Raw genomic sequence first — 144,179 nt, forward strand, 5'->3', positions numbered from 1 at the left:
CAGTGCTTTGCAGAAGCTGACTATCATCTACTGCAAATCAGCTTCACATACTGACTCAAGTTAGCTTGGTTGGTGAGCGTTCTTAGTCTTATTGTTTGCTGTTGAGTAGCCATTTCATCCAGATAGAAATGTTTCCTCCTCGAGGAAGGTGAGATGCTCACAAGACTCACAAAATTTGAGTCCATCCCTGAAGTTAGACAATTAACAAACAACTGGAGGAGACTCTTGGGTGGAACTGCCTGCAAGTTGTGTAATCAACTCCAGTTATGCAGCCCCCAGGAGCAGCCAGTCACCCATGCTAAGCAGGCTTTTCACTAATGCTGCCTAAGTCATCCACACTCCTGTGAGTTCCCCAGATAAGCTTATTGTTCAGCAAGCTGGATGTGGGGTAGAATAATTCCGGCTACCATCCGTTCACTATCTGACGTGTATCCGTTCACATCTTCACAGGCCAAGGAAGAAATGCCTGTTTGCTTCAACTATCTGATATTATAGAGAGTTAGAAAACAAAGAGATGGTGTGACGTAAGTAAATAGAGCGTGTGTGTGTGTGTGTGTGGGGGGGTGGCAAGTAGAAACTTCAAAACAAACAAGTTTGCAAGAGAGAGAGCTTTATTGTACCCACTGCACAATAAAGTAGCTTGCTAAGCTGCCATTAATATCTGCCCAGCCAGAACCACAGCACACTGCTTCTTGACTATTACTTTTTAAATTTTAGTTTATATATTAATTAATTAATTAATTAATTATTCAGTGCTCTGCCTGCATGTATACTTGCATACCAGAAGAGGACACCAGATCTCATTAGAGAGAGTTATGAGCCACCATGTGGTTCCTAGAAATTGAACTCAGGACCTCTGGAAGAGCAGCCAGTGCTCTTTACCTCTGAGCCATCTCTCCAGTCTGACTCTTAGATTTTATACCCAGCCCTATAAACAAGAAGTGGAAATTTATGTTGTGATTCAGTCATTTTTTTTGAAAACGTAAAGTAAGACTTACTAGCATTTGGAAGAAGGGAGAAATATAGTACGTTTTGACTAAGGGAGTCAAGAGACACTATGGAAGGATGGTAAGCCTGGGAGTAGAAAAAGGTCACATCTTTATTTCTGAAGATACTCACATAATACTGATTAAAATTGTCATAATATATATGATTGTCTGAATTCAGGCTTAGGAGAAAACTGACAGGAAAAAAAACATTAAGTCTAAGATATGTTAAACACCTATTTTTTGGAGCAATGGCCAGAAGAACAGAAGGAAAGGATCCAGGGTGGTCCTACTGTGCGAAGGGGGTGGCCAGACCTCTCTCCAATCAGCAGTTCTTTACCCCCCTCCTCCTCTTTCCTGTCCCAACTTTCTAGTCAGCCTCAGGCATGTGCTAAATCCCCCAGAGCAAGCAGGGCCTATTGGTGATTACGTTGAAGGAGATGAAGAGAAGACAGCATTCCACCTGCAGGCCACTCCTGGAGTCTGGTTTAAGACTCAGACACAGCTTTCTAGACACTCAGAGCCCAAAGGGCAGAGATGGAGATGGATACATACAGGGATGAACCACACAGTGTGCCCCTGCAGGACAGGACCAGAAGACCAGGGCAGAGAGGGATGGATTAGCCTGCTGGGGAGAGATGCTTTTCTAGGAAGGTGCTGCCTAACCTGAGTTCTGAAGAGGTCAAGCTGGTCAGGAAGGCTGTCCACAATGAAGCAAACAGCATGCACCAGAGGCAGGAACAGAAGGAAGGGTGTTTGCACACTACTATAATGAAAAACAGGCTGCAGGAGTAAGGGGAGACTGTTTTCTGCAACACAGGGAAGGGAAGGGCAGAACATTGACTGGAGGGAGAATGGGCAGTTTTCCTGTTCCCACTGGGCAGCTTCCTCTTGGCTGTGCCCCGGGATCTCTTGTCTATTGGGGCTTTTGGGTGTTCTGACTTCTGCTCTCCATCCCTTCCTACTGCTGGGTTCAGAGACCCAGTTTGGATGCTGATGCATCAGACCTCCACGGCTCTACTTCCTAGCTTCCTTTCCATATCTGACTCTCAGCTTGGGAACAGGGATGACCTTGAGCCCATGATCTGGTTCCATGCTTTCTCAGGGCAGACAGCAACTGCTGGGATTCAGGTAAGTGTTGGCTGGTCTCCTTGGTTGTGGCCTTTGGGCAGCACTCAATCTATACCATCAGTCATGGTGTCCCTGACAATTTGCTCAGAATGAAGGGTGCTTCAGAGCAAGGAGGTCACCATACTCATTCATAACAGGACCAGGCTCTCAGTGAGCGAGATGGACCCCTCACACTCATGACAGTCATTCCAGCTGACAGGGAGGAGCCGGGAGCTACAGACTTGGCTTGTCCTACAGTGCCAGGAACTCGGGATGTTTTAAACCTGAGTATTCCCCAAACACTGGTTCAGGCCATACTGATCACACTTTCTCTACCCTCTGGTGAGTCACAGCACGGCCAGGTCTCTGTGAATGTAGAGGGAGTAGGGCCGTCAGATCCTTCTAGTGAAAGGAAGATTGAGGTGTGTGTGTGTGTGTGTGTGTGTGTGTGTGTGTGTGTGTGCACCATGATTATGCCCACCAAGCTTCTACTGAGGCCCCTGGGAGTCTCCAGGAGCCCCAGATGCCTGCTACAAGCTTAAGGGCTCTTTGAAATTACCTACTTCAACTTAAAAATTCATGAGGGCTCTGCACTGTACTTCTGGACTCATTTCAATGTAGCATTGATGTGTTAAATTACTTTTTGCTGAGACGCCCAGGTTTGCCTGGCTTCTGCATCCTGCTGGAGGGGGTGAGAGGAGGAGAATGCTACTCTATTCTTTTTCCCCACCCTACCTCCATACCTTTTATGGTTCCTGGCCTCAGTTTCCCCATGGGGAATCAGCTTTCTCTACCCCATCCTCTCTGACACCTTAGGTTCCTTTCCTCCAAGCACAGGGACACCTCTAGGCATGAGCACATGACCCAGGCAGAGACCAGGAGCGTCAGTTGGGATGTCTGTTGTTCCTGAAACAAAAGGACCTGCTCATCTCAGATGCAGGGAACTCCAAGGCCTTTTGGAGGGGAAAAGCTGCCTGATAAGGAACCCACTAGAGAAAGCTGATCTGGGAGACAGAAAGAGGCAGAAACCCCGGGAAACATGGGCCCCAGCTTAGAGCACACACTTAGTGGGGGGAGTTGCCAGACTAGGGGGTGTTAGGTTGCTCTACTAGAGGCTCCGAATCTCTGTGTGATTTTAGGGGTTGGATTAGGTGATCTTCAGGGCCTCTCGCAGCTTTAAGACTCTTGGCCTGGAACTTTAATAGAGATGCAAGAAAGGTTAGGTTTCCTGCTATTGTGAAGTGAGATTCTGAGCTGCCAGTCTGAGGGGTCCCCGTAGGGCAGGGGTGGGAATCTGTATTTTGAACACAGCAGCATGATGGCTTTGATCTACAGCCAGGTTTGGGTGTGTATCTCCTCCAGTTGTCCTTCAGCCACTCAAGGAGCCGTGACAGGAATTTACTGAACACCTACTATGAGTCAGTGGCACCTTTGACAAAGCCCTCCTTGTAGGAGAGAGAGAGTGACCTCCAGCCCATGCCAGACTTCCTGTCAAGTCCCAACTGCCAGCTCTGAGGAAAAACACACATTCCTGCCACTTCCTCCCACCACTCGATGGCCCCATAAGCGGCATTTCAAACTTTTATTGATGAATAAGCTATTCAGCGTCCAGTCGCTCCCTTATAAACAGCACGTAGATGAACACCAGGCTTTATGTAGCGGCCGCTGTTGATGTCTCATTTAAAACCTTAACAAGGCCGTGCCATGGCAACCGTAGCTCACACATTGCTTGAATTCAAATGGCTTATTATCAAGATAAACATTTATGATATTAAGGTATGCGATATTAGTGTCATATTTTATACGTGTTTACTTGTAGCATAGTTCAGCTCAAGGCCAACACCATATTGAATTATTTAAAGCCATCTCTCCCAGGCTTATTAAAAAGTTCAGTAAAATATATATTAGTATATAAAAGTTTAATACAGAGTTTACATTGAGTGTTCACAAGCTCTTGGCCTTTGGAAGGGAAAGCCAGGGCCGCATAGTTCCAAACAGACAATGTCTTGAAAGAACGAGGTGGCTCGGGGAAGATACCAAACATCCTTTCTCTGGGCCCCAGCGGTGACTTGACCCATTCTATTTGTTAAAGTATAAGGAGAAACTGTGTGGATCCCTCGGCCCAGTAATGGGACTCCCATGTCCAGGGATGGTGTGGGACAATTGCCTCCGCTCTCTAGAACCCCATGTGGTTACTTACTGTTCTCACCGCATTGACAGAAACACTAACAGGAACAATGTGATGGAGAAAAGGCTTCTTTTAGTTTAGGATTTCAGAAACTATGGTCCACCATGGAGGGAGCCTTCTTCCACCATTAAAGACTAAGAGTGTCCAAAGCCATGTGAAAGATGGAGACTCAGATTGAAGGCAGCAAGAACGTGTTGAGGAGGCTCCTCCTCAAGGTGGGTCGGGGGTCAGAGAGCTTCAGCTAGAATCAAGAGGGGTGGAAACTTCCAAGTCCCGAGCCTAACACCTACTTTCACAAGCCAGGCTCCACCTCCTAAGAACTCCATAGCCACAGCCTACCTCGCACCAATAACTTGGGTGAAATCCTTAATATCAGTCCATCCGGATGTGGGCCTGCTGTAGCCAAGTAGCCTCCCTGATCCCCAGAGCTTTCACAGCAGGGCGGTAGAGCTTGCTGGCTGGTGATTGCTCACACAGAAGTGTGGGACCTTAGGGAACAAGTTGCTGCATTCCTATCAAGTACCCCATCAAGTGCCCAAGGCTGGGCACATTGTCCTGTATTCTGGGTCTCTTTATTTTACCTATACACTATGGATGGCACATGTGTGTGTGTTACGGTTTCCATGAAATGTCCCTCACAAGCTCCTGTATTTGAACGTTTGGTCGCCAGCTGGCTGTGTTGTTGGGAAGACTATGGGACCTTGGGATGCAGAGCCTAACTATAGGAAGTGGGTCACTGGGGGAGGACCTTGAAGGTTATCCTTATCTCTGGGTCTGTGCTTTATCCTGGTCAGCCATAATGTAAGAACAGAAGTCTCCAGTTCCCACCATCATGGATGCAGCCACTCCACTTTGCCTTCTCAGCCCCAATGGACTGTGATCCTCTGAACTGTGAGCCCTAAGTTTTTCTGCCATGCATTTCTGTTACAGTGTGAGAAAAAGCAACCAACACCGGGCAATCCATTTCTTGTAGAGGAAGCAATGACGGCCAAGTGCCCCTGAACAGAGTTAACCCTATGTGTTCACCTCCTACTTCTAGATGGCTCTGAGCTTCACCAAGCTTCCAAGACTCCATTTCACTACATGATAAGACTCAAAGCATCTGACTTTAGAGAACATGAAGAATAGACAAGGCAACTATATTTAGTGCCCGACTCCTGTTAGATACCCAGCACATGGAAGCAGCCATCTCTGGAGCAGTGGGAGAATATTAAATTCAGAGAATGGTCAAGGGAGGGGGAGGCAATAGGCCTGAGCCTGCTTCCTGAGGGTCTCCCTTGATATCAATGGACCACACCATCTGGAGGTTCCCTCCTGCCCATTCCTCCCTGGTCTCACAGCTGAGAAGGGTGCCTGCGACGTCATTTCAGAAGCCCGAGTTGCAGTGGCTCTTGGTTCATTGTTAAAACATGATGTGAGGGCTGGCTTCTACCATTTCTTCAAAGGCTACAATAATTCACGGGGCTCCAGATGAGCATGGATTATTACAAACAAATGGGATTGCTAAGTTTTCAGGAGAACTACTAACCGTTTGCTCCTATCCACACGTGTTCAAAGAAACTGGCCTCTCACCTATGGTAAAAACGGAGAGTTAAGCAGCCTGAGAGTGTTGTATCAAGAAACAACTGGAGCAGCTGTCTACACAAAGGCTGAAAGCTCACTTCCTTCCATGGTGAGGAGGCTGGCCCCATCTTCGTGAGAGTAGATTCTCCCTAAAATGCAAACTTGAGAAGCACTTGGATATCCTACAGAAACCTCAGCTCAGGCCTAGTTCCTGCGTGCTCCAGCCTTTGATTCATATTGCAGCTGCTCTCAAGGGGCAAAGGGACATGCAGAGTAGGATAAATCTCAGCTCCCTACTCACTCATGGGCAAGCTCTCTAACCTCCCAAGACTTCTATGTCCCCATCGTCCACGTGAGGGTGGAAACGGTATCTGTGTCACGGATGTTTTTGTAAGTCAAATAGAAACGAGGGGCATTTAGAATCACACCGGGGGTAGAGAAAGTGCTCATCGAAATCAGCCATTGCCACCGTCACCACCATGATCAATGCTGCTTCTGCCACTGCCACTACCACTATCACCAGCACCACTGGCACCATTGACATCACCACCGTCACCAGCACCTTCCACTGAATCTCTCATCCTGACAACACAGTTGAGTTAGTGACTAACCAAAGGTTGTTCTAGAGTAGCTCCAAAGAAGGTTGAGAGGCCCCATGGCTTCTGATGCCTGGAGAAAACTATGCCACCAATGTCTGTTGGCCCTGATTGACAGAGGAATGACAGTTCTATTGTTCATCCGTTCCTTCTTCAGCGTCCTTGTAGATATGGGCCTCCTGAATCTCTGTTTGAGCTGATGTATGCCAAGAACTTCCTAAGGGGAGAGAAAGAAAATGAAGACTTTTTAGGGAGAGGTGAACTAGAGAACCTTCTACATTTGCAGTTAGCTTGAGGCATTGAATAGGCATTTGAAGTTCTAGCTGCCCATCATCGGAACCTTCTTCCTGTCTATAGAGAATTCTCCACCAGCGATGCTTTGTGGGAAGAGCTTCCTTCAGCTCCAGAACCTTGCAGGGACTACATCCTCTTGTCTGCCCCCTGGTCCCCTGGGGCAGGAACCCCGAACAAAGCTTAGTCACTTGGATATTCCTACAAAGGATTTTGACTCTTTAGAAGTAAGGACAAGATACAGGAATTAGGCATTCAGGTGACATTGATATTAGTGGTGGCCATGTGAGTGTCAGCTGAGCTCAGCCTCAGTGAAGGTCTTCCCTGTAGTAACTGGGGAATCAGTCAGAGATAGCGCTCTTTGCCCTAAGGAGAGAGCTGGGCAGGCAGGGAGTAGTGCCGTACAGACGAAGGCAGGGGAGCCCCACAGGGTGGCGAGCAGAGGAACAGTGCAGAGCTGGACAGGAAGTACGGACTCAGCACTTCCGGTCAGCGTAGGCACCATCACACAGACAAGGTAGAGTCTCAGTGGGCCTTACAAACAGGCTGATGCATAATTCATCACTCATGTGTTTTCGGTTAAGCTGTTCGTTTTGAGATAACTGCAGATTGGTGTGCAGTTGTAAGAAATGATAGCGAGAAATAATAATAATGGAATCTGCCTGTGAGGCTGTAGCCTTCTTCCACCCATAACAGCACAACACAGTCAAGAGACAGACTGTCCATCACATGGGATCCTGGATGGGCCCCTCTGCATCCACATCCACAGCCCACCACCTACCTTCACCTCTTCCTTTACTTCTTCTCACAGTGCTGGAGATTGACCCAGGGCCTCCAACACCTAAGAAACCTCTGGGCTGTTGCTTTTTTGAGACAGGGCCTCCCTGTGGGGCTCAGGCATATCTAGAACTTAGGAGCCTCTTGCTTCTGCCTCCTTCCTGCTGGGGTCACAGATGTTCCCCCCCAACCCCTACCAAGCCACTCTCCATGTTTATGATTTTTGTCATTTAACAATGTTATATAAATGGGATTATGTGTTACAGGGCATTTAGGATTGCCATTCCCACAGAGCAAAATCTCCGGAGAGTCATTCAGGTGGCTGCATGTGGCGTCGCTCATTCCTTTTTTTATTGCTAGGCAGTATTCTAGGGAATTGACACAGTTTGTTAAAACTTTCACCGCCGTAGGACCCCGGCTTACCCTCCCGATGAAAACTAGTCTAAATGTTAAATGTTAGAGGGCAGGATTTTCCTGCGTGCAATCGCAATGCATTGTGGGAGCTCAATACTTTTTTTTTTTTTTTTTTTTTTGGAGAAACTGCCAAACTGCAAAGAACTCTTATCGCTTTATATTCCAGTTACTCTGCATTCTTGTTTTTTTGTTTTTTGTTTTTTTAAGATTTATTTTTATGTGTCTGAGTTCTTGCTTGCGTGTATGTGTGTGCATTATGCGTGTGCTTGGCGCCACAAAGGCCAAAAGAAGGCGTTAGATCCCCTGGAGCTGCAGGGATGGGTGGTTGTGAGCCACCGCGTGGGTGCTGTGAACTGGGGCATTCGGTAGTGGGCACTCTTCGGGGCATTTGGCGAGCATTCTTGGCAGAGGGCGCTCCTCCAAGTATTCGGCGAGCATTCTCCGCAGGGGCTGCTCTTCCGAGCATAGGGCAACCGCCCTTTCTCTGCAGCCTTATCAGCTCCCGCCCCCCTTTTTTTTTTTTTTTTTTTTTTTTTTTTTTTTTTTTTTTTTTTTTAAGTTTTAGCTATCTTGACATCCGTGTGGAAACATCTCATTGTGATTTTAATGTACATGATGCTCCTGCCTGGTGGTGTGAGCCTCTCTTCATATGTATGTATTCTACTCACTTCAGTAAAATTCCCCTGCTGTGTGTTCATTTCTTGATCCGTTTTCTGTGACTATTGAATTTTTTAGAGCCTTTTATACGTCTCCAAACATGAATCCTCCGTGTAATCTTCGAATATTCTCACCCTGTAGCTTGTCCTTTGATCCTTGAAACAGGGTCTTTAATGGAGAAGTTTTAGATTCTGCTGCTATGTACTTTGTCAGTGTTGCCTTCTACAGATCCAGTTTCTGCATCGGGATTGTTTGCTTTCCCCTGGAGCCAATCTAGACACAGGAAAAATGGGAACAAATTGCGCTTGAGGGTAAATCAAGACGTGATTACAGATCCAGGAGCCACCCTTGCTGGCTTGTGTTAGGGTGTACGGTAATGGGGAGAAACAGGGAGATTCCCCCGTGGAGAACAAAAGGAGGAAGGGCTACAGCACGGAGCTACAGCACCCCAGTTACTTATAAAACACTGAGATCTATGCCCTCTGGTGGCCCAGCATGCAGTCAACTTTCATCTTTGTACACTGAAAGATGGGAAGTTGGTAGTTATTCAGATACCAGCAGAAACCAGAAGAGGGCGTCAGATCTTCCAGAGCTAAAGTTACAGGCAGCTGTGCGTCCTGCAGTGAATGCTGGGAACTTGGAGTCCCGGTAAGAGCAGCAATGGTTCTTAACTGCTGAGCTTTCTCTCCAGGCCCCAAGCCTTGCTAGCAGAGAAGGGGAAAACAACAACAACAACCTCCCCCAAAACAAACACAAAACAACAATAACTAACCAAACAAATAAACCAACCAACCAAACCAGAAAAACCAAATCAAAACCAAAAACCACTCCCCAAAATACCATTGAGTTTATTTTGTCTTGGTCATCTACTGCTGGGCATGGGGCCTGCTCTTAAGAGTGGTTGTATACCTGATCAGCCTCCATGGGAGAAAAGCTAAATGTGTATCTGTGAGAGGTTATCAGTTGGAGAGAGCTTCCAGGTTAGGGATGCAGGCTTATGTCCACTTCGACTGTCAGCATCAGGACCACATCAGGCCCAGGCTGTGCAGGTCCTGTGTGTGCTGCCTCGGTCTCTGTGAGTTCATATGTGCACTGCTGTGTTTGGAAGGCCTGTTTTTTTGGTGTTCTCCATCCCTTCTGGCTCTTACACTATTTTGGCCTCCTCTTCTGCAGGACTCCCTGAAACACTCCTGAATAATAAAGGAATGGTTGAAGGTATTGCCAACCTCAAATTGTACGACAGAGCCACAGTCATAAAACAACATGGCACTGGCATCAAAACAGACACCGTCCACATTCCTAACAGCCGGCTTCTCTTCCTGTAACGCAGGGGAGATGCTTGACATCTCTCAAGAGTGATCGTGGGTCTTCCCGTCCCTCTTTCCAGATCACTGGTGAGCCCTCCTCCCCTCCTGTCATTAGGAATATACACATGTCTTCCTTATAATTGATTATTTTATTCTGTGAGATGTTCATGATCTCTGGTCATGCACTTTGATTGGAGATTTATTTTGCATAACATTAATGTGCTTTTTTTTAATTTACACGTATTTATTTATGAAGAGGTGTGCATGTGTAACACAAGTGAGCCAGGCGACGACTTGCAGGAGACAGCTCTCTTCTCCCACCATGTGAACTCCAGGGATCAAATTCAGATTTTCAGGCTTATGGCAAGTACCTTTACCAGCCAAGCTGTCTCACACTCCCAAATCTTAGGTTTTCTATATACGTCGTGTGTGTCCTATTCTTACTTTCAATCTGTTTCTTTACAGTGTGGATTTGGTTCTCAAAAACCATTAAATTGCTAAGACCTCCTCTTACGTCTCTCTTTCCTTTGAAGGCCCATCTCCATTACTCTATCCCCTTCCCCTTTGTTCCATATGTTTCCTGCCGGCAGACCCTTTTAATCTTGGCGAGGTTTTTATTATTTATATATAAAACTTTATATGCTGTTTGGTTCCATTCCTTATCTGATTTGTTCTGGAGAGTGTATTTCAAGTTTTCCCAGCGTCCTAGATCTTACTTTTTAATTAGAGGATTTGGGTTTTGCGCTTTTTCTATGTCACAGATGAAAATAGAGATCCCGGGAAGATGAGAGTTTTCTTAATTGGCTCTATTTGGGTCTAGTGTATACACAATTAGGAAGATCAGTTTGAAGGACACACATGGATTAAGCCAGCACCTGAATCAAGTCTCAGAGCATGCACGGCCCCCCACCCCTAGCCCACGCATACTCTCTGGAAATGTGCCCACCACATGACTTCTCTGCTCTTTTCATTGTGGGTTAATATTTTCTGTTAACCTCATGTTGCTGGAACAATACAAAATGACCTTCCTTTATGGGTGTTTATGTGCATGATCTATGCTTATGTGTGTAGATTTGTGTGGTGTGTGTACGTGTACATTCATGCATGTGCATGTGATTATGCACATGCCGCAACACATGTGCCGAGTTCAGAGGGCTTCCTGAGTGTTGGTCCCTGGCTTCCTTCTTGAGACACGCTTTCTTTGTTATCCATAGCTGGGTATGCTAGGCTAACTGGCTCAAAAGCTTCCAGACATAGTTTTTTCTTCACATCCCACCTCAAGCAAAGTGTTGGCATTACAGACACAGTCACTGCCACACCCAGCTCCGTGTGGGTCCTGGGGATTCGAACTCAGACCCTCTCACTTGGGCAGCAAGTGCTGTAATCACTGAGCCATTTCCCAGTGTCTGGAATGGCTTTCTAAAGTACAAGTCTCTTTACTCCATATAATAATTTTGAGGGTCATCAATGTTGCTGTATGTTATGAGCAGTTCATTCATGTTTATTGCTGAGTAGAAATCCACCGTATGGATCTATGTTATGTATTCATTAACTGATTAGCTTTTGGGTTATTTCCATTTGAGACAATTTTAAATTAAAGTGTTAAAATGAGCATTTGGTTTTCATTTCCCTTGGGAAACACCTGGGTGTTTGTATTAGTCAATATTCTCTAGGAACAGAATTGACCAAATGAATATGAAATATGAAAGAGACCTCAGACTGGTTGACACAGTGGGAGCCTGAGAGGTCCAACAATGGCTATCTTTACCCAGGAGAGGCTGCAAATCCTCGCATCAGGCTACATACCTCATGCCCCAAGTGCTCCAGTGGTCTTCGGTCCATGTTGGAAGCTGAAGAAGATGGGTTCTGATGTCAACGAAAGATGTCAGCAGCAGACACAGCAACGAGAGGACAGTTGTGCATACCAGCAAGGAGTGAAGGCAGGCTGGCCAAGCAGAGCTGCTTCCTCCTTAGAGCTCTCCTTAGGTCTCCGCCATGGCTAGATACTGACACCCACCCGCAGGAGGAGGCCCGTCTCTCTTAGCTAATCCCTCCTGGAAATGCCTCCACAGATCTACTCCAAGACTTATCTTTCTCCCAACTCCATATCCAGTCAAGTTAGTAACAATCCCAGAGTTAGAAAACTGGGTCGCATATTTCTACAGTTCAAGAATTTCAAATGTTCCACATCCTCCCAACACTGACCGGCCCTTGTAAGCATTCAGAATTTATCCTTCCACAGGGCGGTTTAACATAAAATTCCCCTGGGACTGAAAATAAAGTCTCTGTCAATGTGTTGATGAGGGTTCCCCTACTGATGTAAAGACAGCAATGAACTGACCCCACCAAATTGTCCTTTGACTTCCACATACGCAGCATAGTGTGTGTGTGTGTGTGTGTGTGTGTGTGTGTGTGTGTGTGTGTGTGTGCTCGCGCACGAGCACATACCCTGGCTCCAAATCACATGCACAATGAAATAATAAGCAAAGAAAAGGTTATATGTCTTACAGTTTCAGAGGTTAGGCACATCATAATGAGGACTGTAGAGACATTAGAGATACTCTCATCATAATCATAGAAGAAGAGGGGAGGGCAAAGGGAAGGAGAGGGAGGAGGAAGGGGGAGAACTAGGAACCCTGAGAGATGACTACTAAGGTAGCACTCTGGTTTAGAAGGTCTTTCTCGTCTCAAAATGAAGGTTCTTTTGTTCTCTGAGTCCTCGTCACCACCCCCCCCCAACATTTTTGGGCCCTTGTTGTTTCTGCTTATCTTTTGTCTTTAGGTTTATAGACAATTTCAATTTAACTTTTGTCTGTGATATAAGAGTGGGTTCATTTCTTCTCTGTACGGATATTCAACAAATCTAAGCAACCTTTACTGAGAACATCTTTCCTCCACTGAATGGTAGTGGCACAACTTAATGAGCCGCTCAGCCTAGGTCTGCTTTTGGCCTTTGTTCTTTTCTCTGGTCTGTTAATTTTTGCTTAAGCCAATATTGAACTATCTTAATTAACACGTCTTTATTAGCTCATAGTGTCTGGTAATATGGGGCTTTATTTTGTTCTTATTTTCTAAGATGGCCAGAGCTGTTTTAGGTCTTTTGCATTTCCAAACTAATTGATAATCAATTTTCACAGCAAAACATTTTCCTGCAGTAACATTATTTTTCCATTTGTATGAATGAATAATATACATTTTCATACACACATACATGCATGTGCACACACGCACACTCTCTCACCCAGGGATGAATACAGAGGCTGGTTTCATTAGGTGACCCTTGTGAACAGTGCTACAATAAACAAGGATGTGGCTGATGACTTCCTGTTTGCCAACGCTTGCTATTGTTTCTTGAGCTATGGGGCTTGTGTTTAGGAAGTCGTTGTTTCTGCCCAGGTCCTGAAGGGTTTCCTCTATGTTTTCCTGTCCAGTTTCAAGTCTTTCCTTGAGGTCTTTGATCCTCTCAGAGTTGATTTTGTTTGTTTGTTTTTACAGGTCCAGAGGAGTCTAGCCTTGACCTTTATAACCTTTTAGGCATCTCTCATGCTGGACTGCTCTATTTCAAACATCAGCTTCTACAAAGGGTAATCGTGATGATGGACATCTTTGGTCCATTTCTGATTTTCGAAGAAATAGTTTCAGTTTTTCCCCAATTTAGTCTGATGTTAGCTGTGGGTTCGCTGCATACAGCCTTCCCTGGGTTGAAGACAGCCTTTCCTGTCTTTGATTCTATTTGAGAGCCTCGCTAGGTTTACTGATTGGTGAATCTTGATCATCTTTGCATCTCTGGAATGAAACCAAGTTAAGCACATGGTGTATGACCTTTGTAATGAGTTGTATTCAGCTTGCAGGAAGTTTATTAAAAATTGTCACCTCTACGCTTATCAAGGAAATTGTTCTTGTGTGTGTGTGTGTGTGTGTGTGTGTGTGTGTGTGTGTGTGTGTGTGTGTGTCCTCTTTCTAACTCCTTATCCAGTGCTGACAGCAGGGCAGTAATGGCTTCATAGAATGTTGTCCTTTCTGTTTTGTGGAATTGTTTGAGAAGTATTAGTGCTCACTCTTCCTTAAAGACCTAGTAAAACTCAGATGTGACTCCATCCAGTCCTGCGCCTCTCTTTGTTGAGAGATGGTTTGTTAACACATCATTATTATTTATTATTTATTGATCTCTTCAGGCTATTCATACCCCTTTGGTTCAACTTTGGTTCAACTTTTGTTACTGTGTGTTTTAGAGACTAACTGAATTATTTTAGATTTACATTCCATTTGGTATATAGTGCAGTTTAACACTATAGTTTCTGTTTTTAAAAGATTTTTTCCTCTATGTATGTGAGTATGAATGTGTGTGTTTGTGTATGAGTGTGTGTCTGCATGTCCATGTGTCCCTGTGTGTGTTTATGTGTCTGTGTATTCGTGTGTCTGTGTTTGTGTGTGTGTCTTTGTGTGTGTCCATGTGTCTGTGTGTGTATGAGTGTGTATACATGTGTGTGTGTCTGTGTGTGCCTATGTGTCTGTATATCCATGTGTATGTATATCTGTGTGTGTTCATGTGTCCATGTGTGTGTATATGTGTGTATGTATATGTGTGTGTGAGTGAGAGACAGAGACAAGAGAGACAGAGCAACAAAGAGGCTAGAAGGGGCACAAAGGAATCCTATCACTTTCTATCTTTTTACTTTGGAGTGGAAAAAAATAATCTACACTGATAATCTGGACTTTAGATTATCTATATAACCTAATAATAAATAATAGAAATATTATTTATTTCTCAGAATGCCCATTTCATCTCTGATTCTTTTACATTGGGCTCTCTCTCTCTCTCTCTCTCTCTCTCTCTCTCTCTCTCTCTCTCTCTCTCTCTCTCAGATTAGCTAAGGGTTTCCAATCTTGGTAATCTTTTTAAGCCACCATTTTTCTACTTCATTGTGCCCTTTAATCTTTAGGCCTCTGTTCTATTGCTTTCTATTCCTGATCCTTGTAACTTCTTTCCTTCTGGCTTTAGGGTTCGTCTTGATCTTGTTTGTAAGACTTTGAGAAGCACCTTTATGTTCTTTATCTTGATCTCTTTGATGTTCACAATGCCGGCTCCCATGACTGCTGGTGATCCTCATAGGCTTTGCTGGAGCTCCTAGATTCTGATTACACTTTCATTTAATTAAAGAATTTCTTTAACAATATCCCAATTATGGTAAATTCTTCAATCCCACATACGTAAATATTTTTTTATGTTTTCCCCTGTTGTTCATTTCTCATTCCATCTCATCATGAGCAGAGGGATATAAGAAATTATTTCAGTTTTCTATATTTGCTAAAACTTCTTCATGGCCTAAACTATGATGTACTGTGAAGAGTATCCCAAGGTCTGCTGAAAAGAACATGTATTCTGTACCTGTTGGATGCGCTAGCCTGTACGTTTGTTAAGTCTGTTTGGTTTATAGTGCAGTATAACACTTTTTAAAATTTATTTTACTTATTTGTGTGTGTCTGTGTGAACATATATGCATGTGAGCATGTACATTGTGTGTGTCTGCATGAGGGTATATGCATGTGAGTGTGTACATGCACACATGTGGAAGCCAGAAGAGAGCATCAGTTCCTCCCCTGTCATGTGTTCTACCTTTGAGGCAGGGTCTCTCCAGAAACTTGGGGCTCAGAAGCCCAGATGAGTTTCTTGTTTCTTCCTAACCCCTCTCTTGCCCCCCGCCAGAGCTAGGGTTAGAGACATTTGTGAGGACAGGCAACTTGTCAGATAAGTGCTGGGTTTGTAACCCCAGTCCTCATGATTTGGAGAACGTATTCTTTACCACCGAGTGAGCCATCATCTCTCCAGCCCAACAACGATATTTGTTAATCGATATTTTGCTTGGATGGTGTTGAGATATTGAGGTCTTTCAGAGTTTATTTTCAACTGTTATAATAAATGCAATGACCAAAGCCAACTTGGGATGGAAAGGGTTTATTTCATCTGACACTTGGAGGTAGCAGCTCATCCCTGAGTGAATTCAGGGCAGGAATACAAGGCAGGAACCAAAGCCAAAGACATGGAGGAATGATACTTACTGACTTGCTTTCCATGACTTCACAGCCTGACTTAATACAACCCAGGACCACCTGCTCTGGAGTGAGACTCTCCACGGAAAGCTGGGCATTATTTAAAAAAAATGCCCCTAAGACTTGCCTAGAAGCCAGTCTAATGGAGGTTTCTTCTTGACTAATGTTTCTTTTTTTCCAAATGCCTCTAGTTTACATGAAACTGACAAGAACTAACCAGCACAGAAGCCACTCATTCCTGTTGCATTTGAGCTTGTTTAATCTATCTTCTCTGAATTGAAATGTTTCTTCCTGGAGAGAAGAGGGAGGCTCGGCAAGATTCAGGAAGTTAATAAAACTTAAAAGCCTCAAGAAGCTAATGGAACAAACAAAGATGGTCCCAAGAGTCCCAAGGCCCCGCTGCAAAGTCATAAAAGCAGTAAACAATTGCTGGGGGCAGAGTGTTCACTCCAGTTGGTAAAGCTAAGCACAGCTCTTTCTGGGAGTTCTGTGGATGCAGCTTTCCTGGGTTGTTGCTCTCATGGGGGGAGGGATTGTCGGTGATAAAATTGCCTTTACATCCCCCAATGTTCTTGTTAGTAACTCCTCACCTTGACCTTCTAAATAATTCCAAAAACGCCACTGGGTCATTAAGTTAGACTGGGGTGGAATAATATTTTTGGTCTTATTTTCAGTACCCCCTCTAGGATGAGCAGATACTTGTTCATGTCTCCCCAGGAAAAGTCACGTAACATAATTGGTATCTGAACAGAGACCAGCAGAACCAAAGAGAAGTTGAGGATGAGCAGCTATGGGATCCTGTAATGGGGAATGAGACTGGTCTCATTAGACTAGTCTGTGGTAATGTCTCTAGGGCATTGTCTTGATTACTAATTGATTTAGGAGGGACTATCCCACCACGGGCGGTGCTATTCCCAAGGACGTGAGCATGGTCAGCATAAGAAAATGAGCTGAGTGGAAGCCAGTGAGTGAGTCAGGTAGCACCATACCACCATGGGTTTTGTTTCCGTTCCTGTTTGAGTTCCTGCCTTGACAGGATCTCAAAAAGGGATTGTGACCTGAAAGTGTAAAGCATGTAAGCTACTTCTTTGCTTTTGGCCAGAGTGTTCCTTCACAGTAGCAGTGAAGCAAACTAGAATGGGGGTATCTCCATGGGTATGGGATGGTGAGGTTCTTGCTGTTGTGGTGGATAATAAAGCAGGTTACAAAGGCTAAGCCATCTGAGAGTGGAGTATGCTGGGGGATAGGGTCTGGAGTGGGCACCTTCCTTCCTATATGTAGAATGGGTAGCAATACCTCACTGATGACTAAGGTCTGCCTCATAAATAAGGGGACACTCTCAAAGGCTAATGGTCTAGATACTATTTTACAACCCCTTTAAAAAGTACACACAGGACAGGATCACTAAGCAGGCATGACAGCTAACTGCTGGGAAGCTTTCACTATGTGCAAAAAGACATGCAGCAGGATCAGCTGTCTGCTCATAAAGAGTTCGCTTATACCACAGTGCAAACAATGTGCGGATGCTATCCTGTGTGCTAGTCTCCGGTTTGGCAGGGAAGGTGGGAACGGCAAGGATGAGTTGGAGGTTCCAGGTTGCCATTGTATACATTCTGCAGGATGCAAAGGGAAGAGAGGACATGTTAGATGTGTATTAAAGAGCTCTTCCTGAGATCTTGGAATAAGTGAGAGGATTCAGATAATGGGGCAGAGAGAGTGAGAGAGCACAAAGTAGAAACAATATAAAATATCTCTCAGGTCCAACCTTTAAAACAGAGGAAGAGTAGAACCTTGACTTGGCATACAGAACAGACCCGAATAAATGGCCAAGCACCGGAAACTGTGGTAATCAAGTGATACTCCACGTCTGAATTACTCGAATCAGGGAAAGCTTTTAAACAAGGAATAAAAGAGCTTCTCACAGCCTGGCTTGTGCAGCTGTGGGAGGAGAGGGCAGATGATATCAGTCTGAGTGCTGTGGAAGCGGAGAAAGTAATAAAGCTACCCCTCCCATCCCCCACTCCCCAAGGCAACACAGTCTGCAGCAACACAAGTGAAACCAGTCCCTGATGGACCGGTGCATATAAGCCATTAAGAACACTTGGTTACTGCCAGTCACTGTGCATGTCATGGACTGGAACCAAATAAAAGAATAACAGGGATTTGTGAGGTGGCTGAGCGTGAAAGGCAATATATTTGATGCCCAGTTTACTAGGGCAGACAGGTATGTGCTCACAGGAGTTAAGAGACAGGTGGATTTAGCAGGGGCCTTAGGACTGGTATGGGGCTTGTCTTAGTTATTTTTCTATTGCCATGGCAATATGATGAAGCCAATTTATAGAAGAGAGCACTTAATGGGAGCTTACAGTTCTAGAGGGTGAATCCATTACCATCTTGGTAAGGAGCATAGCAGCAGACAGACAGACATGGTGCTGGAACAGCAGCTGAGAGCTCACATTTGATCCACAAGCACTGGGCAGAGAGAACTAACGGAGAATGGCTTTTGAAAGCTCCAAGGCCACCCCCCCCCACTGACATTCCTTCTCTAATAATGCCACACCTACTATTCCTTCCCAAACAGTTCCACCAACCAGGAACCATACACTCAAATATATGAGCCTCTTGGGGTCATTCTCAGGTAGACCACTAGAGTTGTAATGACTTTGCTGAGCTCTATGATAAGGCATAATCTTTATGAGGGATAAAAGGATATGACAGATCTGAGTATTTTAGACTGGCATATGGATTGTGCTTTGTGAAGAACTGAAGATAAAAAAGCAAGGAGGAAAAGGGTCTGTCCAGGGTTACTTGAAGGCAAATGTGGCGAGATTCACACGCAGCCAGAGTCCTTAAGAGTAAAAGCTAACAGAAAGCAGATGTATTCCCAATGGAGTTTTAGACACTGCAGGTGGGATGTGGCCAAAGGCAGCTATGAATGTGGCTCAACACAAAAGTGAAAGCTTACTTAAACATTGTACTTTTAAGTAATATGTATGTGTGTGTGTTTAGGACATTCCTTATAAGCTCAGAGCCTGAGCAACACTTCACAGAAGACAGGAAGGATAAAATTGTGCAGTTGAAGGAGGATGCGAGTGTCTTAGGGTAGACAGTTATCCCCTCAGAATATGTGTACCTTTCTTCCCTGAAAGAAAATTCATTGGAGGTAGAGATTGTTGATCTACCTCGGGCTTTGTTTAGCAGCCATGATGAAAAGGCAAGGGCCACAGTGCTGGCCTGGAGCCTGGTAGAGCCAGGAAGCTGCCTCCAGCTACAGCACAGCAGGCTAAAGAGTAGTCCTGCTCTCCTCTGGGCCTGAAGTGGGCGGAGCAACACTAGCTTCCCCCATTAAGACCATCATGGGAAGAGAGTTGTGCAGGAGCCCCATGGCAGAGGCAGCACCTCAGGACACTTTACAGGCAGGACAGTTCACAAACAATGATTATAGATTATGGGAAGAGAGCTTGGCACTGTTATGTCTACTATCCATTGTTGCTGTACTCAACATTTCTTTCAAGCCTTTTCATTTGTTTAAGGCATGTGTGTGAATGTTCTGTCTCCTCTCACTTACCTAGCTCAGTACCTCCCCGATGACTTTCTATAGCCTGACTCCTAGCCCCTGCCTCACCCCATCATCCCCCTTGAATACCATGGTGCTTCTTTGCTTGGTGGCCATCTTTATCCCTCCATAGACTGTGAAGTGTGGCAGGGCTGGGCCAGATCTCAGTCATTTCAGGATAGTGATGTAGGCCTGGGCATGAGAGGTCAAGGGCGCCCAGGAGGCCTTAGGGGTAGGTTCTCAGCTCTGGGAGGACCTCATTCCCACTTGAGCAATTCTGCAGTTCCCTGTGGTTGTCCCAGTTTGCAGAGGACATCTTGCCCATCCTGCCCCTCTACAGGCCTTTGCAGAGCTGAAGTGCCTGATGTACAATGATGATGTAGGTACAGACACAGCCCTCCAGAGACCCACAGCCTGATGGATACATGAGGCTACAGGGCAGATGGGATCCAACCCAAGGGCTCAGAATAGAGTCCTTGGTGCCAGGAGATACATGCTCAGGTAGGGACATGAAGAACAAATAGTCCTGAGCAGGAAGACACTGGTCGATGGTTATGGGGTGCCCAGAGAAAAGCTGATCTCATTAGATCACGAGATCTAATGGGATGAGAGAAGCCACACAAATAAGGCTTAGGAGCTGAGACAAGAGAGCTTCTTCCAAACTGGAACGTAAAGCAGACACTAGGACTCCAGAGGCTGGGAGAGGGGTGGTCCTTAGTCAGTCACTGGATACCTGGTCTAGCTCCCAGTGTCCAGAGGGGAGAGTGACTTACCCAAGGTGACTGTGTATAAATGACTCTAGCCCAGGCTTCTTCCCAAGCTTGAGTCTCTTCAGGAAGCTGCTTTTGATAACCATGACAACAGAAAGCTTTGGCAGCTGAGTCTGCCAATGGCCAGGTAGGTGCCTAAAGCCTGCAGTCAGGAGATGCCTTTCTTCTCCCATCTCCATTCTCGGGGTGGGCAGACAATGTATGTCTCATATCTATTCCTTCAATCACAGGAAACTGTCTCTTCCCCACCTCTTCTACTCTCCACTGAGCTCAAGGTCTTACAACGAACTGTAAATGTCCCCACTCAGGACAGAGACATCAGTCTGACACTGTCTGGTGCGGTGTGTTATATGGGTGGCTGATGCTGCTGAGTGAATCCTGTACTGGTCCTGACCCAGTCTCCTTCCTGTCGCTAACTGCTAACCTGCTACCAGCCCCAGCAGAGCCCAGCCCAACTCTGCCGTATTTGCTCTGCAGCCATCTGCACTGCCCCCTGGTGGCCGACTGAATTCAGTCCCAGCACCAGGTCTTGGGGTTTAACCTGACTGGCCCTGGTCACCTTGAACATCTAAGGCTTCACAGCATCAGGGCTTATGGTAGTCTTTGAACCTAGGGACAGAGTGTCTTCCAGATCTGGTCTTTACAACATCTCTGGGGTTGGGGTTCAAATGTGGACAGTATGTGTGTGTGTGTGTGTGTGTGTGTGTGTGTGTGTGTGTGTGTGTGTGTGTGTGTGTATAGAGGGAGGGGGGCACGTCCAGGTTTGATGTCTGTGGCTCTGGAGATAGACCAACAAAGTTGATGGAAAGAGCACTTGACACACAACTCAAGGACAGAATGACAAACTTTATTAGAAATGTTCCTTGCTTATAGGTCACATTCACATTGAAGTGTAGGCTGCGCTGTCTGACTCTGTATCCCACTCTGTGACGATTTCCAGTAAAAACCGTGTCTGGGTGGAGGGTGTCTGGAACACACAAAAGATGCCAAATGGTGGTGCTGGCAGCAGCAGCAGCAGCAACAGCAGCAGCAGCAACATTCTGTGAGAGAGAATAGGTCTCGGGTCCTGCAGAGACTGTTATGCCCACCTTTGCAATCCCAAGGCCACACCGCAGGGGGGGGGGCGCTGATAAATAAACAGCACGTCACACACATATTAGAAACGGAAACGAACTGGAAGTCTCCTACAGTGAAAAAATAATTTGCTCAAAGGAAGCTTTGTGACAGCCAGGCTTCACCCTGAGTGATGGCTGCCGGTGCCCTGGGTACTCAGGGTGTCTCAGACTTGGTGTCACGAGGCCCCCCATCCTCCTTAGCACCTTTGGGAGAAAACCACCTTCACCATAGTCCTCTCTCAAAATGCAAACGCTACTTTACAATGATCATACCCAAGAATCAGCTCTGTCCCCAGGGCAAGTCATCAGATTCACGTCCCTGAATAGAGGGGTGGGGGATAAGCCAAAGAACTCTATCCATGGGGGCGGGGAGGTGGGGAGGGCAGGAAGGGATGAGGAAGCCGGCTCAGAGAGGTGTAGGCCAGGTGTAGGCCCGGTGTAGGCCCTGGACTTGCTCTCAAAGTGGTACCAAGTCTTAAAATGGAAGGGTCCTCTCTCTGCCCTGGCCAGGGGCAGGCAGGGAGGAGACCGTCGTGGATTGGCTTCATCATTCATTATTCAGAACCTATTTCTCTCCACTGGCCGATTTCCCTGGGCCTGTCTGCAGTGGGGAACCGGACGCCGCCGTCTCCTGCTGAATGTTTTATTCATTCTCTTGAGGAAGAAATGGTCTGTACACTCTGGTTCACCGGGTGGCTTCCTGGTCCTGCGGCAACAGGCTTTCATTCCTTTTCCAAGTCAGTGATGTATCCTGGTGCCCCGGAGCTGTGTGACCAGACGATGGCAGGTCCTCAGGGCTGCTCACTGGTACTGCAGATAGTTTTTAAGAGACTGAGGCAGGGGCAGGGAGCCGATGTCCTGCAGGCGCTGTCTGCCCAGGGCTGAGCGGATGGACCGGCGGCACAGGTCCATCAGCGGCAGAGGCTCAGCTGCAAAGACAGTGAAAAGTCAGTGCTCACACCCCCTCAGTCCGCCTGGCTTGCCAGGCACCTACCCTTGCCCCTGAGCTGGCTCAGTGCTCCCTGCTATTGAAGAGCCACCCCGGCTTGCAGTAAGAGGCCCTCAGCAATTATGAAAGGCAGCAGCTGCTGCTCAGGCTAGAAGGCTTGGAACAACCGGTAAATAATGGTATTTAAAGATGAACAGTAGAAACAAACTTATCCACTGCCAGGGTAAGTCCTCACGTGGACTGTGCGGCTCAAAAACGTTTGAAAGGGGAATCCTTTTAGAAACAGGATGGTCTGTCCTAGTTACTCAGGAGGCCCAGGCAGGAGGATCACTTGAGCTCAAGTTCAAGGCCAGCCTAGGCAACACAGCCAGACCGCGTCTCAACACAAGCAAGCAGACAGGGTAGATTCCACTGGGCTACTGAGATTCTTTCAAACCCACATGCTTTCCCTCTAATGTTTATAATGGGCAGTGGAGGGCTACGTTTTCTTAACAGCCCTCTTCAAGTTCGGGGGTCGGGGGAGTAAGTTAAAAGCCACCAGGGGCCAGGAAGGTGGTTCAGGGGGTAAAAGTGTTCCCCACACAATCCTGATAACCTGATATTGATCCCCAGAAGCCATTTAAAAAGTCAAAGGAGACGCAGCAGCAGGCATCTGTAAGCCCAGCACTCCAATGTAAAGATGAAAATCAGATGAGACCCTGAGTCAACACGGTGGGAGGAGGGAGCCCACTCCCCAATGTGGTCCTCTGACCTCCATAGGCACACCACAGTACACTGGGCCCTCTGGATACAGGACAGTTCACTGAGTTACACAGGCTCACTACGGATAGGCAAATTAATTCTTTGAGGTCCTGTGGTACTCCTAGGGTAACACAGACAACTCAGCCAGGGCCAGAGTCAGCCCTGGACACCTCCAGCTTGTGGTCTGGGATTTCCTCATGACCTAAGATGTTTAAGTAAATGGATGGTTTTTGTTTTTAAGTTTCTGCATACATGGTGTTCCACTTGCATGTGTATCTGTGAATCATTTGTTAGCCTTGTGTCTTTTGAGAAATTACATACAGACGGTTGGGAGCCATCATGCTGGTGCTGGGAACTGAACCCTAGTCCTTTGGAAGAGCAGTCTCTTAACCTCTGAGTCACCTCTCCAGCCCCAGAAAATGACTTATTTTAAAAGTGTTAAAATATGAAAGAATTCCTGAGTGCACAGGGACAGAAACTAGGTAGCTGCCAGAAAGCCTCAGGGGTAGAAATCTGAATAGGGTTTTGAGGGATGGGTAGGAGTGTTATAAGCACACGAGGCTGGGCAATATGACAAGCAGAGAAAATAGACACGGATCAGGGAGACGGGGAAGATGAGGATGGGAACAGGGCTGGCAGCTCAAACAGGCCAGTGGGACCAACATAGGGCCTAGATGTTTGCACTGCAGCTAAGCGTTCTTTGGTAACGTAGCAGGTAGGATTATGGTCAAATCTTAAGGAACAAGCACAAATGCTTCAGTTGTGTGGGGATGGTGTCAGGAGGGCAATGCAGATGGGTGTTCAAGGGAACCTCTGCTGGAGTTGCAGTTCTGACGGCCCACCATGGGAATACTGGTGGAACTTGGCATGAGGCTCAGATGGTATGTCCAAGGCCACTTCTTGCTGCCTTTTGCTGAGGCCAGACTCCAGCCTGAGTAGCTTCACTTTCTCCTTTTATCGTTTGATTCTCACACAGAAGGAGGCTGACCAGCCATGTATCCCAACCCGCCCTGCCCTCCATACAGTTCCCAGCACCCCCATTCTTCCCCTCCCTGTGTCCCTCACAGTGCCTGCCCACGTGATGCCCTGTCAATCAAGCCCCTACTCTAATCCCTCTGCCTCCAACACCTGCTTGCTCACTAAGCAGGGACTGTGAGGTATGAAATATACTTATGGCTGCTTTCTCCTGAAGGTTTATTATGTGGCCATACACATACACACACACTAAGTGGCTTCTGAGGGGCTCAATTCATGTACATGCATGTATTAAAAACTCCTAACAACTCCTGGGGCCAATAAGTATTATTATTATTATCTCTATTTTAAGGAGGAAGAGGCTGAAACAGAGTGCCCAAGTCATCCATCGACCTAAGGATGCACAGCTGGTAAGTGGTAGAACCAGGAATCAAACCCGAGAAACCGGTAGTAGGAACTTATCTTCTACCACACCCATGTTTACCGAGCCTCTGCTCCTTCTGATGCTAGGGTGCCTGTATCTCATGGAGGTCTTAAAGTGACCATCTGAAGGCCACGTGGCTACTCATTGCTGGCTGAGAGAAAAGGAAGCAGGCATGGAGAAGAGAGACTCGTGTAGAGTTGTAGAGTTTGCACTTAGAGTGTTACACTGCTCCTGTCCAAAACAATAATAAAAGGGTGGGCCCAAGAATGAAGGTGGAGTCATCTGCCTTCTAGACTCTTGGCAGACGGTGCCACAGCCTCAGGCTTTTATTGTCCCCTCCTTTCCTTCTGCGGCCACTTTCCAGATCACCGCTGCCCACCTCCCCCATGAATTTGTAACAGTGGCACCTGGAAGCGGCCATGTTGCTGCGCCTCACTAGTTGGGTGCCAAAATCAACTCCTCTGTTCACAGAGAAGAAAACAAACCAGCTCTGGGCACGAAGGGGCCCCAGGTTCTCGTGTACTCAGGGACGAGCCTCTGAAAGCATAAGTGAAAGAAAAGTGTGTCATGTGTGACTCCCCCCAAAACCCCGTAAGTTCAAAAGTAGCTGATACATTCGAGGCATGACTGATGATGCTCAGGACGAGGCTGCTGATGTTCAGGCTGCGGTGACTGGGTGGCGGTAATGGGGGAGGGTTACTTTTAGATTTGTGTTCAGCTGGCAGGCAGCAGCTTGGACACTTTCTTCACCTAGTATTCTTCCAAAAAAAAAGTTACATCTGAAAAAAAAAAAAAGAGGAATTGGCTCCGAGTCAGGGCCTTATTCTCCTGTGACAGGGAGCAGGTATGAGCACACAAGCCAGAGAAGAGGAAGTGAAAAGGATAAAGAGGCTGGCGTGGAAGCCCAGCTTACACTCAGCACTCCCTGGCCAGAGGCAGCTGGCTGGCTCCGGTTCTTCCAGCTACACGTTTGTCATCTGTAAAATGGGAAGGGATAACGGCATCACATCACAGACTATAGGGTGTCAATGGCCGGGCTTAGCCCTTCCTCTGCCTTAACAAGGTTCTTGCTGAACTAAGCTTTAAAGCCATCAGCTCAAGAAGTACCTTTAAAAACAGTTACATGTTTCAGTTTGTTACCTGTACTGACAGCCCCTGTCTGCTCTTGATAAAGATTCCCCCAGGCCACTGCCTAGTGCCTGGCTCTGTGCTACAAACATCCCAGGCCTGTTGAAAGTCCAGGGTGAATTTTCCTCAGTCATCCTCACTAACCCCTGTGTGACCTCTAGCAAACCAAAGGATCTGCTGCCATCTGCGAAAATGGTAGGTTAGCTCATGGGGTCAGCTCAAAGAGTGCATTGTCAGGGATGGGGACTGGCAGGGAATCAATCTAGCACAGAGACTGATGGCTTCAGCTGTCTCTCCAGGCTTCTTAGGTCCCCCCACCTGCCAGGGGACCAGCTAACACGTGAGCCTCTGTCCCATCATGCCTGAGTGCATGGTGTAAAGGAAGGTGAGTGTTAGACAATCGAAGGCAGATGGACAAGCACTGATGTCCTTAAAAGCTGGTCTTAGACCTGGGTGCTTCCTGTTTGGCTTTTCATAAAGGTGTCGTGCCTGTGTGTATATCTGTGCACCACGGGCACTCCTAGCACCCAGGGAGGCCAAAAGAAGCCTCCGGAACTACAGTTACAGACAGTTGTGAGCCATCACATGGGCACCAAGCCCTCTGGAAGAGCAGCAGCTAGTGCTCAACGCCGAGCCTTCTCTTCCTCCCCATCCACTAGAATTACTCAAGGGTGAGGAGCTTGGGTACATAGTAGTAATTTCTAGGGGGCAGACTGGGCTCTACGCTGGTGTCCTTCCCAGCTGCCATGACAGAAAAGATGTGCACAATTCTGCATGTGTATGAAGTACGCCACATCAGAAGTGGAAACCAAGACAGGCCGTGGCAGGTTAGACAGCTGGGCAGACCTAGGAAGACATAAAGCAAATGTGACAGGGTGCTAGAGACGCGAAGCGGGGAACCTGACAGCACTGTCCACTAGGGGTGAACGAAGGTTCAGAGAAGCCATCAGCTCTGCTGACCACACGTCATCGTGAGAATCTTCAAAGAAGAGCCAGACACTTGGAGCAACGCCATTCCCATCACTGCCCCCAGCAAAAGCCCGAGCCTGCTGACTGCCTCAAGGGAAGTAGCCTTTGGGGGAAAGCCCTGCTCAGTGTGTGGGTGGTCAGCAGAATGGGGCATGAGCAAACACAGGGACCACTGGTGGAACGGAAGGCCATTTCTACACAGGTAAGAACCGAAGGACCGAACTCTGCCCTCCAGGTGGCAGAGCTGCCTCGATTTTCTCCTCCAGCTCCAGTGTCAGGCCGGGGCAGCAAACGATCTGCCGTGACAACCCGTGTGCCTTTACATGGGTACAGTTTGGCAGCACAGAGTTCACACTTGATGCCTGACAGTGGAAAACTGGAGGGTACTGTATCAACTTAGGTTTCATAGGGACAAATGCACATGGAGAAGTGAGGTGGGAGATATCCAGAGGATAAATATGGGGTGGGCCTTGGGGACCAGGGTTGTGGTTGCCAAGCCTCTAACCGAGAAGAGGCAGATATCCAGGATACATGGCGTAACTAAGCCCTAGGGACAGGCTGGTTCTATGCAGTATTCCTCAAAGGCAGGGCTGCTCAGAGGGAACACTTTGCTTTATCACCAAGATAATTTTAGCCACTGGTCCACAGTAGCATCCTCAGAGGAGCAAGGGATCTATCTGTAGACCTGACCCTGTACCTCAGGTCTCTCTTCCCAGGCCTTGTCTAACTCCTGGCCAGGTTCACTTCTGGCTTTGCTGAATCCCAGCCCTATTGGAGTCAGATGCTGGCTAGCTACTGAGTGTCTGCTAGCTGTGAGGAGGAATAGGCTCTGGGGACTGTAGCCATATCTACTGCCTGTGATCTCAGCTATGATGGGCGCTCTGCAGTCTCTAAGCGGACATGGTTTGGATTCGGGTTGGAGTGGAGAGAGATGGGGATGAATAGCTGTTACTTGTCTAGCTTCAGAGAGCTGGGCTGGGGTATAGAGAGACCTGTGTACTAGAGGTGAATGAAAAACACCAGCCTGTCCTTGGTTCACAGCCAGAGCCAGACGCTTCCAACAATAATCCTGAAATTTCTCCACTAACAAAACATGTCATATGTATTTTTGTGAAGAGACAGAAAACAAGTTTTTGAAATGAAAGAAATTCTAAACATGTTTATGTTTCTTTCTACTTTCCTATTCCTAAATTCTGATTAGAACGATCAATGGCGGAATTTTGGCTGCTGTTGTGATGTTTCTGTCCTGGGAGGAATGACATGATGTGAGGGTTGTCAGAATCTAAGTGAAGTCACCTTTGCCAAGTCCTAACAAAAACAAATAAATAAGGTGTGTGTGGGGGGGGGTGCCTTGTGCATGTGGCTGATAACAAGAACTGTGCACAAAAGGACTTGCTGAAAGTGTCACCTCCTACAAAGGCCATCACAACTTTAGCCAGCCCCAGATTCTGCAGAGACATCTCAGGCAAGGATGATTGTCTGAAAATAGCTATTCTGCCCACACTTTATATGGCTTTTGCCTTCCGGTGGAATGCCCTGCTACTCTCAATTTAACATCTTTATTCTTCGGTGAATCTCTCCAACTGCTATTCATGTTGACACTCCTCAAGTTGGTATTTGCTTTGCTCCTGCTCTGATAACATTAGGGCCATTGTTACCTGGGACCTCTACCCTGACTCAAGGCTGGGACCCTCCTTAGCTTTGCCAGGTCATTTGTATGGGTTTCACATGGGGCCTTTCAGATGCAGGATCATCCAGATGGCCTGCATTCAGACAGCTCTTAAAACTTTGCTGTGCAGGCCAGGGTGCCCTGCAGAGACCACCACATTCTTTGAAGGAGTCAAATTCCTGCGCTCTGTCCCGGTCTTTAGAATTGGATGGATCCCTATTCTTTGAGCCCAAACATCAGAATCTCTGGCCCACACCTTCAGAGATGCTCTGTGGGTTGTCTGCAGGTTGAGTGCAGCCCACTCCTGAGCCCCCATACCATCCACTTTCTATGAACCTGTTTTCTCTCTTAGTTTCTGTACTTACTCTGAGCCCTTTGGTCTCTTCCTGACTGCACTATGAAGCAGTCTCCGGTATCCATGCTACCCTCTCACACAGCTCCAACCTGCCTCCCTCCCCACGTCACTCCACAGCAAGGCCAGCACCATCATGGTGACCGAACCCAAGATTCTGAGACAGACCGCATTTGAAGTACTCTGCCCCACTTGCAGACCTTGTCCTAAGTAGGAGTTTGGGGGAATCTGTTTTTGCCATCCTGGGCTCCCATCAAACCCTGAGCTCGAGTCCATACTAAATCATTTTTTTGTTATCTCCTCCCCGGTGAACTGGAACCTAGTCTTACTGAAAACTAACAGGTTAATAAGATGGAGAAGTCCAGGTTCTGGGAGGCGGAAGCAGCTTAAGGGAGACTTCCTATCTATAAAAGGCACCGAAGCACTTCAAGGCTTCGATGAGTACTAATGGTAGAAGGTCGTCCTTTCCTGGGAGATGCTCAGTGATCACTGCACACTGTTAGGGCCCGAGAGTCTGGAACAATTATAACTTACAGAAAGCTGGATGTGGTAGCTTTACATCTGTAATCCCAACACTCCTGGGAAGTGGAGACAAAGATTGCTGGGAACTCACAGGCCAGTTAGAGATTCTGTTATAAACAAGACGGAAGATGAATGTGCGTGTGCGAGCACACACACACACACTCTCACACAGACAAGGATGGGGAGAGGGAGAGAGAGGGAGGGAGGCCTGGCAGAGTCTTTCCTCTAGCAAACAGCTGTAGTGTGCTGTGCCAATTTTACAAACCCCATACAGGGATGATTTTTGACTCAGATGAAACAGTTAAGCTTGGGTCCTGTCCCAGGGCACTGCAGGGTGTCTGGATGTGCTGGCCTTGGGCAAGGACATCCCTAGTCACACAGGGAGAGGGAAACTGCCCTCCAGGTTTTCTCTTCTGATACATCCCTGGGGCTACTTGCTGCCCAGCAGATACTAAGATGAATGCACCCACCATGGGAAGGGGACCACCAGGGCTGTGCTCTCAGAGACAGCTGGTGTTATGGGTGGGGGTGGGGCTCAGGAAAGAGGCTCCCATTCCCAGTGTGCATCTGTTTCCATGCGGGAAGAATGAGGCATGTTGGAGCATCCAGACCTGTCCACTAAATGAGAGGTTAGTCAATGCCGTAGCCATGAACCCAGAGTGGTCCTGATGCAGGAAGGGACAGGTAGACAAACTAAACAAAGAATCTTGTAGATGTACACATGGATGCTGAAAATCAGTAAGGAAAGAGCAAAGAAAGTGTAAACAGAAGACTCAGTCACCACCATGCAGTAGGGGAGTGTGGGAAGGAAGGAACAGAAATAGGCACAGAGGCACTTGGCTGCCAAAGTTCTGGCCTTCTGATGGGTGGCGGGTTCGGGTGTGCACATTAAATCTCAAACGAGATTTTAAGTAAACAAATGAGAAAGTTAGGACAGAAGAGAGCAGGGCAGGGGACTGGCAGTGACAGCAAGGTCACAGCTAAGTGAGAGAAACAACCCTGGGACTCATGAGATGTGCCCTGTCGCTATCAGAAGTTCAGTTAAAAATAGCAATGAGGAGGGAGCAAAACCGTACAAGAGAATTAGAGTCCGTCTCTAACTCAAACAAGAGCTTGGCCAGAAGATGAATTGCAGCTAATTCTAGCTAATGAGTAATAATGAAGTCACTCCTGCCGGAACAGAACTCAGTGTTGCCTGCAAGGGGCAGTGGAGAAACAGCCCTGACCTGGAGTTCAAACCTAAGTTGAGTTCAGGCTTAATAAAACTGTTTTTTTTTTTTTTAAAAAAAAAAAAAAAACAGGGTCATTCTCTGCTTCACCAGAAGCAGTGGGAAGCTCAGGTAAGGGGCAGAGTCCGGATACTTACTGAAGGTCCTAGCCTTTATGGCATCCAATCAATGACAGCTACTAGTATTTCAGGGGAGTCAGTGTCTTTGGGACCAAAGCAAAAAATGAGGTAGTTGGTATAGAAGATAGGGTATTCCTGATAAGATGAAGCCTATATTGAAAACCACAGATTGGTTCTCTAAACCGGTGGTCCTTACCCTCCCAAATGCTGTGACTCTCTGATACAGTTGCGATGACCCCCACCATAAAATTATTTTTGTTGCTATTCCCTAACAGTAATTCTGCTTCTGTTATAAATTATAATATAAATTTCTAATATGTCACCCCTGTGAAAAGGTCGGTCTACCCTCAAAGAGGTTGAGAGCCACAGGTTGAGAAACCCTCATCCAAACACACCGGAACAGGTCAGAACGGCTGATGTGTGGAAGAACCAGGGCTCAGCTGCTCTGTGACTGGAGCCTCCAGCCCTACCCACCAGCCTGCTGTGGCTTTAGGAGCCGTGTTCCAGTTCTTCCATCAGATGACACCTGGAGAAGCCCATGACACCCTCAAGTCTGGTTGCTGGGCTCTTGAACTCATTTCTGGCCATAGTTATTGTTGGGATTCTATAAACCCCACCCCTCAATTACCTGGCAGTAGTCAGGTATGCTCCGCCCAGTGACCTGACACTATAAAAGGGGCTGCTTGCCCTCTCCTCTCTCTCTTGCCTCTCTTGCCTCCTGGCTCTCTTGCTCTTCCACCCCTATCCATCCTCTTCCCCTTCCCTCCCCCACCCCTCCCCCCTCCCCCTCCATGTGCTCATGGCTGGCCTCTACGTCTTTCTCTCTCTGCCTCTAACTCTCCCATGACCTGAATAAACTCTGTTCTGTACTACACCATTGTGTGGCTGGTCCCTCAGGGGGAAGGGATTCCCAACATGGACCCCCCAGAGGCATCTCCCTTGACCCCAGGCCTTGCCGCACCTCCATGAGCCATATGCCCCCCACTCTCTTCATCCTTCCCCTAACATTGGTGCCGAAACCCAGGACGTCATCTTTTCCTTTTATTGGTGCCAAAGAGAGAGATTATATATATAGTATAAAGAGTTACAGTAAGACCCGCACAGCACCTCCCATGTCATGGAACAGTCTTGTGTTTTATATTCCCTCATTGTATTTCAGCCTCACTACAACCCGATGAGGCAATGGTCTATGTAGGCCCATTTACAAATGTGAAGAAACTGAGGCAAAGAGGGGTCGTGTAACTAGCTCAAGGCCACAGTTGAGTAGCGCTCAGGATCTGATTTGGGAGTGTGTGTGTGTGTGTGTGTGTGTGTGTGTGTGTGTAAAAGCAATCTGCCTTCCAGCCCTGAGGAGTGGCCAGCTGGTCTCAAGAGGCCCCTTTGCCTTGTCTATTCAACACTGCTTTATGTGGTGATGTCATCTGGTTTGCTGTACATTAGAGAACCTTGGAAGCACTGATGGTGGATCTGACCCAGGCAAGCCCAGCCCCAGGCTGGCAAGAGAGCTGAAGTTCTGGACCCAGAGTAAAGGATTTTGCCCACTATCAGATAGTTAACAAATGGGTCCAATTTGCTAGGTTCCATGTGGGATCTGGACTCCATCTGAGGTGTTTTTTTCCCTGAAGGCCCAGCGACAGGGATCTTTATCTTCTTGAAGCAGCCTGGGTTGTACTGCTCACAGCTGCTAGGCTAGCTGGCACTGTCGCCTTCTATTTTCAAATAGCCAAGGTCAGACAAACTTCCTTCCACTTAGGAAACATTACCATGTTGGCCTCTGGCTAATCAGCATAAGCCCCGGGGGCTTAATATGAAGGCCTTCTAATGGATTTATTGTGTTTACCTGACCTTTCCAAGTGTGAACTCAGAGGAAACCAGGAAGCTTGCTAAGTTCTGCAACAGTGACAAGTAAATTGGATTCTTCAAGTACGGTCTCCTGGTTCTCTTTCCCCTCCCCACCTTCAGCCAAAAGATTCAATTAGGCTCAGGAGGAACCAGTCTTGTTGGGATAGACAGCTCCAGAAGAGGAAAGCGGCCTGTGTCTGCTCAGGAGTGAGCAACAAGCTCTGTTCATTAGGATGTGCAGTGCACCAGAATAAGGATCAGCAAATTCAGAAGCGCTGACTCTGTTTCTACTTCTGGCTTCATGAGCAAGTGATGCCTTGTGTTAGCTAAACTTCAAAAATGTTAATGCCCAATGCATAAAAACAAACTCAAGTGGTACATACATCACAGGGCAGAAGCTTCAAATTCCAACCCAACAGGATCAGGACTCTCCTAAGTATATCCGGAAGAGCAGATGTGTTTATTAGTCAGGCAGTGTATTTATTAGTCAGGGTTCTCTAGAGTCACAGAACTTATGAGTAGCCTCTATGTAGTAAGGGAATTTGTTGGTGACTTACAGTCTGTAGTCCAATTCCCCAACAATGGTCAGCAGCAGCTGTGAATGGAGGCCCAAGGATCTAGCAGTTACTCAGTTCCATAAGGCAAGTAGGGGAAGAAGAGAGTCTTCCTTTTTCCAATGTCCTTATGTAGGTCTCCAGCAGAAGACATAGCCCAGATTAAAGCTGTGTACCACCATGTCTGGATCTGGGACTTGCTTTGTCCCAGATGACCTTGAACTCAGAGATCTCCTTGCCTTAGTCTCTTGGGATTCATAGTCACTATGCCTCAAGATCTCCATGCCAAGATCCAGGTCAGAAACTTGTATCTCCCAGCCTCAAGATCAGGATCACAGGTAAGGCTTCCAATTCTGGATTGTAGTTCATTCCAGATATAGTCAAGACAACCAGGAATAGCCACTCCAGGCAGTAAGACCCAGCAAAACAAAGAGCACATTCTAGGGGACCAGCATTTGGTTTCAAGCAGAGCTATGGGCCCCCTGTCAACAGGTTCTTGAAGAAATGGCAAAAGAGAGATCATGTGACTTCCCCGCTTACCTAGACTTTGTAAGGGCAGACAGAGCTTTTGAACTCTACAAGACACCACTCAATGTCAAGAAAACTAGTCTACTGGATATAAAATGCCTGTAACATCTGTTTTCCCACAGACCAAAACATCTTATTTCTTATTTTACTACAGAGAAGGTGTGGCAGACATTAATGGTTTATGAGCCAAAATGTATTGGCAAGGAAAAGATTGACAGAGAAAATTAACTTTATAAAAAATGTTCTAATTAGGTGGTGGCAAAGCCAGTTTCCCAAAGTGGCCCAGACTGAGAATCTTGTTGATCTTGTCATTGCCCAAGACCTGCAGCAGCTGCTCTGGATGAACCCTGCCAGCATATCCCCTGGCCTGACTTGGTTCAAACTCAACTTCTTGCTGGTTCCTACTGCCATGCCGGATCCAGTACCACAGCCCTGCTTGACCACTCCAGAGGACTGAGGGGAACAGAATCTGGCACCCCCAAACTCGTGCAGGGTCACTAACATGATGCTTAGGAGAGTGGGCAGAGATCTGTGAATTTAGTTGCCGTCCCGGAGACAGACAGGTATACCAGTTGTATCGCAGACTCACTACAACAGCGAGGGCTCCAACAGCAGCCCACTCCTGTGGCATGTCCTCTGTGGCAGGTGCTATGAAACCAACTCATGGCTACCTGCTAGAAACCAACTCATCTACTCTTCACACTCTTCAGCAGCATCAGTTATAGGTAAGGAAGGTTCTGTCCTGACTCCACACCAAAGGAGCCTCTGGGCTGGGGAGGAGTCCCTGGGGATGACCACCCAGGAGAAAGTCTTAGCCCGGTGGCCATGCCCTGTGATGTCCTGAACCATAGTTCTCCACCAGTGGAAAGGTTGGCCAGCCTCTTCTACTGCAGTTGGGGGTGGGGGAAGAGCCTTTTGCCAATGGCATTTTAAGAGAATCTAGAGCAGTGTAGCGTCTAAGGGGGAAGCGGCTTTGGACAGTAGAGTTATAGGGTCCCACTGTAAGGAAAGACCCCAAAGTCTTCCAAGGAATGGGATGTTGGATCTGTCTTGTCAGCTCTATAACATGGAATGTGAATGACGGTAGAGCTGAAGACTTGCAGATGGGAAAAACATACTCTACATTTAATCAGGGCAAGGCCATAGCAATTCCTATCCTTAAAAAGCTCTGTCTGGACCTTTACAATGCCCCACTTACTGTAGGAGTGTGAATCACCTCAAGGACTAATGAGACCCCAAAGACCCCTCTACCTGAGGACGGGACATGCAGGAAACAGGGAGAACAGCTGACTTGGTTTTGTACAGGCAAACTGAAGCATTTCTGTGCCTTCGTGCTTTGGAAACAGTTGCTACAATCCGTGCTCCTTCCTGACACATCACCCGGCCCAGGGGATGAGGAGAAACGTGACTTGAACATTCACCGTGCAATGGACACTACTGGCAGAAATTCTGACATAGCCTTTTTCTGTAACTGTCCCTTCAAAGAGGAGTTGAGTAAGGAGTGAATTGAATAGCACACAAAGTTTCAAAACCGCACATGGCAAAGGGATGTCTATTGACTTCTTGGTCCCAGCCTCAGTTTCTCTAGGCATAGGAAACCATTTTAACTTGCCTTGATTTGGTGAGTGATCTGACTTGACTTATGAAGGACTAGTGGGAAGGACTTTAAACACTCATAAAAAGGCTAATGTTTCTTCACTGTAGTCAATCTTATATCCCACATTGCGCTCTGGCTTTGATGGAGCATCTGGAGAGGTTGGTGGAGACTGGAAATAGAATTGTGACCTTTGGGCTAGGCAGCCCGAGAACTCAGATTCCTGATAGATGTGTGATAGAGCGGAACAAATCTTCCCAAAGGCTGGGCTGCAGAGGGCCGGTGAACCAATGTCAGGCTAGAAAGGCTGGGGGCCTACTGACAGCTGCTAGCAAAAAGGAAAAAGAGGTGTTTCCCATTAAGGAGGGAGATGAGAGAGTGAGGTTGGACAGGGAGCCTCTGTGATGAAAACCCGTGATACCACGGGAGCTAGCATTAAGACCCCATTTAGCAACACCGATTAAGGAGCTAGAAATAGCGCCTGGCTTGTCTCGAAGGCCGTAAGTAAAGCATGCTTCCCCGCATTGCCCCTAACCTTCATTCAGCTTGCTTAATTGAAGCCCAAAATAAAATACCTGGACGGCCTCTTTCTGACGGAAGGCCCTTGTTGTCATAGTGACCAGACATGGGGATCAAGATGAGCTGAAGCTTGACACAGGGCTGCTGGGGAGGTGAGGAGAAGAGGAAGAAGAAAAAGGGGGAAGGAGGGGAGAGGGAGAAAAGGTTGTTAACAAAACAAAACAACCACCAAGGCCGTGCCTGAAATCATAATTCTACACTGAAGGTTGTTGTGACATCAGCCTATTACCTGCAAAAAAAAAAAAAAAAAAAAGGAAGTCTCGCCCATCACCTTTTCCCACTCATAGTTTGACAAACTGTGATCAAGGAGGTGGAAGGGACTTGCCAGGCCTACAGCGGTTGTAAGAGGCTGATGTCTCAGCTTGAGTCCTAGCTCAGTCTTCAAATAGCCAGGTGACCTTGGCTCTGCACCTACTACTGTGTAAGAGCTGCCCCTTATTTCCAGTACAAAAACAGAGGCCGAGGGACGGTCCTGATGCAGAGCCTGGGGTGGGGGCTCTAAATGGGAACCGCCGCAGATGGTGGCGGGAGAAGGCAGAGATCCTCCATCTGCTGAGTCACCTTTGAGGTGTGCACCTCAGGGTGTGCGGTGTGCTCTGCCGCCCTGCCTGTGGAAGATACCGGAGAGGAGTATACAAAAACCCAAGGGCTCCAGTGGCCTCTGGGGAGGTGGCTGAACACAGGAGTAGGCAGACATATGATTATCATGTTTAAATTAAACCTTATGGATGCACTGAAATAAGGGGGAAGAAAAAGATAATTAAAAAAACACATCTAAGTCCAGGTTCCCAGGTTTTGATGAGTAAGGATCCAGTTCCATTAGGAGTTCAGTTTCCCTGAACTCTAGCGTTCTTGCTGGGCTCTCCCTCCCACTAAGAGCCCTTGTTCAGATCTCTGGCACTCTGCAGTGACTCTTTAAAGCCTCTCGCCTTTGTAGACTTTTGTGCCTCCATACACTGTGACCCCTCCTCTGACTTGCCTTTCATGGCTTTCTTCACCGAGCAATCTCTTCAATGCTCCCCCCAGCGCTCCTGCCGTGTGTCCCTGCACAATTCTCTCAAGGTGGCTCCAAACGGTCCTTCTCTCTCCACTGTACTGCCTCCCCTCTATTAATGCTCATCTGACCCATCATAGCTTGGTGGCTGGCTGCCCCAGGAGGCTGGGGACTCTTTGAGGCAGGGCCTCTGTCGGAGTGTACTGGTGGCCTCTGAACAGAAAACTGATTGTAGAGACAATCCTCACAAATAGCACATTCACTGCTTTTCTTGTTGGTCACCCACCGAAACCCCAGGGTTCCCGCTCTCATCCTACCTCTGGCCTCACTGCATGCCAGGTTAGTTGATTATTAACAGCTGGAGCAAAGCATGGGGAGGAAGCAATCCCCCCACCCCCACCCCTGTTTAGCAAAAATTAAACCCGGCAGATGTGAGGTTGTGGGTCTCTCACTAGTCTGCTGCCTGGTGCTGATTCATTTGTAGGTTGCCCACGGAAAGGTGGTGGGTCTTCACCTCAGCTGCCTCCTTGCTTGCTGCCTGTGGTAAGCAGCCATCCATGGGAAAGAACTACCAAGCCTAGGTTCCTGGTTTCTATGATTTAATCAGTTACGTGACTCAACTAAGACCCAGATCATTTGTAGTCCCCATCTTTAGGACAAGGCTCTCGACCCAAAGTCTCTAAGAACTTAAATCACCTAGACCCTGTGTAGGGATATTTCTTTTTTTTTCTGGTTGTGGAACTTGGACTCAGGGTTCCTCCCATGCTAGGCAAGTGCTCTGTCACTGAGCCACATCCCCAGACTTTTTCTGTGGTCTCACTAAGTTATACAGGCCAGACTGGCTCTCTCTGTATCTCTGGTGGCCCTGATCCCCGTGATCCTCTCACCTTAGCCTCCTGAGTAGCTAGGGTTGAATCAGCAGACCCCACTCTATCTGGATCTCTTCAACACTAAGTGGGGTAGAACAGTGAAAGAGGCCACAAAGGACAAACACAAATCTTCACCTCCCATCAGGAGACCAAAAGAGGGAACGGAAGGATGACCATAAACTCTAGGATGGGGTTCAGATGTTAGGCATGTCTGGGGACAATTCACAAGTCTCAGTGCGGATACCAGTGGGATGCGTCTTCAACTAGACTGTTCAAACTGACAGTCAGGAGAGCAGCAAGAAGGTTACAGAACACAGACAACCTTCCCTACCACAGAAGCCACCTTCTTGATGAATAAATGGCACTGCTAAGGCCAGCCTAGATTGTCACTGTGGTTGATATAAAATGTAAACCATTTATAAACGCCTATCCTGCTAACCCTTGTGTCGGTTACTGATGGTTTTCTGTGAGTTTTGCCCATGGCTTCCTTACATTCTCTTTGGGTAAAACACCTGCAGAGAGGTCTTCAAGGATGGCTTGGGTTCGACTTCCTCTCAGCCCTGCATAGTGCTGAGCAAGCCTCATTCCAATGCAGCTGCCACAGCCACAGGGACTGGTTCAGGGTGACCATATGACTGAAGGGACCCAGTCACACTGGACAATGCTGATGTAAACTTCAGCTTGGACTCAGAGTTGTTTGGGGATTTGATTCCAACCATGTTGAACAGGTTCCTGGAGCAGGAGACCTAAAGTCAATAGGGAAACACTGTATTTGCTTGGGGTATGTTATTTCATGTAGTTTGAGAGCATGGTAGCTTAAAGCTCAGTAAGTCACCTCAATGAACCAGAAGGGAGAGGAGACCAGAACTGTTTAGAGATCTAGCAGAGAGAAAAACATACATCAGCAAAGATACTGAAGCCTGACACAGAGGCCGGAACAGGTTTAGCCTAGCACGAATCTTCAAGAAAATACATCCATTTCCTTTCTTAACAGCAGTTCTCTGGGCTACGTATTATGTTTGTTATAAGAGAAAGAGACACCCCGCACTGTGCCAGGCTGCTCTAGACCCTGACCTTGAACTACATAGTCACAGGTGAGTCTGAGTATGGTAGCATCTCGGCTCTGCCCTTTAGAGGCGGGCATCCTCACTGCTTTTGTGTCTGTGTTGTGAGACTAGAATCTGGGGTCCAGGGGCAACAGACACAATGAATGGCTCAAGAAGGGTGGGGCTGTCACCTGGCTATTAGCTTTCCAGCCTAGCCTTGGACCTGTTGAATAGTGATGAGCTTAGATGGCCTTCCCTCCCACTTGCCCCACTAGTCCTGTTTGGAAAGGCCCTTCCAGAGGTTAGTTCTGGATTCTAGGTCTCTTTCCATCTGGTCAGGTTGACTATTGAGATTGAGCATCACAAGGAATGTGAAGTGACCTAAGGGGTCTGGGATCACAGAACAGCAGAGGAGGACCAACCCAAGGGCACCATTTATTAGAAGAGTTAGTGTGACTTTTAGGAAGGGGTCAGGGACTTGTGAAAACCCTCCACAGCCTTCATCGCCTGAGCCTCAAATCCCATCTGAACATTTCTCTTCGTGTCACTGCGACATAGGAAGGAAATGGAGGGTCAAGGGAGCTCTACGTTTGAAGAAAGAATCCAGGGAGATCAGTCTACAAAGAACTGCAAAAGTAAAGATCTGCCACCCACGGCACAACACTGACTGAACTTTGGGCTCCTGCTTTCGAACTGGAGTCTCTACCACTGGCCCCAGGCTCATGTCTAGCATCCTTGCTTTTATTTATGTCCCCTGTTATACAAAAGCCATGCCACCAGGTGGCAATGAGGAGTTACCACGAGTGGTGTGTTATTCTAAGTGGACATTGCAGGATTTGCTTTCATGCAAATGTGCTTTGATTTTAGCTCAAAGGGTAGTGAGAATCTATAACTATGATCAATTTGAGTATTGTTTTATAGCAAACCACTGAATTATAGTTGGGGGTTTTATACAAGATCCCCTCATCTCTTCTTCACGAACCTTCCTCTCCCACTTCCATGCGGGGAATCGAACCCAGGGCCTCAGGTAAGTGTCCAGCCACTAAGCTGCATCCTCAGTCCTTGCCCTATGGTCCGCTTTCTAACCCTGCCAATGAGTGACGATGCTCTGTCAGATACTAGCTGTGCGCCTGTAGTAAGTCACTCCCCTCTGAGCTGAAAGCATCTCTCTCCCACACAGAGGGCTCACAGGTGGTGTTCAGTAAACCTCAGATGGATTAATGCAAGTGGGTGCCTAGTGAAATACCGGATGTAACACAGGAAGTACCCAACAAATGACAGATAAAGACAAAAAGGAGCAGGAGATGAGGGGGCTCGCTGGGGGGCCAGAAATTAACAGTGCATGGGTGGCTGCCCACAGACTCGCCTCAGGAGACTAATCCTTTTCAATTGCAAGTCAAAGTCCTCCCTGCCAGGGATTTTAGTGCCAAAGCCCTTCTAGAAGGCTCTCTACCCTGTGGTAAACTTTGCAGGAGCATCCCTACTCAGTCCCCTGTGGACCTCTTAAAAGGTAAAAAGCCTCACCTGTGGTGAAGCCGACCTTGAAAACAGGATGCTAAAGTCTCTGCACCTGACAGCACCCTCCAGCCGCACTGCCTCTGTGGGCAGTAGTGTCTTGCCAGGGGTGAAATCCTGAGTCTGTCCCTCCCCCTCAAGCCACACGGCCTTGTCAGGGGCACAGAACTCCTGCAAGGGAGCATTGGTTCACTTCAGACCTCTCCAACTGTAGCCGTACAAATTATGTGATGCTTTATTTTCCCCAGCTTGCATGGGCAGAGCTAGCACCTCATAAAGTGACGGGGGAATATGTGGCTGGTTTCGTAAACCAGGGCTACAAAGGCTCACTTGTGCTGGGCCAGCCATGCAGCCTGTGTAGGCTCCAAAGATGCCTCAGAAGCCTGCCCGGGGCTGGGCAGTGAGGTCCACAGACAGCATGGCCTGCCTGATACCGGCCACCTGTGTGCAGGCCATGGGACCTGGCAGCATTTCAACCTTGCCACGCTATCACCTCTGACGGACCTGCAGATCCTCAGCTGCCAAAAGCAATAGCCACCAGGGCCACTCAGAGGGATCCTTGGACCTCAAAGAAGCTTCCATGGCCAGTGAGAGGGAGCTGTCCACAGAGTGGCAGTGTCCAGGTCACTGACTGGCTCCAGCAGACTCCCTTCATGGAATCCACCCACAAGTTTCCTCCTTCCAGACTCTTCTATCCTTTCCCCACCCCCAAGACTGGTCCTGTCTGGCATACCTGGGACATTTTTACTCCGGGGACCATTTTTGCCTTTAACTCTGCATCCACAGAGACTGGTCCTATCCACAAAATGGCAACCCTCACTGCCTGTACCCCTCATTCAGCAGCTAATCATTCCCTTCTTGGTGAGGCTTATTACTTAATGTCAAGATTATTTATTTCACCAACACCTCACTTACTTAACGCTGCTGGAGAAAGAGCCCTTTCAACATCCGTGGGTTTTTCCTGATCAGCTCTCGTCTTAAATGACCAGTGTATTTTTAGCTTGATCTCTTCGGATGGGGACTTTCTAAAATGCCCGTGCCCTCATCTTAAACACAGCCCCTCTAAATAACTGAATCCATTTTGGACGGCTCCGCATTACAAGGGGAAAAGGTCACTTTTGGTACGGCGCCTTGCTCTTGTGTGGCTTCTGAGGTTGGGGCTGCATGCTGCCTCTCCAAAGGGCCTTCCATGACGATTCTAAAAGGTCCTTGCTCTTTTCCCAGGAGCAGGTGGTCAGACTGTGGGGCAGCAGTGGGCTGGGCTCCCCTCTGGCTTCATCTTCTCACGTTCTTGATGCTTCTACTCTGACGGGAATGGGAGGCAGGTAACCACAAGTATCTACTTGAGCAGCTTGTCTGTGAACTTCCCAGAACCTCTGGGAAGATTTAACAGACTGCAGAGTAGAAGCGAGCTCCTTCCAAACCCCCGAGGAACTTTACCAGTCACTCTAGTAGGCATGAGTAAATTAAGCTGTTGCCGTGTCCATGCTTCCTTAGTTAGAGCCCCGCTGTGGCCACTCGTGCCTGACCTAAGTAGTTCAGGAATCTGTCCTGAGTGACTTCCTCCAGGGGCGTGGCTTCTCTCCGGCCCTCCAATGTGGCATCCTGCTTAGGATCCATTGCATTTTGGAAGGGCAAGCTGGACGGAGATCGGATGGGCTCAAAGCATGCATGCCCTGGTACCATCTGCCAACAGTTGTCTTCAGAAGATGCTCTTTGACACCTGTGGGGACTCTAAAGCCTTGCAGCAAAGAGTGGTTGTCATCCTTGATCAGGGGAAGACAGAGATGTCAAAGAGATTTAAGTAACACACAAGTCAGGCATGGCCACTTGGGAACATTTCTGGTTTGGCTTTTTTTTTTTTTTTTTTTTTTTTTTTGCACATGACCACATCTGATATAATCTGAGATGGAGTCCTCCTTTCACGTCCCCAAAAGTGGGGTCAGGGGCATTGAGCACAAGCTGACAGGATACCTGGGCTTTGGGCAGGAGGGTTTAGGAGAGCCCTGTGGGCAGAGACATGGATGGCTTGTGCCAATCAGAGCTCTCTTGGTGCTGTTCTCCTTGGGCAGCCACTCTGACCACAGGCACTCACTCAGAGGTGCCACGCCTGGCCCTGAACGGTAACAACGAATACAATCCCACTCCTCCCCTAAAGTATCCTCACTGGAAACTCTTCCAGGTTGAAGGCTTTACTTCGTGCACACTCCTCACCATGCTCCCTGCATGCCCACCCACTGCTACAGCCTCAGCTCTGTCATCTTACCTCAGGGCCTTTGCCCACGCTCATCCTTCTACTGTGAAGAAATTGTCTCTCCTCCTCCCATTCAACAGACTCTTACTAGCTAAACCCTCCTCTGTGTCTCACAAGGTCCCTCTGTTAGCCTTCTATGACCCTTAGGACAGACCAGGCTCCCACCACACTCCCCTCCTGGGCCACTATTTCTCCCACATGCTACCTACCATAGAAGCAACTACGTGATATCTGCTGCATCTGCTTGGGCTATTTGTCCTCCCTGCTAAGTTTCTTCCTTGGGCCGGCATCCCTCTCTCTGTCCCATGCATCATCACAGGTGCCAGTCATGACTGGCATGAAGCATACACGCAGTGACCTGTTTTTCATTTGTCTGGACCACTTCAACCTATTACCTGTTCTCCAGCCCTGTCCGAACCCTGATTCCTTGGTCTTTCTATCCAGACACACCTTTTTTATTAGGTACCTTCCTGTTCCTGTGAGAGAACACCATGACCAGGACAACTCAAGGAAGGGGGGGGGGGTTTATTTGGGGCTTACAGTCCCAGAGGAACAGGATGAGTCCATCACCATCATCGTGGGGAAGCATGGGCAACTGGAACAGTAAGCTTAGAGCTCACAAACTTCTTAAAAACATTTATTTATGTATATGAGTGCACTGCTGCGTGTGCACCTGCATGCCAAAAGAGGGCATCGGATCTTTCTATAGATAGGTGGCCATGAGCCCGCATGTGGGTGCTGGGAACTGAACCCAGGACCTCTGGAAGAGGAGCCAGTGCCCTTAACTACTGGAGCTCACATCTTGAACTGCAAGCAGGAAGCAAAGATATTGGACAAAACCCTCCTCCAGTGAAATACTTCTTTCAACAAGGCCACGCCTCCTAAGCCTCCCCAAACAGAGCCACTTGCTGAAGACAAGTATTCAAATGCCTGGGACTGGGGATAAGGAGGAGGCAACTGATATCTCATTCAAACTACTACATATTCCTTACCCAACTCTTGCCGTTTGATGAAGGAATGAATGACTCATGTGGAAGCAGGAGCTGGAATGCCAGATAAGTCACCTGAGAGCCCTAGGTGTTCTACTGCCTAGCTGACAACGCCCCAAGACATGTCTAGAGGAGTATCTGTAGATCCCAGGGATCAGGGGTGAGCTGGCAAGCATCCTTCTAAGCACAGGGAAAACCTTTATGTCTCCAGGGAGCCACATCAGGGAGTAGAAATGAATAGTGTAGGGCCATGAGGGCTGATTTAAGACATACAATGCACTATTGTCATCGTTTGTGTTAAACAAGAGGCTAGCTATCTAGCTTCTTTAGGAAGGTGAAAATATTCATATGGTGGGAAGAGCTGACATGTCCGTCACTTGGGGGAAATAGCAAGCGGGTTACTCCCAGAGTCCTTAGCAGGGATCACCTCCTAAGGCTGCTGGCCCCATGCTGGCAGTCTATGCCTGTTATGATATTTGTACCTCGGGAGACCTATAATGGTATGAGTTGTTATTTCCACTTTAGAACTGAGACAGGGGTCTGGGATAGCTGAAGAATTTGTCTGGGGTTTCAGAACTAACACGGCCCAGAGACACCGTTGGACTCTTAAGCCTCTGTCACAGCTACAGAATGAATGAGGTCAGGCTGGTACCCCTAAATCTAAAAGTGTATGTTTCTATAGAAACCAAGAGGCCAGTCTCTGGGTCCTGCTATGTGTGCTTGTTGGATTTTTTTTGGTCAAATTTTCCTCAATCTCCCAGACTAAGGCTCTAGAGTCCTCAGGAAAAACAAGGAAGGGTGGACCATTGGGCTACTTGGCCCTAGAAATTATAGAACACCAGGGGCGTCTCCAAAGGACACAAACTGGGCCATCAGGTTCACCTGCCTTTTCATATACCTCAGGGTAGTTATTTCTCTAAGTCAGTGCCCTTGACCTATGGCAAGCCATTATAGGTGCAGGTCTTAGAGGAAGAGCAGCAGCTCCTGTGTGGGTCCTGACCACTTCACAGGGACTCCCTGTTGGGTTTATACCATGGCATTCAGGAGTAGACTTCTATGTGGTTGCTCTCTAACTACCATGAGTACTCAGGGCTCTTTCCCCTTATCTCCTAGGTACTAGCCACTACGTTACCAGGTCCCAGAACTTGATGGACTTAGTCCACACTGTCCTCCCTTTCCACCTATACCCCAACCTGGGTCTCTAACTCATCTAACCCCTTTGCTTAGAGAGGTTACCTATAAACCCCACAGGCTGGTTTCTTGATGATGTCAAAAGAATGTCACAGGCTGGTGCACAGAAACATTAAACATTAAACAACAGAGATGTGTTATCACCGCTCTGGAGGCCCAAAGTCTAGGGTCAAGGCATTGGCCAGGGTCACCATCTTTTGAGGTTATGAAGGAGACTCTGCTGTGTCTAGTCCCTAGCTTCTACTGGCTCACCAACTGTATATGTTTAGTGTAGCCGGTGCACGCAACCTGCTGGTCTCTGGCCTCTGCCTTCATGTTCATATGATTGCCCACACGTGCTTCCCTGTCTCCCAAGAGCACCAGTCACAGAAATTAAGGTTCTCCCAAGTGATCTCATCTTATTTCACTATAACTACAATGACTTCATTTCTAAGTAATGTCATTTTTTTGGGGGGGGGGGAGAGGGGTTTACTGGATGATAGGGGTTCAACATGTGAGTTCAGGAGAGTCTTCAATTAAACTCACAGCCCCTCTGCCTATGTGAAGCAAGAGCAGATGAGGGTTATGAGGGAGCTTCCACATCCTGGAAGCATGTGGCTAGGTTCATGAGACATCTTTGTCAAATCATGAAGGCAAGAGGGAGACAAGAGTACAGCTCAGAGGTAGCCACAGGAGGCTCTGCATGTGGTCAGCACAGTCGCTGCCACAGACGGGGGCCTCTTGAGCCTGGCCCCTCTAAGACATCTTAGGTACATGCCTGACTGCTCTGTAGTTCATGCCTATCCCTGACAGAAGGAGACCCTTGGAAGGAGGCTGACTGAGACGATGTGTTTTAGACCTCAGCTCAAGTAAAACCAGGGGGCAAGACTTGAGCGGGTTGATGCCAGGCCCTGTTCTTTACTAAATATAAGTTCACCATAATACCCTGATCCAACAATACAAGTCAGCAAACCCCATGGGTCCCCAAGTTCTGCAGGAGACTAACTGCCATCAGATGCTCTGAAGTGAATGCTTTGAGATTAGAGTCCAGAAGAGTCTGGAATATCAGGTAGCATTCAGTACTGACAATCTCAAAACAGTTCACTGCCTTTGGCTTGGTGGGTCTTTTTTTTTACTTCTAGGGAACTTACCATGCTGAAACGAATTCAGTGGCTGGAACAGCATTCCATGCAATGTCATTCATTAAAAAGGGAAGCTAGCAACGACCTTGGTATACAAAGTACCGGACACTGAAATTATAGTAGAACCAAACAGTGACCTCTTATTTAGTCATCTAAAACCAATACAATTTCCACAAACACTGCCAACATCAGTTCTAGTCTATCCAAGCAGTTAGGTGAGAGGAGGGAGGCAAACTGTCATTACCTACAGACCGTCTAACAGTATGCATGGACCACCCCAGAGAACCCCAAGACAGCTTTACTAAGGGAATGAGAATTCAGAGAGGCAGTTCATTACAGACGGGTAGGATCGGCTTCCTTCGGAGATAAACAACACTTTAGGAACTATGACAGAAAGTAGGAATCCTTTTGAAATAAAAACACAAAGATGAACTACCTAGGGATAAATAGGAGAAGAATTGCCTAGTACTCATAAAAGTAACAATGCAAACACACTGAAGGCCATGGCTGAGAGCTTGCAAAAGGAGGTGTATTTTATGTTTGGATGGGCATGCTCAATGACTGCATACGTCAGCTACCTCCCCAGAATAATGTCTAAACACAGTGTGGTTTCAGACTACCAACAGGACTTTAACCATAACTGATTAAAGTTTATCTGGAAAAGTAAACACAAAAGAAGGAACAGAAAACAATGCTCTGAGAAATGAGGTAGGCATGGTCCTGCCAGTTCCTGAAACATCTAATCATGGTATTAAAGTAATTAAAGCCATTTACTACTGAGTGCTGGATGGGACTGGACAGACCCACCAATGGAAACTTGGCCTTTCTATAGAAATTAGTAAATGTCAATTGACTGATGTGGTAGTTTGCATGAAAATAGCCCCCATGGGCCCATATATTTGAATGTTTGGTTCCCGGTTGACAGACTGTTCAGGAAGGGTTAGGATGTTGGCCTTGTTAAAGGAGGTGTGTCACTGAGGGTGGGCGATGTAAGAGTTCAGCTACCGCTCCAGTGCTATGCCTGCCAGCTTCATGCTTTCTACCATGATGATCATAGATTAGCCCTCTGAAGCTATAAGCACATTTCCAATTAAATGCATCTTTTTAAATGTCGCCTTGGTCATGGTGACTCTTCATAGCAATAGTAACTCAGACGGCTGGTGAGAAAATAGTCTAATGAGAAAAAATAGACCTGAGGCCAGCTCAGCTCCCATGACCTGACATCTCTGCTATCTGCCCTGAGTCTGTTTTTGTTTTATGTATTATGAGGATTTCATAAGGGTGATGTATGTGATGTGCTCAGGAGTAGACAGTCACCAACAGTTACTACTAGCATCAGTGTGCTCACTAAGACCCCCCAGTACACGCCTGAAGCCACGATAGGATGGAAACCATGTTAGTCACTTTTCTCGTTGTTGTCGAGGAAGGAAGGTTTGTTTCTGTCTTGCTGTCTGAGGGTAGAGTTCATCATGGTGAGAAGGTGTGGGGCTCTCTCTAGCTGTGGGAGAAGAAATGCGAGGCAGTTGGTCACAGTGCATTTGTAGTCAGAGAGACAGAGCAAGAGATGGGGGGAGGAAGGGAGACAGAGGGAGAGACAGACAAAGAGAGCCACAGAGACACACACAGAGAAACAGAAGCACACACACACAGAGAAACACACACACACAGAGAAACACACACACACATGCACACAGACAGACAGACAGACAGAGAGACAGACACACACAGAGAAACAAAAACACACAGAGAGACACAGAGAAAGAGACAGGGAGACAGAAACAGAGGGAAAGACAGAGACACACATAGAGAAACAGAAACACAGAGAGAGGAACATCCCATCTGTCTTAAAACCTCTTCATTCAGCACACAATCCCAGCCCATGGGATGATGTTACTCACATCTCTTCCTCGGCTGAACCTCCCAGGGAACAATCTTGCTCTAGACCAGACCAGAGTTTTGTTCCTAGGTGATTCTAAATCCTGTTGAGTTGGCAATTCCAATCAACTATCACAGAACCGAGTGATTTGATACCCTTTCCACCCCAACTGTCCAATGCACCGTGGTTCTAACTTTTGGGGTCTGAGATGAGACAGCTATGCTCACAGCAAGTGCTTTCTTCTCTCTCCCAATCCTACAGATACACTCATACACCTCAGCAACCTCACCACATCATTTGTTTTTCTTCCCTTAGTAAGTCGAGCCCATTCGCTCAAACGAACTACTTAACACATTCTCTTTAGGGAATCCAAACTGTTAGCATCATTTTCCTGCCTCTATTCTGGAAAGTAAGCATTCCTTGACATGCACTATGGTATGTAACAGGTGATCTGATGCTTTCACAGTTCTGAGAGACTAGCAGACAGGGAGGTACGCAGCACGGAGATACCAGACAAAGGGCTACCTCGGGCCCTGGGTAAGCCAGAGTGGACTGTGAGAGACCGCATCACGATACTCAGAATGGCATGCGATTTAAAGCTTAGGAATAATTTATTTCTTGAATTTTTGCATTAAACACTTAGGTACAATGGGTTGGTTTTTTTTTTGTTTTTTTTTGTTTTTGTTTTTCATACATTTAGTTTAATTACTGAACTTTGTAGAAGTTAAGGTCTGGTTCTTCCTCCCAACTCCATGTTCTCAGACTCCAAAATACATTTACAAATAACTTGGGCATGTTGCTAGGCTCTTCTCTGACTAGAATCATAACTGAAGACAACCCATTTATTTTCATCTAAATTTGCCATGTGTCTGGTTACCTGTGCTCAGGTACCATGCATCATGCATCCATCTTGTCTCCTTGGTCAGCTGGGCAGATCTTCCTGTGCCTGGCTCTATCCCAGACTTCTCCTCCTGAATGTCCCACCTTCCGTTTCCTGCCTAAGCCACAGGCCATACATAGGCTTTTCAATTGACAGGCAACGCATCCATAAAATACATAAGATATTCTCACTACAGAACATAATTGTTTTGCCACTTGGTTGGAAGTTTACCGACCTGCTCCATGGTACTAGCCATGTGTCCGCTGCTTGCCTGGTCCTTCCTCTCAGGTGCAGGAAACCTACAGATCCCAGAACCTACCATCCCTCATGTGTCAGGGGAAAGTCAATCTGTCTCCTATGGACAAACAGCAGAATGCACTGTCCCTCATGTAACAGGAGGAAGTCAATCTATTTTTTTATGCCCAAAGTTAGAGGGGAGAGGGGATAAGAACCTGGGGAGTCTGAGCCTTGATGAGAAATCAAAGCATCATTCCTGAGGCGTCAGGGCCATCAATGTGAGTCTACAGTGGTAGTCACCTAGTTTACAGTTCAGTTCCTTCTACCCCGGGCCAGTTAAGGATAGAAGGACAGTGAGAAGAGAAACCCTTGCATTACGGGTCGACAGAGGCCAAGGCTGACTGCAGTGGCTGTGTGAGACACAGGAGCTGAAAGCCGGCACGGAGAGAGCCCTGAGGTAGCCTGGCTCCTGTCACCACATCAGACATCAGGGGAGGCGGGAACAAAGAGAAATGGTACTTCGGGGAAGCCACTTACGAAAGACAAAATGCTAGGTAAGCACGGGAGAAGCAGTCACGGAAAGATCAGTGAGGTGGAATAGGGATTGTGCTGCCCACCTTAGCTACAAAACACTCCGTATGATCTGCCCCCAAAGAGCTTGTGTTGGGCAGTTCAGCATGACTCCACATGATTGGATCCACTGAGGCTCACATCCACCAAGACTAGATTTATATATTGTAAGACACTTATGCTGTCCCCAAATGTGTGACATGTGACAAAGTATTGGTCTCTGTCTGGCTTCCACCTTCAAGCTTACATGTAGTCTACATGTTTGTCCAAGTTTCCCCATCTACTAGTGACATCAGTCAGAGTAAGATTAAGGCCCACCCAAGTGACCTCATCTTAACTCACCACAGAACTACAATAACTTCATTTTTAAGTAAGGTCACTGTTTTAAGATACTGGATATTAGGGTGTCAACATATGAATTCAGTGTAAGCTAAAATAGACAGGGGACACAGGAACACAGAGTCAGAAACCCAGTGGTCTCTGAACTGACTCTGGATAAAACCTATTAGGGATTTCCAGGCTTGGACTCAGAGAGCAGATTGGAGTAGTCCCCTGACTTTCAACCAAGTGGACCCCAGATTTACACTAGGGTCACATCTTGGTCTCTCCCTCAGCGTGGAAGAGTGGCTCTCTGTCCTTTGGACTGTCCAGGATCCATACTTCTTGGACCTTCTAGAGAGACTCTCCCTTGCATTCCAGGTCCTAGTGGCTCTCAGGAAACTGGGGGGGGGAGGCCCCCCGGCACTGTTCATCAACCACCAACAAGAAGCCTACCCACCCAGGGTCGGTTCCAGTTGGCAACAGAGCCAGCAGACACAGGAGCAACACAGGGTACACACCCCACTAGAGCTAGGGGGCAGGGAGCAGGTGGGCAGGCAGGCCTGTGTGAGTTCACTGGAGTCCCCTGGGCAAGGCTCAGACATTATGCGTTTGTGTTCACCGTAGCCATGGCACTCCAGGCATAGGTCCAAACACTACAGAGGACACAGCTGTTGAGAAGCTTAGAGCCTCACATTTTCCCCCTCAGAGCAGCCCGGAAATCCCTTCCTGAACATGCCAGCATGAAGACTCCCTCCCAGGGTGCAGTGCAGGTCTGATGGCATCCTCGTGACTAGCGTCAGACACATGCTCCGCAGTGGCCCTAGGAGGGTCTCTGCGTCACCCTTCAATAGGCCTTTTCCCTCACTCTGCCACCTCACACCTCAGTCCTGGCTCTGGCCCAACCTGCCTAATTCCTCACCCTGTCCCCCATCTGCCTTAAATTCTTTCCCTGCCTCAAAGTCAAACAGAAACCACGTAAGTTCACTCTCCCAGCGCCAGGCCTCGGCTCTAATACCATCCCTTCCCTGTGACTAAACAATTCTTTATCTTCCAGGCCAGTGTGAGACCCTTCAAAAGCTCTATATTTTCTAGACAACAAAGCCTCATATGAAGGCACAAAGGCAGACAAGCCCAGGCAGGGACACTCTCAGGCTAGCTCGTGCAAAGAGTACAAGGCCTGGGCTAGAAACCACTTAGGATGATGCCCTAAGGAGAAGGAACTACAGGGATGTTTAGCCCTGACAGTGAGCAAGGGCTGCTCTCAGAACAATTGTTGATATGGGAAAAATCTGGAAAACCCTAGTCTGGGAAGTGTGGCCATTGGAATCTAGAGTCTGGTCACTGGCCAAGGAGGGACAACAAAGTAAGCATCAGTGGTCCCAAGAATAAAAGGGCCTCAACTAGCCTCTATCCCAGCTTGGCAGGTAACTAGCTTCCTCTTGGAGTACAATCAAATGGTTTCTACTAAAAGCCTTTCCCTTTAGCTCTTTGAGGGTAATTAAAAATCAAAACTGCCTTGTTGCAAGCACAAGCGAAAACCTGTCCTCATCAAGGCCTTCTCAAGGATTGTCTTCCGAGGCCTCCCGTTCACCAGCTGCCCTCTGAACAGGGATGACTCTCCCAAGGAGATCGTGGGAGCCAGCCCGGAGACGGACACAGCCAAGTTCATATTCAGCGATGCATTCACTCCCAGCTTCTCACATGCTTGCTCTGCTTACCCAGTGCCGGGGCTCCCAGGGGCAGCTCAACAAGTCTCACAGTCAAGGCGGGGTCGTAACAGACTAGTGGCAGCCCATGGCAGGCAAGGAGGAAGAGGATAACGGGTGGTGCCAGCCTCCAAGGGTGACTGTGCCAACTGCTCCCAGGTGGTGAGGCTGTGGCTGGTGCTGTTATAGAAGTACAAAGAACACACCCAGCTTCCAGCCAAGATCTGGGCAAGCCAGGGTGACAGGGGTCACTTTCAACTGCCTGTATCTTTTACCGACACCCCCACGGGAGTGGTCCTGTTCATCCCTACTGCCTAGAGAAGAAGCCGAGGTACAGAACAGGGCTGTGACCAGAAAGAGGAGCCATCAGGAGACGATCATCTGGCCCCGGTTCAGCAAGGCATGGCTCCAGCTCTGGGCTGCGGTGAGGGACGGGGGATGGGTATATTCGCTCTATCAATTGACAAGGACGTCCTGGCTTCTGGTCTATGCCTCTTCTCAGAAAGCTACACTCAGGTCAGAGGAGACTCTAGCTCTGCCACTAGTGAAGACTTCCACATAGCATGCTCTGACCAGTTTTCCTCGACTGGCCACCGGTCACTGGTACAGAATAACACACAGGTGAGTGAAGGAAAAGGCTATGGCAGAGCGCAGACTGAGTTCTCCGTGGAAGAATCTCTTCTCTGTACTACCAATTCAAATGCTGACAGCACTGGTGATATCCACGACTTCTCAGGTTCTGTCACGTTCTAGACACATGTCACTTCCTGTTCTCAAGCCGTGCAAAAGGATCCATTGTTACTCTGGCATTTGCACAAGAGGATACCAAAGTGCACAGGGATACAATAACTTGTTCTGGGTCCCTGACCTGAGGAGAAGGGATGTTGAGGTTTGAACACCATTCCATCTAGTTCAAAACTAATGCGCAGCTTCCTGCCATCCCGGGCTTCACCCAACCCCAAGCTGCTAGCTCTGGTTCCCTCGAGAACTCCTGAGTTCATGGAACTTAATGTTTGGTGCTCCACGGACTGTGCAGCGGTGTGGGGTAGAGCAGTCTGCAGGTCTGCGCTGGAAGAGGAAATCGATGCAGAAGTCATAAGCGATGGATGCACTGTCACTTTCTCCATGAGTCTCAGACCATCCGGGTCCCTCAGCCACAGAAAATGGCTTCTGTGCCACCTATGTTATCGCTGTTGGGCATAATTGTAAGCAAAGCTCAAACCCACCTTTTGCTGCTAAGGGGTACCTGTTAGTCTTTAATGAAGCCACCAGTCAGTGTTAACAGGTAGTGCAGGGACCAGAGGGGCAGAAGTCCCCACTGATACTGTTATAGAGTGGGGACTGGGCACCTCCTTCTGTCTCTCTGAACCCAAGCTTCCCGCTGACCTGATGTGGGAGACCGTTATGTCTCATTGCTCCGGCATTTTCAATGGATGCCAGTGTAGTACTTAGGTCTCAAAGAGGGGGAACTGAGAGGAGGCAGGGAGCTTTTGAGATGGTAATCTCTCTCCTAATTAGCTCCAAGCACTCACTAAAGCTCACGTACAGTCGCACAGGGTTACAGTGCCACTGAGAGGGGGTGCTGGGGCCTGACCCTGTTTTGCAGAAGGAGAAACTGAGGCTTGGGTTTTAAGTGTAGCGGCTTCGCTCCTACCTAGGCATTTCAGGAGAGCTGCGAAGCATCTTTCACTGACCCTGGACTTAAACAGCTGTCTGGGATGCCTGGTTGCCTCTTGCCCAGCTCTGTCACCCCCCACCTGCAGTCCTCCAGTGCAACTCCATCTTGTGGGTTGCTTGGACACAAAGTCTCATGGTCAGCCTTGAATCTTCTCTCCCCATAGCCACTCCTACATAGCCACTCCTACAGCCTCATTTTCATATCAAATCCAGAATTCCTGCTCCCTAACCCTGTAAATTTAAAGCCTATTATGTCATTTCTTGTCCCCAAAGTTTGTGGACACCTCAAATCCCACTCGGAGACACAACACTTGACCTTCTCATCTCTGTACCCAATTCCTCCCTGGCTGCGTACCTCATCTTCTCCACACCTAGACACGTGCCTCAGATCCTCTGCACTCTCAGCATCTTCTGCCATGACAGCCTTTTCCCGAGAAAACCGTATGACTCGATTTCTCTCTCTGACTTGGGTTCTTTGCTCCATGTTGCTTTCTCGGTGAGGCCCTCCCTAACCACTTGCTTACACTGTCAGGCCCAGCAGCCTCCTCCAATACTCGATTCTTCTCCCGACCTTTTGTCTAAAATGCATATCATTAGCTGAGGTTCTGTTTCATGCTTATACCGACTGCATATCTCTACCAGTGACACAGAAGCTTCCCGAAGACAGGTAGCTATGGCTGGTTTGTCCTGGATGGCCCACATCCTCGGTGCCTGTCCGATACAGAAAGTACCCAGCAAATATCTTCAGTACAAGCAGGCATTAATTCCGTCTTAATTTACAGAGTTAACGTGATACCTATCAAAATTGCGATGTTGCGTTTTACTGATAAAACAAGAATTCACATGGAACCACAAGAGACCAGGCATGGCTAGAACAATCCTCCGGAGTAAGAACGCCGCTCTAGGTGTCACAATGCCCAACATCAAATTACACTGCAAAGCTATAGTGATAAAGACACCCTGGTACTGGCAGACAAGTAGACCAATGGGACACAATACAGAACCCAGAAATAACAGCAAGCAAAGCTACGCCCACTTAGCTGTTGACAAAGGAGGCAGAAACATACACTGGAGAAAAGATCTTATTCAACAAGGGTGCTGGCAAAATGGCATCTCTGCCTGCAGAAGAATAAAATTAGATCCATATCTTTCACCTTGTGCAAAAGTCCATTCAAAATGGAAAAGACCTTAACTTGAAATTGGAAATACCGAAGCGTAGAAAACATAGGGGTACCCCTCCCAAGATTCTGGGGTAGGCAAGAACACCAGCAGCACAGTAACTAGCCCCGAGCAATCAACAGATGGAGCAAGTGAAGATAAGTCTCTGCAAAGCAAAGGAAACTCTCAGCATATAGATAGCCGGGGATGGGAGAAAATCGCTACCAGCTACGCATCAGACAAGGGGTAAAAAGCCAGAATTTACAAAGAACGGCAGACATTAAACACCAAAGAAATAAAACTGCCAGTCAACAAATGGGCAAATGAAGTAAACAGACAGTTTTTAAAAACAAACTCAAATGGCCAATAATGGTTTTTACAAGTACTCAGTATCCCTAGCCATCAGGGACATGCGAATTAAAACTACTCAGAGATGCTTTAGTCATATGGCCTTCATCAACAAATCTGACAACAAATGTTGGAGAGGACGTGGAGGGAAAGGAGCCCACTGTTAGTGGGGGTTAAAAAATAATATACAATAACTGTGGAAATCAGTTTGGAGATTAAAAAAATCAAGATAGAACTATGATATGTCCCAGCTATTTGACTCCTGGGCATCTAACCTAAGAACACTACACCTACCACAGAGCTACTTGCCTCCAATGCTTATTTCTGCCTTATTGACTAAAGCAAAGAACTGATCAACTTAGCTGTCCACCAATAGATGGGTAACTAATGAATATTTAGCTCATATGTAAATGGAATACTAGTTAGGGCTAAAGAAAAACAAAATCACAAAATCTGCAGAAAAACTGGTGGTTGTATAATGTATAATACTGAGAGATGTCACACAATCTCAGAAAGAAAGAAAGAAAACACCCTCTTGTTCTCCTTCCTTATGTGGGATGTAGCCTACAGTAGAGACGGAAACAATGTACCCATAAACACAGTGCAATGTGTATAAAGAGAACAAAAATGGCTAAAGGGATGAGCAAAGACTGAGTGTAGGTGTTGGAATCTAGTGTGACAGGGGACATAAAGTGAATTGTTCAGGTATGTGGTGTTTATTTGCAATTTTTTTTCGATACATAAAAAAGTTTGTAAAATTTAAACCAAAAGGGTAAAAAAACCCACCCACACAACAAAACCAGATGACCAGATGGTGGGGAGGTTAATTCTGGAAGGACCCCCCCTCCTCCATGTGAGGCAGGGCAGCAGGGTAGGATTGGACTTCCTGCTCAGCTTCTTCAACTAGAAGCACTTAGCAGGGGGCAGGTCCAGTGGCCAGTATCACTCACTCTCGAAGGGTGCATGCTCCAACCAGCCTGTCCCTTTGTAAGAAGCAAGAAGAGTGATCCCAACACAGGCTCTGAAGGGACTCTCCCAAGGTCACAGAGCTGATTAACAGCAGAGCTGTCAATGCCCATAGATTTTGGACTGATTTCCGTGAAATCCCTGAAAATTGGTTTTTCAAAGATAACAAGCTTTTGACAAATTCCCCAGAAAATAAGAGAAAGCTTGGTCCAAATGCATCCATCCCTCCTTTGCCTCCCGACCCTGAGGCTCCTGGCAGCCATTAGCCTGCAGCCAAGACATCGACAATGAGACTTTACTAGAGGGGTGGGGGTGTTGGAGAGGCCGTGGCCTGGGTCACTGGCAGATTGCCTGGCTAGCGTGTGAGTTCCATCCCTCCATTGGGAAAAGGAAGGTGATATCGCAGTGGTCCCACTCTAGACTCTTTCTGAGGCTGCCTCATCCTCCTGCCAGCCCAGTCTCCTCCCGACTCTGCCTCACTTGGCAGCATGGACAGCATCACCACCTCTGCTCGCCCCAGGCCTTCTCCCTTTTCTGAGGTTGGTGGCACCTGGGATCCCTCTGGACTGTTTTGCTGAGCATGTGGGTTGGACCAGGTCTGGGGGTTGGAGGGTGTGTGTGTGTGTGTGTGTGTGTGTGTGTGTGTGTGTGTGTGTGTGTGTGTACGTACTCTGTCCAGCTTTCATAAAGGTGGGGGAAACTTGATCAATGCTGGGATCAGATGGATTTCCCCCTTGAAGGTCACCATCTAGCTGGACTAGTCTCAACCGTGGATGGGAGGCTGAGCCTCCCCAACTCCTCCTACAGAGTTTCATTCAGCCACCAGGGAAGCAAGCTGTGGATGGGTGAGCCCAGCCCTATGTGTGCCCCGATACCAAGCATGTGTACGCGGCTCCATGGGAAACTGCTCCATGGGGCCAATCTTAGCCTGGACTACATCAACAAGGGTCTAGGGAGAGGTAGTTTTTGGAGAGAACCTTGGGAAATAAAACTGAATTGGGGAGGCCAGGAAGGTAGGCAGAGAGGAATGCTAGCACGCAGTGGGCAGCAGGCCCTCCCTTAGAGAGCGTCCCTCAGAGCGGCCGTTCAAGCTCCCCTGTGTCCTGGGTCGGGAGAAGCAAGTGTTAATTTCTACAAATCTAGACTTCACCTGTCGGCTAGGCACTGTCTGCAGAAGGAGAGTTGCAGCCACGGGGTGAGAGCACACAGCATGCCAGGGGCATCAGACTTCTTGTCTTTACATTCCTTTGTATACACGGATTTGGAAAGCATTAAGAGAGCCTGGGAAGATGGCTTAGCCGTTCAGCTTCTATATGTATGAGCGTGCGTGCACACACCTACACCCATACACACACACACACACACACACACACACACACAAATAAATTAAAGGGGGAAAAAGCAGGAAAAGTCAACTTTCTTCTTGCTGCCTGAGACAACCTTGGCTAAACTGGTTGAAGTCAAACAGACCTCCTTACTCAGGGTTTCGCCTTCCTCAGGCTTGTGTCCTCTTCGGGTAAAAATATTCCATGGACAATATCAGCAGTAAAGTACTCACACGTTCTCACTAGCTCAAACATTTCCAACATGTACTGCGCTGTCTCTCTACAGCACCACTTATTTTGGTCCACATCTCCCTGTTGGTTTTGTCATCTTTAGACTTAAACTATAACCCACGCTAGCCTGGAACTCCTCGGTAATCCCACTGCCTCTGTCTCCCGAGTGTTGGAAATAACAGGTGTGGACTGCCACACCTGGGTCTGTTGTGGTGTTAATTTCTCACGGTGACTACGTTATAAATTAAATTCTGTCAAGAGTTTGGCTGCCTGGGAAAGAACACAGGACACAGGGGGCCTGGTGTGGCCTGCAGATGTATGGATTCATCAATCTTGGGATGCAGCACCCCATAAATAAGGGGGTTCCTAGATGGCCCGGTGGCAGGACTTTCCATGATGTATGCTTTTGTGGTGCCTGTCACTCTGGGCTCTTTTGTGTCCCCTAGTGACCTCATGGCAGCTTTACTGGAAGGCAGTGCTAGTAACAGGTCATATCAGTGTGGGTCCCTCATTCATTTCCAAGAGAGGCCTGGGGGGAGGGTTGTGTCTAGAGGTGGGACACCACTGGGCCACTCCTTCCCCACAGCAGAGAGCAGAATCAGCACCCCACCGTACCCCACCCTCTGCTGTGCTTCTTTCTGGCTCTTTCTCAGCAGACAGCACAGCTTTAAATCTCAGCTCTGGGGTCACTTTCCATTTTCCTGCTCAGTGAGCAGAACCAAACTTTTGCTTCTAAAGAAAAACCCATCATTCAGGGTTGTAAGTACAGAAGTGTCCTGCCCCATGCCAGCCACAGACCCGGCCAGAACCATCGCCCCGTCAGCCTAAGCAGGTGCCTGAGACTGCCTGCCTCCAGACATCTCTTACATGAAAGAGCAGCAAACATCCAGTTTTGTTTAAACCTACGTATTAGTGGTTTTGGATCCAAAGCAACCAGACTCAATATCCACTGGCAGTCTTCAAAACTCCCACTGTAGGATGTTTTTCCTGACTGGCTGATCCTGAACCCTACCAAGCTGCCTCCTCTGTTCCTACGCTGGCTGCCCCCCCCTACACACACACACACACACACACACACACACACACACACACACACAAGCATACCACCCTGTTCTTGCTGTCAGAATGCCACATCTCTTTAGCAAATGCCAGCTTGTCCACTTGGGCCAGCTCCAGCAGATCTGGTGGTCATCCCTGTTACCTCTCAGGAAAGCTTGCCCTAGAGACAAAGGCTGTGGTACATCTTCAGAGCTCCCGTATATTCTGGGTCTTCAGGTACCCCAGCCCCACTCTTATGGTTTAGCCAGTGAGGAGCTTTCTGTGGGAATCCTAGTAACCAGGACACTGCTTGGCCCTCTTCAGGACCCTGGCAGAAAATAGAAAGTAAATATATATAGAAAGAATGAAGTATAAATGAAGACACAGAGAACGACCAGGAGGGTGTGTGGCCAAGGAGGGCTTCCAGAAAGAGGAGGGTGGCCTGAACACAGACCAGGCCAGTTTGGGCAATGAGCCAGGCTGCTAACTAGGCATAGAAAGCGCACATTGCAGACCCTCAGGAGATCTTTGTGTGGCTTAATGAAGCACAGCCACAATGCCTTGGAGAACCTAAGAATGGGTCACAGCCCCCAGCTACTATCAGTGATTGACAGGGCAGCTGCCTACAAGAGCCCCAAGCTCAGGGCAAGAAGGGGGGTAGTGGCAAGCACTGTGGGCTGCTGAACTCAGCTTAAAGGATTGCCATCTGGTTTAGGTCAAAGGTCTCCAGGGACTGTTTTGATTTATAGGCTGGGGCAGCCACCTAGGCGGCATGAGGGGCATGTGGAGAGAGCTTGGAAAGGGGAGGGGGGAGGGAGAAAGAAGAGACTGGGGGTGGGGGAGACATTAGCTCCGAGCAGAGCAACCACCTGCTTCTGAGCCCAGATTTGAGATGTTTTCAACATGGAATATAGTAAAAAGAAAGCCTGGGATTGCAGAGAGGCATTTACTAGGTGTCACTGTCTACCTGGGTGGGAACTGGTGTTGCCACCGGGGAGAAAGAAGCAAGCCACATGGGTTCGAGGTGGAGGCACTTGGTCGTTTCCTCGGAACAGCTCAGCTTCTCGGCCACAGTTACTGTATTTGACAGTTGCTGTCCCATGTCTGAGTCCTACAGCTTGCACTTGCAGAGCCCTATGCCTGGCCCAGACCTCCTACCCAGCTGTGGACTTTCCCTAAGCCCTGGCACTCATCGGAAAAGGATATGGGCTATGTCCTAGTCCCACAAGGAGGGTGTCAACCCCCTTCTGTCAATTGCAAATGCATTCCAGCAGCCAGACAGTGTGGACTGGATCATGAAAGAGAAATTTAAACATGAAGCTATCATCTCGGAGCCTCGAGGGAGGATGGTTTTGACCAGATGGAGAAATGGGGTGACATTCAGGAAAAGAGTGGAGATACAGCAAGCGTGGAGGCCAGGTAGGAGGAGGTCTAGGAGGTCAAGCTCTTGTAAGGGAAGAAAGAGCTAGGGAAGTTGGTCCTGGTGAGGCAGACCACTCAAGAGCACCCATCCCCCTAGGTCTTCTTCAAGGAAGAGGAAGGGCTTAAACAATGGCCTCAGCCCTAAGCTATAGCCTTCCAGCCTTTAGCATGTATCCTGCTAGACATGTCCAGGAACCATGAGGACTACCCTAGTCTTCTGGGATGGGAGAGTGCGAAGCATGGAGACAGCAGAAGGCTTCATGGACCTCTAAGTCAGCCTTGAGATGCCATGTACCTTCCAAGCACCCTGGCTATGCAAAATAATCCACTGTCCAGAGAGATCCAGAGTCCCAAGTCTAGCTCTGAACGCACAGGTTGCTAAACCCAGCTTTAAAACCAAATTTTGTGTTCAATTTAAAAAAAAAATTTTTTTTTTCAAAATAAAGTTGTTCAATTTAAAAACAAAACAAAACAAAACAAAAAAACCAAATTTTGAGGAGCCCCAATTACCATTCTGAGGCCAAAGCAGGGGTAGATACTGTAGAAGACACTGGGTGAGGAAGAATTGGTGACTAACTTACCTATACCATAAGTTTCCTTGGCAAGAGTTTAACTCTCTATTTTTCTGTCGGTGGCAGGGACTTCAGGAAAACCAACTTTAGACTCGAGCAATAAACTCAGCCCAGGGCTGAGGTGTAGCCAGCACTTCAACTCATCAAGAAGAAAGGCCACCTTCAGCAAAGTCTGTCTCAGTCTTGGGAGGGCAACAGTGAAACCCGATCCCAGACTGCTTTTCACCAAGACGTCCCAGGGGGAAATGCTGGCAAGGCCCAGCTCTGGCCTCTGCCCTCTGACCTGGATTTGTTTATACACGGAAGGGTTGAGGGGATCAGAGCTGAGGTGAACTAGGGGTTCAGAGAATGACAACCAGACCCGGCCAGATGCTCAAATGTGTCGCAGACAAGGAAAGTGTTCAGCAAGTCTCAAGCATGAATTCGAGGCTGAAAGGCCACAGGGTCATAGGGAAAGAAGAAAAGCAATATTCACCTCCCCAAGCAGCAGCCAGCAGTGCCATCTGGGACGGAGGGTACTGCATGGGGTGTGAGAGGCTGCTGGGTGTTCAGGGCTGTGGGGACAAAGGAGGAATGTACTGTCTCCTCTAAATACTCTCTGGCCCTATTGAAAAGTCAGGACAGATACCCTTAAGTCACAGAGAAGTGTGTATTTGTGTGTGCGTGTGTGTGTGTGTGTGCGCACGAATGTATATACGGTCACAGAATGAAGTACAGTGCTGTGTGGGTGGCCTATCTGTGTACACAGGACTCTTGGGTCTTGTTTTACTTTGTCCCAAGAACCCATCGTGCCTACTCTTCACCTCTCGCCTACCAAGAGGCTCAATGGGCTTATGGATTTGAGGAAATGACAGAGCTAGGTGCTGACAGGTTCATCTCTGCTTCTGGGTGACTGCTACATTGCAGCTGGGGCCTCACTGCCCTGCAGGGCTGCCCTGGAATTCCTGGCATTCCTCCTGTCAGCCCCCTCCCCACCTAGTATGCTCTCAAAGGTTTCCTGTCTGACTGAACAAGCTTCTTACTCCCAGCTCCCCCCCCCCAAAAGGCTCCTGAGCCCTAAAAGAACTCACAGGAGTACACCCAAAGGCCACACTGTGCCTAGTAGTCTCAAGGGAGAGACCATATCCTTGCTCTGTCCGTGAGCTCCCACAGGTTGTCCCCAGAGTCTCGAGAGCCTCAACTCCTGGGAGGTGGGAATGGCTCAAATCTCCACTGTCTAATATGAAGGCTACTATCTGTGCATGTTGGAGGGTATCTAGATGTGGGCAGGACAGCCCAGGGACTGAAGACCTACTTTATTTCATTGTAGAAGCCACCTGTGGCCACCTCATCACAACACGGGCCGGAAAACTACTGACTGAACAAGTCAGATGGTGTAGACCATCAACAGCAGGAATGAGGTAGAGACCCTTGAGATGATCTTGTCCAAATGTCTTTCCCTCGATGGGGAAACCTAGGGACACACAGAGACCACTTGCCCTATCGGGAACCAGCTGTCCAGTCTCCCAGAATCCCAGTCTAGAATGCTTCCCCAGGACTTCTCTCCCTTCTCACATGCAGCGCAGACTCGGGAGATGTCAAGTTAGTTCAACTCAAGAGCACATTTTAACTTCCTTTCACACGTCCAAACAATCCATTTTGGCTCAGTATCTTCGGTAGTCAAGGAAGGTTGCCCGCATCAGCCAAAAAGGAAATAGGAGCTCTCTATCCACAATAGCACTCTGGGTAGTTTGAGGTGAAAGGCACACAGGCTATCTGTGGTACTCTCTCATCTCGGGAGACACTAGGTATAGGCAGAACACACCTAACAGAGCCCTGAACTGGCGCTGCCTCCCCCGGAACTTCCCAAGAAGATAGATTCAGAAGCACGGTAGACCTCGTGGGCTTATGCCCTGCATTACCTGCCTCACTGCTCCCGATGGGTGGACATGAAATGCAAACACGTAGCCAGAGGTCAGCATACTTGAGGATCCTCACTTCACAGAGGCATCTGTGGGCTGGACCTCCAGGTGGGTCCGAACAAACCTAATGAACTCTGGCCAAACCAAAGGGAGCCCTGAATCTGGCTCGGAACAGAAGGTGAGAGACCAATCATCAGGGGCTCCAGCTCTGCTCTGAGGCGCACTATGACCCTGACAGGTCTCAGCCACTTGTGGGTAGAACAGAAAGTAATAAAGACTTTCACCAAGGGGCCTCTTCAACAGCTTTACCACAGGCTATTCTGTAGAATCAGGAGGCAAGTGCCAGCAGAAGAGAGAAGGGTGGCCCGGCTCTCAGATGAGGTTCAGAATACCCCTTCTTCAAACATCAGATAGACAGGCAGTGTTGACCCTAAGTTTCATGTTGCCGCCTTCCCAGCGTGTCAAGCGCTGTTGGCAAGAGGCTCATCCCCATAGAGCCATTCTCCCTATAACCTTCACCTCCGCACACCATCATCTGAGTTCCTCTCCGTCCCTATCCCCAAGGGTTTCCCAGATTAGTTGCCAGTCGCCCCTTCTCGCTCTATCCTCTCAATCGAACTTATCAATATCCAGATTGATCATAAACATGTATTTATTTATTTAAGCACTGCTCAGTCAGTTTCTTGCTCTGACTGTCACCCCAGTGCTCCCAATGCGGAACATACAACCAATAGTGGAGAAAAGAGTCATGGAGTGGAACAAAACCCATCCTAATCTCAAGGGCGGGCTGGACAGCAGTGGAAACCAGGCCTCCAGGGCTCAGTGCCTGGCTCTGACTTGTGTCAGTACAAACACCAGCACAGAGTACTGGGCAGCAATGTCCAGATCATGTCTTTATGCACATATCAAGTAAGCAGCAGGGGTGGGGGAGGGGAACACAACTACTGTAAATTTAGAATTCTTCATTAACTGGCAACCTCTCCAGCTTCCTTCCCAGAGGCATCGGTGAGGAGTGTGGGTGCGTCCCTGCTGTGGAAAGGAAGCATTTCCCCATAATCTGGTCATGGCTGGTTTTCATACCACTGTCCTAACTCTCAGCCAGGTAGCCATTTATGAGAATAGCATGTACTGAGACCCACCCACCAGAAGCTGGAACACAGGGTGACGAGATGACAAGGAGATGCAGACACCCGAGGACCTGAGCGTATCCCCTCTGACCTGGAGGGTACCGTTTGCAGAGGTACCTTTCCCAGTACCCACATGGCGGCTCGGAACCCTCTACAGCCTAGTCCCAGGGAATCTGATGCACTCTAATGAACAACGTAGGTACTAGACGCACAAATGATGCATACGCATACGTGCAGGCAAAACACACATAAAAATAATCTTTTTTTAAAAGCATGTCCTAAAAGGATTTTAAAACTGGGACAAAGATAAGTCTTTGCTGGTACCTCTGTCCCCCACTGTAACCCAGTGGAGTTCTAGGCTGGGTTAGTGGAAGACGGGGACCACGTGCTAGCCAGGTGTGATCTCAGGGGCCCGTGGTGGGGCAGCCCTTGCTTGTCAGGGCTCCCAGCAGGCAGGTCACAAGGTAGGGTTCTCGCAGCTCTATTTATAGACGATGGCCTCTGAACTGGACGGACTGGGGAAGCCAGCAAGGCAGCATTTTCCAAGCTCACGCTGCCTTGGCTTAATTTCATCCTAGGCAAATAAATCATTAAGGAGGCCCCGAGTCCCGGAAGATCTGACGAAGAAGGCCATTACATGGCACAGCCTTCCCTTGAATTATGGAAGGCCTCAGACAGCAGCCTTATTAGTGTCTGGGCCAGACTGTAACTCACGCTAACCACCCCCTTGTCTTAACCAAAGGACAAGACGGGACGAATCAGCTGACTCCCTGATGGAAGGCAGATAAATGCTGCCGCCAGCCAGCCTTGCAGGCTGCAGCTCTCCTCACTTACTGAGACCGCCACTGTAAATATGCTTGCTCATTCATGGCTTTCTGTGCATCTCCTTCTCAGACTGGTCACCAGTGCCACAGGATGAGAATGGGTGCAGTGAGCAGTCTTGGGTTTGAGAGTCGCAGGCTACTAGCACCAACCTCGGCGTCGTCATAGTGTAGTATAGCAATGGCCTAGCTGTCACCACAAAAAACTGGATGTGACCCTCAGTGATCTGGTTTGTGAATTACCAGGGAAGAACTAGACAGCCTCCATGAGCTGGCTCTTCAATCTCCTGAACCCCCAACATCCTGTGTACAAAATACATTTGTGGATGGGAAGGGAGTTTCCACGGAGATTCAGTGAGCCATCAAGCAGAAGGCCCTGAGCTGCCATGGACGTGTTGGGGGAGCCTTTCCCAGTCATCTGACAGCAAAACTCTGCCACAGTCATGTGCATTTTTCATGTGGAGGATGGGGAAGGGAATGCAAGATGGAAGTGAACTTAATGGGAGAAGAGGAGATGCTGGGAACCTACAGGGACATGGTGCAAAGTCAAGGACCTGCACTGGCATCAGCTGGCAGGAGGGACCATGGGTACAGGTAGACTGGGCAGCAACAGGCTTTGCTGTCCTGGGCAAGCATGCTGTTTCTGACAGACCAAACTATGAGGAACTGTAGACCAGCCTAGCTGCAGGGTCACCTGGCAAGGAAGGGGTAGATGGGAGGTGAGAGTTTCTGGGCCACAATGTGATGGTGAGGACTCCTGTTCTTTTCCACACTTTCAATATGCCGTATTATTGGCATCAGCCCAGAGTCTGTTAGAAGTGCAGATTCTTGGGTTTCCACAGACCTACAGGGTCACATATAATCTGTCCTGTAGAAGGATTCCCAGGACAGATGCCATCCCTACAGTCAATCCCCTGGTGAGGCTTCTGAGAAACATGGCCATCAAAAAAGCTATACCTATGTGGCCCCCACAGTACACAGTAGGGTTCTTTCCCCTACTTTTTGGACATTGGTTCCAACGTCCAAGTATCTGGTTCCAGCATCGGTAGAGGCTCTGGGCAGTGTCTCTGACTGGAAGAATCACCAGGAATCCAGCAAGAATCTCTCCCTGTTTATATTCATGGTCAGAAGAGCAGGAGGGGAGAAAAGCATGTCAAATCCCTGTGCCAGAGGCCTCTCCACAAAAGCCTTCCTGGTCCTTCTAGTCCTCACCTTAGCATCTCAACCTCCCATATTCATACCCTGCATGGTACACCAGCTTTTCAGTACAGAGTCACGAACTACACTGGTGATTCAGTCTCTTACTTTTTGCTGGGAACATCTCCAAAGGCTTTGAAGCCTGGGCTTTGACTGTGGTCCTTTTGCTCTCTGGTAAGCAACCCTGGCAAGTTCTCCCATTCTCTGGATCATTCCATAACTGCCCGTACAATGTGGCTACCAATTGGCTACAGGACCCAACCTCCCCCCACCCCTGTCTTCTTACCCTGCTGCTTGGAGATACCGTGCCTCCTCTATTCCCCTCACCAATGTCTAATAGTAGTGGGGCTGTCCACCTATCACCTCCTCCTGATAGGTGAACACATGGGCCACCTGTTTGCATGCCCTTACAGGGTACATGTTCACCGGGCAAGTCACTACCAGGGGCTATAGCTGCCAGAGAAACACTCACAAGACTCAGAGGGAAAGCTTTGAAACAGCTCCTGTGATGAAATTGCAGTGGCCTCTGAACAGCTGGTGCAGTTCCCACCGTCTATCCTAAAACCTCCAAATGCCAGCACAGTCCCTTGTGAGAAATCCCTCTGACTTCAGTGGGGACCAAACTTTCCAAGAAGTTATTGTCCACAGCAATCTTCCGATCCATGGGACACTAATAGGCTGAATTAGTAGTTTTGTGTCTACTATTTTACAAGTCCCTACTGTGTTCCCAGAACTAGATAGGTCACTTTTGATACATCACCGATGGCTCCAACACCTCACAGCAGAATGAATTTCTCTTTCTCAGATGAACAAACTGAGCTCAGAGTTAAAATGACTTCCTAGGTAGAGAGACTCAGAACCTGGGGGTGCCAGGGGACCCCTGAGGCCAGATCTACCTCCAGACTATACTAGCCCAGAGTGACATATAAAGTGACAGCAGTCCCTCCCACACCTGATTTCAGACACTGGCATCTTCATGTCAAAGCCCTGAGTGACAGCAGGGCTGTGTGGGACTGTTCATGACAATTAAAAGTGGAAATTCCCTCAAAAGCCGTGGCAGCCGAGGAAGGCTCTTTCTCAGCTGAAAATCTGTCCCTTTTATGCAGAATAAAAGGTAGGGGTCCAGTTTCTGAATGGCAAGGTCTTGAATGGAAGTGCCTGGCCTATCACAGAGCATACAGCTGGTCTGAATGGAGAGACAGATGTGCTAGGCAAAGCACACAATGAGACGCAGGCATGGGTCACGCACGGGTCACACTGCAAGAGGGTGGGCAGTGATCACAGGCAGCTCCTGATGCTGGCCAACTGTGACTTTCACAGTCCTCGCTGCGAAAGGAAAAAAGAAAAACTATTCAGGCAGTGAGGGAGGGCGGTCAAGGCCTTCCTGTGTGTTTACTGTGCACCTACTCAGTAACCTATGCATGGTTGCCACAAGAGAGGCAACTAGGAAGACTAAGATGCAGTTCCCTCTATGGAGTACCTACTGTGTGCTTCTCCATGGGGTTCTTCGGAGGGGTAGACAAGAAGGCTGAATTAGATGGAGTCTCCATCTCAGAGTCGGCTCCTTCAGCAGCAGCACTACACAAAACATGCAAATCATGGCCTATTCTGCGCAGGCCAGGATGCCAGCTTCTTATGGTGCCAATACGTCAGATTGGCTGGACTGGTCAGCTGCCATTATCTTAGTACAGTAAGATGTCTACAGGCTTTTCAGCATCAAAGTCATGTAATTCTACTGTACTGTCAACTGGAAACCAAGACATCCCCAGTACTCACTGGGTGCCTGAGATGAGCTCAGCAGGATGAAGGGAAATGTGAAAGTGTGGTGGCCGCTCCCGTGGGCTACCCAAGCGCCAGGCCAGACCTCACTTCTATGGCCCTTAGCATGGTCTTCTAACTGTCCCAGTGCACAGATGGCAAAACTGAGGCCTTGAGAACCTTAAACAGTGGGAGGGGGAAATAAATGAAATTCAAATGAAGATTAAAAGTTTATTCTTACAGGAAACTGCCTGGCTGTACAAAAGAAAAAAAAATAGGGATCTAAATAATTAAATTGAGACAACCGTACTATGAAAATACATGCCACTGTTAATAAGAAATGAGCCCACTCTACCGTAACTGATACTTAAATAATTGCCAAGATCCATTAAGGTGGGGGAAGAAACCATGAAACAGAACTCTGCTTACAGTGTGATCTAAAAATTCCCCCTCCGTAAATATTTCTGGAAGGATACACCAGAAACTGCTGATGGTGGCTCATGGCAAGGATGGGGGGCGGGCTGGGGACTGGAGAAGGCGATGGGGGTGCTTCAATGCACAGCTGTGTGTATCGCTCACAGCAGTTAACCAGCCTCCACCTAAAAGGGACCACCACACATGCCTTAATTCCTGACTTTCCCCACTTGTCACCAAGTTCTTCCTGGTCACCATCCCTGCCTGAATACTTCCCATCACTTGAGTGAGCCAAGAGAGCAATTCAACTGAGTGGTGTCTGGGGTCCTCACTGATGGTGCAGAGACAAGGTATCTCTGGTTGGCATTGAGCTGGGATGACCAACTGATAAGAGGATGGGGAGGCCAGACATGGACCTTGTTGGAGGAGCCACATCCAGTCATTAAGGAAGTTGGGAGGACCTCACTGCCCACACAATACTCGAGAGTGGTGGGCAGGAAGGTGGTAGGCTTGGCACAGAGCAGGAACACAATCTGACAAGGGGAGGGTGTCCTTGCAGGCATTCTGTGGAAAACCTCTCTGGCCCCATCAATACCAGAAGCCCTGGCCAGCTGCCAGCCTCCTCTGCTGCACTGTTGCGCCAATAAATTCTTGTTGGCAGATCGATTAAACCATCTAGGAATGGCGTCTGGAAATATAGCTCCTTCTGCTTGGCCCAGGTGGACGAGGCCTCACAGCCAGCTAGACCCAGGATACCAAACCCGAGCTCCTAACTCTCCAACCAAAAGTCAGTCCTGAGCATCAAGGGGCCCTCTGAGCAGAACACCCCCAAACCAGCACAAACCAAACACCCTAATAAAATGTTCTTCTGGTAGCAATCAGCCACCAGCGTATGGAAAGAGGAGCCTACAGGCTAGGGAGCAATCCCAGACAGTAGCCAGAGCACATCACAAAGCCAGTCTACCCCAAAGGTGAACTGCCTGCTCAGTGTAGAAGCTCCCGAGTCCAGCAGCAGCAGAGCCAGCCTCTACATCCAGCCTAGCTTTTCAGTGTACTCTGCAGAGTTCTTTGAAGGCTGGGAAGGAAGCAATCGAAGAAGAGAAAGTACCAGACAGGATGGCAGAATCTCAGCTAAGTTCACCAGAGCGCCACACAGCCAGGTGAAGCCAACTCTCCTAAGCCATGTCCCCCTGCCTTATCTGCTAGGGTCCCCACAAGCATCTCACACAATTTGTCTCAGCCTGCATTTTGGATGATTAATTTTTACCAAGGGCTTAGAAAAGAGCCCAGAAGAATGAGGTATTTCTATTTAGTATTATTAATACTATAAATATAAATATATTTAAATACAATACATATTTAAATTAAATAAATGTTTGAATATATATAATAGCTACTATTATTATTATCGCTATTATTAGGCTGGCTCTAGGCAACTGAGAGAGTCAGCCTGGTCATGTGACTGGCTTTGGCTGCGTTTATCTCATCAGCTACACACCTTAGGCATCCCACTCACTAGGCTGTATATTCCATGGTGTAGCAGAAGAGCAATTCTATTCATAAGGGTACCAGGACATCAAGCATTCGCAAGGGAAAACTGCATGACCAGGATGCTCTTGTTCTATCAAACATGGGTTTCAGAGTTCAGTGTGGTGAGACCTTTTACGGCTTGCTTTCACAGTCATAAAAAAAAAATCACAGATTGAAAAACAGTTATCTATTAACAGCTTCGTTGCATTAGAGGAAAACACTTTACAAAGGCCGCTCTTTGTTCTATTCAAGACCCCCGGAACCTCCCTCAGCTCAGCTGGTTAATCTGAAGCAATGGGCTATAACTACTGGGTGTCCCCTCAGTGCTGGTATTCTTGATTATCCCAAGTGAAAGAGGGGACACCGAGGCTTTGAAGAACGAGGTCTTTTCAGTTTTTAAAAAATTTCTGATGATGATTTCAGTCCAACCCCCCAGCCCCAGTCAGGTTACCATGTCTACAATCAACAAAGGTTCAGAATTTTTTCAACCCACGGATCTTCACCTTGGGCTACCTATCCTATCCAGGGACTCTCTGGAGCCAAGCTATTTCCTTCCCTGGGATCCACAGAAGAATTTGTCCCAGGTCACCCTCTGCACAGACTGCATAGCCTCTTTCCAATCACTAATGTATGGAGATATGTCTACCTTTATGTCTTGTAGGGCTATGTCCTACCACAGTCAGGCTCGTCCCAAGCTGAGCTTCCCCTCTCTGCCATCATGCCTCTGCCTACCCTAGATGATGCCACTCTTGTCTGGAGATCAGGCTAGCACTGGATCAGACAAACTGACCCTGTCATCAAATAGGGGATAGCTCAGGCTTGCATCATGAAATCTCACTCCACTATCATAGTCCCTAGTCCCATTTTCTTCCACCTTCTGAATCCTGCTCCTGATTCTGCCAACTCCAACCATTCCATTGGGGAGGAAGGTGAAACCATCCAAAGGACCCACCCACTAGGTCAGATTGCATCGAACACAGCTACCTTTCCTACCTAGCCTCCTGCAGCAGTGCAGGAGATCCTTGACCCTAACAGCCACAGGGACAGCATGATAGGGCCTTAGTTTTGTTGCTGGAGAGCAAGCAGTTAGATTGGAGCAGATCAATAACCAAAAGGAAGGGTTCTTTCTTTAGGCTTTTGTTATCTCCACTGGTTGTCAATGTCAGGTATTTAGCCCAGGCTACCACATTCCAACTAAGAAAAGGAGCTGATGTCCTACTTTACAGACATAGTGTGGATCTTAGGGAATTAGAGTGACTCTCTAGAGACATAAAATGTTGTGCTGGAGATGTACAGAGGACACACCCTCCCGAGCTTTGGTGCAAACCCAAAGGAATTCCAGCAGTAGACTTCCTGGCTGGACCAGAGTGCCCACTGATGCCTTTGTTTGCTCATATGAGGGTTTGCCTCACCATGTCTATCTAAGAGGATTCCAGACATTTGCCACAAGGCACCATGATGTTAGAATCACCCTGCTCGGGGCAGACTCATCTGCTCCAGGCTATTACAGTTAAACAGAAAGTGGAGCACCATTCCACCATTAATCTGAGGCCAACAACCACAGAAACAAGCACCGGCAAAAATGCCACCAATTATAACCCTGTCGGGAGCTCTGGCCATTTCTGTGTTTGCCTGCCATCCTTGAGAACCGTCAGTGCCCATTTTGCTTGGGCAAACACAAATTTTACATGACTCAAACCTTGCCTGCAGCTTCTTTTTTCTGGAGTGTCACTCTTGGGTTCTCAACTGAAGACGTGAACATGGGAAGATGCTTGGTCTTAGAGGCAAGCAGACCAGGGGTGGGGGTGGGGATGCTTATGGTTCTGGGGCTCTACGTTGCTTCTGTTTTCTCTCTCTCTAAAGAGAAAGGGGTCTGGAATCAGCCACACTGGCTGGCAATTATACCTCTATATCTCATTTAAAAGGAACCCCAGAACTGGGGATACAAACTCTCAACTTTGTAGGTTTTGGAAGGTATATGGGAGGAAGTCTGAAGACGGGGACTGTTGGACAGGGACATTAGTGGTTTTTCTCACTGCTGTGACCAAACACCTGGTCAGTCAAAAGGAACGTTAACAAGGGATATTGTCTCCATGATAAGGAAAATATAATTAACAGCAGAAGTGGGAAGCAGCCAGTCACATAATATCTGCAGTCAGAGAGCAGAGAAATAGCTGACATAAAGTGAAACCAGGCTAACAAAACTTCATCCAGCCAATCATCCAGTTCCTCCTACAAGGCAGTGCTTCCGGAAGGTTCTATAACCTCCCATATCAGCACAATCAGCTGGGTACTGAGTGTTCAAACACAGGAGCCCATGGGGGATGTTTCCCGTTCAAACCACAATAGCTGTTATATATGAGTGAGCAAGCCAAACATAGGGTTGGGATTCAAGTTGGGCCATGTGGCCACACCTGCCTTTCCTGGAGTAGCAGTTTGTTACTGTGCCTTTTAAACTGCCTCATACAGGTTTTGAATAAAGAAGGACTTTGTGTTGCTGGGGTGAAACCCGACAACCCACAGGAGTTTGACTTCAACTATACAGTCTTCAGCAGCTGTTGGGACAGTTCACATAATCTAGGTTTCTGGTTGTCTGGGGAAAAAAAAAATGGCAAAATTCCATAGCCCAGGGCCTCATTTCCATGTGGCCACAGTCAGCTAGAGGTGAGAAGTAGCTTACCTCCTTGGGTGTACAGACCTGCATACAGCTAGGGGGGCAATAAATGACAGTTGCTAACACTACATCGTCTTTGAAGCCGGTCTCCCACCTAGGGACCGGACAATGGCGACACTCTCCAGCTGTGACCAGGATGGGATCCTTTCATAAATGTCTTCAGTACTCACAGTCATTACCAGGTGTCCTTACTGTTCTAAGCACACACATCCTACGTGACCCTCCCGAGTGCCCTGAGTTACATTATGACCACCATGCCACAAGTAGATGGGAAAATTGAGGCCCTGTCCCTAAACTTCAAGCCTTCAAAGAAGTCACTGAAAACCACACCCTGACCCCGGAAGTAAACTTCGGGATCCCCAACTGTTTATTGTTTTACCTGCTCTGTTTCCCCTCTTCCCAACTTTCCTCCAGGCAGGATGCCTTTGCACCCCTTGCCATCTAGGCTAGGACACTTACGGTCAAGGCCATTGATGTAGCGCATGGTGACTTCGCAGTGACCCCACACGGCACTCACCACCGGGTATAATTTCTTGCCCTTGAGGCCACGGAACGCCACGCCCAGATACTGGCCGTCCACGATGAAGCTGAGCGTGCCCTCGTCCATGTCCAGCACGACCAATAAGGAATCTGGTAGAGCGAAGGCCTCATCTGGCCCCAGGAAGGCAGGGTATGCCACCCCAGGCCGGTTCTTGCCGTCGTGGTAGAGGCGGCTGCGACCCAGGTCCCAGCCCCACGACTCGGAGTCACTGCCCACCAGTGCGGTGTAACCCACGGAGTGCAAAGGGGCACGGGCCGTGGCCACGCCCACCACAGCGTGGGTGCCCCGCTGCCGAGCGGGCCAATGGATCTGCCATGCATGCAGACCCCGGGCATGGCCCACCTTGCCACGGATGCCATCTGTGCTCTGGGCTACCGGGTGTCGGTGGAAGGTGAGGCGGTCGTCATCCTTTACGAAGACATTGAGGGAGCGGTCCTCAGGGTTCCACGCGTGTCTCAGCTGTACAGCCAACCCCGCTGCAGGCATGTCCAGCAGCTGATCTAGCCGTGCTGGCCGCCCAGGCTCTAAGCCTCGGAGCTCCCGTTTGGCTGGCCGAAGCGCTGGCTCTCGCACCTCCACAGACTTGAGGCTCCCAGAGAGCTTCTGACCCATGGTTCACTATGGGGAGGGGACCGCTGCTGGCCACTGCTACCTCGCAGAAGCCTCCACTCCTGGTATCCAGGGATGGACCCTGGGGCAGGGAACCAGGCTTTCTGACAGTTGATCACAGCCTCTGCTGGGCTGTGGCAGGGGCCCAAGCTCCTAGAAGGAAGCAAAGGGCACAGGTTATGATAGAAGGATCAACTCATCCTCGCATTTATGCCCAGGCCTTGGTAGGGCCCTTTAGCAAGTATAATAACTAATGTGCATAATAATTAATGATACTTCGGATCTCATACTTCCCAAGTATATGTGATACGGCAGACACTGTCCTCAAAGATTAAGATTTCCCCGTTCATCTAAATCTCACAGAGGCCAGCGATTAGCTCATCTCACGGGTAATAAGTGACTGAGCCGCAGTCAAACCAAGGTCCTCCGCTCTTGGTCCGTTCTTGACACCAGAGCAACCACTGGAAATAAATCACGGTTACAGAAAGAACCACCCCCAAGCATCGGCAGTGCTGAGATGGGATGCCGTGCGCATTAGGGTGTGGCTCATGGGTCTGAGCACCAGTTTCCTCAAGCTTAAAAAAAAAATCTTAAAATGTAACCAGGTTTGGGAAACGAGACACAGAGCAAGTGTCCGTCAGGATCACCCAGGGAAAAAGATGCCAACGTCCTTTCCCGAGTTGCTTCCACGGGAAAATAAACAGCAAAAAAAGAGGAAGCAAACACTGGCCATTCCAAACTTCGGAGCCAGACAGTACTGTTCCAAATCCCTTGCTACTTTTAGGCTACTCTTGGACTCCATTCTCCTCATCTGTAAGATGGGATAAAACAGCTCCTCCAGGAGGGATGAGAGTCTGAAAGATAATATAAAACTCAGATCTAGGACGCTGGAGGCAGGTGTCTTCTTGGCTTTATTTTCAAGTGTACCCCAGGGAATTATTTCCCTTGGCTACACCAGCGTTTTCCCTAGGTATATAAACATCATTGATAGCATTTATCCCAGTGAGCATCCCTTAATGTGAGATGACAGTTTCCCAGGAGGGGGAGGAACTGGCACCAGAAGGTCAGCCAGACTCCAGGGAGCTTGGGGTGCTTAGAGGGCCCTCAGTAGGGGGAAAGAGGTTGAGCTTGCCCCACTTGACTCCCACTGCTGGCAGAGGACAGGCGTGTGCCTTCCTCTTCCTTAGCCCGAGAGCCGCTTGGCTCAGAACAACTTCCCCAAGACAAACGAGGAGACAGGACGCTGGCATGCTCTGTTCTGCCAATCCATGACTTCCTGTTGGTGATGGCTAAATCTTGCCAACTTAAGAAGCACCTATGAGACCAATCCGGCTCACCTCTAGGTATATCTTCCAGGAAAGACAGGGAGAAAGCTCCCTACTGTAGGCACGTTCTCTCCCTCCCACCTCCAGACTTTTCTGGTCCACCATTACCATGATGTGAGCTACTATGCTGGGCCATATTTGTCATAATGATCAGAAATGTCTGCAATTGCAAGGAAAACAAATCCTTTTTTTTTCCCCTTCAGGTCATCTTGCTAGCATTTTGTCATAGGGCAAAAGGCCCAAACACGGGACCTGATACTGGGATGCAGTTGGTGCCGTGACTATACCTGAGCACAGGGTACAGAAGCCCGTGGGACTTATTTGTAGGAAGAATTCAGAAAAGCTCGGAGAAGCCAGCTAGAGAAAATCTAGGATGCTGCAAGCACTGCTGAATAGATGATTCTGAGGAGAGCACAGAAGACCAGGACACGCATAGGAATGCCAACAAACGGTCCAGGCAGAAGCAATGGCTCATGGGAATTGGACCAAGGTCATCCGTGTTAATTTCTGGAAAAGAAATTTTGTCTGTGTCCTGAGACTTCACAGAAGCTGAATTTAAAGAAAGAAAGAACTAATTTGAAGGAGGGCTTCTCAGGGCAGTCCAGTGTTCAGGCTGCGGCTAAGTTTGGATCTTTCAGCCATATTTACAGCGAGTTCTGGGAGCAAAATACACAGTGGGATGGTTCAAACACTTCGAGTTTGTCCATAAAAGAAAACTACCAGAGGCCACCTCCTGTGGCTAGGCAAGGATCAACCCACCCATAAAACCTTTGACCTTAAATTTGTCCTAAAAGAAATGCAGGGACAAAGATGGAGCAGAGACTGAGGGAATGGGCTAACAATAACCAGCCCAACTTGAAACCCATTCCTAATACTATTAATGACACTCTGTTATGCTTATAGACAGAAGCCTGGCATAACTGTCCTCTGAGAGGCTCCATCCAGCAGCTGACTGAAACAGATGCAGAATCCTAGAGCCAAACATTGGCCAGAGGTTGGGGACCCTTATGGAAGAGTTGGGGAGAAGGCTTGAAGGCCCCGAAGGGGATAAAACCTCACAGAAGACCAACAGTGTCAACTAACCAGGACCCCTGGGAGCTCCCAGAGACTGAGCCACCAACCAAAGAGTGAACATGGGTTGAACCAAAACCTGCAATGCATATGTACCAGAGAACTGCCTTGTCCTGCCTCAGTAAGAAAGAATGTGCCCAATCCTGTAGAGACCTGATTTGCCGGGGTTGGGGATATCCAGGGGGCACCACCTTCTCAAAGTTGAATGGCAGGGGAGATGGGGGGAGGGATTCTGTGGGGGAAACTGGGAGGGTAGGCAATGTTTGGTATGTAAATTAATTAATTAATTAATTTTTTAAAAAAGACACTTTGATGGTTAATATTGATTGTCAACTTGGCAAGACCTATACTTGCCTAGGAGATCAACCTCTGTTTTTGCTGGAGGGGGGAGTTCCTGGCCTGGCCTGGGGTAGGAAGACTCACTCTAAAATATGGGCAGTGTGGTTTCATGAGCTGGGGCCCTGGGCTGACTTAAAGAGTAGGTAAACTGAGTCAGCACTCATCTCTCACAGTGGCTGCACTGTGGCCACCTGCCTCACAGTCCTGCCTGGGCTCTCTTCACTGAGATGAACGGTATGAAGCTGAAACAAAGCTTTTCCTCCTTCAGTTGCTTTTGTCAGGGTTGCCACAGCAATGAGAAAGTAACAAATACAGACACAAGAAAAGTATGGCCTCTAAAGAGATTAGAGCAGTGGTTCTCAACCTTCCTAAGGCTCCGACCTTTTAATACAGTCCCTCATGCCGTGGTGACGCCCAACCATAAAATCATTCTCATTGCTACTTCATAACTGTAATTTTACTACCATTATGATTCATAATGCAAATATCTGATATGCAGGATATCAGATACGTGACCTCTGCGAAAGGTCATCCGGCCACCACAGGGGTCACGACCCACAAGGTGAGAGCCTCCATATTAGAGCTGTCATCGAAGAATAACAGCACAACGGGGGACATGCTTCAAGAGCTTCTCAGGAACTGACTCAAGAGGGTGAAGGTTTTCATTTATTTCAAAGACTCTGCCCCAAGGGGATAACTCCAGCATGCCCTACCTGCATCAGGTACCCAGGAAACATTCCCTGCTTTCAACCATTTCACCCATGGTCCAAGATGCTCTAGCTACTGCGTAAGGAGGTGGCAAATGCTAGCATTATCCATTATGCTGGTTTTGCTGGCATGCAGAATGCAAGAACTATTGGATCATGGAGGCTTAAACCTACATTACAAAGGAAGGCCTAGGTGGCTAGACAGCCTGTGACAGATGTGGCTTTCCTGCAGGCAAGGGATTCCTAGGAGAAGCCAAGTGATTCCTCCCAATGGGTGATGCATGAAACTGAAGGTGAAGTCAAAGATGGCGGGAAGGTGGACGTCCGCAGCAGGGGCAAGGTAATCTGCAAGCTATGAGGTCATAGGACTAAGGATGTTGGGCCTTTCAGGGCTGACCCCTTGTGCCCCGTGTTTCCCCCGAAGAGGTTTCAGTTTTGATTTGGTTCCTGTTCGTTCTATCCTCCCCCCCGCCACGCTGTCTGTTGAAGTGGGGGATGTTTAGTCTGTGTCATCTTATCTTCGAAGTATGTGTTTTTGATTTCGAGGAGGCTCATGGTTGAATGTGGGAATGGAAGTTCAGAGGATAATTTGGATTTGAACAATGAAGTTACTGTTGAGACTTTAAGGATACAGGAGACGGACTAAATGCACTTAAAGACATTACAAGAGAGAACTGAATCTTTTTGGGGCACCGGAGAAGAAATACAGCTTTCCATATTAATTGGTAAGAGGTGAAATTTTGATAGTTCATTTCTTTTTCAGGTCTGTGCGTAGGTACGGGTGCACATATGTGTGTAAGCCAGAGGTCAACCTTGACTATGTTCCTCAGATGCTGCCTGCCTTATTTTCTTTAATAAGGGACTGTCACTGACCTGGAACTTGATGATTAGGCCAAGCTAGCTGACCAGCGAATCCTAGGCATCCACTATCTGCTCTCACCTCCCCAGGGCTGGCATTAGAAGCACAACCCACGGTGCCTGGCTCTTTCACAGAGCGTCAGGGGATCAAGCTCAGGCCCGTATTTGTACTGCAAACACTTGGCCACCTGAGCCATCATCTCCCCAGCCCCATGATAATCCTGAGTGTCAACTTAATTGGATTGAGAAATGCCTGGGAGGATAGTCAGGCGTACATCTGGTGCTACGGCGGACATTCTCCGTGTGCCTCTGCCCATCTCCGGCACATCCTCTGCCACAGTGAACTGGATCTCTGAGACTGTGAGCCAAAACAAATCCCTCTCTCCTTTAGGTTGTTTTCTCAGACAGGAAAGTCTAGCAATGCACTGACAATAGCACATGCCAACCAAAGTCCAGAAAGCAAGGAAGGACCCCCCCACCCCCGCCCCATGACACGCAGCACTGAGACATTCCTTTTTGCCCTCCAGTGCCTAACTCCCATGTTCTCTGCTTTTTGTTGTCAAGACTGCTTCAGCTGGAAAGTTCTGGGTGATGTTTGATCTGAGAGAATATTAGATCACAAAAATCTCCCCGCACCAGACAGTTTAAAGGTGGCAGAATAGAGTTCTTATTTGAAAATCACCCAAAATCAAGAAGAAAGAAAACTAGAAATGTAAAACACCCTCTTCAGCAAAACTGGACACATTTGTAACCCAAACCACAGCTTATGGGGGAAGGCTGCCAAACACAGCCAGAGGCAGCCCAGAGCAGCAAAGATCAAAGCCAGTCCAAAAACACCTCGAGAAGGCACCTAGCAGGTCAGGGCTTGGGGAGAAAGCCTGCGGAGCAGCCCAGCAGCTGGGATTCCTGAGGGAAGAATCCAGTGGGGTTTAATCAAGGGCACTGGGCGGAGGCTATGCAGTTTAGTGTCAGGACCTGCCTTTGGCTTCTCAGGGAATGAGAAGCAGGGTCATAGGAAAGCAAAACCAGCCTTCTTCACAGGTAGCAGAGTGTCCAGGAGGCCAGGAAGAAGGTCGGCCGGCATGCAGCTGAGAGAGGCCTACAGCCACAGTTCTCTGTTGACTGAAAAGAAGCAACTGCTAAAAGAAATCACGGCCCGTGTGCTGGGAACCTTGGTTCTGTGAGTCACAGAGCAATCCCAAGCTCCTTTGAATAATTTCCAGGCTCCTTGAATAATTTCCAGCACTCCTTGCCCATCCTGTCAGCAAAATCCTGATCCAAGATGGCTCACTCACCTTGATCAGCAAGAAAGCATTACTGGATATAGTTAAGGTGCCGCTGGAAGGCTGAGGGGTGCGGCTCAGCTAGTCAGGTGCTTGTCCGCCTAGTCTGCAGACCTGAGTTTGATCCCAAGATGCTCGAGGTGGAAAGAGGGAACCAGTTCCCAAGTTGTTCTCTGACCTCATACTCACACCCCTCCCGTACCCCACAATCACCCTCCTCCCCCACAAACACAATATAAGTAAATGTTACTTAAAAATTTCAAGATGGTATCAGAGGAACAAAGGAGAAAAAAAGGGGGGGGGGGGAGCAAATCAAGAAAAGCTGCCATTTAAAACAGCTGCTGCGAAGCAGATAGAAACCCTGATGGAACTGGTAAACAATCTTTGCAGTTACTCATTTTAGAAGGCAGACAGTCTAAACAAAAGATTAAATTCACTCTACATAGTTATTCTAAAGATAACTTCCACAACTAACAATAAAACACAAACCTTCTAAACTGTCAGAAGGGAGGCAGCACAAAGTAAAACAGACCCTGTCCCTGAGGGCTTTGTTTTAAGAAGCGACTGAAAGCAAGAAAACATAAAGACCCAAGACAGACGGATAGTCAAACCAAGACCGAACTAGTAGCCATAACAATGTACTCATAAGCAAAGACTAGGAACAAGACAAAATCCCCAACACATGAGAGCCATCCCAAAGCAAAGTGAGACAGAGCCGGGTACAATGAGAGACAGACACACAGCCAAAGCTGTGTGTAAATCCACACCTAACACCTTTAGCATAAGTCCAGTAAAGTAGGTTTCAAAGCAGAAGTCTCAAATGAAGCAAAGGGGACTATGCTGCAATAATAAAAAACATGATCCACAGCTGAAGATCAAACACATCAGACGGAGCCCATCACCCAGAGCGTAAGCAAGAGGGGCTGCAGGACAGGTGATTGTAATTCTCAACTTCCAGCTCACTCGGGATCCGCCGACCCAGTAGAATACAGACAAGGAAGAGCAAAGTGTACGGAATTCATATGCTAGATCTAACTGATGTGTGTACCCGGGTCTGTGCCTCAACGGCAAAAATGCCGTTGTTCTTTCTAGTGTTCACGGTACCATCAAGAACCTTTCCTGCATATTAGGCTACAAATGGAGGCTCAGAGTGAATATAACACAGGACCTGGTAATGGGAGAGGAAGGGGCAAATCATTAAAGCAGACATTGCAAAATCTGACCACTGAGCAGTTTTCACATATACTTTAAACAATTCAGATTTTAAATCCATAGACAGATGCCTGATATCTAGAAAGTAACAAAAGTCCATCTATTAAATCTGTGGGCTGAGAGGAAACCATAGGTAATGTGTTGACATTGATAGTTTGTTTTTACACTCTAGATTTCATTCCCCTCCTGGTGTACCCTCCGACTGTTTCACATCCCATACCTCCTCACGCCCCCCTCCACGTCTCCATGAGGATGTCCCCACACACCCCACCTCTAAACTCCCTGGGGCCTCTAGGTTCTTGAGGGTAGGTGCATCTTCTCTGACTGAGTCCAGACCCAACAGTCCTCTGCTGTATATGTGTTGGGGCCCGTATCAGCTGGTGTAAGCTGCCTGGGTTGGTGATCCGACACTGACAATTTTTTTAAACATTTGCTCATTTGTTTTGGGGTGAAGGGCATGCATACCAAGGTGCACATGTAGAGATCAGAGGGCAACTTATGGGGATCAATTCTCTCCTTCTACCACATGGGTCCTGGGATTGAACTCAGGTCATCAGGCATGGTGGCATGTACCTCTGCCTCCTGGATGAGCCATCTTACTAGACCCCATACTGATAAACTTCTTGAAATGAAAATATATAAACAAATCATAATTAGGTAGAAAAACAGCAGAAAATTTAAGCACTGGTTGTTTTTTTTGTTTTTGTTTGTGAAGAGGGTGACTAGCTGTCACCAAACTAAAAGTAAGCCAATCACACATAACTAACCCAACTTAATCACATAACTAACCCACCTAAATCAATCATACTACCCTTTCTCGTAACTATTATTCCCTATTACACAAGCCTATCACAGTGGCTTCAATATGTGTAATGGTGTGGTACTTTCTCTGTGACACAGAAGCACATTCTAATCGGAAGGCTAACAGAGCAAATCCCAGTTGGGAGGTTGGGGGACTAGAAATACCCAACCAGCACTCCCTCCAACAGGTCATTAGCAACAAGAAAAGTTCAAGAGACCGTGACAGTTCAAAGGAAGCCAAGGAGGCAATAAAGACCACATAGAGCTTGGGTTCCCTGGATGAGATACTGGAACCACAACAACAACAAAAGACTGGAGGCAAAAACCATTTGAACAATATTGTAGCAGTACTGGATGGTTAATTGTTACAAATATGTAATGTTATTGTAAGAGTTAACTGTAGTGGAGGGGTATGTGTGTGGGGACAATGAATGGTCCTCTCCCCCACACTCACTTTCTCTCTCCTTCCTTCTCATGCTGGAGATTGAACCCATAAATAAGTGCAGAGTTAGTTTTTCTATACGCCTAAAATTATTCAAAATGTAAAGCTCATAATCAAATCTCCTGATGCTGCTTTTGCTATTGATTGTTGGATTGCTGGTTGGAGATATTCTGACTGGCAGATTAGATTTGCCCCAAGGAAGTTGACTCCCCTAATCATCAGGAAGCCATCTAAAGAGGTCTATGCTCCCTTTCCCTTGTAATCTTTCTTTCCTACTCAGTGTTGCGGGGAGGGTGGCTTGGAAGGGACTGGATGATAATAAAACCCAATAAGGTAGCCCAAATAGTATGCCAACAACACTGGATTACAAAAACTTAACAAAAAAAAAAAAAAAAAAACTTAACTCTGGTGGGAGTCTGGAAGGCCAGAATCTTGAGAGAAATGTGAACAATGGAGGCCTCACCTCACAATGTTTCAGGGCAGAACAAGAACCCTAATAGGATCTGGGTTAGAGGTCACATGTGTGATATTCTAGCAAAGAATATGGCTTCAGCCTGCTCTTGTCCTGAGAACTTGGGTGAGGCTGAACTGCAAAGTAACAAACTATCGTGTTTAACAGAGGAAATTTTGAGGAAAGGTAACATTTAGGTTATGGAGCCATTACTACCAACCAGTCTTACCCAGGTCTACAGTGAAAATTAGCAATACTAGGACAGAAAGATACTTCTTAAATGTGTAACATGGCAAGAAAGTAAATGTGTATGCTGGTTTGAATGAGAATGGCTCCCATAGGCCCATATATTGGAATGCTTTGCTTCCAGTTGGTGGAACTGTTTAGGAAGGATTAAGAAGTGTGGCCTTATTAAAGGAGGTTTGTCACTGGGGAAGAGCCTTGAGGTTTCAAAAGCCCATGCCATTCCCAGTCTCCCCCACCCTCTGCCTGCTGCTTGTTGCTCTGTTCCCTGACATAGTTAGCATGGACTCTAACCTAGAACCATGGACCCCCAAACTAAATACTTTGTTTTATAAGTTGCTTTGGTCATGGTGTTTGGTCACTGCAATAGAAAAGAAACTAAAACAATGAGTAAGTTTAAAGTTGTAAACCAAGAAGACACAGAGGGAGAGTCTCTAATTGTTTATGACTTCCCATTAGAGAGAAATCTCCTGTTCTATACTAGGAAAATAGGAAAGGTCCATGCAGATGAGATAAAACTCACCAAACACCCCAACTTTATTTGAAAGGAGAGAACCTGAACCAAGAAAGCATGTAAAGTGATTCCCTGATCCAAAACAACTTCCTAGAAAAGAAATTTCAGAACTAACAACAAAATATTATAGAGGCCAGTATAGCTGTGACCGAGGTAAGCAGGCTATATCTCAGGTTGAAAGTATTATTTTATTCCTAAGGTACTAGTTTTATAGGCATTAAAGATAATAAAAGCTTCCTCCATGGTTAGAGGGTAATTGAAACCAGACACTGCACGGCAAGGTCAGAGTTCCATAAAGAAGCCCCAAGAGGTCAGTGTTATGAAGCTCTGGAGGTTAAAAAAAAAAAAAAATTATGCTACAATGGAGAAACCAGGAGGCTAGAGATGTCAAAACTTAGGGACATATACTGAGGAAAGCTATATGTATAGAATAGCGCTAGCCTGAGAGAGACTGTATGTCTTGAAGGTGGAAGATCTGGAGGACTGGCCTACCTAAGCTCTTTGGAGTCCAGATGATTTTATCAGGAGTCCCAGGTGCTGGATATGGAGCTGCAGGATCTGGTGTTTTCCTTGTTCTTTCTCTGTTGTCTCTGCTTCCTGCCTGCTGATACAAAGTAACCGGCCCCTTTCCACTCTTACAGCCTATTCTTTCCCATCACCATACACAATATCCTCTTGAACTATAACCTTAAAGAAAGTCTTCCTCAGGTTTCTTCTTATCAAGTATTCTATCAGAGCACTGAAAAAAAAAGTACCCAATATACATTTTACAGAAAGCAATGAGGAAGAGAATGTACTGATAATAAAAGACTAAAGAGGCTGATGAAATCTAACAAACAAGAAGCCCAGTGACCTGTGTGTTACGCTGCTATGGGTCCAGGATACACCTGCGAGTCTATATAGACTGCTCAAGGGTGTAAGCTGGGAGGCAAGAGAGCTGCAACCTGGCATTTTTACCATTCATTAGGATACCCTCATGCTCCTATCATAGTGTCTAGGAAACAGAATTGGTGAGGGTGCTGTCTGAAGGATGCCAGAGCTAGTCCTGTCCTAAACTCTAAGGCTCTTCCACTTACAATCTCTCTTGTTTCTCCATCACTAACTTCAAATACCAGCACTAGGAAAGTCATTCTAGACGCAGCCACTATAGCAGAAAGAGGCCACTACAGCTGTGTCCAAGACAATCTCAAGCCGGCAGTGCCTATGAGGTACTAGACTTCAGGCATGACAGACGGATTAAGTGGGTCACAGACAGATTAAGTGGGTCACGGAAGTTTGCTGCATCACCCCAGAGGGCCACTGAAAGCAGGCAATGTGTAGCAGGATCAGAGTTCCCACAATGAGGCCCTAAGAAGCCACTGAATGAAGCCATGGAGGTAAAGCCTAAGAACGCAGCAAAAGACCCAGGATGTTGGAGATGCCAGTCAGCCTGCCAGCTTTCCCACGGGCTCTTGGAAGCAGACCACATGCCCCTTCGTTCAAAGGACACGGCTTCAGAGACACTGCATAAGGTGACCTAGTCACGTAACTAGTCAAATTGCAGACCTAGTATAGCTAGATGGGCAATCCTGGTGTCTCACATCTTCCTCCATGCTGTTTAGAACAGGCCCCCTCCAGGGCATTGTCACCACTCCGTGTGACTCCCCTCCCCCACACTACCTACTTTATCCATTTACACAGCATGACAACTTTGCAGGTGCTGTGATTTGGGGATTTCCTGGGGGTAGCTCCTGACCAGCTCTAGACTGTCTCTCACGCTGGCTCATCCTAGCAGTTTCCCTCCAAGTCTTCATTCCTATGAGAGGCAGGCAGGGCTCCTGAAGGGCATTCAGGATGTTTGGCATATGACAAGGTGGGATTATGAATAGACTGTCCCTTCGATGCTCCCCAGTGCAGGGTCTGTAAAGGCTCTAGTGCCGAGCCACTAAAAAGAAAACCAACATCAGTACTACAAGACACAAGCCAGGGGATTTTCGTTGGTCTGCTGGGTCCTAGTGAGGCCTTAGCTCCTGAGACTCAGCACTAAGGTACCATTGACTACCTGCTTGCCTTTCCTGCCTTCACAGTGGGAGGAGTGGTTATCAGTAGCATCTCATCAGCCATCTGGGGAAGGACATCTCTTTGAAGGAGGTGCATCTTTTGCCATTACTGTATCATTCTGTTATGGAGTGAATATCTGGGCTGAAGGCCCAGAACTCACAGTGTGGGGGGAGGGCATCTGGAGACAGGGTTCCTGGGTGGTGACTTCTTCCACCTCTTTCAGGAAACCTGCCCTGGTCCCCTGAATCTCTAGAGGCATACCCCCAATTTCAGTAGGTAGGCTGTTGAAAGGAGGCATCCAGCTCAGGCAGGCTCTCGGTGGGGTCTTTCAGAGAACAGAGCAAGGAAAGAACCAGAACTTTCGTGAGGCAGGGAGAACACAAATCACACTGCCCATGCCGTACTCCTGGCAGCCTGGCCGTTCCTCCGCTTCATTTATTCATTCAACAAACACTTAGGAAATGCCCAGTGTGTGCCAAGCAATATGTAGGTGAGAGCTAAGGACACAGCAATGACATTAAAAGCCTACCCCCTCCCTCTAACTAACATTTCTTCTCCCCTTTCTACTGCAGCATGTGGCACATGGCCAGGCACACACGGACGCACAACAGAATCTAACTTCCAGATGGGAATAAACCCAATAAGCAGCAGTCACACTGAAGCACACCAAAGAGTTCCGAATCCACTTCCCAAACCAAACTGCATGTTTAGGCCACGCTCCGACGGCGATGCTTAATGACATTATCCCGAAGCAGCCTCTTCATTCTGAGGCTTCAGTCATGACCGAGCGGGGCGGAAGCTCAGGTTGTTGATGGCCCTTCCAGGGACGACTCAGCAGGGCAAAGAAGCAGCGCGAAGCAGCCTCACCACAGTTTAAAAACGTCTCAGTGCTTTCTTTGCACATCTTTAACACACAGTCCACAGTCAAACAGTCTCTGAGGTCTGGCTGGCTGGGGTCAACAAGGGAGGGGGTCTGTCTGCCACAGGCCTGATGACTGTAGACATTTGGTGATGGCTGAGTGGCATGCTTTCCCTTCAGTGTGACCTCAGGGCTTAGCCTTGCTGGGGTCAGGGACCAGGGCAAGTTTCATACCTTTTTTTTTTTTTTTTTTTTTTTTTTTTAAAGCAAGCTGTAATGATGTCCCCCTAGGGATAAACAGCTACAGGAAAAGTATGAAATCCAATTACTCCCCTCTAGGGAAGTGCACCGTAGAGGGGTGAGAACTGGTGATAGCTGTGAATGGTGACAAGGACCTGCAAAAAGCAAGGGGGCTGACGCCAGTGAGTTTCCTTTAGGAGATGGTAAGGTACTTTTGTAAGAACACAAACCTGACCAGACCCTGCTCTCTGCCTGCACCCATCTAAGGTTTGGTATTTTGTCTGTTTGTTTGGTTGGTTTGGTTTTTCAAAACAGGGTTTTTTGGTGTAGCACTAGCTATCCTGGAAATCACTCCATAGACCAGGCTGGCCTCACACGCAGAGATCTGCTTACCTTTGCCTTCCAAGTGCTGGGGTCAAAAGCATGTGCCAGGTTCACTTCCAAGCCAAACTTGAACCTTTCCAGGTTGTTCAACAATTCTTCCCCAGCCCACTACCCTCAGTGAACCCCTCCTCTGTCTCCCCATGGGCCGCCACTGTCCCCCTGTCCCCTGCCTGTCCCTGCACACCTTCCCACATGTGCTACCTGTGTAGTTCCTCTCAGCTTGGCCATCAAACACCTCCCCTGCCTGGGGGCGGGGCCTGTGCTTGTCCTCCCCACAGAACCCATGACAAAGAGCCGGGCTGGGACACCTCCTGAACAGGATGGGCTTCCCTGGTTCACTTCCCAGGACCTCATCCACGAGGGTCTGGTATAGAGAAAATGGTGGGTGAGGATCTTAGGAACTGCAGTATGAATTCATGAGTAAAGTACCATGCTATCTGGCTCTTCCAGATAGCCACCTCAGGGCTACTGAGACCCGCCTGGCTGGTCTGGAAGCCAATGGACTGTTTATAAGCTTTTCTTGCTACAAACACCAAATTGGATGGGTCTTTTATTAAAAGATGATCACTCAAAATGAACCTACCAACAGTGAATAAGCCATGGAACCCCCAGGGCTTTAATCACAGATGTTCATTAGGTTTTCCCATAATGCACACAGGGAGCTCATGTGACAACTGGCTAGGTCGGCCTTTCTTGCCCAGCACTCATAAAAGCAGCCATCTGTCCAGCCCAGGTGGGGCTGCCTCCTGCTGGCCCCATCTTCCTAGAGCTCAATCAATGAGGCTTCCCCAGCCTAGCCTCCTCCTGGGGTTTCCATGGGAATCCTCCTCCCACACAGAGTCCAAGGCTCCTGGGATAAAAGCTCAGCTGTCAGCCAGCAAGAGCAGGAGCTGGGAGGGAGGAGGCTTGCTGGGTGGTAACCAGGCCTGCAAGCTCTCCAAGGTCATTTGAAAGAGACTTAGGACAGATCCAGGGGGGCAAGGAGCAGTCCTGGTCAATGGTGTGATTACCCCAGGTGTCGGTCGTTTCTTTGTAGGACAGCTGTCCTCTGTGAGGCCCAGCATTGGTTCAAGCTGAGACCAAACAATCTGAGGAGGGTACTGCCAGCGGAACCCTCTAAGAAAATGTCTATTAAAAGCACCCACTAGTTTGCATGTCCAATCTGTCTTTTATCTCCCAAAATGAGCGGAACTCACTGGATGTAACCACTTGTTTGAAAACAGGCTTCCTGAAAGAAATGTAGGACCATCCAAGCATCATGGTTAATCCAGAGGACTGCAATGGGGACTCACGAATACCTCTGGTAAACTTGCGGCATCTTTGTGGGTGTGGGTTGAATACTAGACTTGGAAAGAGAAAGGAAGATGCAGGCAGAGGGGGAAGGAGCCCACAAGGGAGGAGAGGTGCTCCATCCTTAGGACCCAACTGCCCCCTCACTTACAGACTATGACTCACAGGTGGGATGTCTTTATAGGGCCCGCGAACTGGACCAAGCTCACTCATTTCTGGAAAAAACAGAGATTTTGGTTCACCATAAACACAGCTCACCGGAACACAGCCCAGATGGATGCTGCCGGAGCCTCTGCATTTGGGAAGTAGAGTGTCTACACTAGCTTTCCTGACGGCACTGTTTCTACAACACAAGGAAACAACTTGGGCTCTGCCTCTTCCTCGCTGTGTATCTATCCTTTCTTAAAACTGGCCCTTCCAGCTCTCTGAGGATGTCTCCAGCCTGGCCTGCCCTTCCTCAACTAGCCTCTGGCCACTCTAGATGTTCCTTAAATGCCTTTGTAGTGTTTTCTTTCCATCCTAAGCTTCCCCCTGAGCACTTGTCTACTTTCTTGACACCGCTGCACATTGGGGTCCACTAGAACTTGAGAATCGTGTTCTTGGGCTGAGCTCGGCTTCTTCCATCTCCTATAATCCAGGTTCCTCTCTATCTATGACTCCTACTCAATAACTTATAATTCCTCCTGGTTTATACCTTAGCACGGTGGTTCTCAATCTGTAGGTCAAGACCCCTTTGGTGGGGGTCTCATGACCCTTTCACAGGGGGTCTCATATCAACAATCCTTCATATCAGATTGTGATTCGTAACAGTGGCAAAATTACAGTAATGAGGTAGCAACTCAACTTATTTTATGGTTGAAAGTCATCATAGCCCGAGACACTGTATTAAAGTTGTTAAAGCAGCATTAGGAAGGTTGAGAACCACTGCCTAAGAGGATTACTAAAGCAGTCTCCTAGTGAGGGCCTGTGATTCCTTCACCCACCCATCTTGCCACCAAAAGGCTAAATCCAAGTAAGTTGCCTGTCACGTGCTCATTCAAGCATGCACCCTTTGAGCTGACACCCAAGGGTGTCACAGTCAACCCCTCCTCGCAGTCTTTCTTCAACTACGATGGCAGATGCTCAAGTCACCCGCTGGCTTCCTATCCCTTGGGGCCTGCTCATCTTCAGTGCTTTCACTCCTCCGAGCCCCGCACGGCATCCTCCCTCCATCTCTCTGCCCAAGATGTCATCCTAAAAGTCTAGTCGCCTGCATCGAGTGCCATTCCTAGAAGGCTAGCCAGCGCCCAGCTAAACACCACCCATCTTCTAACAGTCCTGTGCACATTGCCCGTCTGCAGCAAGGTATCTGCTAGAGCCAGGCACTGCAATCCTAACACTCGGGAGGAAGGTCTGGAAGATTGAGTTTGGAATCAGCCTAGGCTACGCTGTGAGTTCTAGTCCAGCATGGGCTGCAAGGTGAGAGCCATCTCCCAAAAACAAAAGCAAACAAACAAACAAAAAAACCAAAAACAAAAACAAAATGCTTGTTGGACTGAATAATTTGTGTTTTTATCATCAGATTCCCCCTCCCACACACACACATAATTGAAGTATACATTTGAAGCGTGGATTAAGTTCCAAATTCAATGTGTGAAGCAAAAATCCTACGCAATCAACACCCCACAAAGTTTATGACAGCTCAGCTAGGGTCTTTCCCAAAGGATGAGCCAAACTGCTGCTTTCTGCGACTTCAGAACAGATGCCTGTATCTGAGCAGCAGCAGGAAAGAGAGCCAGTCCCCTCATGAAGGGACCAGGTTTTATTTAAATGCGCTGCTAGATTTTTAATTTTTTTCTTACTGATCTTTTTGCCAAGTGTGAATGATCATGTTCACACAAGTGCAGACATTAAGTACTGTTTTTTTTAAAAATGATTACCAGGAAAGACTTCTAATGGACCTAGCTAGGTCCCTCTAACCTCCTGATTTTCCACATCCAGTTTCTTGTTCTATCTAGGGAGCTCCTGGAGATCTTTTGTTACTGTGCCAACAGAGGAGGGCCTTTTCAGGAGCACCGATGTGTGGCAGTGAGCCAGCCGGCTGAGGAAAAAAATTAACAAACCGGGGCATGGGGTGTTGCACCCGGCCTTTCCCTCAAAGGCCAAAGACCTTGCCTCGGGCCTGAGCCTTAGCCAGATCCTGGGACATGCTTCTATGAAGGATGACAAGGTTCCAAGCCTACGAACAGCTGAGGGTGGGAGTAGGAATCAAGAAAGGAACAAGCCCTGGAGTGTTGGAACAAAACCAAGATCTTAGGCCAGGGTTTCAGGGGTGGGGAAGGGAGAAGTGGTGGAAAAGAAGGGGGTGCTGGTGGTAGCCAGGCCTACAGGGCATACCCAGCCTTTACTCCTAGTCTTGAGGAAGTTCTAGCTCGAAAGGAATTTGGTCTATTTTTTGAGGATAAACGCTTCTTGCTAGTGACTGGTTATTACTATTTGCTGAGCTGATGTCTGAAAAATTGAATCTTATGGCTTTAGCACACGTTTTTCTTATTGAGTGAGGTAAGGCACATGGGTTTCCATGTTATTTCGGTTTCACTCTCTCTGTGTGAACTGTCTGTAGTCTTTATCCTTTGGGGCTCTTCCTTGTTTTGATTCTTTACACATTTTAGACCGAGACTAGAGTTCAGGGGTGGAGTGCTTGTCTAGCATGTACAAAGCCCTGGGTTCTACTCGCAGCACACAGACACCCCAAATCTGTTCCAAACTGGAAGCTATGAAGGCAATTGCACTGAGTAGCATTTCTCTCCCAGGTCTACCATGTCTTTTGACTGCTTCTGGCAAGTTTGTTTTCCTTGCAGATTTTATGTCACTGAATGCATCCTTCTTTAAAATCGAGAAGAAATGAAAACGGAAGAGAGATTTGCGTGGCATGGCTGGTGATTCTAATTTTATTTGCAGCTTGCCAAAAGTGGCTTAAATTCTTTTTACTGCCCTTGCTGTGGAAATCTGAAACATGGAATCAGAGTGTGTGTCTAAAACACTGCAGCTGCCTGTGTAAAGGATGTCTACACCACACTTTTGACGGTTTGCTGTTGTACAAAGAGGGTTTATCAGCAGCCCTAAATCCATATTGTATGGTTTGGGAGCGCTAGTGGAGGGAGAGTTTGAGGGATCCTCCATCACCCCGAGCAATAGGAACTGCAGGCTTTAGTTGAAAGACAGAGGTGCCAAAATGAAGAAACAGACAGGAAGCCTCAAGGTTAGTCGCTTTCCGCGGGGCTCAGTAGGAAGAGTGAACTTTCCCCTTATCCGTGACCTCTCTTCTAGATAGGCTCAACAACTGTTTGGAGCAGATGAATGGAAAGAGATGTTCACACCCAAATCCTGGAGTTGGGGGAGGGCGAGGATCCAGGAGAAGGGGGAAGAAAGGGGGAGGGGAGGAGAGAGGGAAAGCATAGAGGACCAGTGGACCTTAGAAGAACCGCTCAAGGTCACACCGCGGGATGGAGCTGAAAACAGGGTTCGAATCCAAGCCGGGGACTGAAAGTTCTAGAGAGAACCACACAAATGTGCGCCCTCTTCTCTCTTCTTGACTCAGCAGCCCTGCCTTGGCCACGGGGCGGTGGGAATCACACTTCCTGGGTCTCTCCAGCCAGGGGGTTGGGGTCTCTTGTTTTTTTTTTTCCTGACTCAACACGAGTGGGCTTATTTGCTGCACTCTGGGCTTTGGCTTTCTCCCGGCTTCCCAGAGCCCCGAAAGCCACCTATTCTTTCCAAGTTTGTCTCACAGCCAGGCTGGGGACCGTCCGTGAGCAGCTCCCGGACCGGGCAATCAGTCTTCCCTGCTCCAGCGTCCGAGATGAACCTTAACCAGCGCCTGCTGAGTGCAAGGCGCTTCACTGCCACAGCTCCAAAAGCCACAGACGAGCAGACCCCCAGAAATTACTGTCCTCACCACACAGACGAGGCAGCTCTGGGAAATTGGATGATGTGCTTGAACTCACAAGGCTAATATTAACGCTAGTTAGTGTCTAAGTGCTTTCTGAATGCCAGGCGCAGATCTCTGCACCACCCCAGCAGATCGCTCCAGCACTCTAGTAAAAAGCACAATTATCATCCCCATCTTATGGATAAGAAAACCGAGGTTGTGGTGCCCGGCCTAAGGTCACCCAGAGAGTGGCGGAGGTACGACCGGAATATAGGCGGGTGAGTCTGGAGTCAGTTGTGTGTGTGTGTGTGTGTGTGTGTGTGTGTGTGTGTGTGTGTTGTCTCCACGACACCGAGAGCAGCGGTTTCAAACCTACAGTACAGGAGGACAGCCTCGACGCAACGCCCGAGGCTGGGCGCAAAGCAACCAGCTCGGACTCCCACGGACCGGGACCAGAGAGTCCTCAAGAGCACCGGGTGTGACCGGTACTGGTGGGCGATCACCTCATATAGTAAGAGCGGAGAACACTTACCATAAAAGAGAGGGCGAGCGCCTGCCTGGGAGGAATCCCCAGCGCTGGCAGGTCCGGGACTCCCTCCCGGGAGAGAGGTTTGCTGCCACTGCCGCCCACTCAGGGGCGCCCGAGCGACCCCGCGGATGCTGGCTGCTGCTTCTCAGCCAGCGGCGCGTCCTCTCCGCTTGTACCCGGCGGCAGCGCCCTCTCTCTCCGCAGGGTGCCCTGGAGTTAGGGACGTTCTTGGAGAAGTTGACGCTCAGGAGAGGCGAGTGGCCGCCGAGGTCCGGTCCTGAGTGGTGAAGTGCCCGACAGCGCTGATCTCAGAGGGGCGCGGAAGCCCTTGCCCTGGTGGCCCTAAAGCTTGGCGCCTGACCTGGAGGGCGACGAGTCCCGCGTTCAGGGCACACGGGCCGCACCTCGGCCGCCCGTCCCTGGAGCACCGGGTTTCTTCCCCAGATCACCGAGCCCACGCCGTGAGGGCTGCAGCGGTGACCAGGGCCCGGGCTGCTGTGCGCTCATTGCCTTCCCCAGGGGCTGGGCGCCTTTGTGCGCGGGGCGCGCCGACCGCCAGGGCCAGCTCTGGATGCTGCAGCCGCCGCCTCCCCCTCCTCCTCCACGGCCGCTTGCTCCCCGCCTTCCCGGCCGGCCCGGAGGCTGCAGCTGAAAGCCGATCCGGCTGAGCTCATCCCTGAAGGCCACTAATCCAATAGCCGCGGAAGGCGCGGCCGCCGGGAACGCCCCTTCCCCCACCATCCCGCGCCCCGGCAGTCCCAGCTCGGGCCGCTGCCGGCTCTGCCACCTTCAGGAGGCCACCAGCTGGCGGGAAAGGGAAGTGGAACCGGCGCCCGCGCCCCTGGGCCGAAGTGGCGCGGACGCCATTCACTCATCTGCCTGCTGGCTGGCCTAGACACTTGCTCACACACGCGCTCATTCATGCGCACGGGTCCTCCCCCATTCATTCAAGCGTGCCTGGCGAGCCACGGTGGGTGTCCCTGGGGGCGGGGATGAAGAGAGGAGACACCACGGTCGCCAGATAGCTTTGGTGCCTGTATTCAAGGCCTGCGGGAAACAGCGACTGGGAAAGCGAATGCTTTAATATACCCCCTTGCCTTAGGCACACACATGTCCGCACTTTATTTCTGAGGCCAGACTCATCTTTCAGAATCCAATTTCACGCAGCACCTGCTCCATGGTGCCTTTCCCCGCCCACCTGAGGCCAGAGAGAAGGATGATTGCTCAGAGGGCTATGGGCGCTGATGGTGGGCGGCTCCTTCGTTAGCTAGAGCTCAGAGATAAGAGGGCGTGTCCAGAGAGAGAGAGATGCTCTGTAGCTCTCCACGTTGGCTTGCTTAGGGGAAAGCGAAGTTTTCAGGCCAGAGCATCCTGCTTGCGATGCCAGAGTTGACATCAGGTCCATTCCATAGTCTTAACTGACCTGACTTCTCAGAAAGTGACCTTCCCCCCACCCCCCCCCCATGGACACAGAGGACAAGCACCTGTAATTCAACCCTGTAAGGAAAATGTGTTGACCCAGGCCCCTGAGTTCCTCTGCCAGACTGGTGAGAGCAATTTGAGAAATTTTCCCTGTGGAATTGTCTGCATGAATAAACTGCTAGACCCAGAGTCATCATGGTCTCATGCTAGGTACCTGTAACCGCCTGTGGTGTGACTGGAGCTGAAACAAGAGGTAAGAGGAAACGGGCGTGGGTACTTAGGGTCTTGGAGGGTTTCCAAAGGGCTTGGCTTTTCCCCAAGATCAGTTTGGCAGGCCTCTGACCTTCACAGATTTGCTGTCCAGAAAGATAATCCAGCGGCAGTGTGGATAGATGGATGACTAGCACAGGCCAGCTTGGAAGCTGTTACAGAGGTCCGAGCAATAAAGGATGCTTTCCCAATTAGGGCAGCTCGGCGGTGTGGCAAGGGGGTATCCTGAGCAAGTATTTATGGCACTCATGATTTTATTTGTGCGGTTCCATCTGTGTCTGCACGTCTGTCTCTCTGTACCTGTGTCTCTGCCCTTGGGACTGCACAGAAGAGCTGCTGAAGGAATGTGACCCGTGCACACATTTCCTTGTGCCCTTCGAGTCCCCTCCCTCCTCAGGACATTTCTGGAGTACGTTCTCTGGTGCTGACAGAGTTGGACAACATAAAATGAGAACCGAGGAAAACTCAGAGAAAGGGGAACTTAAACAAGCTCTGGAGAAATAACTCAGATGGTTAAGAGTACTTTTGGTTCCTCCGGGTGGTGCATCCCTTTAACCCCAGCACTCAGGAGGCAGAGGCAGTTAGATCTCTGAGTTCAAGGCCAGCCTGGTCTACAGAGTGAGTTCCAGGACAGCCATGGATACCCAGAAAAACCCTATCTCAAATGAACAAAAAAAAAAAAAAAAAAAAAAGAGTACTTTCTGCTCTTGCAGAGGACCAGGATTCAGTTCCCAGCACACACGGTGGTTCACTACAATCCAGAACTTCAGTTCCAAGGGATCAGATGCCTTCTTCTGACTTCCATCGGCACCAGGCATGTGCATGTCTCACATACATTCGCGCAGTCACAACACTCATACACTAAAAATAAATCTGAAAAAAAAATACCCAAGACTCTCTAGTTGATGGTTTTTCCACCTGAACCCCAATACAATTGCCAATATTCATTTCTTCCTCCTTTCTGGAAAACTTCACAATAGCTTAAGAACAGGAGAGGAGGGGTCAAGGGCCACAATGTGAGAAACTACTCCCCCAAATACACACTGGTGTGCCAGATAGGGCCATTACACAGGCCTTTAAAAATGTGACTTGCCTTAGGTATCAAGAAACGTGTACAACAGCATCCCTAAGTATCACTAAAGCTCCCCAAATCCTCCACCCCCTGCATAGCACGGGTATGGTGCATCCCCAAGTTTGAAATGTGAACAAATGTCTGTTTATTCAAGATAGGGTAACTGGCAGACCAGAGAAATAATCCCACCCAAGGCTACTTTGGTGATCCAGCAAATGTATTGTCATTACTTACAGAAGCATGAGAGACACAAACGTATCCCTAAAAAGCCCACCCCAGTATGGATGGCAAGCTAAGCTGTGTGCACAGCAAGCAATCAGAAGAGTCTTCATGCCCCAGCTTTTAGAAGCTTGAGAAGGAGCCTTGTGAATCTTGTAACTTTCATGAGCTTTCGGAGCCTTCTAAGTTTTATTAGCTTCCTGAGTCTTAGTTTAAAAAAAAAAAAAATCTTAGTAAACCTCTCTCCTCCCTCTCTGAGAGAATGTTTCAATTCAGAGGAAACGACCACACACGAAGAAACAATTGCCACTTGGGGAACAGCCTGGATAACCTGATCAAATGTTCTTTAAACTGAAGTTCCAAGCCTATAAACTGGCCTCTGATAATCCCTGACCCTGGATTGCCACTTTCTGTCTCCCTCTGAGGTATAGGGTAGATTGTCTTGCTTTTCACAAATAGAACACAGTAGGACAGACAGACTGTTCCTCCTGCAATTGGACAGAGAAAAGGCTCTGGGCATACATCATCATACATCATCAGTCTTGCAGGTATTTTGTTGTGTGGAAATGTGCCACCATGGGACTGAACTAGGTAGCACATCCCTGTTTGGCTGAGCCTTTCCGGCAGGCTTCAGTCCTTCTGATGTCCTGACTACACTCATGACACCTGCTTCAGAGACACAAACTAAGCCACCCCAATTTTTGACCGGAAATGCTGAGTGAATGATTGTGATTTTAAGCTTCTGAATTTGGGGATTGTTTGCTAATCGGCGTCATATAACTATACAAAATATTCTTAACTGCCAAGGAGTGAATCTAAAATAAATTCTTGATAAACTCAGTATAGCCTCATTCCAAAGAACACGCAATATTTCACGGACGTATAGCTGTTGCTTGGCTATAGGTTTAAGTCTCAGTTTAGACATGTTTTCTTTTAGCCTTTTCATTTGAAAAGCAAGGTGTCTTAATTTGGGTTTCTATTGCTATGAAGAGACACCATGACTATAGCAACTCTAATAAAGGAAAATATTTAACTAGAGCTTGCTTATGGTCCAGTCCATTATTGTCATGGCTGGAAACATAGCACCATGCAGGCAGACATGATTCAGAGAGACAGCTGAGAGCTCTACACGTGGGTGGATCAGCAGGCGGAGGGAAGTGAATGGCACACTTAGACCTGGCTTGAGAATTTGAGACTTCAAAGCCCACCTCTTAGTGATGTACTTCCTCCAACAAAGCCACATCTACTCTAACAAGGCCACACCTCCTAGTAGTGCTACTCCCTATGAACCTATTGGGGGCCATTTTCAATCAAACCACCACAAAGGGAAAGAAGACATTTTTTTCTGAGTGCGGTTGTAGCATATTACAAAGTTGATATCCAGTCTTTTCCTTATGCTGTTTATTAAGAGACCAAAATCTACAACATTAGAATTTTGGAATGAGAAGGAGTCATGACTGAGGTAGAAAGTCTCTAAGATTGTGACTAAAAGCTCTCTTTTAGGTTTTTCATCCGTACAGATTTATATAACACAATGTAAAAAGTACACATATGAGAATCATAAACTGGCCTTCTCTGGCTTCTTCTTCTCCAGGTCTTGGTTTGCTGTCTACTGCCCAGGTGTCAGCATGAAACCTTGGACTCATTCTTGGTCTTGCAGAAACACTGGACATGTTTTTTCTTGGTCTCGCAGAAGCACTCAGCATGGTTTTATAGCAGCTGAGGAAAACCTGTGAGTTCTGTGGCATTTTGGAGTGCAGAACTTGCTGGAAGGAGGTTTGTGGCAGGGCAGGAGCAAGGGCGTGTAGGGCTGCTTGTCTTCAACAGGAATGGACTGCTCACTTGACCTACAGCACAGTATGACTCAGGGCAGGGGGTTCAACATTTGGATCTTGTTCTTTTCAGCTTGGGTGCCGTCATCTCTACCAGATGTCTGGGTGGTCTTCAGAAGAAAAAAAAAAGTATCCGGACACATCCGTTGAGGTTGATGCCATGATTCACTGGATGAGCTTTACACTTCTTAGTTGGGGCTGAGTCTGCCCACTCACCTCCTGTTACCTCTTTCCATCTGGCCCCGGGACAGGACATAATCAGTCACAGAAGTCCTGACGTGTGTCCAGCTCATTCTCCTGAACACTGGGTTTGACACCTGCTGATTCTTTTCCCTGATGCCAACTTGCCCCAGGAACCTCTAGCTTACATTTCAGCCTGCATGTACCACATCTCCAGGAAGCTTTCTTTACCCCAGGCTTGACAGATGTTCTGCACTGTGTGTTTGTCTTTCCTGCGTGTCTTCTGTCTTTCCCACCCTCACTACCGCATTCCCTGTCCAAGATAGAAGCTCTTCAAGGGCAGAGTTGTCTTTTCCATCTTTATAACGTTTGTAACGAGCCTACATTTTCTTGTAAATTTCCCAAGGTTCAGTGGTCTATATTTTTTCTTAGTTGCCCTGGCTCGTCTTTGAAAATCCCACAGCACTTGGTTCTGACATCTCCTAAAGCCTCTGGGATTTGTCAGATCACATTCTCACACCCGCAGTGGCTCCCTTTGTTAAAACAAAACAAAAAACAGATCAACTTGAATACTTGTAAATATTTATGTCATACAGTTAGGACAGGGAAGCTTAGGACCATCTGACTCACCGGGTGCTTCTGACATTCCTAAAGTCTGCTACAAAGTAGCCAAGGAGGTTTTTAAGGATGAGCAATTAGACAAACAGGGAGCTAAAGACAGTGGAGAGAAGAAGGAAAAAAAAACAAAAAAACAAAAGCAAAAGCAAGCCATCTTGTCCAGCTTCACTCTTTCCTTGTTTCTTTCATGTGTGAGATACTGGGTTATCAGAATTGGATTAACCGTTGTCAAAGCCACTGCCCAGACAAAACAGTTCTGAGGGGAAAAAAAGTTTCCCCAATAAAAGTGTTACAGTTCTGGGGGAAGGCTTCTCCAAAGGAGGTGTTACAGTTCTGAGGGGGAAGGTTTCCCCAATGGAAGTGTTAACAGCTCCCAAGAGAAAGATATTTTGGCAGTTGGGAGACAAGCAGTACCACGAAGTCACACCACACAACAAACCCCACACACAAGATTTATGGGGAGAGACAGAGTATAGGGGCCTCTGCACACTGAGCAGGAAATAAGCTTGTGGAGGGTTTGTTGGGGGAGGAGATTTTTCATGGTGGAGATTTCTTGGGTAGGGATTGGTGAGATTTCAGGCCAAACACAGGAACTGGCAGGTTTTCGAGATCAGGGATTGGGGAAATTTTGTGCCCAGGGATTGGTGAGGTTTTAGGTATTGGTGGGTTTTGCAGTCTTCAAACCCAGAAGTGGGCTCCGACCTTTTACTCTACAATTTCTAAAAGCAACTTACAGAAAGAAAATAAAAGAGTTTATGGAGGCTTGATTATACTTTCAGAGACTGAGTCCGCAGCCATCATGGTCGGGAACAAGGCAGCTTTCAGGAGTGAACATGAAGTGTGGGGGAGGAGGAGGAAACTGGGAATGGTGTGAGTTTTGAAAGTCTCAGACCCAGCCCCAGTGACCACACTCCCTCAACAAGGTCATACCTCCTAAGGGTCTGAAAATCACTGAAGGAAAACCCCAGACTCAGATAGTATGAAAAACAAACAATGTTTATTTTGCAGAAACAACTGGCATTGGGGGGGGGGGTGAGGGGGTTAGGGGGGCGTCAACTATTTTTTGAAATGGCAACCTCAAAGAAGGGCATGCAGGACTTTTTATAGGGAATGGGGAACTCTCTAGAAGGGTTAGGTAATCTAACATTTCATTGGTGGGTGCTAGGGGGTCACAGGTGATCAGTGATCTACATTTCTATGTCATAAACATTTAACCATGTGATGAAATAGGGCTGTCCAGCACAGATGACCTATTCTGAGATATCCACCTCCCCCACCCTTTTTTGTGGTTACCCCCAGGCTGTTCTTTGGGAGAGGATTTTATGATCTTGTTCAGGATTTTATGGTCTGTTCCTAAAGCTGGTGTCTTATAACTTATAACTATAGACTTATGGTCTATACCTGAAGATGGTGCCTTATGGGCTTTTGTGAAATCAGGCTGGTCCCCAAAATGGAGACAACTGGAATTTATATTACCCTTTCACTAACTAATCCTTCCCAAACAATTCTACCCAACTGGAGACAAGCGTTCTAACATACAAGCCTGTGAAGGCTATCCTCATCCAGACCCCCACAGCCCTCATTTATAACTTAAACGTTCATGAGATCAATACACAGCAGGGGAGCTGGAGATTCTCCGTCCTGGCATGCTCCTTGTGTTCATTCATCCTTTTGCCATTTGATGGTTATTGGTGATTGTCAATCAAAGGGCTCTAAATTTACCTAGAAGACAAATCTATAGGCATGCCGGTGAGAGAGTCTCAAGATTGGGGTGATGGAGGGGGAGACCCTCTGTAAATACAAGAAGCACTGTTTCATGTGGTGCCTCCTGGTTCTTCCTTCTTGAGTCCATTCTCTATCGGGCAAAGAACTGCAAAACAAGAAGGTTGCAGTCCACAGTAGACAGCCAAAATTGATTGCAAAGCAAACAACAACAACAACAACAACAACAACAACAACAACACACACACACACACACACACACACACACACACACACTGAACACAGGATGGGGATCTAGGACTAAAGTACCATTTGTTCATTTGCTGTCTCTCATGTTTAGATTTTTTAATAGTGAGTAGACCTGAACTGGCTCTCTTTTGTTCCCCTTAGAGTCAGCAATGCAGAATGCACTTTGTAGTTGGAGTCACTTTAAATAACACCAGAAACCAGACAGATAAAATGTAGGAGGGGAGCTTAGGAATTATCATGGCGTTACCCTGGGATAAGGAAAAGAATGAGCCTTCCAAAAGAGGGTTTCTTTTAGATAAGGAAACCAAACAACCAAACAAACAGAAGTAAGCTACCTAGGATTCAATTCAGAACCATTTTCCTTATTTACCTACTTAAGAATTAGCTATCTCCCATCTTCCCCGACACTGACTATGATCCTGAACTGAAAAAAAGAAAAAAAAAGAAGAAGAACTCAAGCTGAACACCAGCACATATTGTCCTCTGCTTCCTGACTGCAGATTCTTTATGCTCTGTGGTGATGAAGTGTACCTTTAAACTGTGAGCCAAGCAAGCCCCTCCTTCCTTCAGTCACTCTTTGTCTGATGTGTTACTCATAAGCCATGAGAGTAACTAAGGCCGAAAGCTGGAGCTAGGAACTGGGGTTGTGATAAAAATGACCACATGCTTCTTTACTTTTTAAACTTATTTTTATGTATGTGAATACACTGTAGCTGTCTTCAGACACACTGGAAGAGGGTATCAGATCCCATTACAGATGGTTCTGAGCCACAGTGTGGCTGCTGGAAATTGAACTCAGAGCCTCTGGAAGAGCAGTCTATGCTCTTAACCACTGAGCCACCTCTCCAGCCTCATCATATGCTTCTTAAGCCTTGGACACTCGTTTTTAGGAGAAATGTAAAAGAGTTTGGAACTTAGGGTTACAAAAAATTAAGAATGTTGTATGACAATCCCCCCACCCCCAGAGATGTAACACACACATCTACTTACCCCAGAAAGGGATCTCACAACAAACCAAAGTACAGTACAGATCCCACCTAAGTCCACCTTGGTGAAACAGTGAGTTTTGTTAGAGTTACTTAGAGGGATATGGGTGAGGAGTCACAGGAGCAGAAGTGACTTAAAGACAGCCACATCACCAAAGTCCACTTCAGCATGGGTGACAGCTCAAACCCAAAACCTGGAGCCCACAGCACAGCACAGCCCGCAGGCAGCTCAATAGGCTGGAAAGTGTCCTTTCCAAGTGACTCAGTCACTTGGCTGGTTTCTGTTTCTTCCAGGCATCTGGTCTTCTCTCAGTCTTCTTTGCCTCTTTTGCTCTTGTGTGATTCTTCTTTGCAGATGGGATTCATTCATCTGAAAAGGGAGCTCAGATTGTTGGGAAGGGGCTTAGTGAATGTGATCAGCTTGAGGGATTTCCTGAGGTACTGTTTACTTTTCAATTTGAGGGGCATTCCTGCAGGATGGAATGTTTAGATCTCCAGGAAAGTATTGGCACAACAGTGCTGTAAACAACACTCACTAGCGCATTTAGGTGGGAATCTGGAAGACTAGAGAGAAGAGAAAAAAAAAAATTGAACATGAGGTTTCTGAGAAGAACAAGGTCTCTACCCAGAACTGGTTGGCCTAGAAGCCATCCAAGTTATATTTTGCAAAGACTCTGGTTTCATTCTTGCCAGTGTCCTGAGATGTGATGGAGAGTGGACCTAAAAGTGAAGGCCTGCTGTGTTTGGCAGAAGACTGCAAGGGAGGATGGCAGGCTTTCAGACTGACAGGTGCTCACTGCTCTTTATTTAGGTTTGAGAAAGAGCAGAAAGTTGAAAACTGGGAAGGTCTCGTTTTTTTTTGTTTTTTTGTTTTTTTTTTTTTTAGGGACAGTAGAAAAGGTGTACCAAGGGCAAGACCCCACCCATTGAAGGCTCAGACTTGGGGGAAATGCAAGATCATTTGAAATCAGAAGCTGAGAATGCCTTAGAAGGATTCTTTACTAGAAAGTAATTCCCCCACACACACATCACCCCCCACCCTGGGGAAGACCATTGGCTGCTCCTGTGGTCCACACTTTAAGCTACCAGAAGAAGCACTTAGCAGTGTGGTTCAAGTGGTACTGGCGTTAGAAGGATGAAGGATGGAAAAGATCCTGGAAGTCTGCATCAATGTCTCTAGAAGCTGGTCAAGCCAGGCAACGAGCGGCAGGGCTGCAGTCCTTATGATGAGTCCTGGGATGCCATATGTGAAGCTGGTAAGGTAAAGTCTAAATTAACAGTAGACATCCCCAAGATATTGATGCCGAGTGGTTATGTGCCCTGCAGGCAGCTGAGATGGACGACTGGCGCTATCCAAGACTGTTAAGCCCAATATGACTACACCAGGAGCCCTAGACACTGGACATAGAGCTGAGAGTTGGCATTTTCCCTGTTTGCTTTCAGTCCTGATGGATCTTCCCTTGCTATGCCCCCATTCCTCCATGCTGAAATGGGAATGTTGATTCCGGTCCAGTGCATCACAAAATCTCCCAGTTAGGAAGAGATTGCTCTGAGGCAGTGCAGACAGAGGTCTCAGCATCTAAGAAGGACTTTGGAAACACCTGGGTTGGTCTACTGTAAGAAAGACAGGTGAGGTTCATGGCAGAGGCACCCAAGTTCATCTGTGTATACATTTAAATGTATATCACCTTCATTTTTGTCTTACATAACACAGAGGTGATGGTATCCATATGTGGAGTTATGAGGATTAATGATGATTATATGTAAGTGACAACTTGCCTGGTGTTTCTTCTTCAAGCAGTGATCTTACGTGTTATCAACAGCCAGGAAGCCAAGGATTCATAAAATGGAACTCATAGGTGTTCCTTCTCTGTGACATTTGTCACTTTTGTCCATAGAGTAGCTGAACTACTGTGGTGGTCTGAACAGGAATGACACTGTCCCCCACCCCCACAGACTTGTATGTTCGAATGCTTGGCTCATAGGGAGTGGTACTCTTAGGAGGTGTGGCCTTGTTGGAATAGATTTGATCTTGCTGGAGGAAGTGTGTCACAGTGGAGGTGGGGTTTGAGGTCTTATATACTCAAGCTATACCCAGTATAGCACAGTCTCTTTCTGTTGCCTGCAGATCAAGGTATAGTACTCTCAGCTACCTCTCCAGTACCATGTCTGCCTGCATGCCGCCATGTTTCCACCATGACGATAATGGACTAAGCCTCGGGAACTTTAAGCCTGCCAAGATTAAATGTTGTCCTTTATGAGTTGTCACGGTCATGGTGTCTCTTCACAGCAATAGAAACCCTCACTATGGCAGCTACCTTCCTGGACCTGTAGGATTCCCTGCTGGAACCACATTGTTCACCTTCCTGGCAGCTTGACCAACTGGAACTTCCTTCTTGGGTCTTTCAGGCAGGAACTCGCTATTCTAAGAACCCTGTATTTGAATGAGCCCATTCTGATGGATTGGCAGCCTTGGCAGTGATGTCTGCCTTCCCTGACCAGGGGCCAGGGCTTTTTACCAGGTTGGTCTGACGTGTGCTGTTAGCTGCAGTTCCGTGCTCTGACTTGCTGTTCCTGCCTCCCCGTCCCTCGCCGGTTCCTCCAAACTTCTCAAACAGTCCACCATTTCCCCAAATTTCCTTTTTTTCCTGAGTCTGCTCGCCACAATGTGAATCACACTGACTGAGTTTTGAATGCGGAAGGAGTCTTTAATTCCTGCTGTAAATCTCACATAGTTCTGATGTATTTATCCCCCCCCCACCCTTTTCGGGAGAATTTTCCTGCAGGAGTTCTGTATTGACATCATTTTTGTCCCTCCCTCTCAGCCCCCCTTTGACTTTTCTTCTGCTCCCTGCACACACTACCTCTCAAATTCATGGACTTTCCTTCTGTGCTATTAGTGTTCATATATGTATATACATACAATTATGGAGTTAATTTACTGTGCTTTTTGGGCTCAGTCTTTGTCCTCATGAGGTTTTATTTATTAGTTTAAACTGTGCTTTTCTGGTAACATCTTGTCCAGAGACAGCACCAGCCCAATCTGATTTTAAAGAATGAACATTCCTTTTTTTCCCTTTTGTTTTCTGGGAAAGTTTGCATAGAATTGATGTTATTTTCTCCTTAAATATTCCGTGGCTGGGCATGGTGGCACACTCCTTGAACCCGGGGACTCAGGAGGCCAAGGCCTGCAGAACTCTATGAGTTCAAAAGGCCAGCCTGGTCTGCACATCTAGTTCTAGGGCATCGTGGTTACATAATGAGACTACGGCCAAAAAAGAAAAAGCTTCATAGAATTTACTAGTGAAATAATTTGAACCTGGGATTGAGAGGCCAAATATTTTAAGTTCAGACTCCATTTTAGACAACCTGACCTAAATTTCAACTCAGGTAAACTAGCAGGCTGGTACCTAGCATTAGCTTCCAAGTTGTGCCCCCAACCAAACCCAAGCCTAGCTTCACTCTCCAAGTTCACCCCCAACAATACCAGCATCTCTAGGTTATTCCCCTAACAAACCTGCACACCCAAGTTACAAGCTCACTCCCTGCCTGTGGGCCACCAATGCAGGGGGGAGAAGAAATTAAGTTTATTATATGATTCCCAGCACCAGCCAGTTATGTTAAAGGCCACAGTAGCTTTCCCATAAATGCTTGCATACTTACCCCTGCTTGCTGTTCACTACAAAGCCTTGCCCTGATATTTAGGGCTCCCCACCACCAAAACCATCCTAAGTGACTGCAGTACAGTGTGTTGGAGGGGCCCTGAGCTAGCTTGAATAGAATAAAGACCCTGCTGTGAGTTGCATTAGAACAGCTCCTATCTGTTTTATTTTTAGGGATCACTTCTCTTCCCTGATACTAAAGAATCTTCTTTCTTTTAAAATAGAAAGTAATTATTTTTAAAGATATATAGTTATTCAGTTATCCATTTGTTTAGGAGCAAACTGTGGTCATTTATACTTTTCAAGTAATTGTCCCATTCCATGTAATTATAAAACATATTAACATCAAGCCAGGCTTAGGAGTGATTCACGTATTATCTTTTTAAATCCAGTGAATGCAGTATCAGTAGCTATGCCATCTCTCTCATTTCTGGTTTTGGTAATTTGGGCCCCATCCTCAAGGTTGCTGCTGTCTTCTCTTTCTCCCCCTCCCCATCCCTTCTCCTTCTTCTCCCCATCCCTCCTCCTCTCCAGCCCTCCTTCTCCTCATCTTTCCTCCTTCTCATCCCTCCCCTTCCCCATCCCTTCTCCTCCCCCTTCCTCCTTCTTCCCATCCCTCCTCCTCCCCATCCCTCCTCCTCCCTATCCCTCCTCTTCCCTATCCCTTCTCCTCAATCTCCCCATCCTTCCTCCTCTCCATTCCTCTTCCTCCCCATCCCTCCTCCTCCCCATTCCTCTTCCTCCCCATCCCTCCTCCTCCCCATTCCTCTTCCTCACCATCCCTCCTCCTCTCCATTCCTCCTCTTCCCCATCCCTCCTCCTCCCCATCCTTTCTCCCCTTCTTCCCCACCACCAATCTCATTAAAAGCTCATCAGTTTTATTGACCTTTTCAAAGAATCAGTTTTTGCTACGATGTGTTTTCTATTTTTCTGGTTTCTATTTCATTAACTTTGAAGCAGAGATCACTGACTTGAGACTATTTTTCTTGTCTAATATAGGCACTTAGCTAGACAGATTTCCCTCTAAGTGTGATGTTTGCTGCATCTCAGAAATTTTATGTTGTGTTTTCATTTTCTTTACATTGAGAATATTCTGATTTTAACAAATGTATCCTTTGGTTTCTCGTTACTTAAAAGTTGAGTTGTTTGGGGAGATTTTTCCAGATCTCACAATTCCATCATCTTTTCCAATTTAACTTTGTTGTAGTCAGAAGACCTTCTTCATGTGACAAGAATCGCTGTGAATTTACTTTTTGGCTCAGAATGTAGTTGACCCTTGTGAATGTTCAGGTGCACCTGAAAATACGGTGTGCTCTGCTGTTTGCTTTGGCAATGGGTTGTGGCCCAACCCTTCTGAGCCCAGCTGTCTGGCTTCTCTTCCATTACTGAGAGATGCTGAAGTCTGAGACTAGAGTTTGTCCCATCTCCTGGCAGCAGCCTTGGGGGCATACACTCTTGGTTTGTTACATTCTGTCTTAGGATTTTATTGCTGTGAAGAGACACCATGACCACCTAACTCTTTATAAAGAAAGAGATTTCATTGGGGGCTGGCTCACAGTTTCAGGGACTTAGTCTGTTATCATCAAGGCAGGAAGCAGCCACATGCTGACAGACTTGGTGCTAGAGAGCGAACTGAGTCTACCTCTGGCTCCACGGGCAGCAGAAAGAGACAGTGAGCACTAAGCCTCACTTGAGTTTTTGAGATCTCATAGCTCACCTCCAGTGACACACCTCCTCCAACAATGCCATACCTACTCCAACAAAGCCACACCTCCTAACAGTGCGACTCCCTATGAGCCTATGGGGGCCATTTTTAAAAGATTTATTTATTTTTATTTATATGAGTACACTGTAGCTGTCTTCAGACACACACCATCCATTACAGATGGTTGTGAGCCACCACGTGGTTGCTGGGAATTGAACTCAGGACCTCTGGAAGAGCAGTCAGTGCTCTTAACTGCTGAGCCATCTCTCCAGCCTATATTGGAATTCATTTTGTTCACCCCCTCACATGTGCCTTTAAAATATGACCCTCTTCTGCCAGATATTACTCATCACTCTGAAATCTACTCAGTTTAATATTAATATATCCACTGTAGGTTATTTTTTAAATTAGATTAACATGGCATATCTTTTGCAATATGTTGGCTGTGGGTCTAAATGGATTCTCATATTTAAAGTAAGTTTAATTTAATAGCTTATAAATGTGACTTGTTTATACTGTTATGTAATATCTCTTTTGTCAAGGGTATTTAGATGATTATAGTTAATGAGTTTATCAATTATGGGACTTAATGTTCCATCTTGCTATTTGTTTAGTAACTATACATTAGTTCTTTGTAGTTTTCCCTCTTTCCTGACTTCCTTTATCATTTTTGAGACAGTTTCATGTAGTCCAGGATAGCCTTAAACTCGCTACTTAGCCGAGTATGGCCTGTCTTCTGCTTCCACCCAATCCTAAGTGTTGATACAGGCATGCGTCATCATGATTAGCATTTATTTTTAAACTATTTTATTTATCTTTATGAGTGTTTAGCTTTAATACATGTCTATGGACTATATTTGTGCCTGGTTCCCAAGTCAGGAAGAGGGCATTAGATCCCCTGGAAGTGGAGTTACAGACAGTTGTGAACTGCCATGTGGGTGCTGGAAATTAAGCCCTGATTTTCTTCCAAAGCAACAAATGCTCTTAACGGCAAACCCACCTCTCCTGGCCCTGACCTCAGCTGGCTTTAATATTTTCTTCATCATCGGTTCTACTCACAATGAACTCTTCCTTATATTCCTATTCTTCCTCCTCCTCCTCTTCCTCCTCCTCTTCCTTCTTTTCCTCCTCTTCCTCCTCCTCTTCCTTCTTTTCCTCCTCTTTCTCCTCCTTTTCCTTCTATTCCTCCTCTTCCTCTTCCTTCTTTTCCTCCTCCTTCTCTCCTTCCTCCTCCTTCTTTTTAAGACAGGGTTCTACAGGAGCTCTGGCTGTTCTGGACACTATGTAGACCAGGTTGGCCTCAGACTCACAAAGATCTGCCTGCCTCTGCCTCTCCTTCTGCCGGGATTAAAAGTGTGCACCACCATGCCTGGCTTCCATGGGAATTTTTGTGGAGGACATTAGAAATTTTCTGCCTACTCTGTTAATTTCAAAGAACTCTGTTTATCCTCATAGGCTGCCAGAAGTTTCCCACAGCTGTTATTCTGTCCCCTTTCATCCTTTTCTGTGTGCACTTCATTTTTCGTTGTTTCTTTGTTTGTGTCGTCGAGTTCACATCTTCCTTGTGCAAGTCCAGTCTGTCACCAATCCTGCCCACTGTGTTTTCCATCTCATGGTCTTGGTTCATTACTTCTGTTATGGCTTTACTTATCATGTATTCCGTTTCCCCTCTAGTTTCTTGAATGTCTGGTAGACAGTCACAGTAGATTTTGTTTTGTTTGTTTGTTTTCATTACTAATTTTATTCTCCGTATCATTTGGGAATCAGCTCAAGTGATTGTGCTGTCTCTTCATTTGGGGCTGTGTATACCTGCCTCTTTGCATCCTTAGTAATCTTTTTCCCACTGGGAAGATTTCTTGATTATTCATTTCACCCACAACCCCTCACTGATAAACACTTTTCTGTTTTTAGTCCTACTTGAGTTCCAGGCTGATCTTCTGAGGTTTTTGGTCACTACTCTTCAGGCCTTTGGTACTGCTGGTCCGTACTCAACTGAATCCTCCTGGAGGCCCTTCGAAAATCCCCACGGCCCTCTGAATGGCTTTTTCCTTCCTGGTACTCTCCTTTGCAAATGAAATCGCTTTGACCTCCTTGCTCTCTGTTCTGTCTTCTCAAGTCAAGGATGTAGCTGAGCTTCCCCTGGCTTCCCCTATGACTGGAAGACGCTCTCTGCACAGCGGGTTGTGTCAGTATAGGAGCCACCATGGTTGTTTTACATCTCAGAGATCTGTCTCACAGCTAATTGTCTAATAGCTCAAGGACTATGGCTTCATGTATTTCTCTGGCTTTCCGATTTTTTTCCCCATAGTGGGGACACATCCAGATTCTACGATTCCATGTTGATTGGAGGCAGAAGCCTTTGTTTTGGACTTCCTTTTGCAACACACAGCCTGAGTAACTTTCAGTTAATTTCCATGGTGAAGACTGGTTAAAACACAGCTTCCATGACTAACGTGAGGAGAGTAAATAACAGAACATCCGAAGCTTGGGACAGTCCCAACCCTGGGCAAACATTTGATGAATGTTAGTAATGTATTAGACAGCTTTTGCTGTGGTAACAGACAACCTCCGCATTTCAGGACTTACATAACAAACATTTCTAGCTGCTGCATGTGCCAGCCTACTGGCCTGCCAAACTCTGCAAACCTCTACATTGTTTGCCCCAAGAGCCAAGATTTCTCATTCTAGGATTCAGGCTGATAGTAGCATCATCCAAGATAAACTGTTCCTGTGGTATGAGACGGGGCGTGAAGCCAAATAAGCCGTGAAAATTCACTTAATGTTTGTGCCCTGGTGTGGCGTTTGTTGCATCTTTTCATGTCACTGCCCAGGGTAGGTTACTTGTAGTCAAGCAAATCTGTGACAACCTGCTGTACCCCACCCAGAGAGAGTCCTCGCAGAAAAAGGATGTACACACAAAGGAGATGAGACTTGGGTGACTAGTATCATCTGCCACAGCTAATGACCACCATCGACGGATGCCTCTACAAGTAAGTTTTACTGCACATTCCCGGAAATAGAAGTTCTTCGTTAAGAGTAGTGGGGCAGCCCTATCTTTGTGCATTGGGCTTTCCTTAATCCTAAGCATGTGTTATCTCTGTACCTGGTCTGTTGTTGCCCAGGGTCCTCTGTGGACCAGTGCATCTGTGAGAAGATGATTCTCCTTTCACGGGCTGAAAGGCCACCCAGACGGGTGGGCGATAGGAACACTGCTTATGGAAGACAGCATCTGTGGTCTGACAGCTATGTTATACAGTTTTCACTGAGACACTTTCATCCTGAACTCCCGAGGCTTTACTCTATATCGTGGGTGTAGAGAAAGGGCTTGTGGCCAAGGCTCTTGTGCTGCCCCTGAGAAAAATCAGCCCATCCCAGGCTTGTCCTTTGTCGCCCCGTAATCCCCCCACCTCCTCCAGCATGAATGGCTCTGCCTTACACTAAATTCTAAGAACCTTGTTTTGGATGGTATTCCATTTGGCAGTGAGTTATAGGCTGTCTTGTAATATTATTTAACATATAACATGTATAGCATAGGTCTCCTGTTATATTATTTAACCGCCGTGTGGCTCAATGACAAAGAGACTCAGATTTTCCAAGTGCCTGCTCTGTGCCAGGTCTCTGACATGAGTAGCAATTTTAAACTCAGGATGGCAGGGGTACCAGTGGCTCTATTCCTGCATCGGCTTGGAGAGAGATGCTAAGTGGTTGTTAAAGGCCACAGGATAGTTAATGGCAGCGCTGGAATGCAACACAGTTCTGTTGGCTTGGCATTGTGATCGAGGGCATTTTTAGTTCTTGGAAAGCAAGAACCAAAGATTCTCATCTTTTTTAAAAAAAATGTCACACTCAACAGAACCCAATATGGAGACTGAGAACTGGGTGGGTATCTAAAAAAAACATTTATTAATTTTTCTTTATGACACAGAAGCAGGTGGTGCAATGTTCCTTGAGTCCTAAAAAGAATGCTGAGTATGAAGTTGGGAAAAAAAGTGTAGTTCTTCTTGGTTTCTGTTTTCTGCTGATGTAATCCTCAGCTGGCTGATGGGATATTAGACTGAGGTCACCATGGGGTGAAGAAATACATGGACAGACAGGGTTTGGTTGGGAAACCCATGAAGTCACATGGGGGGACGGGAGTCACACTAATGGGGCCTGTGGTCTTGGCTTTCGCCATCCACCGTCCCCTTGAAGGCATGCTTTTCTTTGGGAGTCAGAGTATTTTACTCACATTTAAGAGCATCACGAAGACTAAGGAACTGAATTTCATTTCAGTTCAGATATAGCTGACTCTAAAAGTCTTGACTGCAGCTGATGTATCCTGATGGCGCTGCCTCGATGAGGAGTTAGGCCTTGGCATCAGTGAAGAAGGCTTGCACTGAGAACACAAGGGATTAATAACAGATGTCTTCCACCCCCATCCCAAAAGTCACCCACACTACACTACCTGATCTGCTGCTCTCTGTGACCTCTTTTTGCTCACTATTACCTGCAAGGTGGTCAAGCATTTTGTCTATTTCATTGAATTATCTTTTATCTTGACATTGTCATTCATTCTCTTTAAAACAAACAAACACCCCCCCCCCCAAAAAAAACCAAGGCGGTCTAAAGTAAAAACTGTAGTTACAACACCATCTCTTGAAGGGATCTGCAAATGTGTGTCAGTTAAGGAAACACATGCTATGTTGGCCAAAACCACTCCTTCGTGGTAAATTTGGAAGAATCATTTAAACAACAACATAGCTGGGTTCATATGGTCTTTCCTGGCATCATAGTGGCTCATTTGAGACCCTGAAGTGAAAAATCTGTACTATGGCCACATGTCTAGTGCTCTCCAAGTATTCAAAGATGCACTTTTGAAACACGTTGTCTATGAAGCTGGAACAGATAAGTTTATAAGATTTGGAAAGATCTTAGCTGGTTTCATGTCTGAGGTTGGCTCTCCTGGGCCAGATATTTCCCCTGAACCTTGGAAGACTCTTCTCCCTGTCTTCTCCCTCATTCCTCAATCCTTCCTCAAGCGTTCTCCAAATACTGACCTGTGTGTTGTGGCAAGTACCCCTGGCTAGCCACTGAAAAGCCTCCCCCATCTCTCATGTTAACAGAACAATGTTCAGTAGTGATCCACTAAAGCTCAGGGGATGGTGTCAGCCATCTCTGACCACATCTCCCTTCAGCAGTGATTTATCTAGGAGCAGACAAATAGCAGTGACATTGGTCAATGCAGTGAAGAAGAATTCTCCTGGGGCCTCCCAAAGAAGATTTTTCTCTCCTGATAGACTGGAGAGAGGAAAACTCCTCTTATTCATGCTGTTCCCTTCCTGAGTGAGACTCTTCCTTGCAATAGTATGATTGGGGTCGCAGACTTTTCTCTAGGAAGACAAGCCTAGGAGACTTGAAGATGCCAATTCAGTGCCACCATTGTGTTGGGCCAAAGTCAACCATGGCCCTGCTGCCTCTACACATGCTCAGAACTTCTCATGGCACTGAGGTCAACATCAAGGGACATCAATGGCTTTAAATTTTATAGCGTTCAGACACTGGGAGGGAAAGTTAGACACTTAGCACACCATAAGGGGAAATCATGAGAGGATGACAGGCATTATAAGGACAGAGGAAAGGGAGGGAGCCTGCAAATACTGGGGCCACCTGCAGAAGGCAACACTGAAACAAAATCCTAAATGTGGGTGGGAGTAGGCTGCTGGGTAACTGGAGGTGGCTTGGTGGCTAGCGGAGGTCCTGCGTTAGGAGGAGCAGTGGTTTGACTGTGAGATCAGCATGGCTGACCCTTCCTCCCACTGAAGTACTGAACCATCTAGCAATGCTGAAAGCGAAGCCCTGCTGCCGAGGCAGTTGGTATTTCTGTTACTGTGAGTTCTTACAACGCAAGAAGTAATTCCATGGCTTTTCCGCCCCAGCCATTAACAGGAGACTGGTTTGCTGTGTGCTGTCAAAAGGTTCCTAATCATGGTCATGATCAAAAATCAAACAAGCTGAAAAACCCTCCTTGCCTGGCTTCTCATTGAATAAAACACAAACTCCTTGACTGGACATAAAGATCCTTCACGAATGGATGAACTCCCAGCCTGACTTAACACCTTCTTCTTAATTTTCTCAATTCCTAGGTAGAGAGACTGTCCTGCCCATATACTAACAGAATTAGGCTATAAAGAAAGCCTGACATGTTTATTTTACATAGGACTCTCATACATTGCTGGCAGGAATACCACTATAGCAACCAACGGAAATGTTGAGAAATTCACAACAACTGGCAAAACTTCATGAGCACTCACCCTTCAAACAAGATCATCACTTTTCAAAAATTTGCCCCAGAACTCGAGTTCCTCTTGGTCTTGTTGCTTTGCTTGCCTTCGGGTCTTTGCCCCGGCTGACCCTGTGCGGCGGAAGGGACTGCCTGTACCACTTTCTGCCTTGACACTGTCTAACCAAATGTTTGATCCTCTTAGTGGCTCAGGATCCTGTAAAGCGCGTGGAACAGCTGCATCACACACAGGGAACCAGGCTGCCTCGGACCAGAGCACACCCTAAATAACAGTTTGAAACATGGAGGCCTCTGTAGGAAAGCCCTTGTGCAAAACTTGAGTGGGAGTAGAAATCTTTCCACTACTCTTTCCCCTGTGTGTCTCTTCTGTCGCATCCTGACCACACTCTTTTCGAGGCAGGCCTGTTCTAACAAAGCACAGGCTGAGGATTTCGTGTTGTCTCAGCCGCTCTGCTCAGGACCAGGCTGTGCACTGATGCTGGCGGGGACCACGAGGTATTTATCTTCTCCGTGCTACACACATGGTCTAGTCTTCTTGTCTGTGCACTCTTTGGCCAAGGCAAAGTCTATAGGGAATAAACAGATTACAATAAATAATAAATAAATAGTGGGTGGTGCCTAGAAGATCCATGACGCGTTCACTGAAGCCTTTTATCTCTACACTTTATGGTCTTTTCCTACCAACGGAAGGAATTTACAGGGTTGGTAAGCAGCTGCCATTGTGGTTGGAAAGAGACTTAACTGTGAATGGACAAAGCAACCAAACCCAACAGTGCAGCGTGGGAGTGTGGATAGCAGTGTTTCTGGATTTGTCCAGCAGAAGGGCCGCAAACAATTGGTGTCCTGGTGGTGATGAGCACACACTAGTGCATAATTCCTGGTCCCTGAAAGCCATTCTTCTCTACTCCGAGGAACCAGGGATTTCGGAAGCTGCTGCCTCGAGGCTGGAGACAAGGCAGATGCAAGATAAGCACTGAACATCAGTATTGTCACGAAATATTAGCAACATGGGAGGCATCTGCCAAAGGGGCCCCCTGAAGGCAATGAGCGTGGGAATATATGAAATAAAGGCTTGAAGCCAACTGAGCTCATTAGGGATTCACATGTAGGGGCTGGAGATACGGCTCAGTGGTTAAGGGAGCCAAGTTTGGTACCCAGGACCCATGTCAGGTAGCTCACAAATGACTGTAACTTCTGCTCCAGGGGAGCCAACGTCTCTGACTTTTGCAGGTACTTCACTCATGTGAACATGACCTCCACTCCGAATATGTATAATTAAAATCTAATGAAATAAAAGGTTAATAGAATTTATCTATGCGAACACACACACAGAGAGACCAGCTCTTTCTTACTGTGGAACACCAGCAAGTGCTATTAGTGAAGGCGACACTTTGTTATCAGCCTAGTTCCAGAACCAGACAGGTGTGGCCAAGGGAACCAGGCATGCTGGTGCTTTCTGCATCTTGCCTCCTGAGATGTGGGTGGGCTCCATGTTTAAAGCTTACATCACACCACACCACGTCCTCGCTGGAACCATCCACAACCTCTTTTGTTCTTTGACTCTTTGTTCTTGACTTCTTCTAGGATGCCATGAAGGATACTTTAAATTTAACTCAGAAAAAGCGTGGAAGATTCTTTAAGGCTGAAACCAAAGAAATTGGAGGGACATGTTTGTAACTCCACATGATGAAGGACTGTTCTCTTTATCACATCAAAAGACCTTATCATTCAATAAAATGATTAACATCTAGTAACAAATTCCACACACAATAGAGGAACGTGGTGTTAGTAACACGGAAGTGCTCAATGTCCCTCATATTTAAATATGAAACTAAAGAAGGCAAAACATTTGCCTACGATATGGGCATAGGTTAAAACTTTAAAATGTTCACCATGATGAGGATCTAAAGGTCACAACTGTTTCCTACATGGTTGGCAAAATCAAGGCTATTCTAAGACCCTGTGAGACCCAGGCTTGCTCACTTTTGGAAATGAGTTCTTATATAATATAAAATATCCATCTATTCATGTTAAGTATAATTTTATAATTTTTGCTGATATTGAAATATTGAAAGAGTTTTTCCAGTTTGGCTCTTAGAAGTTGCTATCAGTAGTTCTCGGGATGGGCTGTTTAATTTATTATAAGCTATTTAATTTATAGTAGTCTACTTGATTTATGATGGGCTACAGCTGAGCAGCCATATATACTTTCGAATTTTTATACAATGAACAAAATATAACCTCCAAGTTGTTTCTTAATATAATAAATTTTCTATGACTAATAGCATTAAAGTAACACAGTGTAGAGACACTTAGTTAAACATTTATTGATCTCAGATGCTCAGTTTCTGTTCAAGTGGAAAGCTGATACTGTTCAGTGGCTGAGCATGCTCATGGACTCCTGATAACAAGCTGCCCCTGAAGAGTTACTGGTGAAAAGACCATGCATAAGCATGTCTTGGAGGACCACTGGGCTGTGCCCATCAAAGTTGTAAATGTTGACGTTTCTCACCAGGAAATTTCACTGAAAGAATTTGTCCTGTGCACATACTCACACATGTGCTCAAACACGTCTTTATAAGAGAGTTCATCATCCCACTGTGGGTTGTAACAGCAAAAAAATAAAAGAAACGTTGATAACCCCTTAATAGGAAATGGAATAAGGCGAATATGGCAACCCCTGTATTGGAGCACTGTGTGTCACGTTGAAAATGTGGTGTCTATCTAACCATGGCGATGTACAAGTCAGCACGCATATCAAGTGAGAGAAACAAAACTAGACACTATGTGTGGAATCCCATGCCCTTTCTCCACACAGGACCATTTTATTTTATTTTAAAAAGCAGTCCCGCCCCCTCCGTGTGCTCGTGTTTGTGAAATAGTTCTACATACAGTTCTACATGGGAATCTTCAACAGCCGATGTCTGGACAGGGGCATTGGAGGAGAGGCCAATGATCACTCTTTGAATCAAATCTATGAGTTGTTCTCACAACCACGAGGCAAAGGAAGGCAAAGTAGTGGAGGAGGCTGGAGAAGAGAGCTCAGCAGATGAGAGCAGTCGCTGTTCTTGCCCTGTGGGTTCCCGGCACCCACGCCAGCTGACTCATGACACTAGACCTAGGAGATTTGATGTCCTTTCCTAGCTTTCAAGGGTGAGTCCTTCATACAGACATAAGTAAAAATAAAAACAGACTTAATAAATATAGCAGGCAAATAGCGAGCATCCTAGGACCATCCTGCCTATCTCAGTGGTCGTGCAGAGATTAAAAAGGACGACTCAATGATTATAAACTGGGGGGGGGGGGGGTAACCAGTTAGGCAGTTCAGCGCTTAACAACATGACTTTAAAATTATGGAGCAAACTGAATGAAGAGAAAGTATTGATAGTCTTAAGGACACAATCCAAGATTTCTGCACCACCTCTCTTTTATTTTATTTTATTTTATTTTATTTTTATCAAAATGCATGTTAGGAAAGAGTTCTTGATGATGTGTGGTCCAGGGGAGCAAGAGCGGGGGGATGGGTGATCTGGGTCAGGTCCAGGAAGCTTATAAAATGACGGGGATAGAAATGACTTCAAGTCTGGAATTTAACTTCTAAGGAAAAAAAAACCCAACAAGATCTCATCCGCACTATTAGTAATGTTGATCTGGCTGCAGCCATAGAACGGCCTGCAGAATATGTTTTTTTTTTAAACATTTATTCATTTATTGTGGTGTGCGCAATGCACATGTTCACATGTGTGCTCTGGGGATTGGATTTAGGTCATAGGCTTAGCAGCAGCTGTCCTTACCCACTGAGCAATGTCACTGGCCCAGTGCATGCTTTTTCAGGTCTACGGAGTATGTTCACCAAGACAGAATACATGATGAGCCATACAGTAAATTTAAATCCATCAAAACCACACAGATCAACCTACTGGCATTTAATTCTACCTCCAAAGAGCAAAATAGACATTCTTCCTAAGTGGACATGAAAAATGAAAGTAGGCCATGCACTGAGTCATGAGACTAATCCAATCTTGTTTAAAAGAAGCTACATGATACAAAGTCAAATCACGTGAGAGAGAGGAGAGAGAGAAAAGCCAGAAATCACGAACTGAAGGATGCCTGGGGCGTGTACTATTTGGAAATTACGCAACAAACCTCTTACTCCCAAATTAAAGAGACAGTCTCTTTAAAAATTAAACTGGAATGATAAGAAAAGTAACATAGTGGGTGGAGCGATAGCTCAGTGGTTAAGAGACTAAGGCAACAATAAACTCAACTGCAAGCCACAAATAAGAAATAGAATACTACAAATTAGTGAACATGGAAAAAAAAACAAGTATGTAAATCAACTAAACCCTAGTTTTTAAAAAAGGAAATAAATTTGTTTAAATTCTGGCCAAACTAATCAAGAAAAATTCACTCTGGTTAACAAACGAATAAATGTTAATTAATAAGACCTGTAAGCATTATAAGGATGATAATGCTTTCTACCCACTGTTACATTCTGAACATGAAATGTGTGTGATTTTTTTTCCTTTAAGAACAGAGGGCTATCGACCCCAGATAAGGCCCCCACGACAGACACACGAAACAGCCCCAATCTTGCATAGTGACCCAGTAGCTTCTTGGGGTTCCATACAAGACTACAGCGAGGGGCTGTTTACAGGATGCGAGGTAAACAGTAGCTGCATCGCAGAAAGGTCCACCCGGCATGCTTGATGACCTTCAGGAGATACATCCCCCATGCTCCCTGAACCTAGCTTCTCTCTGCAGCGATTGTAACATAAGCAACTTGTGAAGCTTGTAACTTCCTTTAGCTTCTGAGGCTTGTAAATTTTGTTATCTTCCTGGACCTCCCGAGTCTCCCTCGGGGAAGAGAATGTTTGATTTGGGGGAAACAGTTACACAACAACCCTACAGACTCATATGTTGAAAGCATGGACCCCACTTGCAAAGTGCTGGAATTTGGGGGAGGTGGAGCCTAGCTCGAGGAAACAGCTTTGAAGGCATGGCCTTGTGTGTGTGGGCGGGGCATATCTTGCTCTGGGCCTGTCTGTCTGACTGTGTTTGGCTGCTATGAGACTTTATTCAACCATAGCCTTCTCCCAATATGAAACCTCCCACAATCCTCAGGGACCAAAAACAGTGAAGACAGAAACCAGGGCTGAAAGCTTTGAAACGGTGAGCCAAAATAAATCTTCCCTCCTTCCAAATGTTCTTCTCAGGCAATCGAAGCAGTGAAAAGTTAGTACATGCCCCTGTGCACAGCTTTATGAACAGCTTTGTGCATTTTGATAATGCAGAAGAAACGGGAAAATTCCTTAAAAGATATACCCATCAGTAGGAAGCAGACATTCTGAGAAACTGTCTGGAAAAAAAATTTAAATTCCGAGTTAAAAATATTTCCACAAAAAGTTTCCAGTCCCAGATGGTTGTACTTGTGTTTTCTACTAAACCTTTATGGAGAAAATAATGCCTGGTCTACATAGACTCCTCCGGAAAATAGAAACGGAAGAGAGACTTCCCAGTTCACTCTGAAAGCCGGAGACACTGTAAGAAAAGAAAAACAGACTGCCGTGAACACAGATGCAGATTTCCTTTTTAAAACTGGCTGGAATGATGGCTCAGCAGTTGTGAGCATTGGTTGCTCTTGGAGAGGACGCAGGTTTTGTTCCCAGCATCCACATGAAGACTCAGTCATCTGTGACTCCAGTTCCAGGGGGTCTAACACCCTCTTCTAGCCTCTGTGGACACCAGGCATTTATGTGGGTGCAGACATACATTCAGGCAAAGCATTCATGTATATAAAATGAAAATGATCTTTTTAATTAACAAACTTAGTTTTAAAGTATATTTTTAAAAAATAGTAATACAATAAGACCAAGTAAGATTTGTGCCAAAGAGCTGGGCAAAGTGGTTCACACCTTTAATCTCAGCAGCTGGGAGGCAGAGGCAGGTGGATCTCTAAGTTAGAAGCCAGATAGGGCTACATAGAGAGACACACTGTCTCAGGAAAAACTAACAAAAAAAATTTATGCCAGAAATGCAAAATTGGGTCAACATCAAGATTCAGAAATCAAATAATGTAATTCAGAATACCAACACACTAAAAAAAAAAAAAAAAAAAAAAAAAAAACAAAAACAAAAAAATAACCCTCTTGATTATCAAGGAAAAACATTTAATAAAATTGATTTCCCACTTATGACTTTTAAAAACCTCTCAGAAAAAAAACAAAAATGAAAGTAAACAAAAGCAAAATTCTCCACCAGATAAATAATACCTTCTAAGAGTTTATAAATGTACTCACAACACTGATGAGAGACTGGGGTTTTTCTTCCAGAGAATGGGAAAAGCAGAGTTCAGTCTTGGCATTCCCATTGGGTACCATACTGGAGATTCTCATAAGTGTAATCAGACTGTGTGTGTGTGAGTGAGTGTGTGTGTGTGTGTACGTGTGTATTTGTGTGTATGTGCATGTATATGTTTGTGTGTCTGTATATGTATGTGTGTATGTGTGTATGTGTGTTTATGTATATGTGTGTTTGTGTGTATGTATTTGTGTGTATGTGCATATGCTTATGTGTATGTGTGTTTATGTTATGTATGTATGTATTTGTTTGTGTGTATGAATATGTGTATGTGTATGTGCAGGTATGTTTGTATGTGTATATGTATTTGTGTGTATGTGTGTATATATTTGTGTGTACGTGTGTATATATTTGTGCGTATGCATATATATGTGTATGTGTTTCTGCCTATATGTGTGTATTTATATATGAGCATATATATGTTTGTGTGTACATATATGTATATGTATGTGTGTGTGTGCCTCTGTCTTCAGGGTTCCAATTATTCCTCTTTCACCTCTTTGCCTTCATTTCCTCTTTACTGTGGCCTGTTTTTCTCTTCCTGGGGCTATCACAGTTGGCTTACTGCTCTCTGGCCAGAGCTGTCCCATACTTCGCTTCTCCATCAAGGAGATCCCTGAGTCACCCCTGCACGGGGGGGGGGGGGGGGCGAGAGAAGCATTTCCACTGGGAATCCCAGTGATGGTCCATCTCCAAACCTCTCATGTAAGGCTTCGGATCGCCTTGACTGACAGAATGAATGGACGACTGAAGCCCATACCTGCCACACTGAGTCACCCAGCCCATCCATGAGCAAGCAATGCCAGCACTGCCACCCCACTGCGCTGCACGTCTGTGGGGAGACTGGTACTTTCGAGGTGAGCAGAGACTCTGGAGCCAGAGAAAGCTGGGCCTGAGCCAGTACCTGCCTCCTGCCACCTGTGTGATCAGGGACAATTCTCTGGCCTTCTCCGAGTTCCCATTTCCTGTGCTTTGCTGTGGATGAAGCTGTCTGCCTCTCAGGGCTGTGAGTGACAATGAACTGTATGAAGTCTGCAGAAATCTTCTACAAAGTGCTCGTTTGATTTCTTTTGTGGTGAAGGCAAATTTGCTTAATGATTTTTTGTGTGTCTTTCTTCACTCATTTGGACTTGAAACAGTGAACTCTGCGTGTTCAGAGCCACGCATGCGTATCAATCCACATGGAAAATTACCACGTGCAGTATTTAAACCATCATTTTCTCTCATTTGTTCCCACTTCCTTTCCTCCATCCTCCTTGTCTTTTACCTCACCACACACCCCATTCCACAAGTTCTCCCTGTACAGAGAGCTTAGTCCTGTTACTGCAAGAGTCAAGGAACTTCCTTAATGAAGACCCCGAATCAAAATGTAGAATTGTTGCCTATCAAGGAGCACTCAGACAAGCTGGAAGAATCAGAAGGAGCTATATATAAAGTATGGATACACACACACACACACACACAGGACGCTGTCTGGTCAGTCCCCACACACGGTCAGAACCAGCCTGTGAGCAAACATTGGCAAGGCCTGAACTCAACAGCGAGGAAGGCAAGTCCAGGCTACTGTGGCAAACCCTGGCCTTCTCTCTCCCACATCCCTTTCCATGAGAACCCATTTGGGCTTGGTCTATACAAAGCCCGAGCATCCTGGACATTGTTTAGAAGGAGGCCCTGCACAGCCTCTAGGCTGGCAGACATGGAGCAGGCTAAGCCTCTATGGCAGCTGGCCTTGGCTCGCCGGACAGATGGTGAACAAAACGAACACACACAAAGGAGGCAAGTCACATAGTTCAATTCCCACAGGGAGCCCAGCTTTGTTGCCCTCGGAGGCACATGGTATCCTGGAAGCAATAGTACACAGAAGGGAGGGGAAATGGCCATTTGTGGAAAAAATCCAATTTCTTCATTTAAATGCCAGAGTCAAATCTACTCCCCTCCCATCCCCACCTGTTCATAGATGTGGAAAATGGTTCACAGAAATGCTTGACACACTCGGGATGTAAACCAGGAGGTCTGCTTCTCAAACCCTACCTGCTGGATCTACTTTCCCAGATTATTTCTAGATGCTGAATGTTGTATATTCTGTAAATCCAAAGAAAGGCATAATGCAAAAAGTATCTTACCCTGTGGTATCAAAAGTGAGGACAGGGGAAGCCAGAGCACTTGACTAAACCCAGTCACATCATAATAGAAAAAAAATTTTAAGTATTTGTTTATTTTATGTATGTGAGTACCTGGTCACGCTCTTCACACACACCAGAAGAGGGCATCAGATCCCATCACAGATGGTCGTGAGCCACCATGTGGTTGCTAGGCACTGAACTCTGGAAGAGCAGTCAGTCAGTGCTCTTAAGTGCTGAGCCATCTCTCCAGCCCTGAAATATTTTTACATGATTTAAAAACATTATTTTTGAAAGAGTTTTGTCTGAACACATTTGGATCGAAGTATAAGCTAATCTGCCAGGCCCATTAGATGAATTCTATAAACGCCTTATGGTGGCCTACTCAATTTCCATGTAGCGGAATACATTAGCCTCCTAGTTTTATTGTTTAAATTATTATTACCAACTCTAGGGCTACCTGACACCAGTGTGGGGAGAAGATGGTAAGGTACCATGACTGTTATAACGCACACATATGCAGGCTTTAGGGGACTCTGAAGTCTAAGGTTCGTGTCCACAAAAACGAAGGGATGTAAGTCCACCAGAGAGAACAAAGGAACAGCTCCCTTCACCCCAGGTTTGAGTGACAGGAACTTGATAAATCCCACTAAGACCTCATGTAGGCCACAGCATCTTCATCTACAGATGAAGGAGTGGAAGTCAGGTCACAGTGAAGTGACAGAGGGGTATCATGTGTCTTCTTTGTGGAGGATCAAGTCCCTCCCCTTTTGTAGCAATACTGAGCTGTTACCTGCCCCCACTCAGCCTGCTGTGGTTTAGAGAAAGCTGTGTAGCACTAGGGATGGAGTACGGACCAAGTTGCCCCTCACAGCATTCAAGTTCTGGATCACGGAGATAGGCTCAGAGGTATGGTTTGATACAGGTCAGACAAGGAAAAGGGGATTCTGGGACTGATGGTATTGGAAGAGGAGAATCCCCTCTTGATTGGAACAGAAAATAGAGAGGTAGAGGGCTTCCAGAGGTCAGGCTTCCTGATGAATAACCTCAGAGTAAAGTCGAGAGATCAATGCATCTGTTTCGTGTGGGACTTTTTAGTAATCCAATTTGGGGTAAACTCATCAGCTCTCCTTTTCTACCTCTTTCTGTTATTTCCCTGAGCCTCCTTTTGTTCTTTGTAACCTCCAGTCAGATGGGAGGGCTGATCATATTCCTCAGGCTTGACCCTTGATCAACAGGCCCAGGAAGGCCTTGGAGGGGCTTCGCAGAGGTGTACTTGCAGGCAGGGGGGTGTACCCCTAACTTCCGGATGCTCTGCCATCTTTCCTCCAAGCATCTCTCACTAGTTGTTTCTGCCGGAGCGTTTTAGAGTGAACCTGGACATGCCACATCATTGCACCTCCAGCAAAGACTTAAGAAAAATCAACCAGATCGACTTAAACAACAGGTGACCTACCAGGGGAACTTCTACATGGTGTCACCTCTAGGTGAAGAGCTGCAGGTGGTCGGTGCCTGCTGGGAGAGCTAGAAGCGGTTCCCTCTAGGGGTGTCTCCCACACAGGCGTTGTCTGATGCCAAGTTGCCAGCCCTGAACACGTGGCTATGAGCAACACTAAATGTATGAGCAGGTTGTGTATTCGTAATAAAGAAGATAAAGGAATTTGGAGTTTGAAGGGAGGGGGCACTCGAAGGATTTCAGGGTGGGGGTGGCGGTATAGATGAGACTCGAGTGAAGCTCTCAATAAAATAATAGAACGTAGATAAAGCTATACCTAAAAATTAAGAAGAACATTAGACAATATCATTATTGTACTTGTAGTTATGGTGATTAAAGCCTCTGTTCTCTTCCATCTTCATGAGTCCTCCTTTGTCTTAAGTGATTTTCTGCTGTTGGCTTTTCTAAATTAGAATCCCCCATTTCTTGCATATGGCTTAGCTGTCTTCAGTTCCTTCCACAATCATCTGAATCTGCTGTACCCACACCCTTTTCTATGTTGCACCCCACCCCATCTATAGACTGAAGGAACAGGTCCATTTCACCTGCAGATGCTCCAGCCCCAGGACCTGAAGGAGCGTGTCCTCACACTATTTCCTAATAAACTCCCTCACACCTGTAAAGTGGAGGGATGACGGGAGGCGTGGTTTCCTTCAGGTTAACATACTTTTTGGGAGGGCTGTTTCCCCAGACTGCTGGATGATTTCTATGGCCTCTTGCCTAGAAGCATGTGACGCCAGGGCAGTGTACTTTCCCAGTGTTAAAACTGATCAGAGCTCAAGGCTTTGATCATCTAGAGTTATCCATCACTGGATGACCTCACCTTTCACATCATTGCTTCAGACCGTGAATGGCTGTGGCTCAGATCCATGATGGCCTTAGGACTTGCAAAAAGTGGGGAGCCAAGGAGTTCTGACTCAACCATGTATGCGCTCCGATTATCTTATAAAGGTAAAATAACCATTGATTATTTGATTACTTTGGAATATAGTCCACCGAGTGAAGTCAGAATAAATATTTCTACTTGACCTTTTCTCAGGACAATGACCCTTCAACATCAAAGGAGAAAACCAGAGTAAATGTCCACTGTCACTTACAGCATGTTAACACTGGAGGCTAGAGGGGACAGCTCAGTAAATAAAATGCTTCCTGAACAACTATGAGGGCTTAAGTTCAAATCTTCAGCACCCATGTAAAAAGTCATATTCATCAGTGAGCACCTGCAGTCTCCATGTTGGGGAAGCAGACAGGGCTTGTGGGCCGAGAATCTGCTGAGTCAGCGAACTCCAGGTTCCTGGTGAAGGACCCCACCTCAAAAAATAAGGTGGAGCTCTTCATAAATTTTGGATATTAGTCCTCTGTCATATGCACAGTTGGTGAAGATCCTTTCCCAATCTTGGGGCTCTCAGGGACTGAATCACTAACCAAAGAACATCTGCAGGACAGACCTAGGTCTACCCACATATGCGTGAACAACTGGAACAGGGGCTGTCCCAAAAGCTGTTGCCTGTCTGTGGGATATGTTCCTTTAGCTGGGCTGCCTTTTCTGGCCTCAGTGGAAGAGTATGTGCCTAGCCTCACAGAGACTTGATGTGCCAGGGTGGGGGGATACCTAGCTCAGAGAAGAAGAGGGAGGAAGTGGGGGAAGGGTTGGGAGAGAGAGTGACTGGGAGGCGGGCAGTGAGGGGGATGTATAGTGAACAAGTTAAAGACAAATAATTATAAAGAGAAAAAATAAGGTAGAAAGCAATGGAGAAAGCTACCCATTGCTGGCTTCTGGCCTCCATCTATACATGTATGAACCCATATGCTCACATGACATACGTATGCTGCACACAAGGCAAGCTGAAAATGAGTGTGTGAAAACCATATGTTCCCATATATTTAGATCACTATTGTTTTTGTTTGTTTGTTTATTTTTGCTTTTGTTTTTGTTTTTGTTTTGATGCAGAAGCCACATTGTCTTTGGCCATCAGAAGTGGTGGCTTTCTAGTTGGGCTTTCTGTCCTGTCTACTGGCTCTGGGTTTCTGTGCTCTCTGGATGTGGGCTATGCCAAACTCATCTTGTATACAGAAGGTCCTGCCCTGGCCCGGGAATCAGCCATGTTTTCCCAGGAGCCTTGGTTTCTCTGCATGTAAACGGTGTGTGAGGGAGAGAAGTCCCTTAAAAAGCATATGGTGTAGACGGGAAGGGCACGAGAAGCTCACAGGATCCCCACTCAGAGCTTTACTTGTGTACGGGAGGCAGATGCTGCGAGGAACTAGACTATGTGCAAGAGTTTGGCCTCTGGCTGCCCCTGCCGGAAAGGCTCACGGAGAAGAGCCCAGAAAAACCAAACCCAGCTGTCTCCGCATCCTTCCCGCAGAGTTGGGGGCCAAGAGCTGACAGGTGTGAGGCGGGTGTTTTCCGTGAGACTCGCTTCCTCTGCTCACTGAGCTGTGTGTGGAACGGTGCGCCAGGCTTCCTGCTTACAGAAGGCTCAGCACCGCTTATTGTTAATTGTGTAACGGGACAGGAGGAGGTGAATATACTCAGGGCTTTGGCAGGGCTCTTCTTTAAAGTTCATGGCGACTTAAAGAGGGTAGGTTCTATTTCTGTCTTTCGTGTACAGATAAGGAAAGGGTAGTGCAGAGATTGTCACTTGGCTTGGGTCATCGCACAGTGGGTGGAGGGGTCACAATTAGATGGGATGTCTCTTGAATGACATAGGTTTTGCTCTTTGAAAAGTCATCAACTCTCCTCGTCTGGGGAGGAAGGTATTTCTCCTTTCTCAACACTCTGAGCAGGTCACCGAGATCACCAAATGCCACACCAATGTCCTTTTTCCCTTTCTTAATCACTTCTGACTTCACCCCATAGAACAATGCACTTCAGCTCAAAGATGGCTTTTCCCAGCCTCCCTTAGCAGTAGGTGGGGCAAAGGGATGAGCAGCAGCTGTTGGATGGGGCTTCTGGGTAAGCTCCTTAGCAAGGGACAGACAGCTGCAAGCTACCCCATCGCCCTCCTGCCATTCCTAGCTTCCTGCCTAGTCTGTGATTGTGAAGACCTGCGGGCCGGGCCGGTGTCATCTTGGACCCAATCTTGAAAATGAAAGCTTGGCATTAAAGATAAGGGAGCGGAAGCAGAGAAGGCGCCCGGGACCCCGGCCACTCCCGGAACAGCCATGCCAGCTGCAATCACTTTTCCTCGGATTTCATATAAGAGAAACAGACCTCTGTCTTGCTTAAACCGCTTATTTCGAAGCAGGGAGATAAGCATCAGGAACAGGAGGGCTGGGGACAGATTGCTTCCTGGCTTTCTCGAAGCTCTGGTTTGATCTCCAGCACCACATAAAGCAGGCATGGCGCTGCATGCCTGTAATCCAAGAGCTTCAGGGTGGGATGGAGAAAGTTCAGGAGTTCAAGGTTATCCTGGGCTATATAGAGAGCTTCAGGCCAGCCTGGGAAGTCTGGGGTAGAGGTGAGGGGAGAAAAGGGGGGGGGGGGAAGCAGGAGCAAGTAGAGAATCTAGAACTTCCGAGGTTTTTAGCCTTCCTGATAAAACACCCCTTTCATGAAAAATATTTTGTAGGGTTCTCTTTAATCACCTTGGAATAAAGTTACACACAGTATAATCCAAATCCACATGCAGATGCCCTTCAGCTTAAAATTCCGTAAGTGGGAAGTGCATGTAGCACACCCAATGTTTCGGGCATCAGTGCCCCCAGCACACGGCGGAGCATGTGATGGTTGGCCGGCCTGTGGGCTCGGCTCCCTGATGGTTCCAATACTGCCACAGTACAGTGTCACGCCACTTACTGCCCAGCCATGGAAAGAACCCAAAATGCAAAATCTGCGGTGCTGTTTCTATTGAAAAGGTGTGGCTTTTATACCAATGTCAAAAAACCTCAAGTCTTACCAGGAGTGGTGATACATGTCCTAGTACCTAGGAGAATGAGCCAAGAGGACCACAGTGAATTTGAGGTTAACTTAACTACATACTAAGTTCTAGAACAAATGTATTACACAGTAAGACCTTGTCTCAAAACTAACAACAGAATCATAGGTCATAATAGTTTTAGTCAATTACATATTTTAGTCAATTACATCTGTAATATATAATTGTACCATATGAGAGAAATAGAAAAGAGTCATTCGTAGTAATGTAATACCCAAGTTTAACCTGTAAGCTCCATCTGCCCAAGGACCAGGTAAAGAAATGCTGGGACTTGTAGTTTCCAGAAAATAACAAATCCACATGGGAAAGTAGGGTGTCCTGTAGACTTGTCTTTATAAACCCTTGTACCACATGTCTCAGGCCATTCCACTGGGAAGTTCCAGGCAATGGTCCTGATCAAAGTCCATCTCTTGGTCAGTATTTAATATTTAATATAAGGCTTGCTTCAAATTTGGCCCCATATGGTAGATTTGGTTTTTCTCTGTAAATTATTAGGATTTGATATCAAGTTTATGTACTTTAGTATGTGAATGTTTGGGTACAACTGGACCAGCTGCCAGAGTGTAGCAAGCAGTCAGATGCCAAGTCACACATGCAGGGCTCCTCCATTTCAGGAGTGAGTTATTTTCCATTCAAATACAGAGCTGGTATCGCTATAGGTTTTGTGCCTTTCTGAAATGGTAAATGTACCTCAGTAGACTTTTGGTCTAGTAAAATGAACTTCAGTGATTTATGTTACAAATACATCTTTAGAAAAGATGTCATGGATTAGAACTCACAGAACAGAGCATATATATATATATATATATATATATATATATATATATATAGAGAGAGAGAGAGAGAGAGAGAGAGAGAGAGAGAGAGAGAGAGGTGGGGGGAAGAGAGAGGAGAGAGCGAACAGAGAGTTGTCCGTCGAGGTAGATTCTGGTGGGATACTGAGAACTCATGCTGGTCAGAGGCAGGTCAGCACTGCCATGTCCTCGATGAACGTCCCTGATGGAAGGCAGCTCTCTGAAGTCATGCATCGCTGAAGCCTGTAGAATAAGCTCACAACAAGTCCCCTCCTAGATGCCTTCTGGGCTGGATCCCAGCAGGCTCGGGGATCCCTAATCTCTGCACCTCCATTTGTCAGATGAGAAAGGGGACACTGGGAACTTGCTGGTCTTGAACAGATGTTTTGAGCTGTTTAACAAGTTATACCCCCGATCTCTAAAAGATCTAGCACCAAATAAAGACCATAACCATCAACACGACGTCTGTTTTATCCTGAGACTCACAGCCAATGCTAGCAAGCTGGAGGATCCAAGGTGTGCGCCACCATGCTCAGCTTACTCTTACCTTTCAACAGGGACCTTTGGACAGGTAAACTTGTTCTTTGTTGTGGTTTTGTTCCCATTGTCCATAGATGCCAAGCAAATATGCAATTAACTGACTTAAATGATTTCTCATTGTTTACACACACACACACACACACACACACACACACACACACACACATTCATTTTCTTATGAAAAAGAAAACTGTTTTTCCCCTATTACTCCCTTTACAAAGCTGGTTGCATTTTGTTTCTGAAAACAACAGCAGAGGTCAGAAGTTTCTCTGAGGACAGAGATTGTTTGGGTTTGAAGGAAGCTATATTGAGAGCTCTCTTCCACTTGGGACCATGAAGAATGCTGTCCTCTGGCTTTCACTGTGCATCAAGCCTTTGCATGGTGCTTATCAATTTTTATGCTCTGGGCAGTCCTGTGGTTCTCATCATCCAGTTTTATAGTTGGGAAAACAGAAAATAACCTCCTCAAGTTTCTAGAGTAGGTAATGGACACTGGGTTTGAAGAAGACCTGTTGGAACTGGGAAATCATGTGATCCAAGACATCAGTTGGTAGCCGGTTGTTTGAAGTCTTTGTCCCCTTCCACATTTCACATGGGGACACAGAGTGCACTGCCTTGTTGAGTATAGTTGTGTGCTGGGTACTATAGGCTGAACTTCCTGTCCTAGGTATGTGCCTCATTTCCCAAGTATAGAACTCCAGGAACACATTGCAAATCCAGACTCTTCCTCAAGACCCATCCAAAATGGTGCACTGGCTAGAGCTGTCTCTCCCCTGGGTATAGTATAAACACAGTTCAGTGGTCTTTTACCATATGCCCCTGTGATGGTTTGCATATGCTTGGCCCAGGGAGTGGCACTATTAGAAGGTGTGGCCTTGTTGGAGGAAGTGTGTCACTCAGGGGCTGAGCTTGGAGGCCCTCCTCCTAGCTGCCTGAGGTTGCTTAGTCTGTTCCTGGCCTTTTGGATGAAGATGTAGAACTCTCAGCTCCTCCTGCACCATGCCCGCCTGGATGCTGCCATGCTCTTGTCTTGATGATAATGGACTGCACCTCTGAACCTGTAAGTCAGCCCCAATTAAATGTTGTCCTTTATAAAGCTTGCATTGGTCATGGTGTCTGTTCACAGCAATAAAACCCTAACTAAGACAGCCCCTCAGAGTTCTGGGACAACATTCCAAATGCCAGCCAGCTCTTCACGGACAGCTCTCATCAGCAGATACTTGCTGATCATAAACAAAGGGATAAAACAAGAAAATAATCACTGTACTCTATGCTTTCCCCAGCCTGTGACCAGAGCCTCTGGGAGTGGTGGATAAGGAATGTACTGGGATGGCTACCTAAGGCCTGGGCTCTTCTGTCCCACCTGCTTTCAAGTGAAACCCCCAGGGAACAAAGAGGAAATTGTACCAATAAACACAATGTTACTTTAGATCCTTGGTTTTCTGAGTGACATGGCACAAGATTTGGCTAATGCTGCTCAGGTCCGTGTGAGTCCCATCCTAGGCAAGAGGGAGATGAAGCAGGTACTTGTCTGATAAGAATTAAATTGCTTTTAAAGATAAAGTGTCGATATTGAACTCGAGTTGGAAGGGGTGAGTCTGGTCTCAAAATGGAGGCCCATGATCCAAAGGAACCAGAGCAGCCGAGCTTCCAAACCACAGATGACAGTTTAAGGGAACATTTTGAGAAACGGGGCACACTTACAGACTGTGTGGTTATGAGAGATCCTCAAACAAAACATCCCAGAGGCTTTGGTTTTGAGACCTACTCTTGTGTAGAAGAGGTGGGTGCTGCAATGTGTGCTCGGCCACACAAGGTTGATGGGCCTGTGGTGGAACCAAAGAGAGCTGTTACTTAGAGGGGATTCTGTGAAGCCTGGTGCCCATTTAATGGTGAAGAAAATTTTTGTTGGTGGTATTAAAGAGGATACAGAAAAATATAATCTGAGAGACTACTTTGAAAAATATGGCAAGATTGAAACCATGGAAGTTATGAAAGACCGGCAGAGTAGGAAAAAGAGAGGATTTGCTTTTGTAAATTTTGATGGTCATGACACAGTTGATAAAATCGTTGTTCACAGAAATATCACACTATAATGGGCATAATTGTGAAGTGAAAAGAAAACCTTTCTAAACAAGAGATGCAGTCTGCTGGATCTCAGAGAGGTCATGGAGGTGGATCTGGCAACATTATGGGTTGTGGAAGAAACTTCGGAGGTGGTGGAGAAAATGTTGGTCGTGGAGGAAACTCTGGGGGAAGAGGAGGCTATGGTGGTGGAGGTGGTGGCAGCAGACGTAGTTATGGAGGTGGTGACGGTGGATATAGTGGATTTGGAGGCGAGGGTGGTAACTACGGTGGTTGTCCTGGTTACAGTAGTAGAGGAGGCTATGGAGGTGGGGGACCAGGACATGAAAACCAAGGTGGTGGATCTGGTGGGGGAGGAGGAGATGATGGTTACAGTGAAGGAGGACATTTTGGTGGAGGTAACTATGGTGGTGGTGGGAACTACAATGACTTTGGAAATTTTAGTGGACAGCAACAATCAAATTATGGACCCATGAAGGGCAGTTTTGGTGACAGAAGCTCAGGCAGTCCCTGTGGAGGTGGCTATGGATCTGGAGGTGGAAGTGGTGGATATGGAAGCAGAAGGTTTTAAAGTAAAACAGAAACAGTTACAGTTCTTAGCAGGAGAGAGAGAGCGTCAGGAAAGCTGCAGGTTACTCTGAGACAGTCGTCCTAAATGCATTAGAGGAACTGCAACAATCTGCCACAGGAGGAACGATGATCCACAGTCAGAAAAGTTACTGCAGCTTCAACAGGAACCCCTTCTTGTTCAGGACCGTCACAGCCACAGTTTGTAAAAAGTGCAGCTATTGATTAATGCAATGCAGTGTCAGTTAGATGGACATCCTGAGGTCTTTCATCTGCTGTAGCTTTGTCTTCTTCTTTTTCTTTTTATTACTTCAGTTATATTGCCCTGTAAGTTGTGATGGTGGTACCAGGAATAAAAAATTAAGGAATTTTTAACTTAAAAAAAAAAAAAAAAAAGGATGGATACAGTGTCGAAGTTTTATAGCCCCCTTTTCCGAGAGATGGGAAATCTGGGAACACTTGGCTGTTATTTCCAACACTACAGTCTCATTCTAGCTAAATTAGAACATTCATTCATAAACTAATGAATATGCCACACAAATCTGAATATATTCAACAGTTCTAAAAGTGTGGGGTCTGGCTTATTGGTTTGTTTCATGACTCAGGGTCTCACACTGCAGCAAAGGCCAGCCTGAAATTCAGTGTGCCCCACTGGCTGCCCACAAACTTGTGGCGATTTTTATAAGTGTTGGGGTTACAGGCATGAGCTACCATACCAGCCTAATAGAATGGTACTCCTGGGTAAATGTCTAATGGTAAAAATTCAAACTACATTTAATTGGCCTTTACTACAGAATAGTATAAGATAATCTCTTATTTCCTTTGTGGTTTAGTGACTATAACTTATTAGACTTCTGAGATCAATGCATGATGCTATCCCCAGGTTCTGCAGGCTCCTGGTGCCTGATCGGGAGGGCAGGAAGAATCTACTAGAAGAGCAAATAGCAGCTTCAAACCCCACAGCAGGTGCTGACACCCCCTAGAGACTGAGGGTGAATGGTGCCTTTTCAGGCCAGGTCCTCCAGCCTTTTCAGCTAGGAACGAGGTAAGGCATTGTGCTGGTTGGCTTTCTCGGAATCATTGTTCAGCAAATTCATAAACTAAGATGCCCTGGTAATTACTTTCTAATTGTTTCAGGAATTACCAATAGTACCATTGAGATATCTAGAGGACAAACCTCTTCCTGAAAAAAGCCTGACAACCTGACTTTGATTCTTGGGGCCCACAGTAGAAAAATGAGAACCAAGTCGTCATCTGACCTTCACGCATGCGTCCTGAGGCAGACATGCTTATGCACACATCCTAGGCATGTAGATACACACATGAAAATAATAAATAAAATTAGAAACTAAAAATGCCCAGTAACAACGTGAGCCTGTTCCTGAGGTATCTCTTCCCTCTGGAACGTCAAAGTCAGTGTACGGACTAAGTGAGACCAAATGTGAGTCATTCTACACAAGAGCTAGCCTGTGCTCTAGAAAACAGCGACGTCTCAAAAGGAAAGACTAAAAGCAATGTCAGAGAAGGGTAAAAAGACGTGACAGCCATATGGGATTGTGAACTGGTCCTTCTGCAACAGGCACAGTTGTGGTTGTGTTGAATTGGATAGCTGTACTACCTGATACCTGCTTTCCTGAACTTGACCATTATCACGTTGTGGTTGTGTGAAAGAGTGTGTTTGGTGATCCTTATTAAAAGCTCAAAACCAAAACAAACCAAAGTGGGGGGGGAGGGACTTAGAAGGGAAAATCTGAGTCAAAATACATAAATGACCCACACACTGTAGTTGAACTAATTTAAGCTTATCCCTGTCTAGCTTACAAATGAGGAGACTCAGACTGTGGTTATTCAATTTGGCTTTGACAATTACTGGGAGAGAACCCCTAATCTACTTTCCTAACTGCTGGCCTGGCTACCCCCAGCAGTATTCAAAAACTAAGTGGAATACCCCATATACTTGCTGTCTCTCCTGGCCATGAGCTAATGGTCCATCCTCTCTCAAGGCTGCTACCTCCTCTCTCCAAGTCCTTTCTTCTCTCTTCCCTCTCTGCAACTCCAGTCAGGTGACTCCCAACCTACCTACCTCTATCAGCACCCCCACCCAAGTAATTGGCTGTGGCCATTTTTTTTTAACCAATAGTTGTAAATTAAGAAACAAGGTTTGCACAACAAAAGCTGGTAACTGTGAGTATTCAGTCCTAGGCAATGAGACCTTCCTGAGAGAGGTCAAATTTTTGAAAATTAGACTCCATTTAGAGAACCTGACCTAAGTTTGAACTCAGGTAAACTAATAGGCTGGTACCTAGCATTAGTTTCCAGTAATAAAACCCAATAAAACCAAAACCTAGCTCCAGTCTCTAGGCTTACCCCCAACGAGACCTGTGTCTCCAGGTTACACCGCCCAGTAAGACCAGCATGTCCAGGTTATTCCTGAAACAAATATGCGCCCCCAGGTTATACGCCCTCCCCTGCCTAACAACCACCAATGCAGATGAAAATAGAAATTAAGTTTAAGGTATGACTCCCAGCACCAGCCAGTTATGTTAAAGGCCATAGTAACTTCCCAATTAGATACTTGCACACACACACACACACACACACACACACACACACCCTCACTTGCAGCTTACTAGAGTCTTGCCTCAATAGACATCCAGGGTTTCTCACCTCCAAAACCATCCCGTGTGATGGCAGCATGCTGAGGGGCCCAAGCTAACTCCAATAAAAAGGCCCTACTGTGATTGCCAAGGATTGGCTCCTGTTTGTCTTTTGGGGGAATTGCTAACATTTCCCTGGCACTACACAAGTACAGAATTTAGCATTACCATCCATAGTAACAGACCAAACCCCAACAGCACGCTGTGTACTTTGCCGAATGCTGTAGTTTGGACATCTTGAGTTCTTCCTTGTGTTAAGGGTTTCGTCTCCCAGCTTCAGTGCTCTTGAGAGAGAGGTGTTGGAGCCTTTCAGAGATGAGACCTCTGGGAAGTAAGGTTCCTGGAGATGTCCTTTTCTGATTTTCTGTTGCGGTAATAAGCCACTCCAACCTGGGGTGACTTGAAGCAGAAAGGGTTTATTTAGTCTACAGCATATGGCCCATCGTGGAGGGAAGTCAGAGAGCACGGAGGAACACTGTTTACTGGCTCACTTCCCTTGGCTTGTTCATCTAGCTTGCTTATATAATTCAGGACTACCTGCTTCTGGTCAATCTGCCCACTAAGGCCTGAGAACCCCCACTCCATCAGTTGGCAACCAAGAAAATGCCCCACAGACATACCCACAGGCTAATCTAATGGAAACAGTTCCGAAATGAAGATTTCCTTTGCCCAAGTATGTCAAGCTGGCAACCAAGCTTAGCTATCGTAGGGAGTGTCCTTGTAGGGGGATAGTGCGATCCTGTCATGCCTCCTGGCCCATGATTCTAGCAGCTATGAAATGCGTGACTTTCTTTCTTACTCATGTACACTTGGCCCTTGGCCACATACATGGCCCAAAAGAACCATTCAGCTGCTCACTGAAGTCTCCAAAACCATGAATATAAATATACCTTACTTACATAAAGTGATTTTTTTTTCTCAGGTCACTGCAATACAAAGCTGAGTAATATAGAAAACTACCACCAACCTAGAGGCTTTAAGGAACCCACACTGTCTTGTCATGAAAGCTATGGGTCTGAGATGGGCTCCACTAGGTTGCATTCCTTTCTGCAAACTCTAGCCTTTTTCGGAAGGGAGGGGGGCCTTTTCAGCTCCCAGAATTTGCCTGAATTATTTGGCTCACAGCCTCCTTCATCTTAAAAAAACTGGTAAGAGCTGGCTGAATTTTTCTCATAATATCTCTCTGGGTCTGATCCTTCTCTCCCTTTCTTCCCAGTTACAAAGACAATTGTGACTGAATTGGGTTTGCCTTAATAGCCCAGGATAGTCTCTTAGCTTAAGGTCTCCAGATTAGGAGCCTTAAACCCTCCTTGCCACATACACATATTCTGATGCTTTGATGTGGACATCTTCAAGGACTCTCACCTAACACACAAGTGTGTGCTGCGTGCATGCACACCCACAGAGTAAATGCATCAAGATGGTTTTCTTTAAGATGTAAAGTCTCATTTGAAAAAAAAAAAAAAAAAAAAAAAAAAAACATTTCCCAATGATGAATATTTCAAGCAAGCACAAATATACAATCTATTATCTGAAATTCAAAAGTTCTTGAACATGACTGCCCCTCCCCCCATTCTTTAAAACCCCACACTTACTGGGAACTTTACAGCCCCTTACTCCTTTTTTCATGGCACCACATTTCACTGCAGACTTGCCCCCAGCCCTTCTCTTGGTCCCCACTGCTTCCTCTGCTCATGTGCTGGGTGGGTCCTGGGTCAGGCACGCAGAGGTAAACAAGGAGAAAACCCTATTCACCAGGAGATCAGTTAGTCAACCTGCCCAGGAGACAGGTAGGGTGTGGTCGGCTCAGTGGATGGGGAAAGATGAGGAGCTGGAGAGAACAGCCCCCCCAAAATGCTACACACCAGGCTGTTTCGATGGGTATCGTGGTAAAGCATTTAGGAGGTTAGAGCTTCCCTGAGCTAAGAGAACAAAATCAAGGACAAACTACCCAGGATCCAGAACCCTCAGCCCAGCAAAAGCGGGATAAGAAAGCGTGTTAGTAGATCCTTCCTCAGTTGCCTCCATGGCCTCTGTGCAGATACGATGCCACCAAAGAAAGTCCTGGAGATGGAGGACCCAGGCTTCTGGTCCCTAGATACTAAGTGGTGAGTGAATATCCTATTATTCAATATCTGAGCGAAGTCTGTGAGTAATTTGTTATATGGTGACAGAACAGAAAAATATTCTCTCCTGCCCCAGATGACTATCATTGGGAATTTGTTTACCACTCTCTTGGCTTTCATTTATTGCCTGCTTGCCTAAATACTTGGTTGCATTCTTCGGGTTTGATCTTTCATCCCTGGCTTACTTTTCTGTTTACTGTTATGATTTGCTTTTCTTATTTGAAATCAGGTTCCTGGACCGAGTCAGACCTGCTCTTGGAGTTCATTCATTTTTCCCTCATGTGAATTTCTCCCTTCTCCTGTTCTTGGAGAAAGCAAGTGTTTTCAGTGTTTTGCTATGGCAACCAGGCTGCTATGAATATTCTTGTGTGACTCCTGGAACATCTGAGCTATGTTTCCTCTAGGGTCTGTGTCTAGGAGGGAACGGCCAGCTTCTATGCTGTTAGCATCAACTGTAGGAGGCATATTTTCCCAGGGTTGATACAGTTTCACTTCAGACAATGGCAGCACCTGAGGATTTCTTTGTCCTCCATCTGTCCGATGTCATCTGATTGATTAGTCTTTGCAGTTTTGAAAGATTTAAAAATCACAGTCCCTTGCAATTTAACTTACTATTTCCTAATTACTAAGATGAACTCCCTCCAACACACACATTTATTATGGTGTATTAGGTTTTATTCTCCTGTAAAATGCCCACTTACGACCTTTGTCCAGATTTTTATTGCCTTTAACGGGCTGATTCATGGAAGTTTTTATGTATTCCGATGCTATCCCTTGACAGTTGTATACACTACAAATATTTCCAGACTTTGGGTTAGATTTCCCTTTTTGTGAAGTATTTTGAAGGAAAGACATTCTAAAATTTAACGTAGACTAATTTACCAGTCATTTCCTGTCTGGCGTGCAATTTAATATTAAGCACAGAAAAACCTTTTCCTCCACTAGTTTACAGGAGCTTTTCTCCTATGATTTCTTACAGTTGTGAAAGGTAGCCTGTCACATTTAAGTCTAACCCACCTGAACGGGAGTCTAGGGCATTCGGCATGTATCAACTGAAGATGAATATCCAGTTTGCTGTGGATAACCACACGGCCAGTCCCATTTTATGCCATTTCTGACCCAGTGAAATTTCTTTTGTTTTCTTCTCCTATTCTTCGTCAAGTGTTTTGTTATGTAGTCCAGGCTGGCTCCAATCTCTGAATGTCCTGCCCAGGCCTTCCAAACTCTGTGACTGCAGGCGTTCACCACCACACCCATCGTCCAGTCAAGATTCTGCTTTAAGCTTGTGAGCCTCTTGGCTCTGCCTTTGGCTCCATTGTTTGTTCTATATCCCTGTATTCAAGGCTTACGCTCTTTAATTATCCCAAACTTTGTAAGTACAATGTCATCTTCACCTCACCTCTGGACGAGCATCCAAGCTGTTTAGGCCTTTTGTCTTATTGTGTATTTTAGATTTTTATGTGTGCACAGGTCTATGTACATTCATATGTCTGAGTGCATGTGGCGGTCACAGGTCAACCTCAGGGCTTCTTCCTCCAGAGACTTATGCCCTTTTGAGACAGGGTCTCTCACTGAGACGTAGGGCTTGGTGATTAGGCTAGGCTGGCTAGCCAGTGAAGCTCAGGGATCCATCTTCCTAGTGCTGGGGAAATAGTTAAAACCAAGGAAAATTTCCCCTCTCCATCTCTAATTTGCTAAGTAATTGTGAACAGACACCAGGTTTTGCTGAATGCTTTTCCACAAGGATCATGCTTTTTCCCCCATTAAACTTCTAGTGTAGTAAATTTACACTAATACTTTATTTAACAGTAAATGAGCCCGAGATTCTTGACATTAATCCAATTTTGTCATGACTTACTACCTTTTTTTTTTTTTTTTTTTTAACGAAACATCATGAATAGAGCTGGTGAGATAACTCAGTGCTTAAGTGTGGTGTGGCTCTCACAGAGGTTCAAATTTTGGTTTCTAGCACCCATGTCAAACAGTACATAACACCTCTAACTCCAGGTCCAGGGGTTCCGACTCTCACCACTGACCTCTGCAAAAAAATACATGGACACACATGTATAAATACTTTTTTTTTTGTCATGAGTTTGAAACACGGTAGATCAGATTTGTAATCCTAGCATTAAGGAGACAGAAGCAGGTGACTCTAAGTTTAAGTCCAGCCTGGTCTACACAAAGAGTTCCAGGCCAGACTGAGTTACAGAGATTCTGTCTCAGAAGAAACCAAAAAGACCTTTAAAAAGCCAGAAGTAACTTTAATTTGTAACAAGTCCATGAGACCGGCCTGCAGCTTTTCTTATCGCTTTCATATTGAGGTATAACTCATCAGAAAGAAGAGCACACAGAGTCTGTTTGCTACCCTCTGGGAAAATGTGTAAGTCTGGAGTGATCTGATCCTTGTGTGGGGATAGAACAGATGGCTAAAACCTTCAGGGATACTCTGTACGTGCAGGCAGGTATTGATAATTTTGTCAATCCTCATATTTGCAATTTTATTAACATTTCCATGATCACACAATTAAGACGAGCTGCAATTTGCTCTTTTTTTTTCCTTTGTAGCAGAAATCAAAAAGTCTAGTGATTGAAGCAGGTTTTATTTTTCTTGCACATCAGAGGTGGACTGCCCAGAGGGTTGTGGTAGATGCTCCTGGCACCCAGATTCCTTGCTTTCTGCTCTGTCCCATAGGTATGCTTCTGACAGCTTTGTTCCTGGCTGGTTGGCTTGAAGCATGATGGTCTCATTCTGGGCAAGATGAAGTAAAGGGGACAAGATGTGGTCAGAGTTGAGACAGGCACATTGGTCTTTATCCATCGTCAGAACCACAGAGACGGGCACACTGAGTATACGCTGTGCGTTTGAAAAGTGCAGATGCATGGGCATGGACAGCTCTCCAACTGCTCTAGCCAAGGCTGCAGTGATTAGCAGCTGAAAAGCAGGAACGAAAACCAGAGACATGAGTAACAGCACAAAAAGAATTGGCGTCAAAGACTAAACACCTAACCAAGAAATGTCTGCTATGTCCAGGCCGGAGGTGTGCTTGGGAAGGAACTCTAGGTAAGGCCATCTAGGTGTGATGCCTCTGGGAAACTTAAATTCTTACCCCAGTGCTCAAAGTAGGTACTTCCCAAGCGATGGAGGCATCCCTGGGTCAACAGCATGGACCTGTCAGGTCTGATTTAGCTATTGCTGCCACCTAGTGGCCGTCTTTCTTTAATGGAGGCCGAAATCTAAGTGCTAAGTATTCCTTGAGGCCAGGAAACCATTGACAAACTGTGTGTGTGTGTGTGTGTGTGTGTGTGTATACTAGACTTGAACTCCATGTATGTTTAATTATTTCTGCCTCATAAGCACCACCATTTGTGAACTAAGAATGTGGTCTGCAATTCAAAATGGGGCCACTTCAAAGGGAAAAAAAGTGTGAGAATTGGACCTGTGACTACAGGCGTGTTATATCATGCGATGCACCACACCTAAGCTTCTGGCCTTAAGATCTTTTCAATGGTCTAAGGAAGGTACATCTGAAGCACACAAGTAACACTCAAAATAGCATATACACATATACACACTAAAGATGAACGATTATATGGTTCTGCAGATCTGGTGACAGTAATACATGGCCTACAGGGTTGAGTCACTCAGGGACTTGAAACTTTTGGGCCCTGAAAATTTAGAGGCCCAGGTCTACAAAGACTGAAACAATTCTGCAAACCTAGGTGCCTATTTGAATTATAAGATGGATTTGCCACAATGGCTCTTTATGTCTAGAAGCAAGAAGAGCAGCTGTTTTAGTCAGTGGAACTGTCACCATTCAGGGATATGATGGTATCTCAAAGGCGCACTTGTGGTTCTGGCCCACTTCCAGTGGTAACTGGACAGGTACAGGAGACCACGTGTTCTAAAATGGTACAGTAACCAGATGCCAGTCCTTTCAAAGATGGAGGTTTAGGTTTTACTCAGTGTGGAGTCACTGAGCCTACATTAAGAACTAAGGAGAGTCTAGAGGCCACCTTTAGTGTTTGGAGCTGGGTCTCATTCCAGCAGCTGTCCTCCCAATCCTTCTGCAGGAAGAGCCACACACGGGAGTCTGGGGTCCGGAGCTGCTTCTGAAACACAATGGGAGCAGCAGCTCTGACTGAGTAGTGTGATGAGCAGAGATGCTCTGAGAAGTCAGAGCTGTTGCTTACAGCCCTTCAGGCATTTGAACTTCTTACCGGATGCCTGTACGCTTCTAGTCACACTGACTGGAGTCTTTCTTGCCCTTTTTATCTTTTATTTGTCAAGATATAGCCGTTGATGTTACAAATGTTTCTTATTTTCTACCCAATTGACAGCTTTTACCTAATTTCCTCCCCCCCCCCCCATTTAGGGATTAATTTGATTGTTTCCTACTTTCAGTTAGAAACTTACAGCATTGATTTCGTGTTTTCCCCCTTAGTGTAATAGTTTGAGTTGTTCTCTACCCTTTGGGGAATATTCTTTTCTGAAAGCTTTGAAACCTTTTATATTACTTCAAAATTGTTTCCTTGACAAATCTCACAATTTCTTTGATGCTGTTTAACTCCAGCATACTGGTGAGGTTGTTCCAGGTATATTTCTATATTCCTTTCTAAAGTTTTTCTTTTTTAAACATTCATTCTGACTTCCTGTCACCCAACACATGGTTTAACTTGAATACACCATATTCATTGTCTAGAGTGTTCTGTAAATGCCAACTCGATAGTCAGTCGGATGTTGCTTATAACAAGTATGTATTTAGTGATTTTGTTGTTGTACCAAGATAGTGTTGATATATTCAACCTTTTAGATTTCTTGTAGATGTTTTTATTCTTAGGTAAGTTTTTATGTGTATCCATGTTTGCTTATATGTACACCACATATATGTCTATTGCCTGTGCCAGAGCAGGATGTTGGAATCACTGCAATTGGAGTCACAGTCAGGGTTTCTCTGTGTAGTCCTGGCTGTCCTTGAATTTGCCGAGATACACCTGCTTCTGCCTCCCAGTGCTGGGATTAAAGACTTGCACCACCATGCCTGGCAGTCAGACTGTTTATGTAGGTGCTGGGAATTGAACCCAGGTCCCCTGCAAGGGCAGCCAAGTGCTAACTGATGAGCCATCTTTCCAGGCTGACATTTTTCTATTAAGAGCTTATTTATAGAGATATTTTGACATTCACGAGATAAAGTCCCACATCAACCCATATGACCTACACTGTGTTCTGTGTCCCCATAGACAACACATACCTGGTCACAAGGGGAAATTGGTATCCATGGGATGATGCTCCTCTACCTTAGCCTGCAAATCAGCATTAACTATATTGCAGAAGTTTATGTGAGTGCCACTCTGGAAAACTCACATTAACTCACAAAAGCATACAACTGAGTGCAGACAGGAACGGGACTGTTGTCCCACTATTTTTATTTATTCTCTCTTCTTCCCCTTGGTTGTTGTGCACACCCAAATAAACGTAAGATTAAAAAAGCAGAACTATAGGGCATGTACAAACTCATGGCTCTTTTTTGGGGGGAGGGAGAAGAATGACTTTATTCATAGGGAAGGATCAACACATACCCTCAACCTCCAGTACATAGGCTGGAACCGGAGGAGGAGGAGGTAGCTGGTAAAGGAGCAAGGGAGACAAAGGTGAGGACCGCCTCCAATAGCCTTCTGCCCTTTCACCTGAGGACCTGGAAGACCTGGGGCGAAGGTGCACCTCCTCCACATCAGAGTGGACCCTATGAAGAGTGAAAGGGCTCACTTAGATGGTGGCAGGATTCTGCTGACTCTCAACCTCAGAATTCAACGATGCTCACTTTAGATCAGAGAGCTAACTCAAAGGGCCTGAAGATCCAAGGCAAGATCTAGGCTCTGGGACAAGAACAGAGGAGGGGACCACCCGCTGTGGAGCTGGTACCCCCATGGAATCTGTCCTGGTGGGGTCAGCAGGGAGGTCCCTAATCCAGGAGGCTGCTGACAGTAGCAGTGTCTGGTGACTGGCCCAATAGCAGTGGTAGGTGTCTTGGAAGAGGTCCGGGCTGGCGATGTAGGCGTGGAGACAGGCACAGGCTAAGGAAGCCCTAGCTAGCTTGTGGTGTAGAGCATAGATAGGTCTCCTCAGGCAGTGGGCTCAGCTGGGATGAGGCCCCGAATCCGGCGAGCAGTCTCTCCATTCCCAAAGTCACAGGTGCCTGAGGCAGCAAAGAGCTCCCCCAGAATCATCACTGTCTTAACAGGGGCGTCAGAGAATGCCTTGGTTTCAAAGCCTGTAAGAAATTTGAGGTCCTGGGATTTCTGTAGAACTCAGTCTGTCTCCATCTGCTGCAGCCTTCACCACCTCAATGTAATGGTCCGTGAACTGTTCCAAAGGCCCGGCTTGCACCAAAGTCCAGTAGAGTCACCTGGTGGCTGGAGGCATCATACAGGAAGTTGGCCCAAATGGGATCTGTCTGCGTGAACCGGAACTCAAACAGCTCCCGCAGACACAACCTCAGGAGGCAAAAGCAAATCTGATTCCAAACGTCCTGGCTCAGAACCTGGCACTGGTCTAGAGGTATTCCCCCCCAGCCAGCTCCATGCCCAGCACTCCTGTACCACGGCTGGCACTCGGCTGGCACTCGGAAGAAGGGGTCGGCAGCCAAGAGCTTCCTGAAGGTCTGGGCACAGGCGGCTTCTCTGCGGTAAGTCACAATCCCAAGCCAGCTCTTGCTGCAAAGTCTGCAGGCTCTGCTCAGCAAACAGGCCCTCAGGTAGGTAGGCCCTCACTCACCTTGAGCAGGGCTAGCAGGTTCTGCATGTCACTCTGGATGCTTTGGGCAACACCTGGGCACTAGGTTGTCACAGCCACCTCAGTCCCATCCTTTAGCATGCCTCGGTATACCTGTCCAATGGAGGCAGAAGCAAAGGGCACTTCCTCAAGTGAAGCCAGCTTATCTTGCCAGCCCTTGCCTAGCTCTTCTAGAACTCTCTGACAGGAGCATAATGGTTACCATCATGGTTCTTGGCGGCTTTCATCCCCTGTACTGGAGTGCTATAGTCCAAACTCATGGCTCTTTATTATACCGGATGATGAACGAATAACTGAAACCAGGAAGGAAACTTAAAAAATTCTTAGAGAAAAATAAAAACACAACATTCCAAAGTCCATGGGAAAAATAAGGAAAGTGGTCTTTTTAAAGATTTATTTATTTTAGATGAGTACACTGTAGCTGTCCTCAGACACACCAGAAGAGGACATCAGATCCCGTTACAGATGGTTGTGAGCCACCATGTGGTTGCTGGGAATTGAATGCAGGATCTCTGAGCCATCTCTCCAGCCCAGGAAGGTAGTCTTAAGAGTGCAGTCTACAGCTATCCGTGTGCCTACAGCAAGAAGTTAGACATCACAAATGAATTACTTAATGACACAAAGAGCCTTGGGAAAATAAAAGCAAGCCAAACCCCAAATCAGTACATGGGAAAAAAATAGTGACATCAGGGAAGAACACAATCAAATAGAAACAATAACAAAAAAGTACTAGAAATAAATGAAACAAAAATTTGGTTATTAAAACAGCTAAATGCAGCTGTTAAACCCTCAGCTAGGCTAAACAGAAATAGGACTTATTAAAAGAAGGAGAAAAAGAGTAGGAGAGGAAGGAAGGAAGGAAGAAAGGAGGGATGGAAGGAAGGAAGGAAGGAAGGAAGGAAGGAAGGAAGGAAGGAAGGAAGGAAGAAGAAAGATGAAGCCTGTTGGCAGTGGCCCACTCTGGAGGCAGAGGTAGGTAGGTGGACCTCTGAGTTTAAGGCCAGCCTGGTCTACAAAGTGAGTTCCATGACAGCTATGGCTACACACAGAGAAATTCTGTCTCAAAAAAGCAAAATAAATAAATAAATAAATGTAAGTAAACAGATGAAAAGAGAGCCATTACAAGGGATATTGATTAAATTTATAACATTATTAGATCTTACCTTAAAAATTAACATTCCACTAAACTGGAAATGCTGTAAGAAACGGAATATATATATATATGTGTGTGTGTGTGTGTGTATGAATATAACACAAAAATAACATGAAGATGAACAATTATGATTGTATTAGTAATTTAAAATCTCCAAACTAAAAAAATCAGGTCTGGATGAATCCAGTGGTGAATTTTATCAGACCTTCCAAGAACTAAAGCCAGTGTTCCTCCAAATATTCCATAGGATAGAAAAGGAAGAAACCTTACCAAACTCCTTTATGATGCCCCTATTAGCTTGATAGGAAACCCAGACACAAAAGAAAACTTCCCATCAATTTTCCTGATGAACACAGACACAAAGATTCTCAACAAATTCAAGAATACATTTAAAAAGATCATTCACAATCATGAAGCTGAATTTAGTCCAGATACAGGGATAGTTTAATCTACATATCAGTAAGTGTCACACCCTTCCCAGTAAAAGTCTCAAACACACTCAGAATAGAAGAAACATATCTCATTATTTAGAAAGCTGCACAACAAACCTGTATTTTGTTAATATAACACAAAGGTGTCCATTTTCTGTACTTATTCAATCATGCTAGAAGCTTTACACTAAAGCCACAAGCTAAGCAAATATAAGAAAAAGAGTAAATAAGTCCAAACACCTCTATTTGTAGATAGCATGATACTACACACAAGACTATAAAGAAACTACCAGAAAACTCTTAGAATGGTTGAAGACAGCAAAATGGCTGGATACAAAATTAACATAAACCCAAAAGCCTTCCTACATACCAGTAAGAAACATATTTGAGCAATAAAAGATAACACTTCTATTCACAATAGTCTAAAAGGTACCTTGGAAAAAATCTGACAAAGGTCAAGAAAAGTTTGAATAATGAACGTGCCTTAAGTTTTATGAGTTGTACAAATGTGACAGTAAAGGTGTGGTAAATATTATTTAGAGGTTTCTACCCCACCTCAGACCATTTAGTTCCCAAATAAAATTCACAAATTTAAAATATATTAGACATAAAATTCACTTTATATTTATTGAATGACTTAAAAGCACTAGAGCTGGGCAGACACCAACCCTCTCTACTTTGTCTACTTCATTGTCAAAAATCCCAAGATATCACTTGCCGTGTTCTGCCTGAGCTGCTCAGACTCCAACTGGCCGGCCCTCATGGCCATGATCTACCTACTCCATGATTTCTTCCCTCTCTTTCTTGGTCTTTCTTCAGACCCCCTAAAGCCCCACCTACCTCTCTTCTGCCTAGTTACAAGCTGCAGGCTTCTTTTCTCAACCAATAGTTTTAAATTAAAAAGCAAAGTGTGTACAACAAAAGCTGGCATTCATGAGCATTCACCCACTTTGAGGCACCAGACCTTGGGATACAGAATCTAGCATTCAAGACAGCATTAGACCAAACCTCAGCACTAATGCTGAGAAGGCAAGAATTCAAATTCCTCCTTGACATTTAGTAAAGCACACACATGCCTACCCCTTAACAAGAGACATGAACTAAATCATACCAATATCCGAGCCATAAGACAGGCCAGGTTTGATCTGGCTTCTGTGCCTATATGAACATGTAAACTCAGGAATCGTAAAACTTGACAACTGTTAAGTGGGTAGAACCAGGAGCATAATTCAGTTAAGAACAACTATTATTTAGTGTGTATGTGTGAGAGAGGTAGAGTGTCATGGTCTGCACAGGGAAGTCAAAGGACAACCTGTGGGAACTGGTTTTTCCTCCCACCATGTGGATCCCACGCAGGCAGGCAGACTTGGCAGCAAGCACCTCTGCCTGCTTAGTCATCTTACCTGCCTTCTAGCACCGTTTTTATCTACATCCCTACTATGTATGAATCCTCCTGGTTATTCGACAAGTACTTTGGTTTACAAATACTAACTTTCTTGAAATCTATTATCAGAACAAAAAAGTTAATATAAAAATATTACTACCTAGACAGAGTGCATCAATTTAATAATATAAACCAGATTCCTATTGTTCAATGTTGTAGACAAGAGTTAGATTTGATAGATGAAAAGTTCTGGGCTGAAAGATCAATAGATTTGTAAGACTGCACAACAGGTGCAAGTCATGAAGAAATTATACTATCTGACCTTTTCATACCCACAGATATTACCAAGTTTAACAGGCCCAAAGTTTTCTGCATGACTAAATGAGCAAATACGTATCTCAGAGAAGCAATGTGGTCTGTTCTACACAGCATGCCAATGCAATGACTGTCTTCTCCATCACCAAATATTAAGATATATGGTTCAAAAAACACATTTTTAAAAGCATATTTTAATTTTTAAATTTTAATTCAAGTACAAGTCAGCTAGTTAACATAAACAGAACATAAATGCACATAATTTGCAGCCATGTA

At 46.7% G+C, this 144,179-nt stretch overlaps 1 protein-coding gene and 2 pseudogenes across 3 annotated transcripts; 1 reads left to right on the forward strand and 2 right to left on the reverse strand.

Moving 5' to 3' along the window:
- Positions 1–21,099: 21,099 nt before the first annotated feature.
- Positions 21,100–91,543, reverse strand: SPSB4 (splA/ryanodine receptor domain and SOCS box containing 4). Its single transcript, XM_080934899.1, has 3 exons — positions 90,935–91,543; positions 71,743–72,586; positions 21,100–22,310 (listed from the first exon to the last, which is right to left on the reverse strand). The coding sequence occupies exons 2-3, from the start codon at positions 72,434–72,436 to the stop codon at positions 22,183–22,185; spliced, it is 822 nt and encodes a 273-aa protein (XP_080791025.1). The 5' UTR covers positions 72,437–72,586; positions 90,935–91,543; the 3' UTR covers positions 21,100–22,182.
- A 36,461-nt stretch (positions 91,544–128,004) lies between these two features.
- LOC308434055 (heterogeneous nuclear ribonucleoprotein A3-like) lies at positions 128,005–129,051 on the forward strand (annotated as a pseudogene). Its single transcript has one exon. The product of its transcript is annotated as a heterogeneous nuclear ribonucleoprotein A3-like (transcript).
- A 10,612-nt stretch (positions 129,052–139,663) lies between these two features.
- Positions 139,664–142,973, reverse strand: LOC308434375 (atypical kinase COQ8B, mitochondrial-like; annotated as a pseudogene). The gene is made up of 2 exons: positions 142,923–142,973; positions 139,664–140,800 (listed from the first exon to the last, which is right to left on the reverse strand). The product of its transcript is annotated as an atypical kinase COQ8B, mitochondrial-like (transcript).
- Between the last annotated feature and the right edge of the window lie 1,206 nt (positions 142,974–144,179).

The sequence above is a fragment of the Micromys minutus genome, assembly GCF_963924665.1.
Source record: "Micromys minutus genome assembly, chromosome: 21".
Taxonomy (NCBI): Eukaryota; Metazoa; Chordata; class Mammalia; order Rodentia; family Muridae; genus Micromys; species Micromys minutus.

Bases quoted from the DNA above. Each gene is read 5' to 3' on its own strand.
- SPSB4 (XM_080934899.1), bottom strand. From the start codon at position 72,436: ATGGGTCAGAAGCTCTCTGGGAGCCTCAAGTCTGTGGAGGTGCGAGAG. The intron at 22,311-71,742 runs GTAAGTGTCCTA...CTGTCTTTGCAG, and splicing joins CTACATCAATGGCCTTGACC to CTGAGCCTCTGCCGCTGATG.